The following is a 103913-nucleotide window of genomic DNA, read 5'->3' as shown; positions in this document are numbered from 1 at the left end:
ATTCCTTTAACGATCATAAATTATCCAAGACTTGATAATGTAAATTGAAAATCCTGTCATCACTCTACCAAGCTGAAGATGGCACCTACCATTCTGCTGATGCAGGTCTATTATCGTTGTAATCCAGTCAATATGAATGGTTGTGTTTTTAAGGGAATGTCTCTCTACTCTGAGAGCTAATTGTGGAGCTCTGTGGAGCGTTGTGACCCAGTGGATAAGTCTTCTGACTTTGAATCAGAGGGCCGTGGGTTCAAATCCCAGCCATGGCGTAGTTTCCTTCAGCAAGAAATTTATCCACATTGTGCTGCACTCGATCCAGGTGAGATGAATGGGTACCCGGCAGGATGAATTCCTTGAATGCATGAGCGCTGAAAGGCAGCTCGAGCTAAAGCCGCGGTAGTAATAATAACAGCGCGCCTCAGAATAGAATATTTCTAGATAGATGGCACTATATTAATGCCTATTATTGTTATTATTATTATTAATTGGCTACCCAGTTATCAAATTGGCAACCCAGAGAGCAAATTGGCAACCCAGACCCTGTTGCATAAAAATACTTTAATAGTAGCTTTACTATCTGAGCGTAACTTCCATGAAATCCTTGATTTTGATTACCTGGAGAGCATTGTTCCAGAGGTATTTGGGTCACAAAGTTACCATATTATGATCTTTTATGCAACAGGGCTCCAAACACTATGATAATTTCCCAACTTTGATCACTTTTACAAGGATTTTCAGGTTATAAGTTTGAATGGTACTTTCACTTGTTTCCAGTGAGACTAGGTTTATCTGTACTTAGTTAAAGTAAGATTTTTTTTTTAAAGTTGTGGTGCAATATGTCATAGGTCAATTAAGAAAGGAGTTGAACAACTTGAATATGGAAAATATGGATTTGTGATTCACTTTTGATGACAGTGATAATTGTAGCTATAGGAGCTTGTAAAATTATCAATTTCCTCACCTCTTTAAGATTTGTAATCAATTCTGATGTCTCCACAGGCATTCCATCATATCACTTTTCTGAGAAATTTCATCTCATTTGATAAAATACTTTCTGACATGTATCCTTTTGAAATGCATTTCAAAGTAAACTTCTTGTGTCGGTTAGCTCCCTGATCCTCCTTCATATGCCCTATTTGTATTGTGCATTTTTATGTTGAATCTGATGAGATACCTCATTTTTTCCCATGCTGGTTTCTTATAATAATTCTTTTTTACCCAGGATAGCCACTTCAGCTCTTATGAATTGTTCTCCCATCAGGCCCTGCATAACATAATGTAATTATTAGCCTTGTTTATTCTAAAACATTGAGCACCCGACGAGAAGGCAGAAGGTCCCCTGCTTTTTTCTGGTATGATCCGCCTGGGGATTGAACCCATGGCTTCCTGTTCATGAGGTGGGCTCTTTACCACTGAGCCACTATGACTAGTTGAAAGTTACTGTTTCATTTCTCTGCTATCTTCCCTTCCTTCGCTCTATCCCCCCATATCTCTCTCTCCTTTTTCTTCTTCTTCTTCTTCTTCTCCTCCTTCTTCTTGTTCTTCTTTTTTTTCTTCTTCTTCTTTGTCTTCTTCTTCTCTTTCTTCTTCTTGTTCTTCTTCTTCTTTGTCTTCTTGTTCTTCTTGTTCTTCTCCTTGTTCTTCTTGTCTTCGTCCTTCTTCTTCTCATTCTTCTTTTAAAACTCTATCTATTTCTGCTCTCCCATTCGACTCCCCCTTCTCCACCAAAGAGCCTCAGCAATAAATTTAGCATTCATCATAATCATAAGTGGGCCTATACTGGGGAAGCCAGTATTTCATACAGACTCCAAACATCTGTCCCCCGTTGCCATGAGCACCCATACACTTGTCCAATCAGATTGTGGCACACAGCTGCCTTATTTGCATTTGAAAGGGAAAAAGCAAGAAAATGACCTGCTTTTTTTGCGAGCTCACCCTCCGTTTCCCTCTCCCTATTCCTACCTCGATTTTCCAATTCCTCTGCCTCCTAACTTTTTGTTTTTCCTTTCCCTTCTTCTTCCCCCTCCTCTTCTTTCTCCTAGCGTTTAACTCAAGTATTTTTGCATTTATAGTTCTATCATGGAGCATATACAGTACCATACATCTAATTGAATGCATGGGACCAGTAAAAGTAACAATGTGTATGTGTGAGAGAGAGAGAGAGAGATAGAGGGGGAGAGAGCACTTTGTGTGTTTAGGAGCCGTTGCCGAAGCGAACTGCATTTTTTTTAACATTCTGCTGTGGCGCTTTCTCTTTCTTCTCAACCGTTTGTCCCTTGGGGTATACTCAATACAATCTCGTAGAAGCATGCTTTGTTTGGAAGGCAGTCATGCTGTCGTTGGGCCGGCCAAAGCGTACTGCGCAAGCCACCTATTCCTTCTCTAGCAGCAGGTACGGAAAAGGCTTATTTTCTAACGAATATTGTTACTTTTCAAAGTGATGGCCAATTATTTATCTGTGTTTGAGTGATTTGATGGTGGAGGTAGTATTGATGGTGATGAAAATGCATGGTTAGAAAAATGAAATAGAAACTATCAGCTTTGAATATCTCATTAAATAGGTTTCCATGGATACGAATGATGCTGTCTTGAAAATGTTAAATATTATTAAGATTGTTGGTATTACAGGGTAGGAAATTGCCAGAGAAGAATGCAGTTAGTGTTTGAAGGTTGAGTTTGGGAAATAAATATTTTTTGGGTGAGAAAAGGTATTTAGAAATTTAGATTAGACTTGAATTTTTCTTAAAAAGTCTTATGTCTGTTGATGAATGCAATGTCTTGCCGAATTAGGATGTGATCTTGCCATATGAAGATTGTATAGTTATTGAAAAAAAGAACAAAATGAAATGAAATAGGGCATGATGAATTATGATATAGGCAAATGGTAAGGGGGGATAAGAAAAGACTGCGAGAGAATAAGAGTTAAGAAGGGAGAGGGAATGAGGGAGAGGGCTAGAAGTAAAAAAATAACAGAAGAAATAGAGAGATAGGGGGGGGGCAAGATTTATCCTATCAATTAAGTAGAAAGTACAAGAAACAACAGAATATTATAAAAAATGGTAAAACGGAAGAGGAAATATCCATTAAAAATAGATTGAAAGAGACAATGCAAGCTACAAATAATTCTGAAATTATATGTCTTTATTCTTTAATATTTTTTTCATGGTCCTGTTTTTTGTATTGATGTACCGAGTAATCATGGGAATATGTTCCAGAATTCACACATGTTCTGCATGCCACGCCTTGCATCCACAATAGATTGCTATTGATTATTTAGAATTATATCGTGAGATTTATCACAGACTATCATTTTAACAATAGGTCACTTGCGATACACCCAGTATGTGGTTTCTCACTTATAAAGTGGCGGGCCAGTTGTTGTAAGGGGTTTGTTTGATGTTTATCTCACCTAGCAACATATAATGTAGGACCCTAAGGCATTCAAAGTAGTCTCAAAGTGCTATCAGATATTAAAATGATAATGAATCTTGTATTATATTGACATCAAAATTTAAAGTAGTCATCATAATTATCATAGTTATCATCATCTTACTTTTTTAGTCTGTCATCTGTGTCATCATTTTATCATTATAATCTTTGCAGTCGTCGTTCAGGTGTGACAACTAGTACAGCTCGAGCTTACTCACGATTTGAAGTGAAAATACTTCAAGGAAACATTATTTCATTTGCTCGTAAATGAAAATGTTGATTGAGCTATGATTAAAATTTGGATGTAGGCTCATGGAGGATTTTATTTAAATACAAACCATTAGCATCTGTGATTAATCATGTATGTTATGAACTATTCAATGCACATTCATCTTATGTGGGCTGGCGTCCTCAAGTTTGATAAAATGTTTAAAGCCTGCAAAGGGCTTAGGCTGGTTAGTGAGCATATGAAGGTGCACATCTTGGGGAGGTGGAACTAGCGGTATGGGGTTGCAACTCAAGGGGAGGTGGAACTCAAGCGGTATGGGGGTGCACATCTAGGGGAGGTGGAACTACATTTTGAAAAATCAGCTATTGAAAGCAGAAGAAAGGGTACAAATATTGTTTCGCTTGCCAGTGTAGGAACTCCTCTGCCTCAGCGGGAGGGTGCACATGCACCCAGTGCACCCCCCCCTTGCCTACGCCCTTGCATGCTAAGTTAATAATTTCTGCAGACTCAAATTTTTTTATAAGATCAAAAATGCTTTCCCCAATATGCATAGCATTTCATTGTTGTGATAGCATACGGTAACATGAGTAAGCTTGTCGTACCAGCTCATTTCCATAAATCTTATTCACCATGTAGTTCAATGCGGTTCAGATATGTGGGCAGGAATTCCCACATTTGACTTCTTGACTCCATGTCTGTCCTTGGTTCAAACGCGATATAAACCGAATGTTGCTGGTACTTTGTACGAGCATAAATCATACTCGAAAAGTCGATCAGTTCAGCGGAGTATGTTTCATACATTTTTAAAGATTATTTGGGTGATAAAGAAAAGAATCATCTCTGCACATTTTCAAAAGTTCCCATGTGCTCAGAAGCTTATCAGCCCCAATTGCGGAAAGCCGTGCAGTGCAATCATATGTAGCTCCTAAAATCAATCGCAATTAGATTTTGGGCCAATCAGAAGCATGCGTTTAGGACTTGCATATCATAGTTGCGTTCAAAAGCAACTCTTCCTGCAACGGGGACTGAAACTGATTTATTGATAGTACTTTCACCCTTTCCTTACAAGTGAAAATCTTGCAGTGCATGCCTGATGCTATAGTACCCTTTTTACACAGGCTAAAATTTCCTTAACCCCGTATTATAGGTGGGGCTAAATTGCCATTTAGCCCCACCTATAGTACGGGGTTAAGCTTAGCCCACTTTCTTTTTACACAGCATTTTTGCAAAGTGGGCTAACCCCACCTTTAGTACTGGATTATTTGGCCCTGCAAAAAAGCAGGGTTATCCCAGCAATTGCGGTGCTAAGAGCGATAGTACGGGGTTAAGATCGCTAGTGTAAAACGAAAGTGGGCTAAGCTTAACCCCGTACTATAGGTGGGGCTAAATAGCAATTTAGCCCCACCTATAGTACAGGGTTAAGGAAATTTTAGCGTGTGTAAAAAGTGTACGAGTGAAGTACTTGTACTACGAATGATCGACAAAAACCACTAGTCCGGGGTTAGCGAGTTTTGTGTGTAAAAAGCAAGCATTCCTTATCCGGGGTTAGCAATAACAATTTGGCATGTGTGAAAAGGAAAAAAAATAGTACGGGGTTAAGGATAGTACGGGGTTAGCGATAGTCCGGGGTTAAGAAAATCCTGTGTAAAAAGGGCATAGGAGTCTTATAGTAGGGTAGGCCTCCATGCCTTTTGACGTACCGGTTATCCAAATGTGGTAGTATAGTCCACATGTGAAAGCACTTGAAATCAACATAAGAACAAGATTTGCATCAAGTCAAGGGATATTTTACTTATCAGTTTGGGTAAAAATTTACATATTTTATTGTACTACAGGCTTTTTTTCAAATTCGTGGGAGACCAATTATCATGTTTTAAAAAAGAATATGCAAAATGTCACTAGATAAATATATTTTATATCTCTGTCCCCATTGAAATGCCTGGTTTATGCTGCCTTCCGAAACCTCCGCTTAGTTATTAAAAAACAATACTGGTAAATTTCTTGATCTTTAGCTTAATATAATCCTATGTATTGCCCAAGAGCTATTACAACAATTACTCTCCTGAAGTGTCATCTCGCCACCCCTTGATCCTACTTCTACTACTTCTGCTTTCGTCTTTACTTAATCAATAACTCGAGCGTGAAACTCAACTGCTACTTGAGGGAGTCTACAGTACGAACACGTGTACTAACATGGCATTTTACTGATCAAACGAAGTCAACCCACTGAATAAATGTGAGCTAGAGTCTACTGTGAATTGAAAAGGTGAGCGGATAAACATGAAATATAGGTGGAGCACTTGAAATTGGCTTGTATGACCTTATGTAGTGGAAAGAAACAGAGGGAGAGAGAGCTTTATAGATAGATGAATATAAAGCCAGGCAGACATAGACATACACACAGACATATAGATGAATGAATAGATAATAGGTTAAGAGATAGATGTGATTAATAGGCGGCAAACAGACTATTAAAATAACCTGTGTAGTCATTCCAAAATTATTCATGATGAGGAAAAGAGTTTAATAATGACTCATATTATCATTCATTTTCATTATTCTTTATAGCATTTAATGTTTTAATAGTGTGTATATTATACTCAAAGAAAAAAAAATCAGTTATTCATGTTCTCGTTTGTGCTCTATATTAGTATTTTAAAGATTTTTTTTCATTTTCTATATCGTAATCCTGTCAGGCTAAGCACATTTTCTTTCATTTTTCTTTGCACCGACACTTCTTGTTTCATATTATTTGTTATTTTGCAATATCTCTCTCTCTCCTCTCTCTCTTTCCCCTTTTCCCCATCCCTTACAATGTACAGCTGTCACTACCTCATTATCTCTCTTGTGTAACAACGATCTGATTAGAATCAAGTTCATTACCCTATCTCATTAAGACATTTCTAATCTCACCAATATGACTTCTTTTCAGAAATAATCTCCTCATTATCCCCTGTACACTCAAAATTCCAAGGATTTGAAATAATAATAATACACAGTCCTTGTATAGCGCATAACACAATTATGAATAATGTCTATGCACTTCCAAAGGACTTGGATATTAATAAATCCAAATCGACTTTGAATAGTGACTAGCCAAATTTTGGAATAAGATTTAAACCTTGTGGATCTAAATGTAGATCTGATATATTTGATTAAAAAAAAAACCTTCTTAGATTTAAAAAAAGTTAATCCTGACAATTAATAAATAAATCCAATGGTCTGCTGGCCACTATTCACAGCCGATTTGGATTTATTTTAAATCCTTGAAAGTTAGAGTGAACCCCATGAAGTATGGACAATATTTAGTCGAGATTGTACTAAAATCTCTGATTCAGTATAGATTTAGCCCATTGCCTACTAAAACCTGGTGATCCCTATACAAAGCCTATGTGAAATAAAGAAGTCAGCATTCAACAGGTTAATACACCATGACCAATGTGTTTATATAAAAATGATAAGAGATACTTTTTATTTCCAGCTGATAGAATATTGTTCCGGAAATGATTTACTGATCACTTTTGAATTCTTACAAAGTGCTTAGTGGAATTGCCATGGGGTACCATTAATGGGAGGCACGATAGCTCAGTCGGTAGAGGGATTCGTATTCCGGTGACCCGGGTTCAATTCCCACTTGTGGTGCGCTAGTGCCCTTTGGTAAGGCATTAATCCTCATTAATGCTTGCTTACAAGCATTCATGCTTTCTTATACCTTGGTCACATTTGTTCTACGGCAGCCGTATGGTGAGTCGAAACAGCCGTTTTAACATTTTTGTCCAACTTCATACAGGTGGTTTGAATTAAAATTAATACGACTGTTTTCGACTCGCCGTACGGCTGCCGTATAGAGCAAATGTGACCAAGGTGTTAGCAATAAGGTAAAAAAATCCCCACTAATTGATTGCAAATTAGCCTGCAATTCTTGTGATTGATTTAGAGACCTAAAATCAACTTGCAATCAATTGCCTGATTTTTTCAACACTATCAATTCTGATTATTGTTATGTTTTCAAATAGTTAATAAATCCCTGTAATCTTTATAATTTGAACAAAAAATCTTATCAATGCCAGACAGTTGAATACATTTTTGTTCTTGTCTTGCAAAACTACCAATGCCCCTACATCTACTCAACATGATTTTGTTTTTTTAAATACCTCTGTAGTATTGTTAATGTTTGTGAAATACCAACATTTGCTTTCGCTTTTGTTTTTGGTGTTCCTCTTTCGGATCTTTTCAATGCCCTTGACTGTGAGTAGTCCCCTGGATCTGGTATCACAAACCCAAACAATCGATCATAGAACTAATATTTACAATTGATAACATAGTCAACAATATGCAATCAATCATTAAGATTCACTGTGCGATCGATTTGCTAATCTTTGTGTTACAGGCCCCCGGTAGTGGACTTTGGTTTTCAACCGTTAGCAAATAGAATCGGACTTATTTACCCGCCATGCAGTCCTCTTGAGATTGGTTTTAAGCCTGTTAACGAGGGCATCATGAATGGGATAGTTGATGGGCAAACAATGTCTCAATTTCCTCATTAGGGCTCTGAAGCTCCTTAATTCTTTTCCTTTGGAATTTAGGGGTTTTTTTTGTGGCTGCATGCTACAACCAATCCCATGTTGAAATTTCTCCAAGTCATTATGCGTTTGGTAGAGAGATACTAATGCGATTCTTTCTCTCAGAAAATAATATCTTTTAAGTCACCTTTTCCTTCATTTTTAAAAGAATTCTTGGTGGCCCTCTTGTCCCACTTTGTTTAAATGAAGACAGTTATATATATAATTTCTCTGAAAAAAGTTATTTATGTTTGTGTCAGTAAAAATATTATATGTGGATACAACCTTAAATGTAAATGACCCTTTGAATATGCATGATTCTGTTTTGAGAAGAGAACCTGATCTATGAATATTCATGATTCTGTTTCAAACATACCAGGAAGGAAGCTCTGTAAATGGGAATATTTTTCTTCCTTGCAAAGTACTAGCAAACACTATTTTCATTCACTTTAAATTGTCGCCGTGTAAAATTAGAAATGAAGATTTCATTGCTTAAATTCAGTATCAAACACGAGGTAAAATTTCATTGCACTCAAGTGGAGGATATCAGACTGTAGTTGAGAATGCAATGATATAAATGTTTATTAATTTCTTTCTGGAGACAGCCAGTTGCCCATTTTAAAACTAGTGCCACTCAGAGGAATACATTACTTTCACAAACAATAGATAGTGTTGAGACAAGAAGCCCTCGAGCTATCACGATTTGATGTTGAATGGGGGCTTCACAATATAAATTTAATATTGATGTTTGTAATATGAACATGCATTGAGATATATAACCAAATGCAGGATTAAAGAGGGTGAACAGAAATCCATGATGCTGAATGATACAGTGGAAATGAATTATTGTTATTATTGAAAGTGAAAAATGAGAGAAGTGAGAGAGAGAGAGAGAGAGAGAGGGAGAAAAAAAGAAGGGGTAGACTGGCAAAATGAAAAGAGAGGGGTCAATGGGGAGAGAGGGGAAGAGAGGGAGTCAACAATGAGAAGGAATTGTTGATAACTGAATGCAGAGAGGGAGAGAGAAAGAGAGAGCAAGAGTGAGAATGAATAAAGCAGACAAATAAACCACTTGATTGAGGAGAATTACAGAGGGGGAGTCAGAGAATGGGAGAAAGCATCGGCTACTCAGGCAAGCCTCAGCTAAATTCAATCCATAATCAAAGAAATGAGCATACAGAGCAATTAAAGTTTCGACAAATACCCACGAGACTCGCATTTCCATATTACCAATAGCATATTGTAAACTGTTATTTTATGGCTTGGAACAGTGACAAGAAACTGTATATATCACAAGCATGCAGAGTTAAGACTCGTTATTAACCAAAAAGCTTCAAAAACCCTCCAAATTTGGCTCGGGCAGGAGCAAAAGAAATCCGAACTCATTACGTTTGCTGCCTGTCACACCGGCCAACCGCCAATCCCAGTACCACCTCCTTCTATTACGATCCGTTTCCATTCAAACGACATCATCATCCCCGAAGCTCGCATTGATAATCAACTTATACCCCGACCCATCTTGCCCGTCAAATCTAATTTTTTCCGATGCTTCATTCAATTTATCAACTCCCAAGCCACCATGATCTCTTGCTGATGAAGGAAGAGGATTGGTGAAGTGTCAAGCTTCGTATGCTCTGAAGAAAACAATGTTTCGCGTTTGGCTGTTGATACCTTCATGCTCACTTCATCTGTAAAATGATTAGTAGTGGTGACATTGACCATGTCGAGGTCGGCAAGGTTCGGTTGGGTGAAATACGTTCTCCATTGATGGATGCTGAAGGATGCTTGACATATCTTAAATTTGATGAAAAAAAAATGACTTTGAGAGTGGGGACCCTGAATGTATTCATAATTATGAAATCTTGAAATCTTCAGCTGAAATCTTGTCAAAATGATTGTAATATGATTGTTATATAAAATGATAATATTTATAATATAGTAATGATTAGGTCTTAGGTGTGGCTAACACTGAGCTTTTGAAAACAAATGCAGAGAAGACCTATATACAAATAGGTTCTATCGCATTGATGTCCAGGTGCTGTTGCATAAAACTTTTTACCTGAGAAAACTCTGGTAAACACTGAAAACGAGGGTTAGTCTGATTTCTGCCATTGACTTCAACACAGGGCAAAATCTCTGGTAAAAACAACCTGCTCAGGTAAAAAAGTTTTATGCAATAGGGCCTTAGTGTTTTGGGACTTCTTTCTTCTACAGTATATTAAAAGAGAAACAAATTATTAGAATTCTTTGAAAGGAGGCAGCTTGATTTTAATCAGAACCCAAGACTTGGTTATTCTGTCTTAAAATCCAAAAGTATTATGTTTTTTATCAACACCCCCCCCCAACACACACACCTAACGCAAATGTTCTCTGAATATCCCTTGGTGAATAGCAAGACCACTATTTTTCCATTATGAAATATGACTGTTTACAAATTCATTATATATTGCTTCAAAAATTTCTTCAATTTATGGTACAAATATTGTGTCCTTTGCGAATCCATACCATTATGATATCGGTTGATATGATTTTTCTGATGCATGAGTATTCTTTTAGCATTGGGGATGCAGTGGAATCAATGCAGACAGTTTGAGGGAGAAAAAAAATCAGACACTGTACTTCTTTTTGTAAGAGTATTATAGATTTATTCGAGGGCTAGTGAGTGCTAGAGTATTTTTCACAACCATTAATCCAAAATTGGTTCAAGGCTTCTCTGTATCGATTTTCATATTCCCAAACCACCTTGCATTACATCCTGCTCTGGTATTGAGCTGAGAGAGAGGGGGAGAGAAAGAAAGGAAAATCATAATGATAAAGAATGAAGAATGGGGGAAATGAAGGAGAAGAAGTGAGAGGATGAGAAGAAGAAGAGGAAGAAGAAGAAGAAGAGGAGGAGGAGGAAGAAGAGGAAGAAGAAGAGGAAGAAAAAAAAGAAGAAGAAGGAGAAGGAGGGTGGCCCACTCAGTTATACAGGTGTACACACGTACAACACCCCCCCCCCCCTAAAAAAAATAATAATAATAAAGAAATAAATAAATAAACAAAAATAAAATGAAATGAATAAATAGATAAACAAAAATAGAATAAATAAAATGAAAATAAACAATAAAACTCATATGTGGAGTTTTTTTTTGGGAGATTTGAAATGGGAAGAATTCCTATTAACAAAGTATGTTTTCAACGAAAAGAGGCAAAAAAAGAGAGAAAATGTTTTATACATCATGGACAGAGAATGTAGGCAATTAATAATGAATAATAAGCATTCAGCAGTTTTAGCAGTGCAACGATATGTTTTGCATTGATTGTTTTTGTGACGAATAAAAACTGCAAAGATAAAAAAAAAATAGCAGTTTTAGAAGTGCTTTAAAGAACCTATAGTCATGCATGCGTACAGCTATACAGTTGAGCTCATGATGCTGATGATATTGACGATGGCAGTAATTTTTTTTTTCATTATAGTCTGTATATTCTAAGCAGACATATGTACAGTACAGGGACTCTACCGCAGGCAAATAGAATGAGGCAAAATATCAATACAAGCGAAAAGAAGTATACATGTATATATATATATATATATATATATAAAGTGATAAGAAATACGATAAAAAGGCATTTTTTTTCCGATTAGGAAAAGTGCAGTATTGTCGTCTGCATAATATATGCACGATGTGAGCCATAGACTGGAATCCCTGGATACATACATGGCGGGGACGGGGAAGGATGCGGTGTGAAGCGCAGTCAGGCAAGAATGATTCGGATGAGAATGTGCTAAAGAGAGTGATGGAGAGAGAGTGACTGTGAGACAAGTAACGCAGACTTCATTCACACTAGCTACATTTATTTCCAATAAAGGTCTCAGCAGGGCTCCACACTAATCCTTTTTTCCTACTGGCGCAACCTGGGGGGCGTTTCATGAATGGACTTGTTGGACGTTTTATCCGACAAGTCCCATTTTATCCGACAGTTACCATAGGAACAGTGCCTCTCAGCCAATCAGAATCAAGGAAAGATGTCAGATCTGACAACTTGTCGGATGAAAATATTGATGAAACGCTCCCCTGTTCATGTCGGACCAGTAGATCCCCAATTTTCAAATTTTTACTGGTCCGAACCTAAAATTTACTGGTCCCCCGAAATAAAGAAAAATGTAAAAAGATGCTTGAGTTTCTTTTGCTGACTTTAATTGCTTTCATTGCCCACCACAACATAATTTGTGAGAGCCATTTCTCAATTTTGGATCGAGAGCCATTTATGAAGACGCCAGAGCCACTTTTATGATTTACTAAAGAGGAGAAAATACCATTTGCATCAGTTTGATATATTTCTTACTCGTCATGTCGGACCAGTAAATCTGGCTAGTTCTGAAAAATGACTGGACCAACAGCAAGTTTTACTGGTCTGGGACCGTCGGACCGGTGCCAGTGTCGCGCTGGTCTAAGACCTGGAAGTCGCAGGCCTCCCTTTCTCCTATTATTTTCCCCTTTCCCACATGGTTCTTTATTAAAAAATGGCAAGATAAAATATATTCATCTGCATTACACACATTGTAGATGACCAGTGTCAATGTGTAGATGACCAATGTGGGCGCATCGTGGTCTAGTGGTTCTGACTCTCACCTTTCGGCTTTCAAACATTGGGTTGTGGGTTCGAATCCTAGCCATTGCGTGTTTTCCTTCAGCAAGAAATTTATCCACACTCTGCTGCACTAGACCCAGGTGAGGTAAATGGGTACCGGCAGGAAGTAATTCCTCAAAAAGCTGTGTGCACCAGAATCGGTAGACTAGCGTAGCTGGGGTAATATAGGAGCGTCTTGAGCACCTAGCAAGGTTGATACATGCGCTATACAAATCCCATATTATTATAAATAATAATGTAAATGTTAAAAGTCATCATGGCTATGGCATCATACACATAATTTCTGGCCAGGATTTCATGACAAAGATCTTTTTGTTAATTTTTCTCAGTATCGTCACTATTCTTTTACTGTCATTGCTCCCATGCTTAAAACACAACAGCTACAGAAGAAAGACATATGTTACATATACTGATCAAAAAGATAAAGAGGCATCATTCACAAATCAATATGGGGATTGAGAAGAAAAAAATATGAGATAGAGAAGAAAAAAAGATAGGAAGATGAGAAAGGATGAAGAGGGAAAGAATGAGAGAGAGATGGACAGACAGAGAGAGAGAGAGAGATATAGAGGGTAAGAGAGGGTGAGAGAAAGAGAGATGCTTTTTCATTTAGCGTACAATTCTATCAAATAAGAAAAGATGCAGCCATGAATGAAATATCGTTCCTTCCTTTATTGCATCCAGCAGTATATATAAAATATGTAACTTTATTTTTTCAATACGATACTTGTGAATCATACACCAATATGAGAGCTATATAATGGCTGCACCTGTTTCATTAGAATAATTATGAAGGGCCCTTCCTGTTTCCTTGCCATTCATAATTCCCCTTCTATTTTTCTTTTTTTTTTGCACTTTGCTCATTGCAGTACAGGGATGCCTAATTACTAATTACTGCATTAACGAACGTGGTCACTCAGATTCAGTCCCGATTGGGAAGCTTACTGTATTTCAACTTGTGCAGCTTTTTCGAAGCTTGACTGCATTAAAGGGGAAATAAAGGCATCTCAAAGCAGATGATTACAATGCTTCTTTGGTTTTGCAAATATTTTGATATATCTGGGATTTGAAATTATTTAGTGTTTCATATTCATCATTATAATAATGAATATTAGAATAATTCATATATTAATGATTATGATTGCAATAATGGTTTGATGTAACATTAATGATTGAATGTGAAGATATTAAACAATCACAAAAAACTATATAGTGGTTGTGTATTGAAATGAATTAGCAGTAAAGTGATGCCTAATTAGTGCATTAATGAATACCACCAACATCTTTGCATGCTTCATTAATCATTAAAGGGATCCCTCCCTGAGTAGTTTCCTGTGATGCTCTAGTTAATATAAATCAGTGTCCATCACTGACTATCCAGGAAATGAATGGGGTTTTTGAAGCCTAAAAAAGTTCTTGTAATTTAACGGGGATTCTTATGATCATGGCGGTTTGAAACCACCTTCTGTGCAAGATTGCAACAGCACGCAAAAGGTTAATAACAACCTATCAAGAAGAACACACTCAGGTAACAAAAATCCATGTGACTTTGGATCCTGTTCCTTTAATTTGTCAAAAAGTTACTATGAGTTTACATGCATTTTCTTGTAGTTGTAAGAAAGTAAGCTTGTACCAAGTTCTATGCTTTCACATTGGGAAGTTAAAATACGAGGGGTCTGTTTCATAAAGCTGTTCGTAAGTTAAGAGCAACTTTAAGTACAACTGGTGATCTTTACGTGGGGTAAATGATATATTCATTGGCGATGGTTAAGCACGTAAGAAAGGATCACCAGTCGTACTTAAAAGTCGCTCTTAACTTCCGAACAGCTTTATGAAACAGCCCTCTGGTATTGTTCTTGTGATACTTAGCTGCCAAGTAGTACGGATATTCAGTATTTAGTACTGAAAAATAAGAAGAATACTGATGGTTTCATGCAAAATACTGATTTCTTAAGTTTCTGTTTTATGTGTTGTCTTATGGTATTTCATTGAAAATACTGATGTCATCATCAAAATACTGACTTTCAGCTTTAGAAATACAGAAATTTTTTCAGGTTGGCAGCTCTGGTGATAGGTGTAAATAAACCAGATAAGAAGTAGGCAAGCATGGTTCCATGGGAGCAGGCCTTGCCCCCCCCCCCCCTTTCCTGGCTCCTGGGCTAAATTCTGTCTGAAAAGGATGACAATGGAATTAGACAATTTTTTTTCTTGAGGTGCACCATGCTTGGTAGCCCTCTAATACCCCTTTAAGTACGACTGGTGATCCTTTCGTGGGGTAAGTAATGTATTCATTGGCGATGGTTAAGCACGTGAGAAAGGATCACCAGTCGTTCTTAAAGTGGCTCTTAACTTACGAACAGCTTTATGAAACGGCCCTCTGGTATTGTTCTTGTGATATGTGTAAATAAACCACATAAGAAGTAGGCAAGCATGGATCCATGGGAGCAGGCCTTGCCCCTCCCCCCCCCTGGCTCCTTGGCTAAATCCGACGACAATGGAATAAGACAATTTGATACCCGGCAAAAGGCTATAATATGTATTATATTATTATTGATATTTTCCATCATGTTACAGAGCTCAATTACAACAAAAGAAATAACTGTGTGATATCATAACATAATTCATATTGTATGGAAAGAGCACCTTTTCAAGAAACAACAAATGACCCAGGGGACATTTCATTTTCATTTCATTAATTTATTCAACCCATTTATTTAACCCAGTTTTAAAGACACCTCACTCTCTTGAGTGGCCTCATTTTTATTGAACTTTTTTCCCCTTTCCCCCTTTTTTCTGTGGATATCTAACAAAAAAATGGCAGAAGCTTGATTATATTCTCGCTCCCTCGGTCTTTATGACATCATCCTTCGATGTGAAATCAAAAGACTATCACAATGTATACACAGGTTATTAAAAAGAACCGCCTTTATTACATCAATATCTTTTGTCTGTTTAACACAGCCCGCCCTGCGATATATCTTACTCTCCAAATCTGAAAAACCTGTTGCGAAATCTCTTCTTTCTCCCCCCATGTAATAGAAATATTATTTCTATTGTTTGAACACACCTCGCCAGCTACAGATGTTGACGCTCTCATATCGGTTTCTGTTTATCTATCCTCGTCTTTGAGTTTCTTTCATTTTTCAGTCGATCCGTATTGCTTCCCTTTGTTCTACCCATACAATACCCGTTTTTATCCCGGGCCTTTGTTTGTGTAAACGGCATGCTTGAGAATTCTCAGGCCTGTTAGCAATGTCGTTCAATACAAGATTATGTACATGTATGTATAGATATTCCCATCATAGGTTCATATTTCACACATAAAGCCTATTCATACACACAGAATATGTGAATTCATATTCATTTCCTTGTATAAGAAAGGCTTGAATTTAGATAGTTACATTTCCCATGATTTTTATTTTCATTTCGAGATCATTATACTTTTGATACATTTCCTTATATTGTCCATTTTTAATTAATCCTGTTTCATTACTAATTTCATTGAATCTCATCTTACCTTTATCTATTTCTATAAATTTAATCCATTGATTTAATCCATAGATTGCTGAATAGAAAATTAAAAGATAGGAGCTATGGGTAACTTCCCTTCCCCGGCCACCACCACAGTATTTATATATTAAAAAAAAAATCCAGATTCAAAAAAGTTTTCATTGATATTTAAGTATTTGAATGAGCAGAGTAATAGAAATATCAACAAAACAGGTCAAAGCAATTTTCTTCTTTCTCCCTATTTCTGTAGCAGAACATCACTTGTAAACTAACATTTGACCTAAATAATATGACCTCAAGGATATCAATTTTAAATTCCATAACTTGGAATAATTCTGGATGGATGTTACCGGCAACTGAAATTTGTTTTAAGTAAATGAAAAAAAAGAAAGGGAAACATTCTCTCATGGGTATCGTCAAACCCTTTGAAAGCTCAATCTTTGGTATTATCTTCTCACTGTAGTCCCATTCACCACTTTTTGTGTGACTATAAAATTGAGATTCATATCTGGTGCATACTATCAATGATGCTTGCATTGAGAGATGTGATTGTATCCCTCACATTATAATACTGCGCTTGACCGAACCCTCATCTGTTTTTGCTGGTAGAATGGCCATTATGGGTCGTATTTCTCACTTAGCAGTCTGCAGAGATTTCTTTGTTGCTGTTTCCTTTTTTATAAAATAAAAATGAAATATCAATGTTCCTCTTAATATTGAAAATATGAACATTTGCTGGTTGTTTCAAGGGAAAGGAGGAAATTGACTCGCAGTGTACGTATTGAAGTTTATACTGTTAAAGATGACTGAAATTATGTGGTGAATCAATAGGTAAACTCTTTTCCAAGGAAATCTAGAATAATTTTTTCTACTTATTAAGTCCCAATCTTGGTAAAAACATTAACTTCTTTCTCAGTATACTTTCCTTCTTGTGCAGTTGGTTTCTCTGTTGTTTAACAGCTAGTATTTCATTTTCCATCCTCAAATTAACATGAACTGGGGATGACTGTAATCGTACTCGCTTCATTGTGTTGTAGATGCGATTAATATTGCATGTGTTTTTTTTTTACCCCATTTGATCCTGTAAATGTTTCATTAGACCTCGCTCTCTTTCGCTATCTCTCTGTATTTTCTCTCTCTGTTTCTCTCCTCATCTCTCACTTTATACATGTACAGTACATCTCTCTCTGTCTTTCTCTTACCATCTCCCCTTCCTTTGATTCCTTCCCATCTTTTTATATCTCCCCCTCCCTCTATCTTTCTGTATTTTTGTCTCTGTTTCTCTCTCTCCTATATCTTCTTTTATTTTCCAGTTCTTTTTTTTATTAACTGTCAAACATTCAAACTTTGTTTTTCATCTTATATCTCTTCTTATTCCAGTTGCTGTTTTCCAACATGCTCTTTCCCTTCCCCCTCTCTCTCTTCTCTTTCTTCCTCCTCTCCTCTCTCTTTCTATCTCTCCCTCCCTTCATCACTCCATCTTGGGCCGGCACTGCTTCATCTACACATCATCTTTACGATATGATCTCATTTACATCTCAAGGCCTTCGCCTGCTCCCCGTTTGACCCTCTTTCTTTTGATGTTTTCCTTTTATCTCCTCCAATCTCTCTCCCTCTCCCAGTCTCTCTCCCCATCTCCCACCGTCGTCGAGCCACTAACAGTTTTTGCCTCCTTTGTCATGTGTATCAACGCATTAGTCACGATTCAATGGCTTCTGATGTATAACGAGCACGATAAAATGCCTCAATCATAATCAGGAGAACCTCTTTCATTTTTCCCTCCTCCGTGCCGAATGTCCGCCACGTACGGTCATGTTTTGTATACAGTTTCTGTGTGTAGGCCTAGAGTATGTGTATGATTTGTAAATTTCAGTGTAATATAACGAAGAAACACTGATAGAATTACTAGAATTCAACTTCATTTCCACAATCAAAAATATAAACAAATCATTGACATTAAAAGATATTTCTCATGTGGAGGGGTCGAAGGAAGCACAGCTGCTTTATAAATTGGCCCCATATTGATAAAAAAAATCATATTAATACTTGTAAAATTAGCACATGAACGATAAGAATGTAATCATTAGATATATTTGAGAAATTTTTAGTCTGATATAAACTTTGAAGATAATTGTAATTTTGTTTTGTATATAAATATTTCTATTTCATTGTGGATTCTCTTTACAAGCAGTAAATTGGTTTAAAATGTTCTTTTTAGAATGATATCGTAGTATATCCCTGATAGATGTAAGCATATGATTATGATATGCATGCATATAATAGAACAATCCGTACTATGAAGAAATAAAATATTTTTTTCTGATTTAACATCACAGGAAATATGATATCTCAATATTTCTAGATCTGCCTTTAATTTCCTCCTGGTTCTATAAAATCCCAGTTTCAGGTTTCAAAGAAAACTTTACAAAAAATCAGCTGAGCATTAAATAACTAAAAAATCCTAAATCATCAATTTAAGTGTACTGTATAAAATCATTAAACCATATTGAGCAAACCAATCAGGTTTAAAAAAAAATCCCTGGCAATTATTAAGGTGAAGAAGATTGAGATATGCTACCTGTGAAATCCCAGTTACAAAATGTATTCGATTATGAATATTGATTGCCATTGTAATTTAGTGTACTAGAAATTAATCATTTCCGATGATAAACAAACTGTGCAAATAATTCATTTCTGAAATTAGAAAAAAAGATGGCATTCCATATGTTCCTGTTGTACTGGAGCCAAGCATGTGGAATATGATCGGAAAGGGGGCTGAGAGTTGAGGGTAGGGAAGCGATTGCGACATTGCCAAGTCGGCCCGTGGTCGGTCGTCTGTTTAGTGTGATTATAATGCTAATGATATACAAGAAAGACTCAACCACTCAACTGATGCCGGTGCGATGCTCACTGATCGGTCCGATAGCTAGTGGAGGGTTAGCTGTGTTCGGCATACCGTGCCCTGCTCGACTTTACGAGCTTTTTATGTTGTGTGCTGGACAGCCTGCCTGCCTGGCTGTGTGTCATTTTAATATGTGGGACAGGAGAGTGTGTGTGTGTGTGAGGGAGAGTGTGTGTGAGCATTTTGAAGTGCTGTAATGGCGCGAACGTAGGCATGGGTGATCGGAATACGAGGACGAGTCCTGTCATGCCTGTCTATACAAAAGCTGTGGTTCGAAGGTAATCCCATGTTTCTGAGAAGGTTATATTCCTCCATAATTACCTATTACTGGGACTACACCTTTTTCTCAGCTGGGGCTTGTTGATTCTCTTGCACTGTCCGGGAGCTTTGGTTGTTTTGTGTATGGGAAACCACCCGGAGCACCAAACATATGGGACAATAAACGGAAGTGGTCGCACTAGCAGTCGCCAAGAATAGATTCCACCTTGCATCCAATTGGCAGTATGTCCTGTTTTCATGTGTGCGTCAAGTTTTGATTCTCTGGCGAATATCAGGTAATTTCAATCTTGAACAACCTTTAATACCATATTGAATTTTATAACGATATTAATTAGATGCTGCTATTTCGCGTTGTGATGGACGTCAAGGTTTATTACTTCCCGCGGCCACTCGTGGCGGTTGGAAGGCAATACTGGATGTCGGATATGATCACATGACTGCCGTACAGTGAAAGGCATACTGATTTATGAGATTGATGTGATGTCTGGTGTGTATTTTAGGGGCATGTCGGCTGTATACAATAGTGATAAATTAAGCCTGCCCTATGTTTGTGTCTGTAGCGATACGTGCAGGATGCCTTCATGAATGCTATTTCCACTTCTTTCCATACTGTAGAGTACATGTATGTGCACTGAGATTAAGGATCATAAATCATTCATTGACGGCCGTATGGCTTGCTGATTTTGAATAATACTCAGCTGATTAACTATTACTAAGCCAGCATACTGTTGTATCATATGCCCTAGCGAGCATATCCCATGACATACTTGCTACATCTTGGCTATCCAACAATAAGTCTGTCATGCAATACTTCATGAGGTCCTGTGTGTTCAGTATTATTTACTATTGTATGTAAATTAAATGAATAATTTTTTACTTCAAGGTTCAACACACCAATTTCTGCACCATAAAGGAGGTGATCGAGACATAAGTCCCCTTGTTGCTTCCTAACAATCAGTAACCTATTTGACACCCAATTTATAGAGATTTATTGCACTCATCTATAATTTGGGGGGTAATTAATTATCTTCTATGTTCTGTATTTACATACGTCCAAATATAATACTTCACATGATTCCATGCCAGCATGTTTGTAAACTTTATAATTCTATGCCTGCGTAATTGGTAATTATGTGCATAAAAATCAAATTGATTATCATATTCATCCACCATAAATGACCATATGGTACATTCAGTAAATCTAATGTATTTTTCAATTTATAGTAAAATTTGTATATTTAATGCAAATAGAAGCAATAAATCTTTTAATGAAATAACATATTGAGAAAACCCATGGAGTTTTTGTAAAGGCAAAGGTTATGTAGCTAGAATTGATTAGAAATATGACTTGTGCCAACAAAAAATTGTCAATTATCATATAGGCCTAATAAAATGAAATGAAATAATGACTTGAATGCCAGTTCCAATATAGTTTCATTCTCCAGATTTTTTTGGGGGTCCCCCGCCTCCACCTCTTCATATTTACATTTTCCCTCATGAAGGGGAAGGACCCCCCCCTAAATGGAAAATAAAACCCCGGGAATGAAACTATTTGGAATTTGGCATTCAGTGCATTGAAGTTATCATTTATTTCTTCTAATTATCAAAAGCCAATGTATGGAACATTGTGAATTTGTCATAAAATGAAAATATAAGTGAATATCGTGGCAGGATCATCACATGAATTGTTGATATCTACAATTGTATCGTCTGAGAGAAGGAAATATATCATCTATAATACAATACAATACTTCCTCCCAGTGTTGGTGAACTTAAATGTGCTCGTTTAGATGTCATGTTTTCGCAAATGCTTGATATCAAGGTTGCACCTAATTTCACAAATAACTTCATGAACCAGAATATAATGCTCTCTTTGCCAATTCTTAATAGGAGTGAAAGAAATCAGTTGTACATGATTGACTATCTGTGAAATAGATCCTCTTTTACCCTTTAACATGTCGGTGCTTGTAATCAGAGTAAGTTTAAGAGGTGTAATTTCAGATATACGATACTCGCCAATATCTGTATTTCCTGGTGAATGTTTTTGTAATTATATATCAATTTTTTTCATTTGTCTAATTATGATAGATGTGTTTTCTGTTTACTCTATATAAGACCATGTGGGAATAATCTTGTGTCATTTTCAGTACTTAAGTATCTATGTATATCCGGCAGTTCAAATTAATCAAAAACGGTAAGAGAAAATCCATCTTTGAATCTAGCAGTTGTTCAGACAGTTTTACTGGTACATAAATAATTAGATAAATCTTCCTTTACATCTCTGCTAATGTTGCTATGTTAGGCATGTCAGTGGGATGTCACAATTTTGCTAGATAAGCATTAAAAATATGTACTTTTACCCCTACGGATGAACATTCATATATCTCAAAAAGATTCAAATCCACAAGGTTAAAATCTAAATGATCTGGATTCATTTTTAAATCCTTTGAAATTCATAGAGTGTACACTTGAAATTATCTCAGAGTCGAACATTCATTTGATTTATCAAAAGGTTATATCAATAAAATCCCACTTAGGGCCACAGTACAGGGTATACACAGCAACCTTGCCATTTATAGCACACAAATCTGTAGGATGACATTGCCTTGTGCACTGTCGCAATTGGGTATTAACTTGGACACATCTAACAAAGGCATGACTCCGGTGTGTTCCGAATTAGCCAGGTGCTCGGGGTTCTCTGGGGTAGTTGGGTCGAGTTCCTGGTGTGATATGTACGCCACATAGACCTGTGAATACTCCATCTCATCCCAGTTTCATTAACCGTGCCCTTATTTTTCAAGGATGAACATTAATGTCTTCATTTTTTGTGATCGAAGAGTACAGATTCTCATTTGGCAAGAAAAAGCAAATATTGCCAATCAATATTATCTAAAACTATATATATTTATATATATATATATATATATTTGTTTTATTGATTTTTCGGATAGAGTATTTGTATCATTTCTTCTTTTTGCAATTGATAGTGTCATATTATTGCCCTTTTATATGCCGAACGATGAAATTATGGATTCATTATGCATTTGTTTAAAAAGACGGTTATCCTGTTCAATTTTACCATCTTTAAATACAAGGAAGCCTCACTGAATATAAACATATAAACTTAAAATATTTAAAGGTAAAAAAGTGAGCAATGATGATTAGTGACGATGGTTTTCATAGCACAAAAATCACTAATGAATGTGAATGAAACAAGGATTATACAATGATAAAAAAATGTACTTGATACTAAAGAAAAAACATTACAAGTAAAAAAGAAACAAAATATGTAACATTTAAGAACAAGGGAATGATTGGGATGGTTATTTGAGATATTGGTTTGAGGAGTCTGGAATTGTCTAAAAGCATTTTTATTAACTAAGGGGGGTGTCTGAATACGGAGTGGAATAGGAGTTGGACATGTATGTCATTGAATATAGATCTACAAGAAGTTTAGAGCATTGCCTTGTTTGGATTTATAACGAAAATGTTTGCGTCTTACCCTGATGATTAGATTTTTAATACCCCAAATTTCTTTGATGATAATTTTAAGGACTATGAGTAGTAGTAGTAGTAGTAGTAGTAGTAGTAGTAGTAGTAGTAGTAGTAGTAGTAGTAGAAGTAGTAGTAGCAGTAGTAGAAGTAGTAGTAGTAGTAGTAGTAGTAGTAGTAGAAGTAGTAGTAGCAGTAGTAGTAGTAGTAGTAGTAGTAGTAGTAGTAGTAGTAGTAGTAGTAGTAGTAGTAGTAGTAGTAGTAGTAGTAGTAGTAGTAGTAGTAGTAGCAGTAGTAGTAGCAGTAGCAGTAGTAGAAGTAGTAGTAGTAGTAGTAGTAGTAGTAGTAGCAGTAGTAGTAGTAGTAGTAGTAGTAGTAGTAGTAGCAGTAGTAGTAGCAGTAGTAGTAGTAGCAGTAGTAGAAGTAGTAGTAGTAGTAGTAGTAGTAGCAGTAGTAGTAGCAGTAGTAGTAGTAGTAGTAGTAGTAGTAGTAGCAGTAGTAGTAGCAGTAGTAGTAGCAGTAGTAGTAGTAGTAGTAGTAGCAGCAGCAGCAGTAATAGTAGTAGTTTTTATGTTACATTGTATAATGTGGCATTTGAAATGTCTCAAGATGCTCAAATAAGCCTCTTTTCGTTTTCCATTTCAGCCCTCTTCCTTCCTTCTCTCTCCCTCTCTTTCTCTCTCTCACACCCTCTTTCTTGCACTCCTATTTTTCTTCTCTCCTCTCTCCTTTAGTTTCTACGTTGTTGATGCTTCATTCTCTGACCCCTCTTCCCCTTCCTTATGAACTACCATCCCTCTGCCTTGAGTTGGAGATGTTATGTATCTATATTTTGCGCCAGCTGGTTCCCCGCTTAGCCAGTGGTACTGCCACTGAATCGCTCTGTGGCAACTCGGCACGTGGGGACTGAAAGAGAAGCCCCGCGGGGGAGGTATTGAAGAACCAAAGAAGCTTGTTGTGTTTGGGAAATCGAGAGATGAATGGGTGACAATGAGCAGTTGAGAGATGGAAGAGAGAGAGGAAGAGATGACAGAGGGAGAGAGAAAGAAAAAGAAAGACACACAGAAAGTGAGACAATCTATAACAGGAAGGGGGAGACACACACACACACACATAGAGAGAGTGAAAGAGTGAGAGAGGGGAGAGAGAGAGAGAAAGATACACAGAAAGTAAGAGAGTCTAACAGTGAGGAAGAATACACACACACACACATACACACAGAGAAAGAGAGGAATAGAAAGAAAAGAAACATTGAAAGAGTTGTATGAGAAAAGATCATTTATATACATGCACTGATGATGCAGAAAAGATATGAATTCGAAGAACAAGAATGTTCAAGAGAGAATGACAGACAGAAAGAGAGTCAGAAAGGAGAGGAGGATAAAGAGAAAGAAAAATTATAGAAAGTTGTATGATTCTAAATAATATGCAAGCATTAAATTGGGATAGAATATGAATAGAATAGAACAGGGGTGAATATTGGACTTATGTTGTAGAATGAGGCAAGAGATTAGGTATTGATATTCAAAAGTGAAATATGATTAAAAATTAATAAGTGCTGAGTTGGTAAATGCGATTTATCATTATAAAAGTGCAGTGAAACCAAACAAGTTTCATTAAATTGTGAAACCAAACAGTTTAGTAACCAATATAGTGCAATATTACTTCACTGTAATACACATTTCCTACAGACTCTAACCCATGTTATCCTTGGACATTTAACATGAAATTGAATGAATTTGTGAATTACTAAGGATAATATATTTATGTTTGCTTGATACATAGAATAAATGAGAAAATGACTTACAGGAGAAAAGATGCTTCTTTTGCAATGGGAGACTCCAAATCGTAGAAAATGATCAAGCGAAAAAGGGGGATTTTTATAAAGAGAAAATGTAATGGTCATTTACTGGTCTATTTCAAGAGGGAACACTATAAAAAGAAAACTATAACACTTCAAGTGATTGAAGATGGATGCATTTAGCATTGTGTGAGGTGTAACAGCTAATAAAACAAATGTATAGCAATACACAGAACAAGCATACCATCTATCAGCAAAGAAAATACTACATGAGAAAACCAGAGAGTATAAACTGAGTAAATATGTGCAAGGATTATCATCCAATTAAAGGGTGGGGACATGTTGGTAGTGGTGGCTAAGCTCCGCCCCCTTGCCACGTGGATGGCGTTATGCCCAAGTGCCAATCACCATATAACAGGCTTGGCTGGCAGCACACTCTTTGATTTGCGCTTTGGATTTTATGAGGATTCAAGCAGGCTATCCTTTCTTCCCAAGCTTCCAGTCATTCATTCATTCATTCATTCTACGTTGGTTGAGTGGATTCATGGTGGCGCACTAGGCTTCCCCCAGACGTTGGTAGTATAGCGGGCAGCTGTTATTCACAAAGGCTCTCCTACGGATCTGTATCCTTCTTTGTGCAGGGAATACCATGGATCTCAAGCCAGTCAGGTACTGTATCCCAACGACTTTCTTCTGGAGGAAGCATTTTATTTCTTTCCAAAGACTGCATCTCCTCTTTTAACTGTGGATATATCCAGGTCTTCTGGCTTTGTTCTAGGAAGTAATATCTGATACATATCTTCTGTGCTTGCTCACGGTAGTTCTCTTTAATCAAAATTAGTAATTTCATTAAGGGGTAATTGGAATTTTCGCTGATCCGATTTTTCTTTCCTGTGCGGTGATTGGTTTTCAATCCCACTGATTTGGTGCTTCTCAGGATGTGTTATGGAGGAAAATGGTTCAGGATATTTTTTGTACTAATTCCAAGTATACTGCTATGTCAATGAGGATTCCTGCTTCATCTCTCTCACTCTTTCTCTCTCGATCTCAAATTGTATGTGATCATTTTTTTTTTACATTTTGAATTGTTTCTCTCTACTTGCTCTCTCCCTGTTCCTTTCTCTCCATCTCTTTTGATCTCTCTCTCTTCTTTCTCTCCTATTCTCTCTGTGTATCTCTGTCTTTCTCATCATCTTTCACCGTCTATTTTCTTTTTTGTCCCAGCCTCTCATGTTATTGCATTATGTATTTTCTGAGACACCAGTTCTATAAATCATTTGAAAAGTATGCTTAAATTATTGGAAGTTGACCATGCAAAATCTCCAAAAGAAAAAAACACACAATGCATCCACATATTAGATGCTGAATATTACCTTAGTAAGTACCTTTATATCCTAAATATTTAGTAAATTGTCCATTTGTATAATACACCAACCTTATTTGTATTCTGCACTGTGTTTTACAATGTATCATAGATTATCATGGCAAACGTCAAACTGCCATATGAATGTTAAGCGTTATTAAGGGAATACATGTAGATCCTCTGGGGGAAACCCATTCACTAAAACTGGGTTGAGAGCAGTATATTTTAGACAAATTTCTCGCTGAAAGAAGTCAGCTGCACTGTTGAAGTGAATTACAAAACAAGGTACTTTTTACTCAGTTGATTTCATGTGATGATCTATCTTTATAGACCTATATTAGAACTCTTTTATTCTTTGTGGAAGTATCAGGGAAATACAGGTAAGGCCAGGTCCCTTTGTACACAAAACTTAGCAATCAATTGTACAATGTATTCTTACAGTTGATTGCACATAATTGCCAATGCAATTAGTCGTACAAATCATCCATATATCCATTCATTCTGTTTCATGTAACAAGGCTGTAGTGCCTATGACATAATGAAACCAGTCTCCAATTGAGAAGTTTCTCTTCTATTAGGTAGCCATACCCCTTTCACACACCAAGTACTGGAGCCAGCTAATGGTGGATTTGGAGCCTGTTTCATAAGACTTTTCAATAACAGTTCCAAAGTATTGAAATCCTTTAATCTGATTGGCTGATTGTGAATTTGTTATGAAAAAATGTTCTTTGGTTCTGAATTGGGGATCGGTATTATCCAACCCCTGTTCATACTTATTCTTAAGCTGCACCTTGGGAAAGTTAAATACCCATGACTCATTGAACAGGTTAATTTTTGTAATAAGCAGTTCCAGCTGTATATTGTGATGTGGTTTTTTTTATACCAATATACTACAGGTTTCTGATCAGCCTCCAAAATGATAGAACATTTTGGAATTCTTTAAAAATCATTACATTATATCATTTCTCTAAACAATATGTAGCAGAAATGTAGCTTGATAATTGTTTATACCTCTGTCACATTTATTCTATGGCAGCTGTATGGCGAGTAAAAAACAGCCGTTTTATCATTTTTATGTGTACCAGCTATACATGGGTGGTTTGGATAAAAAAAAATGAATAAAACGGCTGTTTTTTACTCGCCGTACGGCCGCCGTAGAGCAAATGTGACCGATGTATTAGCAATAATGCCTTGTAAAATCAATAGATATGATACGATCATACAATCATATAAACTTTTCAGTACATTTTTCACTGTATACTTAACATGTATATCTCAGACCAACTTTGCTTTTGAGTTACTGGGCACTGTTCATATTGCATGCTGCTGCTAAGACTGGGGTTTATTCTGCAAATGTGAAAGTAGTGTGAGGCAAGGAAGTAAATGGTGAAAATATCAAATAATTCATAAATTATGCTTTGCCATGTATTTGGGTTTGGTTTTGTCCATATATCAAACAATTATCAGGAAGTATGTTGTTTTCACAGATTGAGATATTGTTGATATAGTCCTAAGTTAATAAAAGGAAATTCATGAAATTTTATGAAAGGATTGCTCTTTTATGCCTCTGTAAACTATTGGATTCTGGCAACAGTTCCAATATTTGTTTTTATTTGAATATTCAGTTGTGCTGGATTTTGGGGAAGTTCATTTACATTTGCGTGTTTGAACGTAATAGAGCTAATGTTTTAGTGTGTCTGAATGGGCACTGAAAAATAATTTCTTCCTATCTCTTTAATTGTTAGGCAATATATAACTGGAGCATTTAGAAGTCTGTTGCTGTTTTATGGCAAACCTGTCTGGCTTATGTTAAATTCAATTTATCCATTCAGTCATTTACATTAAAGGAGAAATATATTGATTATGAATGTGGTCTTATTATATATCAATGGAAAGGTAATGATGTGGGGAACATCAGTGGGTCATTCAAAAATACCGAAAATAATACAAAAAGGTGAAAATCGCCGATTAAAAAACGCTAAAATGCCCCTCCGAAATATGCCTCGCATCGGTCTGTGAATTGACCGGAATTTGATGACGTCACTGTCTGTACGAGAGGCGTGATTGGCTCTCCAAAGTGAAGCTCCACTTGCATGCAAAACCTGTTGCGTGGGTACGTTTCCTCCACACTGTCAGTGAATACTTCTATCACGAATTGAAAGAAAACCCAGAATTTTATCTAGATTTAGATTTTCAAATTGATGATTTTAAAGATGAAGAGAATGATGATGAAGTGAACAACACAGTGACGTAGTTGGAGGTAAATTGGGGGAACTATGCCGATGATGATGACGAAAAAATAACGATCACAAGTCATGTACATGCCGATTCGCTACCAACTCATGCAGCTGCTGCTACAAGTGGTAGCTACACCGCACGGGCCAAATTAAATCCATGAAAATGAATAACCACATCCAGACAGAGTCTATCATAAGAAGGAAAATAATGATATAACTGTACTTACAAACAAGTGAATAATCCGAACCTGAAGGCAAATCAACTCAACGAATAGCAGCAGACGATATGCACCGACGATAAACTTCATGTGGCTGGAATAGATTGTCACTCGTTCTGTTAGATGTAATTTGTAACTCATTAATTTGACAAAATTACGAAACTCGGGGAATTATTTATATATATAAAAATATAGTAACATCTCTTATTATTTTTGTATTACGATAAAACTAGCTGTTTTGAAGGAAAACGTTGAGGTAAACTAAAATTACATCCCCAACATGCGTAGCTTGTATGTCATTGCAAACAAACCATCTCAAACATGCACGTATTTCTTCCTTGCCCGCCTTGCTGATTGAGAGCTGTGCAACACGTGCATAGATCTATTCTCTCAGTCTCAGCCAAGGCGAGCAAACAATACGGCATGTGTTGTTTTGATGGTTTGTTTACGATCACATAATGCTACGCATGATGGGATGATCTTTTACATCTAATTTTAATTTACCTCAACGTTTTCCTTCAAAACAGGTTTTATTGTAATTCAACAAATGATAAGAGATGTTACTATATTTTTATATAGAGAAATAATTCCCCGAGTTTCGTAATTTTGTCAAATTAATGAGATAAAAGTTACATCTAACAGAACGAGTGACAATCTATCCCAGCCCCATGAAGTTTATCGTCAGTGCATATGCCATATCGTCTGCTACTATTCGTTGACTTGATTTGCCTTCAGGTTCGGATTATTCACTTGTTTGTAAGTACAGTTATATCATTTTCCTTCTTATGATAGACTCTGTCTGGATGTGGTTATTCATGTTCAGCATGAATTCAATTTGGCCCGCGCGGTGTAGCTAGCACTTCCAGCAGCATGAATTGGTAGCGAATCGGCATGTACATGACATCACTTGTGATCGTGTTGCAAGTTAAATTTTCATCATCATCATCATGATCATCGGCGTAATTCCCCCAATTTACCTCCAACTACGTCACTGTGTTGTTCACTTCATCATCATTCTCTTCATCTCAAAATCATCAATTTGAAAATCCAAATCTAGATAAAATTCTGGGTTTTCTTTCATTTCGGGATCGAAGTATTCAGTGACAATGTGGAGAAAATGTACCCTTGCAACAGGTTTTGCATGCAAGTGGAGCTTCACGTGGGAGAGCCAATCACGCCTCTCGTACAGACAGTGACGTCATAAAAAATCCCCAATTTCGCGGACGTAATTCTGCGTGTTTGAAGCATTCAGAGAGAGAACTTTAAACTATCAATTAACTGACTTTTATCGGTCTCCATAATAAATGATGTACACCATCATGTTCTCCTTATTTTCTCCTTTATTGTGATATATGATTCTCCATTTTTACGATTTTCAATATATTTCTACTTTAATTGAGTTGACTTAACTCTGTTGAGAGTCATTGTACTGCACACAGAAATTAATGTTTATGGGACAATACACAGCTGGGGTACTTAAGACATACATTGTACAGATCTAAGCCCTTATAGAATTATTTTTACACTGGTCTTCGGATTCAACCAATCATTCCTACACACAAAAATGCACATCCTCCACTCCCTGGGGAGTATTTTAGCCACTCGCCATTGGGGGTGCACACAACACTGGACAAGCTATAGCGACTTTCACATCATACCAGATACCCATTTAACACATGGGTAGAGAGTGGCAAGTGTAGATTGATGTCTTGCCAAAGGATGCTAGGCCACAGTGGAATTCGAACACACAACCCTCTGATTGCAAGATGAGAGTCATAACAACGACACCAGATAGTATTTATTTCCTGAATAAAAGAGAGAAAACTGTGCAGATAAACATTTTGGGTCGATATTCTCCTTCATGAACTGAGAAGAAGAAAAGACATAATAGGGCCTGATTGTATATTTTATCAGCCGCAAATCTTTTTTATCTCTTTATCAAAAGGTGAATAGCAAATCCAAAGTCACTCAGATATTGTCTAACTTTACATTGCCATTTAAATTTTTTGTAGACTGTGTATTCAGCAGAAATATCAGCAACTTTTTTCCTCACATTAAATTTTGCTGATACAGTTTTCTTTTCCATCAGTGGTATGGAAGATAATTAGATTGCGTTGTCAATGATCTTGATTATGTTGGAATCATTCATCTTGTTACCATGATCATTGCATCGATTTAACTAATTACTCCCGGCACCAAGCGTAACTCTTCTCCAGTGGAGATGTGAACGGTATCTTGGATCTTGTCTGTCTATACCGGAAAATGAACAGCTGCGTTTGGTTTCTTTACTGTTTACCCGCTCATTGTTAGGCACTTGTGAATGTTAGCATTTGGCGATAAGGCGGGACAAAGTGCAACATACATTGCTATCGAAACTACTGAAGATATTCATAGATATGACTCACACATTAAACCTGGGATATGATCATAAACGAATCGTCAAATTTAGGAGAATTAAGTTACATGTAGAGGAGGAAAGATCATAGGGTGCGCGGGAAGACCGAAGTTGTCCACGTGGTGTATAACAGAAGCGGGAGTGGAAGACTGCCTTTTGAAGAGTTTATATGAGTAAATATGGAGAAAATGTGTTACTTCTGAGTGATGTCAAAGATAAGTGGTAGGTTTATTTTTGAGAATTTGATTGAATTGTACATTGAGTTGTGTGAATTTACTATTGAGAGGCTCGTCCTTAGCTACTGATACATTTGCTGTGTTCTGCAAGTGCATTGATTTGTAGTGTAATGATAATGGCCCTTCTCTCTTTATGATTTTCATAAAAAGCAAAATCTATGTTTCGCCTCCCACTTGTGCAGATTTCTACTTTCAAAACTACACTTACTTTCCACTATAGTGACAATTACCAATTAATGATTCTGATTACATTTCAATGTCTACGTCTTTCAAGTTATATCAAGGTTGGGGAATAATAGATTTGTGATTATAGTGGCTTATTCACAGTTGAACATAGAATAGTGAGTGTAATTAGTCTAAAATACATGGGTACCAATTTTGGGGAAGAGGTGGAATTTGCATGCTCCCCCCCCCAAAAAAAAGAAGAATTTGAATAGCAGCCTATAGAAGGCCATCCCTTTCTTATTTCATCATAAATGTGCCGCGAACCAGTGATGATCCAGTGGTAGGATCACTGACCTGCAGAGCTACCAAGTCTCACGCATTATGCGTGAGACTCAAGCATTTTGGACTCTTGTTCATCTCCTCAAATCTCTGTCTCACGCAACTATCACAGCCTATCCCCATATACATTGTACACAATGTCTGTGATCTCACTCAGATTCACAGAAAATCTCACGCATAGCTGGTCTTTGAACTTGGCATCTCTGGACCTGCAATCAGTAGATAACAGGTTCAAATCCCACTGGTGCCGGCCAACGTTTGTTTCTGACTTGTTTTTCAGATTAAGTACAATACTGAGTACATGCCAGTATTTTGTCGTGTCGGTGCAGGAACGCCCTACCACCACACTTGCGGGCACCTCACCCATGCAGAAACGCCCGTACGCAATGCCCTTATGCGTGCTACCAAGGGCGTGAGTGTGGTGCTACGGGCGTTCCTACAACTACACAACAATCTGTATCCACATGATTTCTTGTCCATTTGAAGTGTGCTATTTAAAGAAGCAGCAATATTTTGAACCACAAATTGGTTTCATGTATCATATTGAAGTATTTTAAGTACTTTTCAAGTACTGTTAACCAAAGAGCACAAATTATTGCCATACTTATAAGCTTGCTTTTATAAAATTATTTTCTTAGCTGCATTGGCTATTCCAATGCTATATATCAGGAAGTACTCTGTGTATCATATATAAGATGGACATATAGATAGTCTCTTTCTATTCTATTCACTTACAATGAAAACCTTTCAAAGTGAAATTAAAGTAGTTTTAATTTCAACAGAAATGTATCAGGACTGATTCCGTGAATTGTGCTATACATTTTTTTTCATTATTTCTTACAAGTTAATTGTAAAATTGTTTAGAAACTCTAAAATCTGTTAGAAATTCTGAATTTTGTTTCTGTGGTGTTTCACCTTATCATATATAGTTAAACAATATCTTTGTCAGATTTAATTTCAGTGCTTTGATGTGGGTTTTTTTTTTTTAAAGAAACACTATTTTTGTTTTTGAAGATTGTGGAACATGTTGCATAGAGGTTTGCTCTTCACTGTGTAGAGAGTCCTTGGTATGGATGGTGGAGAGAAAGATCAATGGAAGAGAAAAAATAAAAATGAAAGATTGAAAGAATTCAGCTATATATATTGTATCAAAAGAATATTTTCTTTTTATACCTTTCATTTTATCATCCATTTCTCTTCACTATCCAAACAGGGCTTTTGGGGACTAATGAAACGGTGAACAGTAAACCTCTGTCACATTAAATACTTGATACTATTCATTGTAAAGTTGTACTCGATAATCTACTTTGTGTTAGTGATTCTCTCAAAAAAATATGCACATTGTCAGTAGCAAGAAGTTGTAATCAATGTGAGGAGAGTCTTTATAATGTCTGCTGCCCTCAACAGTCAGAATGGTGCTTAAAGTTGTCAATACAGTTAAAGCTTGAATTTTTCAAGGGATAGCGGGCATACATCATGAAATATGAAAGTATAATCCCATTAATTTTATGTATGGTTAAGCAATTGTTAAATTGCTCTCATTTAAATTGTGCAAATTACATGCCAATAGTAAAATTGATCAACCAATTAATTAGTGATTTCTTGAGATTTTTCTTCGCCAATTTGGAGGAGGGTAATGGTCGCCGATTGGTTATACTGTATGAAATTCAGAAAAAAAATAGGGGAAATGCATTCACCCCTCCTCCCCCCCATTGGCACCCATGTTCTAGTCTGCGGGCACAGACCCTGATTGAAACTTTGATCAACAAGTGGGTCTCCACGCAAAGACTAGCGCATACAATACTTGCTGTTCCCTGAGTGAGATGGCCTTCATGCAGTACAGAAAGCATTTAGTAGGCTGCATATTCAGACCCATAATGAAGTGAAGGATTTGCACAGTGGACTACCCATGTACCATATCATCAACAGGAATATATTTCCACTTTACAAAATGTAATGTAATTAAAAAAGAAAACATGCTCAACTTTTCAAACTGACTCTGGGATTGAGTGTGGCACATTGTGGATGAACAAAAGCTCGGAAACCAGCTACAATTAGAAATAACGTATTTGTATTTTCACTGTCTGTCTCCCTCTACAGGTCAAGGTGCTGTCGGCGGGGAGCTCCGACAACACAGCGCTGGTCATCCTCACCGTGGTGCTCGTGGCCTGCGTGGTGGGAATCCTCATCGCCACGGTAACGGTGTACTGCCTCAAGAAGCGGTCCAATGAGAAGGCCAAGGTGACAGAGCTGAAGCAGACCGAAGGTGAAAACGGCAACGAGGCTTCTGCTGATTACCAGGTAATTAACCCTCTGCAGGCCGATGTTGCAATCTTGCACATTCCTACAATTCAATTCAGCAATTGTAATAATTAGTTTTCTCCCCTACCTTCAAATTAGATAAAGGCTAATAAAAGGCAATAGTTCTTGGATAACATCTATATAATAATAATAAGTTTCAATGGTGCATTATGGAAATCTGGAATTAAAGAAAATAACATGGAAACAATTGTCATTGTTATCCCAAAAAAAATTAATTCAGCGTTTAAAGAGTTAAAGCAGTATTATTCTTTAATAGTAACAGGTGCTGTGCATCTCACATCTCATGAGTTTTATAACAAACCTTATGTAATGTCCTATACAATGCATCCAAGAAAAAAGGCAACCGGGATTCCCACATCTTTCTTCTTCAAAAGCAAATTAATCTTGATATTTCATTTACATCATCATACAATTTGATGATTCCTCTACATTTTGATACCTATTATGTGACAAATGCTTCACGCATTAATGCGCAAGACGAGTTTGAAATTTCAGTAGCAAAATCCGGAAGTGCAAAGAAATTGGACAAGTTTGGCCTGTAATACGACAACTGTGGTTATTCGACGATTGGCTCATTAGCATTTCTTGTGTATTCCTTTTTAAGTTTCTCTCCCAGACCCTGACCGGTGTAAAAACAATCATATATTAAAAGAAAGGCAATGATTCATACAATACAAATATACCAAAAATATTCTATACATCTCCTTCCATTTTTTAGAAATATTAGATAAAAATCAAAGAAACTGCTCCTCCAAAGTACGCTTCGATTGAGCACCCCACGTCGCCTGGAAAGGATGACGTCATGTTGTGTCTGGAGGGTTGCGATTCCATAGGTTTGTGTACAAAAGCATTGGGTATTTTCTTCCATTTCTATATTATGAATCCAATTTTCTTTTTCATTTTCAGACGAAAATGGCACTCATAATTATTCACTGTTGAAATTGATGGAAACCTACAACTATTCACTGCCTTTTTTGTGACTTCTTTGTTTGGCTCTTATTGGGCCTAAATTGCTATGTCAGGAAAAGTTGTGATACATAATCTGAATGCAGATAGATTTGAAATCTACGCCAAATAAGCAGGAAATAAAATATGGCAAAAACTAGTTAAAAACTGTAGATTTCATAATTTAAGCATGTAGGAAAAAATATATGTGATATCACTCTGATGGAAGTGAAGAAAATGAAATGCGTAATCTGGAAAGCAAAAAAATAACCCAGTTTTTCGTTGTACAAACCTATGGAATCGCGATGCTTCTTACACAACGTGACGTCACGGTCTCGAGGCATTTGAAAAGCACAATAAAGCCTATTTTCTAAGCCGGGTTCGAAGCCCGATAATTGGAATATTCTTAAGCAAATACTCAGCTGGGAAGGGTGAAAATGAATAAAGCTCACAATGCTGTATATAGTATCTTATAAGCTTTCGATTGGTATATAATTTGTCAATTTCATTTTTGGGTCCGGTATGGGTCTTTAAGTTTCTCTCCCTGATCCCTGAACAGTTAAACACATATTTTTCTGCACAAATCTTTTCTGATAAGGCCTCAATATTAATTGTTTCTAATCTGCCACATACATGGATAATTTCCTAAGCTGTTGGTCTCAAATTAATGACAAGATTCCACTCTTACCATGTGTATCAAATTCATAGTAAAGACATGTTTAATAAGTCTGAAATCTATCTCTGAAAACTGGTAAATTTCCTTTTTTTTTGTGGGACACATTGCATCATGTGGTTTATACATGTACCTTGGTCACATTTGTTCTACGACGGCCGTACGGCGAGTTGAAAACAGCCGTTTTATTCATTTTTACTAAAACCACCTATATATGTAGCTGGTACAAATAAATATTAAAATGGCTGGTTTCAACTCACCATGTGACCAAGTGTATTAGGCGGATTTTTTCAGAAGTCTGAGCCGCATCTATCCCAGCAGGAATCTAACCATGACATTCATCATAAAGAAGTAATGAGGAAAAGTGGTGAAGCTACACTGAAAAGATGCATAGCATCATTTTAGATTCTTGCTAAAAAGACAAGGCACAGAAGTTATTATTTCACTCTTTATGGTCAGCAACCCTTTTTAAACATGTTTCCACAGAAGCATCTCTCGAAATGCCCCCTTTTCCATGCTTCACATTTGTGATTTGGACACATTTACTTTTTTTACTAAACCCAAGTAGATTTAAATCTCTTTGCAAAACTAGACTGTTTCAATCATGAGTCTAGGGGGAAAAACGTGGCAGACAAACGCACCTCTAGTTACAAACTCCCGAACTGCGTTATTATGGTTAGACCTCCTTTTGTCCCTTCTATGTTTTGCCGGACTTCTTACAATTACAAGAGAAAGATCTACATAAGAATTGCATGAAGTTATTTTTATTGGCATTTTGATTATCCTCAGACAGTTTCTTTCAGACCTTAAACTCTGAACCAAACTTCATCTGTTATCTTCTACACTTTGAAAATCAACGTTGTTCCCTCGTTTTTACAATACTGGCCTCACTCCCTACCCATTTGCAGGACCTATGCCGTCAACGCATGGCGACCAAGTCGGACAAGCCTGAACCGCTCACCCGTGTGAGCAGCGTGGCAGCCAGCGATGGCGCTCAACCCAGTCCATCCAGCCGCAGCAGCACGTCGTCGTGGAGCGAGGAACCCGTCCAGTCCAACATGGACATCTCTACGGGTCATGTGGTCCTGGTAAATACTGCCCTCTTTTGTTCAGTCTGGAAAAACCGAAAAGCATAACTTTCTATACATGGGTTGGATGTGCATTTTGAGTTTATTAAGTAAAAGTTAAATAGACATAAAAAAGAAAGGTTATTTCCTAATATTAATGCTGTATATCTTACTTACTTACATACTTTGGTAAAAATTAGGGGGATTTTTACATCCTAGAACCATCATGAACATTGTGCTTTTTCTAATAATTCATTGCTGATATACTGTATAATTAACTAAGGAGAATGATTTTTTTACGAGGACAAATTTAAAAACAAGGAGGAGTCTGAATATATATTGTTTGAGTTTTTGTTTTTATGAAATACAGGATGACTACATCCTTGATTAGTTAAAAACTATTACTTTTTGTAAGATAATGCTAGCTAGATGAAAGTTGTAAAAGAAATTATTTTTCCTCTAGAATAGGTAATAAAATATTTCATGTTTTTGGTAAGCTTTAAGTTGCAAATTTCATCAGACCTTCAAAAACCTCACCAAAACATGTAAAATTTTTATGATATTGACAAATCAATGTTTTAGTGTCATCAAACAAATAGGAGGAACGTTTGTAATGATGATATATCTATTTTCTAGGCTGAGATTGCTAATTTACAATTATTTTTGGACCAATTTAGAGTTACATGGAGGACCATTTGAATAACAAAGATCGAATGAGCAAGGAGTGGGAGGCCCTCTGTAGTTACGAGGCTGATCCCTGCAACCAGGATGCTGGCAAGGCACCTGAGAATGAGAACAAGAACAGGGTCAAGACTGCCATTCCTTGTAAGTTACCATCCTCCCCTCCCTCTTAACCCCCCCCCAAAAAAAAAAAAACTTTGTTTTTTTCTTTTTCTTAGACCACCTATTGATCTCCTCCCATCCCCCCTGCCTTCTGCTCCTGTCCCCTGCTTTCCCAACTTCACCCAACATGTACTTCCTAATCAATTCCATGAGTTTTTTGCCTTTTCCTTGCGGTAACAAAGTGCTTTATAAATTTGCCCCACCACATGTTGACCACTCAAAAGTGATCAAATAGTGCCAGCTGTATACTGATGTTATTTTAGGGGTACAGGGTGTTTGTGGGAAGGTTGCTACTCCGTCGTCAATTCATTTTAATTCTGAGAAGGGAAGAGCGCCATCTTGTGGTGTAATTACTGTCGGGTACTGGATAAATCTTTATAAATGACAGAGAGCTTTGCACTACTCCCCACCCTACCCCATTTAGATCTTCAGTGTACTAATGAACCTTAAATAATTGTAAAAATACCTAAACTAAAAGTTGTTAGAACAATGGTGTTTATTCTTCTAAAACATACTGTACTTAAATTTTAAGATCACACTACTCACTATTAGTATGGATTGTATCATTCATTATTTGAAGGTTTCTAAACAAACAGTACAAAAAGCTGTTGTTTCTAATAAAAAACGTTTCTCATAAAAGTTTTCAGCAAAGTGTCTTTCATTTCATTTCATTTATTGATTTAACCATTTTAAAAACAACAAAATTACAATGTTCAAAAGATACAAATGCAGCAAGAGAATTAAATACAAAGTAGATATTCAAAGATACAAATATGATTACAATAAAACATAGTACAAAAGTAAAATGGTTAGGGAACCCAGAAGGGTTTGTTTTTGTCTTGTTTTAAAATAATAGTACATGTAAATATTTTTTTTTGCCATTTCACAATTTACCATAACCTGCTAGTCTTCCTCCCAAACTTCCCCAACTATATCCAGGTCAGAATAAAATTAAAAAATCAAAATGATAATGAAAAATGTTTAGATCTATAGTGAGACTGTAATTATGGTCCCATTTGAGACTTGAACATGTCCAGCAGAGTTGTCAAGCATTCTTTTCTCTTGTTTTCAGATGACCATACGAGGGTGAAGTTGACGGAGGCCATCAGCGCCAATAAGTCGGATTACATCAATGCCAGTGCTATTGTAAGTCTACACTATATGGCCCAAATTGAACTCTGGTTTAAATTAAACCCTGGTTTAAAGTTGTGGTTTTAACTATGGAGAGCCAATTGGGGCACAAATCCTTAACTGTACACATTCAGTTTATCCACTCATATCACACCCTGATTGTTCATAATTGCCGGGAGTGATAACTGAAGTATTTTTCTTCATTATGAAAGCAAAAGGAAACAAAATAGTAAGCATTAGAAATAAACAATATTAACAGAAATGTTGAAATAGTGGCTCCCCATAATTAGCACAGAGTTAGACCATGGTCTAAGTTCAACCTGACTTCAGAATACAAGCCTATATATTCAATGGCCCGTATTCTGAAGTTGGGTTTAACTTAAACTCAGGTTTAAATTTGTGGTTTAAGTATGGGAAGCCAAAAGTATCAACATTTTTATTAAGTTGTATGTTTCTATATATTTACTCTGCACTTTCCTGATTCATCGATGGTGAAGACAATCATCTATTTATACTTCCTACAAAATTATAAATGATTTGAGAGCCGTATGAGCTCAAGTATGATATCTCTGCTGTTGGTGATTATGCTAACAATTGGCTGTCCATACTTAAACCACAACTTTAAACCTGAGTTTAAGTTTAAGACTTCAGAATACAGGCCTATATATTCAATGATAGGGAGCATAAGGTTTCACAAATTAGCGACTGATATGAATTCTTCTCTCTCTTAATGCTGCATTGAAGGCTGATTTTACAAAATCAGATGAATCTCTACAGACATGAATGAGAAATGAGTGAAGCTGGTAAAATGCTGAAGCTTTTTTTGGTAAAGTCTACCCAATATTATCAACATCAATGGTGCAATATGGAAATCTAGGATCAATATAATATCACAGTAGCAGTTGTCAGTGTTGTTTTCCCCAGAATTAGTTTACAGTGTGAAGGGTTTTAAATTGAATGCATTTCATCAAACAATCCAATTCAAACATCCTTCATGATACGGCTTTATTTAGTTCATTGAATAGTACTAACAAACGTATGAGCAGTATTAACAATTTTGCATTTTTTATTCACAAGATTTCCCCTTAGCCTAGCATTGTGATGTACTTGCAATTAAAGCTACACTGTTAATACCAATTGGAAATATGATGTATAATATCCTTTATAATGTAAATCAATGTTTACCTTTAACCTTTTACCCAGATGGACATTGACCCCAGAGCTCCGGCTTACATCGCCACCCAGGCTCCACTAGCCAACACCCTGGCTGACTTCTGGCAGGTACGTACTAGTCTTGGCATGTCATTGCTGGCCCAATTAAACCCTGCAGATTTTAAGAAAATATGTGAAATGTTCATGAAAATGAAAAAATGATAATCCATATTTTATTGTTCGAAATAGACATGAAATTAAATACTCTGAAAATTTGCTTTGCCCAATTGATCATGGACCCGGCAGCCGCTCTGCAGCGCCAGATCGACGAGGCTCTATCCCTTTAATTGTTGAACGCCAAACAGGGTAGCAGCAGCTCCCATCTTTTAACGTCTTTTGGTCTGACGTGGCCGGGTTTTGAACCCCCGACCTCCCGGTTGTGAGATGGATGCTCTACCAACCAAGCCAACACACAGGTTTATGATATTATAAGCAAATATTTACTGTTTGCAAAAATGATGGGGACAAATTGTCATTTCCAAGGTGGATATTGGATGTTGTAATGCATTGTTATGCATCAGAAAGATAAGAGGAGTTTACGCACTGCGATGCAGAATACTTTTAAGACCATGGAAAATTTATGTCCAAGTGTCATTCATGACAATGATCAACCAAGAAAGGCTTAATTGAAAATTTGGTGGATCAAAACAGCAGTTTCGTCCTGGCTTCCGGAAAATGGCATGCAGTTTTTCCTTCATTTCCGAAATTTAGACGTTCTGCTGTTAGAGTTCGCCAAGTTTTGACCTCTCAGCTGTTCACTGTGATTTGACATGCATTTTCAATAATAATATGCAACATTTATATAGCGCTTAATACAAATGTTTCTAAGCGCTGCATACTATTACCCGGCTTTAGCACGGCTACCCTGATCGGGCGCATCAAGCATTCAAGGAATTTCTTCCAACCGGGTACCCATTTACTACACCTGGGTAGAGAGTGGCAAATGTAGATAAATGCCTTGCCAAAGGACGCTAGTGCTGTGGCAATATATTTACTGTGTTCTTAAATTTTGTTTGCGTGGCGGTGCAAAAACTTGGTAGTGTCTGCATTCATTTCACTGAAGAAGTGATTATTTGCTTTATATTTCACATCATATACATTCTTATCAGAGAGAAGAAATTGAGCACATTTCTCTATCAGAAATAATTTTAAAATCATATGGGGCAATTCAGGCAATGTTCAGACAGACCTCCACCCCTCTATATTGTTATAAACGCAAACAGATTCGATTTACTGTTTGAATATGCAATTTACATGAGGATGAATATAAATCAATCATTTCACCTGTTTAGTTACCATTGCACTGTTGTTTAAAAGAGAACATATGTTTCTATGATAAAGCGCAATTTGATTACCAACTCTACTGGTATTTGTAAATGAGATGCAGCACAGATGGTCCATCATCATATAATACAACAGATTATTGCATTGTGTTACAAAGGATGAAACATTAGGTGATTAATTACAGTGCAAATATAAAGAAATATCGCATGGTGAAATATGAAAACTATATACCGGCATATTTATATGCACTGTACAATTATTCAAGGTTCATTTTTTAAATGAATATTCTCTCTGGTGTATTTTTCATCATTTAAATTGTGATTTATTTAACTTCCTATTGCCTCATGGTTAGGCATATTTTATTACAATATCACAACAAAACATTTCACTTTATATTTGGTTTGTATGTTATAATAGCTTGAAATTCATCCAGTTATGATTATAAATCAAAATAAGTTGGTTCTTGTTGATTGATATATGAAATGGGTTTGAAATGCATAATGCCTCCTTTAAAAGAGGTTGTATAGTTTTGAGGTTTTCCATTTCATCATTATGTGATAATAAATATGTTTTGCAGAAACATTTGTCTTATGTTTGTTCTATGACCAGTATAGATTGTGCAGAGATGGTTATAACCCTGCAATGAACCTGTTTGGCATGGGGTTACAAGCAAAAGAAAAATGTAACATTTTCTTTAGATTTAGAAGTAAAGAAAATTTTCTGGACAACACTGAAAGTGCATAAATGAAGAAATCTATTACAGACTTCCTCCTTAATTATTATATGTACAGAAATAATATTCAACTTATTTTAGCAGGATAGTTTTAGATATTACTTCTTATACTTTGAGCCAGCTTCATAATGCTATGTCTGATATTTTGCATTAAAGATAAATTCCAGTTTTGGTAACGATCTCAAAATGACTTTTGACAGAATCTAATATAATGACCACCCAAGTGTCTGTTTGTATTAATAAAAAATATGTGCCAAGGGATTCTGCAAGAAATTGTGTAATTGCTGAGAAATAAGCAAAATAAGCGCGGATTTGGTCACTTCCGTCGGGTCTTTATTCCAGCAATATTAATACATTTTCCCACGTGTGCCTATCTGTTTTGATGATCTTCAGTGTGAACATTTTTCAGCGTAGATTTCAAGATTTCACAAAGTTCAGTTTATGTAACGGTATCAGATCTAGATCCTCGATGATATTCTGACAATTAAGCCTGGTTTTACCAACTTTCTCATGAAATCAGTGTTTACTGCAACTACTGGCATTTCTCTTTAAACTAGGCATTAGAGCTTCCACTCTTAGATCAACAAGGATAATGATTGTTGACGTCAGTCTTTGCCAATGGATTATGGCAGCTTTTCTTTTGCCTAATTTAGTTACTACGTATGAGACATGGATGTGATTTGATCAAGATTATATGGTAATTCTTGATGATGTTTCTCAAATTTCAAATATAAATTTTGTTTTGAAAATCCGTAGATTGTGGGTGTACTTGAGAGATATTTGTGAAATGATTACAAATATGTTTAAAATGTTTAAAAATATAAATTTTGCAAGAATCTTGATACTGATCTCATTGCTATCATTGTAGGTAATATTCAAACACTTTTGAAAGATATAATAGATATTAACTTTAAGATTTGGGGAAATGAAAATTCTTTATTTGTGGGAAACAGCCGATCTTTATTTTAAAAAATGTTTTGTTAATGCAATGGCATATTCTATGTTTCTAGAATGTGATCTCTCAATCTCAATAAGAAAAATTTCAGAACTTATTTGTAAATAATGGTTTGAGAAGGGCTAAACTGAATTGCACAATGTCTATAGCCTCTAATCTGTTCTAATCTTTTAGATTGCAAATAGGAAAAGTAATTATGAAACTGCATGTATATGCCACCACACTAGAACTAATGTGTAATGCCCTCAATTTTTTCTACACTAGAAATGTCTTACACTCTTGCATCTTACACTGGAAATGTAATACTGACAAGTGTTATTTGGGCACTGTAAAATTTGATTAATTTAGGCAGTGGCCTGAGGCATATTCTATATTAGGAGCCTCTACTTCAACATCTGCAATCAGATAAATATGAAATGCTAGTGTGTGGCTTTCATGAAAAGAACCCTTTTTTATTTTAGGAGAGAAAAATATGAACAAAATTACTACTTTTTAAATGTAGTTTGTTGAATTTTCTCCTTCAGATACTGTCATGTTTGTCTAAAGCACAAGATTGCTTATAGTGCTATGTGTAGATGTGTAGAATTGCTCTTCATGTCTGTGCATTTACGATGGAAACAAAAATATTGAATTTCTTTGTGAAAACAAAGCTGTACTTTTGTCTAGTGCAATCCAATACTTACATTCTACTGAAAGCAAAATAGTTGATTAGTACTAGTACTAGTTAGTACCCATTAGAGCTTATGGTCAATTATTTAATGCCAATAGCTTGGGGGTAATTATATCAAAATTCAAAAAGATTATTGAATAACCGTAAATGAAATTGTATTGGTGTTAAGTCCGGAAGGTTTATGGATTTTTCAACTTGTAAATATTCCATATTCAGTGATGGATGATGTATTACATTCAAGCATTTTTAATGGGTTTCTGTCAAGTTCCTGTTTACTCACCCAGGCTCTATTGTACAAAAGTTTGTGATCAAACTATAAACAGCCATATTCAATCAAATGTGACCTGCCCCCCCCCCCCCAAAAAAAAAAAAAAAACTAACAGTAAGTTGACCAAAATGAATATTGAGATTTTTATTGAGCTTGAAAATTCACTTTTTCAGCTTTAAAGTGATATATAATATGTTAACAATTGATCAACAATAACCTTTACAAGTACTAGATTGATTGCAGAGGAAATTCAGGAAGAGCTTAAAAAGTAAGGAGAAAACAAGGTTTCAAGTTTGGGGTTCACTCAAGCATGAGATGTGAAACTTCCAAGCATTCTGAAAAAGTAGTGTCCAAAAAACTTGTGTATCTTTTCATTCATTCAACTTCACGACTTTCAAATTTTCACAGCATAAAGAAGAAGATTTGCTTTTTCAGATAAGCTATTTTCTAAATTTTTAGTTTTTGGAGACTAAATTAGTATTTTGTTTATTTACAGAGAGCCTTACCTGGCGACTTAGTGGTTTTGGGGTGGTAGGTCACAAATGTTCTTTCATGTTTGTTATCCTTCACAAAGCATTGATTTATGAGACCCTGAATTAAGAATAGCAAATGCAGAAGCTTGTGTTTAATGACAATTTGAAAGTTAGAAAACAAAATGAAAAAAAAAAAAAGAAAAATTAACGTAATTTTCTTTTTTGATACTTTTTATCAGATGATTTGGGAGCAGGGATCGGTGGTGATCGTCAACCTTACGCACATGTCTGAGACGGACATCAACCGATGCCGTTACTGGCCCGACGAGGGGAGCGCCCTCTATCATTTCTACGAGGTGCATCTGGTTTCCGAGCACGTCTGGTGCGAAGACTACCTGGTCCGAAGCTTCTATCTGAAGAACTTGGAGGTAAAACATCGAAAAAATTACATACACGTACATTTGATAAAGCAGAATTGTTTGGGACCGTAGAAATTCTACTTCAAAAGAACATTTTTTGCACAATCTGTTTTAAAAAAATGCTTCAACTCGGGTAAATGCATCTTATGAAGGGTCAACTAATCTACATGTATGCAGTTATAAGATATCATAATTAAAGAAAATAATGTAAGTTATCCAAACATAGAAAGGTGGATTGATACAAGGAAGAGTAATCAAATGGAATTTGAACCACTGCAAACAATAAGTCTAGAACAGAATTGAATTTGTGGAGGCTCTGCCCCAAATTAGAGTTAAATTGTTGTACACTTAAACATTTTGTAGATCCAGTAATCAACTCTAGTTTGGCCTTGAGGACTAGACTGCACAGCCGAGTCTGCTAACATAGACTACATCCACAGTCCTTGACATTGAAAAAAAATGCACCATGAACCTCCCACCTGCTTGTAAATTTCATCCTTTACGGATCATGAAAGGGACAAGACTTTGTAAATTTCTTGAGAGCTCAATATTTAATATCTGGGTTTAGAGAAGGGATTTCTTTGTAAATCCTACCATGCACCAATGCCATTGACATTGTATGTGTCATAGAGACTCCTGGGGTAGATTTGGTTTTAATCAGACTTCTAGTGTGTTCGGTTGAACTTTAAAACTAGTATGCTAAGCCGACATATTCTTGCCATTTTAAGACCGCAACTACTGTGCTGCAAGAATCTTCAGAAATAAATGAGGCTTACAGTGTGGGACATAGAATAAGAAAGAGGCTTGCAGTGAATGGAAAGGGTGTCAATTATTTTTCTTCTTTATTTTAGTTTGCAAAAAAAAATGATAAATAATTACACAAACAGTAAAGCTAATTTTTTCATTATGAAGTTACAAGTTAATTTACAGGCAAGTGTAAAAATGCTGATATGGAAAATTCCATATTTGTTACTCTACAGGATTCAGTAGAATACTAACACAGTCTCATATGATTATTATTTTGAGATATCTTTTAATGAAAATTGCTTCATGTGGTTTCATTTTACAGAACAAATAAGTCCATAATTTATGGCGGCACATTCTGGTTAAGTTGTAAATAAAGAAGTTTCTTTCATGACTATGAGGAATACTCATTAACAAATAACGGGCCTAATTTGTGCACAAAAAAAGGCGATATTAAAAGAAGGAGGGGGTATAGAAAAGGAATATCTAGGAGAGATCACTCATTCTTCATAAATTCATGCAACACCTGTGCAACTCCTCCCCTATCATCACGGTATGATATAAAGTGACAATAAAAACTAACAGGTGAATAAGTACATGGGACTACAAAATTATCCACCACATGCCCTGTTGTACATTGTATAGTAAGATAAGGCATGCACTGTGACCGCATAATGAGTCAATACTAAAAGATGAATAATTCAATTCGGTAGTCATCCAAGGAAGCGTGTCTGACCGATCGCAACCCCCGCGCCAATGTTGGTGCTTAAGTCCGTAAATCTTTGCTACCTAATGACAGAGACCTGTCGTTAATCTCATTTAGGCTAAGGATGATGATTAATTGCAAGAGAGCTTTATCTCGTAGTTCCCCTTCTCTCACTTTTTTTTCAAGTCAGCGAGTTTGCAGAGTTTGCCAGGAAAGGTCATTTGGGGACAAATCCCCCGGCCGGTCGATTGAAAGGAAATAGGGGGTATTCAGATGACGGAACGGTCAGCGGGGATGAAATGATCTTTTGTTGAAGAATTGCCAAAATACTCAACAAAAACAAAACGAAAAAACGAAAAAATCATTGTCTTTAAAAGAAAGTTTACAGAATCAGGAGTTATTGGTTTCATAGTCAAAGAAATTGGTGCCAAAACTTGTTTTTGGTGAAAGTGAGAGAGAGAAAGTGAATTATGTATTCAATGAAAAGATGATAGTTTCTTTTATTTTCTGATCCTTTGGCTAGCTGACTAGAGATTCATATCTTTGATTTAAAAAGGATCTTTCACGCTCCTGCTTTTTCCTTTATATATTCATATTTATAGAGTTTTGACAGTAAAAAATGTTGAAAAGAGCCTTGGATGACTCATTGTTGAACTTCCTTGCATGGGGAAAAAACCTGACATGAGAATACTTGGTCAGGACTAAAGCACCAACCCTCACTTATCAATTTATGACACCCCAATACAGCAATAAGAGAAGAAATTTGCTTCCACAAACCCCGTACGTGAGAGATGGTATCACGGTTTTAAGACTAATTCACGATGAGAGACCTTTTCTCCTCTTGTTAGAGCATACAACCACGGTCAGGTGTTCAATGCTTGTTCGGTTAGGATGTGAATGTTATCGATGGCATTTTTATCTAATTCAATTTTCACTGGGTTTTACCCCCATCGTATCACATAGAATAACATTTGCATACTAGGTCTTAGGATGGGAAATGTCTCAAATGATAAGTAAGAATTATGTAGGTATCAAGTTTCATGTGGGTGCTTCTTTAATTATAGTTGGAAATTAGGAATGCTTTTTGTAAACTACTTAGAGAGTTGGGGTGAACGAGAGGGCAGAGAGTTGAGTTTTATTGGTAAATTACACAAATTGAGGTTGAGATTTTCTTGTTGAAATTGCAATGTACTGCATTCATTTGGCATGTCAAATCGACTTGTTAATTATCTGTCCCCATCTTGTTTTTTCTCACCTCCCTTTTGCTTATTCTTCTTCATTATCTCCTCTCTCTCTCTCTCTATTCCTCCCGTTTTTATCTCTTTCTCATTTCTCTTGTCTTTTCATGTTTATTCTTGTTTTTCCCTGTTGTGGTCATTGTTATTTCTCATCCTCTCCTTATTCATTTACTTAAAAATCTCTCTATTATTATTTCTGAATTGATCTCTCTATTTCCTTCTCTCTCTCTCTCTCTCTTTCTGTTTGATTTCTAAATAATCCTGTTCCCCATAATCTTTCTGTTTCTTTTTGTCTCGCTCTTTCCCTCTTTCTTCTTCCTATCTATCTGTACCGATCTCTCTACTTCTTCAATCTGTCTGTCTTTCTTGCTTTCTGTCACTGTCCATCTGCCTTTCTGTCCCTATCTCTGTGCCCCCCCCCTCTATCTGAATCTATCTATTCATCCATCTATCCATATATCTGCCTATCTCTATTACTTTATCTTTTTCTCTTTCTCTTTCCCCTTTCCCCCCCTCTTTCTATCTCTCACCTTCTCATCTCACCTGTAGACTCAGGAGACGCGTACGGTAACCCAGTTCCACTTCCTGACATGGCCCGAGACTGGAGTCCCTCCATCACCGAAGTCATTACTGGAATTCAGAAGGTCAGTATATAATCATCATCAAATCATCATCTTTACCGGCTTTTACACCTCCCTAGGGAGCCCAAGTTCAAAAATACAATAATTTTAACTTTACCATTGTGGTAACTTATACAGTCCTTGGGTGTCCCATTTCATAAATACTGACAATAATGGCAACTTTGCCATTTGTGGAAGCTACTCTGGTATTAACAGGGCTCAGCAGCCTATCAAAATCAAGGTTCTATCACAAAGCTATGCAAAATGGAGAAAAATTGTGTAGCCATTACATGTAATACTCCCTTATGGAGAAATCTAATTGGACAAAATTTGCCATTTTCTAGCGATTTTTGAAAAGGGCTGCAAAATGGTTAATATAAAACAGATGCAAAAATGGAAATAGAGCAGCTACAAATGGTAAGCTACTCATTGTGTATAGTATTCACAATTATGGCAAAAGTTATCATAGTGGTAAGTGTTCATGATATGGGGTCCTGTTTAGGAAAAATTCCTGGGAATTTCATGCATTATTTCACCCCTCAAATATCAAAAACTCCTGATGATTGTATTATAACACATTCACAAACTGCCTGAACCCGTAAAGTTCTAATAGATTTTGATTGGGCAACGAGAATTCCTTTCTCCTTCAAAGAAATTTATATTTTGTTCACATCCTACTTCCTGTGTTAGTGGAATATTTCTTTCACTCTACAAAGGAGAAATTCCCACAATTGTTCTTGCAATTTTGAAAAAAAATTGTATTTTTCATGATGGGCAGGTGTGAAAGCCCCAACGTTCTATCCCACATCACTCCTTACCCATCGCATGTAGAATCAACAAGTAATAACTACTCATGATAATAATTAGCATGGTATTATGCATGGTGTATAAAACTAGTGATGAAAGAGTCAAGATCGAATGACAAATCGGAGTTACATAGAGCTGCAGAAGAATAAAAATCTTATAATTACATAGACTCTTTACACACTCTGAGACCTAGTCCGAGACCTAGACTATGGTCTGGATACTGGTCTTGGCACCATCTCTGATGGATAGACAGTTGGAATCTGTTCTTTGACTGAGAAACTTGAAATCCACTCTAGGACCTGGAGTATATAGCTGCTTATGGTTTCAATACTGGTGTGTACCAGTGTTGGATGTCTTGAGACGTGTTTCAGAACAGCGATTGTGTGTCTAGTTGAGAAAAAGACTTTTGAAATAGAGTATTGACAAACAGAGGGATGCTCATGTTATAGGGAGAGGAAGGAAGGGGTGGATGGGAAAAAATGAGAGCATGATAAATGAATAAATAAATGATAAATCCATAATTTATTGTTCGAAATAGACATGAAATGAAATACTCTGAAAATTTGCTTTGCCTAATTGATCGTGAGCCCGGCATCCACTGTGCAGCGCCAGATCGACGAGGCTCTACCCCTTTAATTGTTGAATGCCAAACAGGGTAGCAGCAATTCCCATCTTTTAACGTCTTTTGGCCTGACGCGGCCGGGGTTTGAACCCCCGACCTCCCGGTTGTGAGACGGACGCTCTAACAACTGAGCCAACACACCGTTGTTAAGGTGAGAGGGAGAGAAAGAAAGATAGGTAGAGGCAGATTGATGGAGAGTAAAATGAGTGATCTGGGGAACTATTCTATTCTTATATTGAACAATTATAATAAAATTCTGGAATGGTTTGTCAAGAAGATTAGAAAGCAAAGATGACAAGGGAGCCTACTCCTTCTGTTTCTCCGTTATTTTAGGATCCATTTTCTTCCTGTCTTAAAGTTTTACTTTCAATTGTGCAAACAGAGGTTGTAGTTCATATATTCATGGATAATAATGACCCACAATTCCACACAAAAAGCTCAAATTCAGACTCGGCTAATGGACATTTAGTGTTGAACCATTCAAGCGAGGTGACTGAATCGCTACGAGCGGAAAATGAACTTGACAGATACAGCTAAAAATATGGTTGCCTCTAAAATATGGTCATGTTTTCTTATTTTCCCTCTGAATAGAAGTTGGATAGCAATCATAGAAAAATCCTATAAATAAACTTGGAATAGTATAAATGGAAATAAATAATCACATTACATTGGAAATAATCACTCATGTGGGTGAGTGGGCTGTGCTCATAGTGCGTACATACTTTAGATGAGGAGCTCAGCATTAATATACTTAATTACTTTGAAATGTAAAAATAGAAGTAATTTTGTGTGTAGACTGTAGATTGGGGATTTTTTTCTCATAGTGCGAACTTGCTTTAATTAGTGAGGAATTCTGCTCCAATGTAGTGAATTACTTTGAAATGTAAAAATAAAGATAATTATATAGCTGGTGGTCTTTGCACTAAGAATGGCTTTGATTTGTAGATAAATACTACTTCTAACTTTGCATTTTCAGGCCAAGGTTTTACTTGGTGGAGGAGGGGACGGGGGGGTGTAATTTGACCCCCTCTGCAGATCTCAGCTTAAAAGGGTGCAACCAATGTAACAACTAAAAAATCACTGATAATTGGTGTGGCTATTGAGGTATATATTTGTGTCTATTGTCATTATATTTATGAAAAATAGATGCATGTACATCTATCTGTTCATTTCCCCCCTTCAAATTAGGTCATCAATGCCAAAGATTTTGCAAATAAAATTAGTGGAAAGCATTTCAACCAATGCAAAATGCAGAGCAAAAATAAGGATAGAAAAATTAAAGATGGAAATTATTGGATCAATAATTTTGTTTTGAATGGGAGCAATAGGCAGATACAAAGTTTCTCAGAGACAAAATATTCTTTACAGAACAGATGAAACCTAGAGAGAAAACACTTCTTATGGTAAAATATGCATTAATACGAAGTGAAGAATTCCAAATTCAATTACTTTGATATTTTATATATCATTTTGTCTCATTCATTGCAGTCAATGTTTCCTGAGAAAAAGTAATCTGCTGTAAGCCTACCGTAGACCACATAAAAGTCTCGAGGTCAGCTCGAATTCCTGCGCACCATCCTTACATTAATCCTCCCAGCTTTTTGGGGAGTCGATGGTTCGGCCTTTTGGGAATGGTCCCATGATAGGGGGCGCTGTAATGTCCCTCTCGTCGTCATGATCTGTCTCCATTGTCACCTCTCTTCCTTTGCCCCGAGGGCTGACATTGAAAGGATGGTGTGGGACTAGGGAGAGGAAGGGTAAATCAATGTCCTCCTCATGATTTAATTAACGTATGATGGTACCTCTTTCATTGAAAGATCTTATGTTACAAGCTACTGAAAAGCATCAATTTGATTGACCGAGAGCAAATGAGTTACATCTGAGCCTGGTTTCATTAAAGCTTTTACATTTATCAGTTTCAAGTTCAAAGCTACGGATAAATATTCCACTGGCTTAGAGCAACTGATTTATAATTTGACCCTGTTTTTGGTTTCATATAAGCGGTTATCAGCATCGCATAACAAGCTACTGAAAAATATAATAATATAGTAATATATTTTGGTTGAGAGCAACGGCATGGGTAACATATGGGTCTTTTGTTGTGCAATGTGTGATCAATTTGAAGTGAGAAGCAAGTGTTTTAATTAAGCCAGTATACTTTAAAACCCTCACTTCTGTCTCATTTCATTTTAATTTTCTCTTATATGTCCATCATTTGTTACCATCCATTAATATCCAATGAAGCGGAACCCATCCGATGCCTCCCACTGCCACTCCCAGTCCCCCAAGCCACCGACCCACGGGGGCTTCCCTCGCCCCCTATCTGATCTTAAATGGGAGACATGCCCAGAATGTTCCCTTCCTGAGCGCAGAAAAGAGCCTACTCACCAGGCTTAGGGTAACATAGATCAAAAGATAGGATTTCTGACCTTATCGCGATCATCGTACACCCTTTTATCATGTCCAGCCCGTGGGGACAGCCCCCTCTCCCTGCCCAAAGTCACATTCAATTTCAATGTGTTAAGTGTGCCACCAGGTGACACTAGTACTTGAAAAGGGGTTGTGCACAGCATGTTCCCACTGCAGCTCCTGATGTGTACAGCAGTGTGAATGTGTTGGGATAATTTAAGGGCGAGAAGTGCCGTTTTGAAATGTCTGAGGGTTATGTGGAGGGCAACATTATGCTTGGGAGAGTCGTGTTGTTGTAATGATGAAACATTTTGAGAATTTCTGATTCTAAATTGCTGACTTACCAATTTCTTAGAGCTGCAACTGTGTGCATGTGAGGGAACTCGTCACACTTTCAGTGCAATAAATAGAATAAAGTAAACATGCTGATTTCAAAATTAATCATGCAGTTGAAAAAATTCTCCAATCCCATTGTGAATATTTCAATCCATATTGGTCTCGTAAAACCAAACAAAACAATATCACAATTAAATTGTTGAATAATATAAAGTCTGTAAATAGTAAGGGGTATGGTCACCAAAAGCCATACAGGAACTCTTTTGATCGCTATCAGATGTAGAAAAAATAGCAATATGGCTTCATGTAGGATCACAGAAGTTACAACGACAGGGTATTGTGGTGGCGTAGGATTAGGGATAATTTATTTTGCCTGCTCACTGCTTCGAAAATAAGCGTGTAATGATTAGCATGTGTGGGTGGCTAAGGGGAAATGTTCAAATTATAGATTAAACAATTGCTTTTCTCTGATTTCAAATTGCCTAAAGCAGCAAAAATTAAGGGTTGGCACTTTTTTAACGTCTTTGTTTATGATTTTTTTTTCTCGACTCATTGGATGGGTAATATATAGCATGGGCTTAAAATTTTATGCAGAGTCATCCAAGTCAAATAGAGAGGCAAAAATCTATTTTTTATAAATACCTTTTGATTGTTAGATGCAGGTGCATACATTATTACATAAATTCCTGATTTGAAGACTTTATTTAGGTCTTGATTTTGTTTTTATCTTAAACGTCAGGAATTTATTCTTTGCTGAAAGCAGTAAACACGTGGATACTATTTTCGTAGTTAGAAAATGAGAGGCAAATGACACATGACAAAATAAATAAGAATAATAAATAGATATATAATAAATAGATTGATTAAATAATACAATGCTACATGCGAATGAGTGAATAGATTTTAATAAATTGTACAGCTTGAAAATTCTAATATAGAAATGTAAAAACTCAAATATCATGCATACTTTTTTAAAATATTCCATTGCTAAATTGTTTAATTCCATTCATTCAGTATATGATTTGCTTTCAGATACAGTACTATTTCTTGAGATTGATCAATAGAAATTACAATTGGAAAACAGAGGCATATATTCAGGATTTTTTAATATAGGGGGAGGAGAAACAGAGAGCAAATTTGAAAAAAATATGGGGTGTAGATGACCATTTTCCTAGATTTAGCGATTAATCAATATGTATTTTCATTGGCGGGGGGGGGGGATTTTCAAAATGTAGAACATAGCCCTTGAGCCCCTGACGAGATTCACCATTGGGAAGGAACAAAACTATTTGAAAAGTTGGTAAGCAGTTAATTCAGAGGAAAACATATCTGTGAAATTGGATGATATTTATAGAACTCGCAGAGTTTGGCTATCCCCGGGTATATATTTTCATGTGCTTCCTGTTATTCACTCCTGGAACATCTGTCTAAAAATATGTTTTGACCGAAATGGGATAGAACTGATTTCATTTGGAAAGTAAGCCATGATCTTGATAGCATGCTGAAGAGAAGGAGGTTGCATGGAGGATGGAGGTGTTTTGGGGAGAAAACGTGAATGCATATTATACTCTATATATCATACCATGGACCTAACACAATAAAACACTGGCAAATATGTTTTATTTTATCCATTTAAATGGTCGGTTATCAAAAATATGCTTAGGCCTGTCAGAAATTATTATTATTATTATTTGTTTTGTGTCACCTGTGCCCAGGAGGTGAAAAGCGAACTGAATCACTGTGAATCACAAATAGGGGAATATTTGATAGTACACAACCGGTCTTGCCCCAAAAATGCGTAAAAAGAATTCTTTGATAGTTTTGTCAAAGTTGCGGAATAGCATGTCGTTAATTTGCATCTCCCTCTTCATGCATAGTAAGAGTATTCCCATTCCCATGTACAATCTCATGTGGTGCAAATTTCTTGACAACTTATTTTTCCTTTATAAAAACAATATTTTTTTCATCAAAGGGAATATGCATTCATGTGTGCCAACTGCAAACACTCCCACTCTTTTTCTTATCATAACTAATGTACTTTGCCAAATGTCCTTATAGGCTTTGGTCAATTTAGATTTTTAATTGCAGAAACTTCTAAGTTTAGAAGAGTTAGGAGAAGAGAGAGGATAAGAGATGTGGAATGATAAGAAAGAACGAGAGAGAAAATGGGGGGCAGGGGGAGGAGAAACTTGGCGAACGATGATAGACCAGCAAAATGTCTGATTTTGTTATTTAGCCCCTCTATAGCCTTAAAGTCTACGTTCGAGGTTTGCCATTGCATTCAGCAGTCTATTCTTCACTCCATCACCATTCCTAGATATCTTTTACACCAAACCTTTCCTTCTCCGTCATCCAAGACGCTCTACTCGCTCCCCGAAAAGGTTCCGGCAAATTTTGCGGTCCATCCATCGGTTTCACGATGCTTTCATTTACTTATCACCTTATTTTTTTTATCGCTGTTGCAAGTTAGAAATGAAATTTTGTTTCCATGGCAACCTGTGCCCTAAATGCATGTATCTATCAGGTTTTCTTTTCTCGGTTATCACTTTGGGGAATAGACGTACCCCTGGGATCATCTGCATCTTTCCAAGGGAGCGCCACTCCCTGTGCAAACAGATTGAATATCAGAGGATTGAATATTCCCCTTCTTTGCCATTTAAAGGTGTTGGATTTAAAGGTCTATGTATAACATGTGCTGTTTGGTCGAAGCTTTATTTGAGAGGCTTGCAACTAACCCAAGGGTTTTGTGTGTATTTTTATTTTCTTGCTCTGTTTCGTACGACAAAAAGTTGTTTAATAATCAATAAGAGGTGGAAAATATAAATCACTGTTAACTAACTCTTGTATTAACATAGGGGAACATAACATACATGCTCCCCTAGTCAGGGTTTAAAAATCAAGTCAATGTCCTAATCTTTCTCACCTATAATTATTGCCCACTTTTTCTATCTCATTTGTTTTTGTCAATACCATACATATAGCGAACATGTAGTATAAACCTACAAACTGATAATCATTTGATTTTGAAATCTGTATTTGGGCCTTTAAGAGCAAGGCAAGGAGCAACTAGGACAAATATTTCATCTGTGTCTAATATAACACCTCGGTTGGCTAATTTCTGTGTGTCAACCATCTAAATTGAGCGAGAAAAGCCAAGGCCAGGGCCCTGACGAATCTAGGCTCTCCCAACCTCCTTTTGATAGCCTTTCGAATTGTCAGCGATGTTCACAGAAGAATCCAATCGACAAATATTTAACGTTGCTGTTTTGATTTTTGTGTTCTTTTTCTTTTCTTTTTTTTGCGTTTGAAGCCACTGTTCCATCTTGAGATGTGTTATTACACATAGAAATAGATGAGTGAAATATATTCAACTATGTTCAAATTCAATTTTATTTTCACCATTAAAAACATGCCATCATTCATACAGGATCACTGTTTTGGAAATATATGCATACATATATATTTATTCTTACTAATACTTATTAATTTAAAATTGAACTTCCATTGTTATCCTTATTGTCTAACTTTGAATCTTTTCTTCATATTGCCCTGAAGTGAGACTTTATGATAGTATATCATTTATAACTTCCAAATTTCCCCAATTAACCAAAATGTTACAATTAAATGATTAACATTAAATCCTTGTTTGGTATCTTAATGATTGCTACCATATCAGCATCGCAGGTCCATAGAACTCGCTACACCCACCCCCACCCCCACCCCACCCGCTACATCCAGACGACCATAAACATAAAAATTTTCACAACTCTAAGCAATTATTTTCATCATCAAGCAAGATTGAAATAAACATCCTCAAGCATCTTTTATTCGATCCTCAATAGCTGAATACCTTATTTTGTTGCAAACTTGAAAAATTGACTATACTATCATGTAAACGTAGCTAATATTTTTCCCTCTTTAACTCTTTTTATGTCAGATATCTTGAGCAGTAGTCCTATCGCTTTGTTCAAAGTAAAAACATCAATAGCTGACTTAAAATATGTTTAATGATTCTTTCCACTTCACAGTCAGTGCAATAGAGGATATTATTGTACAATGTTATGTTAGAATATGTTAATTTGAGTTGTTGATACGTACGTGTTCACAAGATTTATGAATATCATATATATATATATAAAACAACTAACAAATAGTATTCCATTTAACTTGTTCATGACTTTAGATTTTGCATGTATTAAATCAGGTTTCATCAGAAATCACTTCATTCAAAGGTGTATGTATATAGTAACAACATTAACCCTATTACAATGTGTGTTGTATTAATACGGTATTGTATTGTAACCAAATTACGTAACAAATGCCTGCCTTGTTTGGATTCCCTCCGTGGACTAACTCCTTCTACCCATAATCCACCATTCCCACCAGCCCGCTCATTTTTGTGTTTATGCAACTTTTGTCTTTTGCCGATCAGTGTAGTTGCATAGTCACAAAAGTGATTGGGAGGGTTCGGGCACTAACATCTATGCAACATCGTTTGTGTGTGTAACCGGATCAACTAACCAAACAGCCAACCAGCCCAACCCATCGGCTAGGCATCACCGTTGCCATGGTAACGGGATGCGGTCACCTTGCCCCGGATGCATTACTAATCGTCTCATCATACAGCCGCTCATGGAGAGGAGACTAGCTCATTGTATCCACCGTACATGCCTGACATAGCGCCATCTACTAAACAACTTCAAGAATGACCTCCTTCATCTTTCCTAATCATCCTATTGCTTGGAATGAGCACTAACATTTATTAATCTCAGAATGAAGGGTTGTAATCTACGTCTCCATTCTGTAATCTACATCTATGCCAGGAAACACCCGAGAGATTCATTTTCCTGGTATCAAAATGCATTTTTCTTTGTAAATCTTTGTGGCTATTATTCAAAATATTTTTGGAATATAAGTTTTTACATTGGACTATACAGAACTTTGATGAAATATTCTAACAACCGAAATTGCTCAAAGTATCAATTTTCCCTGCACATATACACCCATGTGTCACCAATTTTTGTCAATTTCAAGGTTTTGCTTAAGAGTTTTGGCTGTAGATCTGATAACCATGATGATTAAGTAGCATTCAATCTGAAGTCAATTTTGGATTTCAGTTTAGTATAGAGTAATTGTCACTGGAATCGTTTTGTAGTATTAAATAGATTTAGATAAATAGGTAAGAGACACTTTAGAAGGGTTTGTGATATGTTTTAGATATGGACTTGGATTAATATTTGGCTTAATGCTAGATATTTTCATAAATTTTGTAGTTGAATGTTGCTGTTCAGGTGATACAACAGAAATCATTAAAAAGTAAAAAAATCCAAGAGTTGAATCAAAGTCATCGTCAAGAGCAGAGGAGGGGAATAACCTTGAGAGCGGAAAGCATTTATCAGCGGAAGAACATATCATTGTCAGCGATGCTTGATGAAACCGATCAAATCCGACAAGGTTCTGCGAAGGACTTCCCAAGGACCCCAATAAACCATTGCTCCCAGCGATAAGAAAAACATCTTGGTCATCGACTCGTCGTCATCTTTAGAACATCATCTCCCAACGTGGTCATGGAGACGAAACATCACTTCGCACGAACCAAAACTGCATGAATCATGCAGCATGGATACACCACATTTGAAATTTTCCATTATCGCGCTTCTCCCGTTACATCCATCTCCAAACATCAACCTTTGACAAAGATCTGTAAAACTTCGGGAGTGTTTCATGAAACAGGTTGTCGGTGATTTTCAGTGATCACATTTGCCCTCAGCCAATCAGCTGCAAGGATTTGGGTAGCTTATAACAGTTGTCAGTGATAACCACTGGCTATTGGTTTCATGAAAGGCTCACCAGAACCCCTAACTCAGACAATCCTATATAAAACCAGGGGATTGTTTCACAAAACTTCTTGTCAGTGCTATTTACTGACAAACTTGCCCTTAACCAATCAGATGCAAGGATTCTGACAGCTGTCAGTTGAAATCACTGACAAGAACTCTTCATGAAATGCTCCCCATATTGGTCTCCATCTCGCGTTTGGCTCTTTTCCAGAGAGTCGTGATGCACCGTTGTCATGGAAACCCATCAACAATTGCATAAGGGATAGCGTTAGTCTCTTTCTCTGTCTATCGTCACTCATCCCTCATTCATTGGGAGAAATGAGCGAGTTATTCTGGAATTTAAGTCTACCTGATGAACGATGACTTAATCACAATGTGGGATGTATCGAGGGTCATGATGTTTTTTTTTTCTTTGTAACGACAAAAGATTGTAGGAGTCAGGTGCACATGAATTTCATAGAAATAACTGCATTCTACAGGATATGTTTTCATTCTTTATGCATGTTTATAATAGATATGAAGCTGTGTTTCTCTCCGTTTGTTAATATTTGTTTGGCTTTGATAACAGGTGTTACAAGGGGTCCAGTTACATAGATATATGCAATCAATATATAGAGATGATTGTGTTACCCTTTTGTACATGTGTTGTCAAAGACATACAGTTTCATTGATTTATGAAATATGTACATTGAATAATATTTATGTTACAAGAGTCAATTGTTGATTATGTTTCCAAAATTTGAAGGCTATGAATCACGAGGCAATGGGAAATGGAAAACAACCTTTATTAAAGTAAATTAAAGTAAAAGGTTTAGAATCATTTTGAAAATCTATCACAAATTTAAGTGACCCTTTACATTGCTCCATAGGGAGTCGGAATTTATCTTTAAGAAATCAATTCAATTCAGGTTTATTGCAAAAAACATGATTGGCAGTCACAGAATGAATTGTACATGTTTACACAATGCCAATATATAAAAATAATCAAAATCGTTAAAGATTAGCAATGAATACACAAATAGAAATAGCATATGTGCAGTTAAAAATTGAGTTAAAATGGATAAAAATAAAATTATAGAAAATACAATATTGCACATTCTTTTCACAAATTGCAAACTTATTTACCATGGTACTTATGTAATAACTTATTTACCATGGTACTTATGTAATAACTTATTTTTCATGGTACTTAAGTGACTTATGTGATAACTTATTTACCATGGTACTTGTGTAATAACTTATTTGTCATGGTACTTAAGTAACTTATGTGATAACTTATTTACCATGGTACTTATGTAATAACTTATTTTTCATGGTACTTAAGTGACTTATGTGATAACTTATTTACCATGGTACTTATGTAATAACTTATTTACCTTGGTACTTATAAAATAACTTTATTTACCTTGGTATTTACGTAATAATCTTGTCAGACTTGGAAGAGCACTGTTCTGAAAGAGTGGAAATCCATGTTTGTCAGAGAGGGGTTTTTTTTGCAGAGAACACTAAAAAGTAATCATCTTTCACTCCAAACCTTTGACATCATACCAACTTGGAATGGACAAGGTTAAAAGTTAACTCCTTTTCTAGTTTGTAGCCATCTTTAGAGGATGTTTTTCATTTATTTTCATGCCATTATGTGTGTAATATGTTTGCACCCCTTCATTGTTTATTCCTGTGTATGTGTTTTATTTAAATTTATTGACATCTGAAGAAAGTAGAAACTTCCTTGAAACTGTTCAAAGGAAGTAATGTTGTTTATTAATCACTCCTCTATACAGGACAACTATACTGTAGATAGCTCGTAATTCTATAACATGGTGTCCTTAATAATCCAAAATGAAAATAATCAAACTATTATTCTGTCACTCACCCAGAGGGGGATTAGGTTGAACCTTGGTGGTCTAGACTTCAATTGGGAAGATTCATAGTCTTCTTTTTTTTTCAAACCACTAGTTAGTCATCCGCTGAAATAGTATTTGTGGTCTTTAGAAAGGTTTTGAGTTGATAGAAAAATGGTAAAAAAACAATAAGGCCATCTAGAAATTTGTATTATGGTAAATAATAATGTAATATCTGCACCAAAACTTGAGAGTCCTTATCTGTGCTTATGGTTTTTTTTAACGAGGTTCACCACTTCAGAAGTTATTTTTTGTCAAGAAAATCATGTATACCTTCAGACTATAAATATGTCATGCCTTTTTTTTTTCTCATTTGGCATTCTGAAGTGTCATGGAATTTCCTCTATCTCACAGGTTTGATTAATAGTCTCATAAAAAAGTTACAATCACAAAATTAAAGGATAAGCACTCTGACTAAACATGGTTGTTTTTCATAACCAGCCCCTATGCTAGTCACATTAGATAAGTATTTAAACACCTAATTTAACTACTGGCAACCCCGTACTTTCAAGCAACTTTGCAGAAGTTCCGTCTGACCCCGGTCATTGATCCATTAGTCTCACCTCGATCTGATCATTGATCCCTTCTCCTTGCAAACTTAATTTGTTTATAATTGAGGAATCTCTGCAGGAAGTATTAAGACCAGATAAGTGACAACAAGCTTTGCCCGTTGGGACCTGGTCTAGCATTGGGACTAGATTAGGACCGATCATTGGTCTAGTGCTAAAAAGGCTGTTGACTAGTCTGCTGGTACAGACCCTGATTGAAGCGGGTCTTCAAGCGGGTCTTGACACAAGACTAGCACAAATACAACATGCTGTTTCAATGTAAATTTCTTGAAGGAGAGGAGGCCTTCTGTGCTCGAGTCCCAAGTATGGGACTATATATCCAGACTGCTTTCTTTGAGTGAAAGGGTTGCTCTGCAAACAAACCATGCCTGTGAGTTAACGTCCTTTTGACTTTGAACGGATTACTCTGAGGAGGGGAATTGATAGTGCTCTGAGGAAGGGATAGAACATTTATTGAGATGCTTATAATTAGGAAAGGACCATGCATTGAAATCTATCCTTTCCTGAGGGATGTTGACATCTCAAAGGCGATAAATCACCATGAACCACTTATTATCTACTTATGCAGACTTTTTACTCAGTTATATACTCGTAGCATCAAACTTGCAGTTTAAATCAGTTCAATCTCATTTCATTGTCATTATTGTCATATTAATTTTGCACATTTAAATACATCTTGCATCATGACAAAGATAGTAACAAAGAATAAATGATCCAGAATAATGAAAAAAGGTGTTAAAGATAAAACAGGAAGGTGAAAAGAACTTCATAATTCATCCCAAGAATGTGTTTCTTACAGTGCCACTTCTCTTATAAAAGAAATTACAAGTTGATATTCTGAAATAAATAATACTGTAACATCCTTCATCTGCCTATGAGATATGAGTTACTTTATTGCTCTGGGTTATTTCATTATCCCCCATTTGTCCTGTTATTGTCACTTGATGACTTCATTTATTGCTGTAGCATAGATACAATTGAATGACAATGTTCTACATGCATCAGCCTTAATGTTATATCAATTCTTTCCTTTTTTTTTAAACAAGTGCACACCTAGTTACCAAGTATGCGTATATCATTTTCATTTATTTCAATGCAGGATGAAAGAGCATTGTCGATTAAATGCCTTGCTCTCGGGCATAGGTACCGCGGCCGGGAATCGAACCCCGGACTTTCGAGTTGGGGCAGTACAATATGCAAATTGAACACCGGCCCGGTAGGTGCCACTCTAATGCAGATTCTCTTTTGCGCATTCCTGATATAAAATCAGTGTGTGAAGGGTACGAGCATGGTGTGCGACTACAGGATTTGCCGTGTGGTGGGTGTTCATATTGTACCAAGAGACACAAAGAATGGGCGCACTTTGTCGACTGTGTCGATGATGTTGTGCCATTAAGTCAAAGCCAAAGGGTCTCGAATGTGGCTGTTGAAGAAACTAGGTGGTTTCAAACCGCCTCGATCACAAGAATCCCCGTTAAATTACGAGAACTTTTTAAGGCTAAAAAATACCCGTTAATTATTCCTGCATTCACACCGCCCCGAAACACATCCTTCGGGATAAGTTCCCGAAGTTACGAGCATGCGCAGTATGGTCTGATAAGCAGGCAAGGCGGGAGATTCAAAATCACTAGCCCAACAGCCACCCACGCCGCCGCGCCCAACGACACGCTGGGATAAAAGTTCCCGTAATTTGCTTTCAGATCGCCAAAATACCTGCGACCTTGGAAAAATCCCCACGAAAGTTCTCGTAATTTCGCCAAGTACCTACTATTTAGCGGGTATTTTGTTTCGGGGATATTACGCGTAGTTTGCTTTCACATTACCAAAATACCTGGTATTTTCTGATCGGGGTAAATTTCCCGATCAGAGAATACCTGGAACTGGCGAACTTCAAGGCGGTCTGAAACCACCTACTGTCTCTGTCACGCACATGTTCAACAAGGCCAACTCATTTGAGATCCGAAGTATCTCAGTTGACCCAGCTGAGGTGGCAGAGGAACCGCCTTCTGACAATCTAGTCAAGCAAGAGCAAGAAAAAGACCAGGTCCTCGTGCCCTTCTCTGAGTGGTCAGGTGCCTTAGACCACTTGGCCACGGCACCTTCATGCCTCCCCAGTCCCCACATCACCTTTGTCACCCCCCCCCGATCCCACCATCGTTACCTTTTATTTTAAGCACATGACAAAGAGGGACATTATCCACCCCATTGAGATTTTCATATGAAACCTTGCATGTGCCCCCTTGACAAATTAAGTTTTCATTAACAAGCTAGCAGTGATCAGTTAACAGGTAGGAAATTCAAGATGAGATAAAAGAGCGATCTGTGTGATTATTTCATTATATATCTTAATTGCTATGACACTTCTGATATTGATGGGGGTTAGGATATTGGACAATGCTGATAATTTGTCATTGTTGTGATCGTAGAGCGGTCGATCGTGAGGGGGAGGAGGATATGAGTCTGTTTCATGTTGTGAGGCTCACCACCTGGACTATATATGTATATATATATGTATATATATATATATATATATATATGTATATATATGCCTTTGTCCTTGGAGATTTAGATATACACCACATTTCATTTCAATGTATTTTAGTAAACCTCTTGTTTTGTTCGTACCTCAAGTTGGGAAATTAGCCCCTTATGAATGGAGTAATTCGATTAATTACATGTAGTGATAAAAAATTCTAGATCATAATCAATTTTATTTTGAGTGACTTATTATTCTCTCTCACATCATTTTATCATTTCCGTGAACTTCAAACCTTCCTAGATTTGATAATCTTTCTTTTGCTTCCAATCTAACACCCTTTGGAAGTGGTTATTTCTTGTTATTTTATTTCTTCTAAGATTGACATTGTTGGATTATTACATAGGTACATGGATAATTTTGTTTCAACAGAAGTTATACAGTACAGAATAACAAATATGAGATTTAAGCTGTAACTTTATTTTTTCTCTTTTTCTGTTTAATTTCACTGTCGCTCTCTCTCTTTTTCTCTTTCTATCTTTTTTCTATTTCTTGTATTTTTCCAAATTACAGAAAAGTGAACAAGTCATTCCGTGGTCGAGCTTGCCCCATCGTTGTCCATTGCAGGTGAGTTTTAAAGTTTAATGGATTTGAATTCAAAGCTAAAAGATTTCAATTCAAGTCCTTTGAGATTTAAAAATAAATCCTAGGATTAATGATAATCCAGTGTTCTGCTGGTCATTGTTCACCACTACTCTGGATTTATATCAAATTCTTGTAACTTAGACCTAGCATTCAAGAAAGGTTTCTGAGTGTCTCAAACCTTGTTAGCTTCAAAGATGAAATAGATCATCATTTTTATTGATAAAATTCATGAGCTTATGTATTTCAGAGTGAGGCGGCAAAGTAGTCTATTAAAGATCATATTTGATTATCAAAAGAATGGTAAAAGTGAACTCATTCAGACTTTTTATTGATATTATACATTTTTATTTCTGGAAAGTATATTGACGAACCAGGTTTTATAAGATCACATTTAATAATCCAACGAATGATACAAGTGAACTAATTCATTAGTTTAATTGATTTTTATGGAGGAGTTTATTTCTTGAAAGAATGTTGATAAATCAGGCTATGAGTAAGTTTTGAAATTAAGAGAAAGACAATGAATGCACCAATTCTTTACAAAAGTGATTTTATGTTGGAGCTTATTATTTTCTTGAGAGTAAATTAACGTAGCAGAAAATTAGGACATTCAGAAGAAGGCATGCAACTTAACTCTTTGCCCGCCACGTACACTATCCCCCCTGCGCCACATTAAGTTTGGGGTGCCTTATGCATTGTGTGCGAACTGTGACTTGAGTCGTCGTTGGCAGTCCGCTGTATGTGCCGCGAGTCGTCTGTGGCAGGCAAAGAGTTAAGATAGAAAGAGAGTTCAAAATATGTCCGAGGACCTGTAACCCAATTATTCCTTGTTCTGGAACAATTTGTCAAGTATTCTTAATAACTAATAATCATATTATGAATGTCTGGGTCAGAGGCTTTTGGAATATTAACCTAATTATTTTGAACGAAGCGTTTGAAAAGAATTGCAATCTTTGGCTGATGAAGGGCTACTAATTGTGCGACAGACGTTGAGTTATGTCTGGGGAAATGTAGACGAGACAATCAAATTCATCAAGGGGGTTTATTTTTATCTTCATTTGTTTTTAATCAATAAGCTAATTTCTAAAGATGATACCAGTTTGACCCCGGCAGAACGATTTGTGCATTTCCTAGCGCCATCCATTTGATGCGTTGAACATGATTTCATTCTAGGAGCGGATTCTGTAGTTCACAAAAGATGAGATACGGAAGTGTTTGAATTACTATTTTTCTTTAAATTTCTTTCTTCATATGCCAGGCATATTGTCTTTTTTTAAAAGTGGGTTGATTGATTTCTCCAACTTTTCCTGACCAGGGCATCGTAAAACAAAGGTTAGCGATTAATCGCTAATATGAAAGAACGATACTGATTTGTTCCTAGTCAGTCTTCCAAGAGAAATGCACATGCAACGATGATCTTGATAGGCCAATTAATTTATCAATTAATCGCTGACCTTTGTGTTCTTGGGCCCAGGACAGTTATCTCTCTAAACCCATTGGTCACTGAAGTTTGTACCCTTTCATACATCCACCCATGCTAAATCAATCTGAAAATGTGCCTCGATATTTGATCTGGCTGTGAAAAATACTCCTTTAATCAAAACAAACTTTAGTCACACTCTCTTTAGGTTGGTACCATACAGTTGTAATGATTTTACGTAATCTCCCAGTATTTTTCGATCAGTCTATGCACAATTGAGTTATCCAAATAGTGCAATTAGGAATGACCTTGAGTTAGAGGGCATACAACTTCGTAGATGGGTGGTACAGGCTTTAAGGTCATGTTATAGGCCTACACACCTCTTTACGTCACTTTCATCGTCTACCTCCCTGGCGGCGAAACTATGAGCCACTTCTGAACTAGGTCAAGTAGTTTCTCTTATGGGCAAACAATTTTTCTTCGTGCCTGGCGCAGAATAAAGGACTTGTGCAACCGAATGACAGATAAGATGGGGGGTCCTGTCGAAGAAAAGAAAAGGAGGGAACCCTCGGCGGGCTCGGTGACCTGCACCGCCCTTACCAGTGGCGTAGAGTTAATTGACAAGATCCTGGGTAAAACATGGAATTCACACCACCACCTAGTATTCCATTTCATTTCCCTCAGCTTGCGTCCCAGTTATTATTTGAGAACAAGAGCGGGTATCGATTCCTCCCTTTATGGAAGATTTTCAAACTTGGCATATTTTTACTATCTTTAGCACAAACGTTACTTCTAACCACACGATCTATTTGGAAAGGGTTTTTTTATTGGAAGACACAAATTTCAAGGTGAAAAATTTAGGCAGGAATGATAGACAGCCTTCAAAATGCTCTTTTAACTTCTTTTAAGTTTTCTAGATCTTTTTGTTTCACCACTGTGACTGTTTAAAGTGCTATGTTTGCAGAGCATCCCATTAACCAGTACTTCGCTTTTTAACTTTTGAAGTGATAATTTTGAAAACGCTTATTTTTTTCATTAATTATTAATACATGAAAATAAAATTATTGCAAGTTTAGTTTTGAGTTTTCATACCATTGAACTAGCATCAATCTATATTATGGTAGATGCTAGGCAAGAAAGCAACATTCAAAGATGGAAGAAAAATTACTTCTAAAGGAAACCAGAACCAGTGATTCACACTTAGGTGAACATAGCGGAAGTTTTTCAATGTCCCCTTCTCCCTATGGTAGGAAAGAAGAGGAGTGCAAAACTATTGTGAAATGTGCCATATCCTGTCCGTTTGGACGAGAAACTGTCCTGTGCTTCTCTTCATTCTGGCCAGGGAATACACATCTTGCTCACATTTCATCCAAAATGTAGATATGGTTTCATTCTGGGGTTTTCTGGCATACTTTCTTTGAACTTCTCATGATGAATTCTGTCAAGTCATTTTTTAAATGAATCGCAAAGTGAACATTGGTTACTGAAGACCAAGGTACATTATTCACGAAGCTTTGTGATCAATTACAATTTGCAAATCCTGATTCTGATTGGTCGTTAGTGGGTATATTGGTCACTCCCATTATCCAAGAATGCTTTTGATTGGCCATTGCTATGTTGCTTTGATTGCAAATCCTAGTTCCATGGGGTCCAGGAGACAGTTATACCATGGTTATAACAACTACCTTACATGTAAAAGTGAAAATAATCCTGAAATCTGATTTCTTATTATTAAAAAAAAAGGATTCCAAAATTACAAACAAAATGGAGGTCCCAAATCTGTTGTGTAAAATGCATTTTGCAGACCATGTTTGAATCCTGTGTTTTATCTCAGATTTTTATAAACTTTTTAATTAATTTTAAACGTTTAAATTAATTTTAAACGTTTTAATTTTAAACGTTTTTTAACGTTTCTCCAGCTTATGCTGAAAACTTCTTTTCAATATAAAAATTGATAATAAAGATATCCTTAGCTGTGTGTTTTTCATTAAATAGTGCCCTCTATCGTTTCTAGTTGAGAACAATGGATTGCCATAAGACGGCAGAACGTGACTAAGATACATGTAAGCTTTACAGGTATCTGTCTCAATGGCAAGGAAGGTCATCTTCATGAGTAGATCTTAGCTTCTGTAAACCTTAGACGTCCTGACCTGATGCCCCTGTAATTTCTTGAAAGGACAATTTTGCTGTAAGCTGCGTTTTCTCAGAAATGCAGATTTATGATTCCTATGGGGTTTGTATGTGTATAGGTGTAAGGTTAGGGTTAAGGTTAATTGCTGTACACCTAAATTACACATATAATAAGAAATAAATATGTCTTTTTTCTTCATAATAGAGAACAGAACACTGTATCTTTTGGGAATAAATAGCACAAATGCAATATTTCTGTGACAGTAGTAAACATATAAGTGGTGTTTTTAGCAGTATTGGCCTTTTGAAGACAAGGGCACACTTGTTAGGTAAATGAAAACGAATATTATTCTTTTTATTATTCTAATATAGATTTTTTTACTGTCACATGACAATGGTTTTAGCATAGTCATCATTTTTCTGTTTTCTTTCTCAACCATTTTTTCTTCATTTTCCCTTGTTTTAATTTTTTGACAAACTTCAAATTTCACATTTTTACAGGTATGCAACGCTTCAAATTTATTTATCTTCATGTTCACAGTAAATCAAATTACTGTAATCCCTGCCACTGAAAAATTTCCCTGAAAAAAATAAGCGAAGATACCTCCAAAAGTGAAAATGATAGCCCCCGGTTAATGTTCGATATTCTTTGTTCCATCAGCAAATTCATTATCAGAAATAATTGCACTAATTATTCGTTAATCACATCCCCTGCTCGACACATACCCCGAGAGAAAGGAATTGAATTATCGCATAAACAATGGAACACTCTCATTAACAGTAGCGTGCATTGAATTAAGATCCATCGGGGATCCGTCGTTGGTGCTATGTTGCATGCACAGGTGGAACATGTTCTTATATGTGTTACTGTTTGTGGTGTAAAGTGGTCGACAAAACAGATTTACCAGATCGGCAGTGATATCAATTTAATTGGATGCTAAATCCTCTCTTGTTTGATATATCTATCAAGTGAGGTAGCAATGTGTTCATTGCATCATCTGTTTGGCAGCTAAACGACACTGATTGATGTGCCATTTTGATCATTTGTCACATCAAATATAATATTCCATTGTTCAGTTTATTTTATGCTGTTATGTGATATTTGTGAAATTATTAATCTAACAGCAGGCCTGATACTAATAGTATTATTCCGACATGGTGATTTTGCTACATATTTTAATTCATTCTAGTCATCAGGGCCTAACAAAGTATGCAAGTTTGTACAGAAAATAATATCCTTGGTCATTCAATTCAGTCATGCATGCCTGCTCTGATATAAGATTAATTAGATTCTGTTTATATTATACCTAAAAACTTCAAATCAAGTTTGCCATTCAGATAAAAAAGTCTTAAAATAGCTCCAAAGTTTTCTCTATATCGCAGATAGATTGGCAAGAAGTGTATCACTATTTTGTGTACATATCTGATCTAAAACTATTTTTCAACATTAATGCTGAATGATAAATATCTATGGTACAAAACTTGCAAATTCCAGTTCCAGCCTGTTAACCCCAAAGTCAAAATATCAGGATATTGATCCAGTTGTATGATGTGCACTTGCTTTCGATCCCTGCTATAGGAATTAGATGGATAACAAAATCATTTTAAATCTGGAACGGGAAAGGGGGGCTGGGGCTAATATTATTGACATCCATCAAGGACGAAACAAAGGAAGAGGAGAAGGATGTTGAGGTGGAGATCGTGGTCATGTACTTTCCTGTTATTATGTTGGTCACATTGACGTTGTTCCAAAAGGGGACGCCGCGCATGCACCCATCGGCATCATGGGAGGGAGAAAACTCCCAGGTGACTTTGCAAAATCTCCACGCCACTAATCCAATTGCCATACCACCGAATGGAAGAATTAATTAATTTCTTTAATTGAGCGCTCGGAGGTTGGCCACATCGGGACGTAAGGCGGCAGGAAATCATTGGATATTGCATAATGTGCTGTAAATATCCTGTTTGCGGAATGTAATGGAATCCATTGTTTTTCCCCCCTTGAGCTAATTGAGAAGTCATGTTCGCGCTGCTCTTGATTAAAGAGTTCCCCCTTTTAGGGTTATCTGAGGTGCATCAACCCCCCCCCCTCTCCACTCCCGTTAATGTACTCTCGCAATGCATGCTGTCATGTTGAGGAGAATGACAGGCTGGATCAGGAATGTTTTGCAAAGCCTTTTGTGAATAATGACAAAGAAAATAATAATTGTTAATTACAAACAGAAGATCTCAATTTTGGATGAATTTAATTAATGATTGGTGACAATGACAACACTCTTTAAAAATCTGGTGACTAGATAAACAAAAGTATTATGGTCAGCTTGGGCCTAAAGATGTCAATACTTGATGGAAGGAATGATGTAGAAAATGTGTCAGTGTTTTCTAATTGTATCAGGGTTAAAATATACAGCCAATTATTATATAGGGCTTGTGTAATTCTGTTGTCGAGAGTTCGATGGTCGGAAAATGCCAAGAACAATGTGACTGTGTTGAATAGTTATGCAAATAGCAACATACACAACAAAAGAAAGCCACCTCTTTCATGCTGTCCACACTGTGGAGAACCCTTCTTCCTATTCCAATTAACATATGGTGAACCAGAAATAGTTTGTGGTTATATGTATTTTTATTCATTTACCTCTAAATAAAACATGAATGCTTGTTAGGAAGCAACCAGGGACCTACAGCTTTCAATCGCCTAAAAGGAACCAAGTAATAAGGTTTCTAACATGCCATACATTGAAAGAATCCTAACATTTGACTGAGGCTTGAACCTTGATACTGAAGTCCCAGACAACCTTTCCACAAGCTATTCTACCTCGTCTCTCTTATTGTAGAAGAAACATCAACATACACTCTCCTTTTGCGAAGACTCTTGATGATAAGCCATTATTAGGGCGTGTCGTTGTTTTTACCTTTGTAAGGGTAATGTGAGGTAAACAGTGTACTTTGACAAGGGTTAGGTAGCATGTCAATACATTCTAAGGGTTCAGGTATTTAACCCATGGACTGGTATTGTTGATGATCAGTTTGTGTTAAAACATTTGTTGCCCCGCCGCTGTTCTCGGGTAGCAAGTTTCGAGACTCCTCTTCTGCAGCCGCCTCCTCCGAGCAAGTTTCGCAGAGTTCAACGTTCTCTTGGCGGGGGAACGTGAGGAACTCTTCCCCTTCACAGGGGAGCGAACGTTCACCCCAAGGGGGATGGACCTTCGCTCTTCAGAGTTCATGGCATCGGTGTGTTGTCTTTGGGAATCTTCAGAATAAGTTTTAATTGACTCCGCCAAGAGGAGCATGAAATGAATGGAAGGGATGAGGAAAGATGATGGTGAAGATCTAGTCTTGGATTATCAACCTGGTGTCACTGGGTGCAGTTCATAGTCTATGAGGCTGGAGGCTTGAGTGCCAGTTCATCCATCGTAGTATCTCCTCTGGTGGTAGTACAGTATCCATGATATCGAACAAATAAATAGACGAGAAAGGACTGTCAGATGTGTGTACATGTATGATATGTTAAACTGAAGAAAAACAAAGACAATACTGCCTACACTTGCTCATAGAGCAAGTCGTAGTTCTTAGACCAGTGTCTATATCCAGGCGATTTTTTAAGTTGACCAAAGGAGCTGAAACAACATTATCAGGAAGACTATTCCACATATCTACAACTCTATAACTAGAAAAAAGTACTTGCTAATATCAATCAAAATCAATGATTATTGTTAGAACTGATGGCTTGTCAGAGGACAAATTGATGAAAGGCTCTTCTGATATTATGATTGAAAAAACTGCAACAAACTGAATTTGGTATTCAGTAATGATATAATAATGATAATATAGGGTATTTATATTGCGCACATATCCACCTTGTTAGGTGCTCAAGGCGTTCAAGGGTTCCTATATTATCCGGCTAGCTAAGCTAGGCGTTCAGAGCACACACAACTTCTTAAGGAATTACTTCCTACTGGTACCCATTTACCTCACCTGGGTTGAGTGCAGCACATTGTGGATCAGTTTCTTGCTGAAGGAAATTACGCTATGGCTGGGATTTGAACCCACGACCCTCTGTTTGAAAGTCCGGAGACTAATCCACTGGGTCACAACGCTCCACATTAATTCTCAGGGTGCCTGATGCTTGTGTGAGAACAGTATAATAACTCAGCCAAAGAGAGCTCTCCCTTCAGCATCAACCCTCATATATTGTTAAGTAAAATTTTGCAAGGAACTGTAGCACAGACTGCGATGGTGCTCCCTCTTGCTAATTCTATGGTATGCATCTAGACATGTTCCATGAAGAGTTTTTTTAAATGATTTTTCACCCTCTAATTTCCTCCTGGCCAATCAGAGGTGAGCATTTTTAGTAGCTTTTAACATTTGTCAGAGCAGAGCCAGTATTTTTTTTGGGTTATCTCAATCATTTTTAAAATCAGAAAAATGATCACATTGTCCCTGATGGTACTGGTAGCGATGATACATTTTTGATGTCTGATAGGATTGAATGGGTCTTCATCAGAGCAAAGATGTTGCCCAGAGCATAAAATAAGCCAGTTTATTTCTGATTATGCTAATTGGATCAGAAACAGCAGTCTTGAGCACCAACATTGTTCTGATGAAGTCGCCCCTATTGTCCATGATTCGATTCGCTGAAACAGTCTGGACCCCTAGACTACTCCTTCTGAGGCACACATGCCGCTGCTCTGTAGAGCCATCTATTAGAGGCGTAATTGAGCGGTGCGGCCCCAGGGGTGGTGGGAAAGGAGTATATCTATGTCTGTCGCTATGTTCGGCAGCCCGTGTCGAGCTCAGGTGTGTCACCAATTTGAGGCAGTGTCGGTCCCAAGTCTCGGAGGTTACAGACCCTAGGACTGTTCTTTTTTGTCATCGCTGTGTTCACACTATGGTGGAGTATAGTGTTTGGAAGAGTGTTTAGACTTTTCAATTCTGCTGAGTTGATCGCTGGATTGGTTGCACTTTTTTGGTAGAAGCTGAATAATGATACATGTATGTTGAATCCTTTTCCTCTTCTTCTGCTTGACATCTTTTGCTTCCCCCCCCCCCCTCCTTTCTCCCCCATCTTCCCCATCATTGCCACCTTTCTTTCTGTCTGTCTCTCTTCCTCCTACTCTCCCTCTTCCTTTCTCTCTTGTTCCCTCCCTCCCACTCTCTCTCAATCCCTCTATCTATCCATCCCTCCCACTCTACCTCCGTCCATCCCTCCCTCCCACTCTCCTTCCGTCTATCCATCCCACCCTCCACATATCTATTTGTCTCTTTTTCCCACCCTCTCTCTCTGCCTTTCAACCTCTCCATTTACTCCCTTGTAAAAGTAGTATAATGGGCTGTACTCTCTTAACAAGATATTTTATAGGACTACTGGACTTGATTAGCAAGTAGATTAGCAAGTAGATTAGCAAGTAGTAGTCCATCGATGAATGCATTGCTTCATTCTCGTTCCCTGTCTTCAGGGAAGGTCATGTGATGGAACCACCTGGGTCTTCCAGGACGGGCGTAGTCATCGGATGTGGGATTGCCATGGCAACCAGACCACATCTTGACATGGATGCCGTGCTGTTTAGGAAGTTCTTTGTTCTGTTTATGGAGACATGCCTGAAGTAAAATGTCATGGAGGTCTTTGAGTCGGGTTTTTGTTTCTGTAAAAATGTGCTTGTTCATTTTGCCTGATCGGCTTAGAGATTAAAAAGCCAGAGTGACCAGTATAAGGTATTTTATCCAGGGTTGTTCTACTGTCAGTGTTGAGTTCCAATCAAGCAATTTAGATTTGTTTTAGGTGTAAAGAGTACAGATATGTCTTCTAAATGCAATGCCATGTAAACCACACATTAAAGTCACTCATTAGATCTCATTTATCCAGGACAATTCCAATGACTCAGCAATATTGCTTATCAAGTGTTGAAATAAATCGTCAGTACAACATCTTACAAACCTGCCTTAAATGTTTTTTCAATCGAGGATTTCTTTTCATATTGAATTTTTTCGGTATCATGGTACAATGTAGATAGCTTCTGTGATCTGGTGATATTTTAGGCTGAAAGCAGATACATCATAGAAATAGGTTTTAATCATAATTTCTTTTTTTGGGGGGGAGGGGAGGGAAACAGGATCCATTTCATACAATTCTAAAGCAAGGTGACAATATTCATATAAATTCTGGAAAACAAATAAGAGAGGATGTGATCATTTGCTTCCATATATGTCATCATGTATTTAATGAAAAAAGCATCTTTTGATTATGACTCATTGGTCTTTTTTAATGGAAGTAGGAATGGGTTCAAGGATAGAGCAAGGTCATCGGCAGGAGGATATTCCCCTAGAACTGTCCAACACTGTCAACTGACATCAGACGACCCCTCTATCCCTAGACCCATGTTTCCTCCCATCTAGGATGCTTGTACTCTTTTGGAAATATTCCATTGAATACAATAATTTTGTTCCAGTTATGAATATACTCTTTGCCTATTATATTAATAGAAATCAAACTAGAAAATATCAAATAGACTTCAGTGATCTCCCCCCCCAAAAAAAAAAAAGTTATAGAAACATGATCTGCATTAACTTTGCTTGATGGAAATCAAGAGTTAAAGGACATATCAGGAGGAAAAAATTGCCTTTATTTTCCCTCAAGCTCTGTCCATCGTGCAAATCATTTTACCTCACCATGTATGTGCACCTATTGGATCATCACTATTTTTGTATAGGTTTGCAGAATTTGTAAAAAAAAGTTATCTTTCATTCAAGCATATTTCATAATTTGACATAACTTTGACCAACATGCAAAACATGTTACCTCCCCATTTTTGTGTGTGCCTATTGGATCATCACTAATTCTCTATAGGTTCGCAGAGTTTATATTACAAAAGTGTTTTCCTTCAGTCAAGCATATTTCATATTTGCCAAACTTGACATTGTCTTTTAATTAAATCCTTGTTTTCTTGAAAATAAGTTGCTTAGTTTATCAATCATTTGCATTTCTCTAAACCCTTTTTGTTTTCCTGTCCACAGTGACGGCGTTGGACGCACCGGGACGTACTGTCTGCTGGACCTGGTGCTGACCAGGATGCTGAAAGGGGTCAAGGAACTGGACATTGCTGCCACCCTAGAACACATCAGAGATCAACGTCCAGGCATGGTCCAGACCCAGGTAAGAACCACACCAGTCCTTTGGATATGATGTAAAGCCAGAATTCCCTATAACAGAAGTGTCAATATTGTCCATAAATGAGATCAATCTTGTTTACATGCATGTCATGCAAAACATGATAAGAACAACAAACGTATGAAATTATAAACACGTAACAGCAATGGTACAATCCACTTTGCACAATGATAATAAACATATTACTTGCATACACAATCATTATCTGTGTAGGAGTATTTTTTTTAAATTAAAAAAAGCATTAGGTGATTTTATTTCAGTGATTAGAGATTTGTAAAATATTAAAGAAAGACATTTCTTAGATTTAATGAAAACAGTAAACTCGTTCCAACACTTACAATTCACAGCCAATCTGGAGTTATTTTCAATCATTGAAGAAATTTAAATGTAAAAATCAATCCCAACACTAACACTAAAAGGGATTTAAAGTTTTGCTCTAGTGTTACTAAGAAAGACAACTCAGATTGCCTGCCTTAGCTTCAATGCAACTAATGATTGTTTAAAAAATAACTCCACACTGCCAAGATTTTTGTCAGGAACTGCCTTATTTTAGTTTGGTGCCGTGCACATGTAAAATTTGATCCAATGCTAACACCAAAAGGTCAACGCCGGATTTTAATACACTCACTTTGATGTCAGTGTGATAGATGTTTTCCAATGACCGTCGCTTTAGTTACTGCAGGCTCAAGGCGGGATGGGTTAAGCATTTTTAAATTTAGCACTTAGCAGTATTGACCTAGATTTTGAAAATACATTAGTTAAGAGAACGCGATGTGCGGTGATGTATGGGTTTAGAATAACATTTATAGAAACTCCCATTTAATGATCGATTGTAAAGATAACTTTAGTTTCATACCTCATTGATGTTATCTTGGATAGAAGCAGACATAGTGTCTACTATGTTTTTTTGAAAATAAAAAAAACAAACAGAAATGGAATTAGAACTGCCCTATTTTCTCAGACGCCCATGCATCAGCAAGAAATGTAACATTTCTGTTCAAATGATGTTTACAATTTATTAAAAATTCAGTTTTGAATCAGAAAATATCTGATCTGAGACTTTGGGTTTGGATTGGTGAAGTATTCACAGTTTGGAGTCAGGACGCAGAGAAAAGGAAATGAAAATTGCTCTTACGTTAAAGTTTTTATGAATTTAAAAGTTAATCTATTGTTGATTTGAACCTGAGAAGTGAAATAAAAATACAGTTTTGCCATCCTATCGGAAAATCATTCTAATCTGTCTCATTTTTACAATTGACAAAAGGATTTTCAAACCTTATTGATCAAGTAAAAAGTGACTCATGACATTCAGAGGTTTTTACAAATCTGAGTACCACAAAATGGTGATAACAAACATCTGATATTTGTCTCGAATTAGACTGCCAGTGTAGAGATTTAAACTAATATCTTTTAGGTAAAGCAATTCAGATTATAATACAAGTTTATCCTTATGACTATAAGAGGTAAAAACAATAGGATGTTGAAATTGACAGTATTCCTTGACCTTCTGTTCAAAGTACGGACTCACCAAGAAACTTTTGAGGAAATGCAAAATGAAAGACAATCATAATGATTTGATAATAAAAAATGATCAGTGGTCATCTTTTTTACCTCAATTTTGAGTTTCAGAGGTTGGGCAGTCGCCTACAATCATATTCCATCAAGTTCTCCCCCAAATCAGTCCATCTGCCCTGAATCACTCCTATTTGAGAGTTGCGAAAAGGGAAATTATGAGCTGCGTATTACTTTAACGCCCTCTTCCCCCATCCTCACCCCCCCGATTGGATTCCGATAGCAGACGAAGATACGATGCATCAAATTTAGGACATCACTTCGAAAATCTTTGATCCCCGGCCCTGATAATATTCGAGTTGGAATCCGCTGGAAATATATATCAAATTAAAATGAAATAGTACCTGATGGGCATTAAGGATGCATTATTAGAAGTGGAAATTCAACTTGATATATGGTACGTGCAGATTTGAAAGGAGATGTGTCTCTCATGACTGAAAAAACGTTTTGCTAGAATTCAAATTTGTTTCATTGAATTTGACAACTCTTCTAATGATGCAATTAGAAAAAGAGGTATTCAAAAGAAAAGAATAACAAGAATAATTGTAAATTTAATACACAAAGGAAAGAACTCAGTCAACATATGGAAACATACAACTTAATAAAAACTTTGACACTTTTGGCTTCCCATAATTTCAGCACAGAGTTAGACCATGGTCTAAACCTGACTTCAGAATATGGGCCAGTGGGTTTAGACCAAGCAGGTGTAGACCAAATGGCAATTTACCACGGTAGAGAGCTGTCACCTTTCATTTAATGTTTCCTGTGGAATTTGTTGACAGCGACTTGACACATTTCCCTCCGACTGATTGCGATGCTCCCACAAGACAAGATTAAAATCATGATGAATTAGACGTGCAATAAAGTTCATCTCCCCACTGTATTATTGTCTTAATTCATTCCCCTCTTTGCTGCTACTCATGTTTAAACATGAAAATGATTGCTAGGTTTTATTTGGCCTCTGTTGTTCTGTAATTGCTTTTATTATTTGTCTGAATTTTGCTTTAATTAAAGCAAAGCATTGTCTTGGAAGTTATTCCAATTTCTAGGGGGTATTGCAAGAAAATATCTGCGATCAATTGCAAATATTCTGTTGCAGTTTTACAACTGATAGATCAACGTTAGCTGTAGCATATCAGATTAAACTTCTTGTTTTAAGGAGCAAATTAGCAATCAATCACCAATTTGAAATTAACTGTAAGAGATATGATTGATTTAGGGACAAAAAAATTGACTTGCAATTGATCGCAAGCTTCTTGCAACACCCCATAATTCTTTGCAAATGCTTGCACAATTATTCCTGCAAAAAAAGAACATGTTTAGAATTTATAAAGATTTATTTGATATGTTTGTATTACATGGAGGACTGGGGTGGGGGTTGACTAGTACCTAGCCTTTTTTTAATCAGTCAAGCAATGTAAATAGATGGTAAGAAATTAATTTTTTTACTCTCTTACCTTATATTTTATCCAGGCCCAGTTTGAGTTTGCACTCACCGCCGTAGTGGAAGAGGTCAACGCAATCCTGAAGGCTTTACCTCAATGACCTTCGACCTCCGCACCAGAGGTCAACCGTCCCTCCACCGGAAACACAGGCTAAGTCTTCACCGGGTATTTGAACCTACAACTCACTGACCAGTGCGCAAGGTGCAGTTACTGCCAAACCACACAGCATAAAGGCATCTAGCACGCTTCGTCACAAAAATATATAAAAAAATCAGATTATTGTATTCATCCAATGTGTTTTATTCTCATCTTCTTAAATAATGTCTCAGACGGTAGTTCAAATTTTTATAAATTCAAGGAGAATTTGAAGTGATAATAACGTTCCAATGCTCCTATCTTACAATAGGCAGGTAAAATGAGGGCCAAACCAAGCCCCCATACTACCTTTTTTGTGCAATTTGTGTTGTTTTGTGAATAGATGTAAGATGATGAATATTGTACAAAAAAAATACAAATTATATGAAAATAAATACAGAGGCACTTATTTAAAATTTGAGAGCAAGAATTATAATTGTACAAGTTTGTGATTCAACAGTGATGCTGAGTGAGTGCACTGTGTTAAAAAAAGCAGAGTTTAGTTTTAAAAGCTTGATTTCAATGTGTTGACTGTAGGCCTAAAACTATGTCTTGTTTAGGGATTGGTGGAAATTTGTCGTCAAACGCCCTTTGAAAGTACACATTCTAAGCACCTTAATCTATCTCGTTGTTCCCAGGTTTCCCACACGCTAGTTCTTGTCGTGTGCTTTGAATGTAGATTTTGATTAGTCTTATGCAAGGATGCGGTAGCTCCAAAATAAATTTGAATTTAGACCAAACCACTGCACTGCATAATGCGCACACCAGATCATACAAGATGAATTTTATTTTGTGATATTAATGTTCTCTTTACTCGAGGTAAACAGATTTATCCTATCAGTGTGCTATTTATGTACCACAATGATCTTTGGGAGATTTTTGTTTCAGTTTGTGTAAGTCTCTAGGAAAACTGGGCTTAAGGAGAATTGGGGGGGGGCAATAATGAATGTGAAATGTGCATATTTATCTAAATTTCTTTATTCAATAATTGTGATTAAATTATCATCAATCATGTGAGGATATAATAAGTCCAGCTACAGGACTCAAATCATGTTATGCAATATCGCAGTTGAGGTCATTGGAATTGGACTTACGGTGTGTTTTTCGTCAAAGATTGAATAATTAGATTATGCAATTTCATTCAAAATCATCAAGGACATTTGTTTTTGTTTTTATCACAGCTTATTAATCATTCCTCTGTATATTTTGTGGCAACCAGCTGCGATTATAATCCAATCATTTAATTCTTAATATCCATTTTCTTGACATTTGCATTCCTTTGACTTTCTTTTTTCTTCTCTTTCTTTGTGTCTTTCTTTTGTGTTGATGTGCAATGTATCTTGTTAATGTATTCTCTCTCTCTCTCTCTGTATAGTAACCTACCTTCTATTTCATCTTCTTTGATATTCAGACAATAAGAACTTGCCAGGGTATAAAAATGAGATATTAATATTATGTCATGTGATATCCTGATATAATCAATAAGAATGAATTAAATTCATCTGAATATGAATTCATCTTACTCTCACCAAGTATCTTTTGACTCTCGATGTGTTGCCAACTTGGTATCATACCTTCCCATCATCCTCTCTGATTCACCGAGGTCCGCGCTTTATTTACGAGAGGAACCTCGCCAGATTACATCTCACTATCAATCCGGGTTGTGTCCATTTTAAGACGGGCGAGTCATGGAGGGATTTATGACCATGAAATAATAAAAGCAATCTATTAATATTACACATCATGTTTATTGTCGGTTGAAAACAATATTATAGTCCAACTGCCAGGTATCGGATTACAGTCTAATTTTGGTTGATGATGGTCTAGTTTGATCCCTCGGGACCGGTCTAACATCACATTAATTCAACGGTCTCTTCATTGCTCTGTAACTCTCCTGTGCAATATGATCTGTGTTTGGTAATATGTTGTTATGCTATGAGGCAGTAACTGCTAATTCTGATACACAACTTTAGCAACTTTATCAGTGATGAATGCTATTAAGCTTGTGTTATAATTTTTCGGTATTGTAATCAAATATGTTTAATTTCATTATGTGAAAAGGGTAGTGTAAGCTGAGTGACCTCTGAACCCACAACTCCTCTGTTCTTTTGCATTTTAAAGCTTGTTAATAAAATCTGGTTACTTTTATCATCCGAACAGGGGCATTCTTTTCTTAACTATTTTTAATATTATGTGGTCCGTTCATATGTAAAGGATAAGCTTCACTAAGGATTATAATTTTTGCAATCACATAATGGTAGACTTAATTGGTAATCCTGGTCTAATATTTAAACAATATTAGACAGAAAAAAAATTATAAACTTAAGGAGGACCACATATTTTTATTGTTTCAATCCCTTCATAAACTAGATGAAAATATTCATCAATATTTTAGGATATTATGGCTTAGTGCTCTGCTTAACCAGCAGAAGTTTAGAATTAAGACTGATTATCTCATTATCTTTGACAGGAGGATATTTTGATTTATTACAAAGAAGAGTCCCTAATTTCCCGCCTCCCCTCTCATGGCCCAATCTTAACTAATTATCCTCAATAAACCAATTTAGTTTACACGGCTCCGTACTTTTGAAAAAAATATAATGTTAATCAATTTTTCCTTCTCTAGTTGATTAATTATCGCAGAAAATGAATTTACATTAAGAGATGATATTGATCAATATACCAAGGTCACAACCATGTAACTATTGTTGAGTAACATCTAGTCATGACAGAAATTACAAGACTTTAAATGAAATGCAAATTCTTGCATACTTATTCGTTGAGATTCATGATGAATCTTGAATTTTTTTTTTGCAAAGTATTGTTAGTTATGAATATTCAATTCACTGCATCTAGTACTTATACAAAATATGTAGAAATATATTTATGAATAACATGGAAATGAATCTTCGAGATTTTTCCAAAATATCTACAAATTTTAAGATGAAATTAATATTTGTCAGAGCTTATATTTTTATCTAAAAGACTTCTTTCATTTGTGTTTTTATGTCGAAGGATAGGGCTTGATTGCCAAATGCCACCTCTGATTTGTGAAAAATCTGCCTCTTGGACATTTATTTGATCACACCATGTGAAAGAATTTTTGAAACATGAATGTTCAGATATTTAAGGAAATACTTTGGTAAAATGAAATTAATTTTTAAAAACTGGTGCAAGCTTGATTGATTATATTCATCTCAAAATAATCACGGAGTATTGCTATAATCTATTCTTGGTGTTTCACCTCTATCCATTCCATCATGTGTATAAATTTCATTATTTATTCTCTCTTTCAAACTTTCTAATATCTCATGAGTATTTCTAAGATTTTGGCTAATTTCACTCTTCGAACCTGCAGAATTTTAGAAAAAAGATGTTTGCATGAAATTCCTCTGCTGTTGCAACAACTGAAAAGAGAAAGAAAATGGACGGGTACAACTGTTCTATATCTTTCCAGTGTCCAACTTTTGAAAGTATTAATTTGATGCTTCGATTTTTGTGTTCTATGTGTATAGTTTTTTGAAGATGTGAATAAACGGCATGTAGGCATTGAATGTGAAGAAAATGTTTGTGTTTGGATTGCCTTTTTTTATTGAGTTAGATTAGCGTTTTAAAAGTCAGGGGTCTAGGCATTGTGTATTTTGATAGTAATGCTGTTGGAAAATGGTGGCGGTGGTGGTGGTGATGATGATGATGATAATTATGATGATGGAGATAATGATGATATAGGTTCATTTACCCAGAGAAGCCACTTTAGTTCTGTAAACTGTTCTCCCAGCGGGCCCTGCTATTATTATTACCCTGGCTTTGGCTTGGGCCTTTCTAGCCGCTCAAGCATTCAAGGAATTTCATCCTACTGGGTACCCATTCACCTCACCTGGGTTGAGTGCAGCACAATGTGGATAAATTCTTTGCTGAAGGAATTAAATTACACCATGGCTAGGATTCAAACCCACGACCCTCTGTTTCAAAGTCAGAAGACCAATCCACTTGGCCACAAGGCTCCACATGATGATGATGATGGTGATGATGATGATGATGATGATGATCGTAAAAATGATGATGATGATGATGATAATGAAGATGAAGATGATAATAATCATGATAATAATGATAAAGATGATCATAATGATGATATAGATGATAGTGTTGATGATGATGATGATGATGATGATGATAATTATGATGATGGTGATGATGATAATGAAGACGAAGATAATCATAATAATGAAGACGATCATAATGATGATCATGAATATTGTGATATGGATGATTATAGTGTTGATAGTGATGATGATGGTGATGATGATGATAATTATGATGATGATGATAATCATGATTGATTCATAATGATAAAGACGTTAATAATGATGATCATGAATATGGTGATATGGATGATACTGTTGATGATCATGATCATGATCATGATGATGATGATGATGATTATGACGATGATGATGATGGTCAACATCGTTGCATTGATGATCAGTAGCGTGGAAGCCATGTCGATTTCGTTGATGCGATCATATCCAAGCCATTCGAAACAGAAGGAATGCGTTAACCCCCCCCCCACAAACCAACTACTCCATCTATCATTTAAAAATGGAAGCCAAGTCATTTTTTCAAAAAGAATATGAAAATAAACCCAAAAAATGATCTATTTTCTAATATAGTACGACCCTTTCCTGTGTCCACGTGGTGTTCTAGATATGAAAATGAAATCCATGTTCTTATGACGCAAATACACAGCATCATCAGACTCCACCTGGAGTAGTTACGTGGGATACATCAGACATGTTGATACAATTAACAGCGGCAACCAAAGCAAATACCAGTGGAAACTGATTTTTCTCTCTGCTTAACTTATCATAAATTGAATGTTTCTAGGGATAGCAGATCTATGTTCCAGTATCTCGATGGAACATGGCGAGATCCCTTCACGGGTATGTCAAGTAATAAGCATAACTTTGTTGGCAACTTCCTTAGGAACGAACGATTTAATAGTAATGATGTACCTTATCATGTCTTCTCTATTCTTTGATTACTGTTTGAGTTCAAGGCAATGTTATTTTGATGAAGAGCTGCACGAAAGGGTTGAATGGCCCTGGGAAGAGGGGCGCTGGGGATGATTTAGCGCCCCCGAAGGGCCCCAAAGATCCTGCGTATGTCATACACCATACACAGCACTCCATAGGAATAATGTTTGTTTTTTAGTAGAATTGGCCAAAATCACCTTGATTTTTAAATGAAATTTTCTTTTTATTTTGCTTTTGTCAATATTTTTTTCAAAACAAGCACCCCCCACTTCAAAGATCGTGCACAGTGGCCCTGAAAATAAAAAAAGGCTAGCATATACAAACTTCTTTGATAGAGTCAAGGTTTGGAAATCTCAATTTGGAAAATGTTTAATGTTCCCATCTTTCTACTCCGCACATATTTGCGGTTTATGGAAACAGAAGATGAGTTAATTGGATAATTACCGTAATTACTTCCAGGAATTATCAGTCAATTTCCGCCCTGAAAAATGCCGACTTCCTACTGCGGATTAAGGCGGGATTTTTCTAAAATTGTTTTTAAAAATATCTTTTCCATTTTTCCCCTCTTTCATGTTTTTGGTACCTCTAAGACGTTTGTGATTTGAATATCATGCGAATATTTGACGTCGACAATCACGACAAGTTTAAAATAAATTAATTCATTTATAATTATTACATGTTTGTGTATGTCAAATAAAGGGGTTGTCACTCGCTAGTTTCGATAACTTTCAAGGCGATTTGCAAGCAATTTGTATTTCATAGTTTCGCAATTTTTTTTTTTTGGGGGTCAGTTTCGCATTTTCTTTTGGATTGGCTTGCCTAACAAAGCGATTCAAGCCTTGTTGTAACCCATTAAAAGCAAATTTGCCAAACTTTAAAATTGATTGCAAAACCGGCATCAGAGATCCGTCTCTTCATTAAACCTTCATTTAATTTCACCTATAGCTAACGCGGCTACAGACCAATATTTGTTAATGCGATCACACATAGCCGATTTAGATGGCTGTTCGTGGCGGTTTTCAGGGCCCATTCGGAGCTTGGCGAATTAGCTTTCAGTGGATTACAACGTTTGTAATTTTCGTTTGAATTGTGCTTGCCTAACATAGCATCACGGCACCTTATCGAAACCCATCACAAAAAATTGGCCAAAATCTGCAATAAAGGGCTCTCATTGCACCCCCACTTTGACGGGAAGACCACCATGAACCGCTATCCAAATCGGCGAGGTGTGATCGTTCCTTCAATGAATAATTTTCCTTCAAAGTCGTTGTCAGTCGTTGTCATGTTACGCATAAAATACCATCAAGACACGAAGTTGTTCATGACCACCTGGTATAGATGTTTCATAAAGCTGTTCGTAAGTTACGATCGTCTTTACGAATGACTTGTTATCCTTTCTTTGGCGCTAGATCAATAATATGTCAATAATCATAACATCAATAACAGGGGCGGATCCAGAATTTTCCAGAGGGGGGGGGCTCACATCTTCCCAATGAACATTTCACAAGCAAAAAAAAAGAAATTAATCTAGATTAAAACGCTATATTTGCATTACAAATTTTGATCATGGCTCTCAAAGGCACAGCCGGCTGTGCCCCCGGATCTGCCAGTGATCAATGATATATCTGTAAAGCGCTTAGAGATGTCGTTCATATATATTAAGCGCTATATAAAAGCGAACTATTATTATCAATGAAAATTTGGTGTACATCATTTACCAAGAAACGACCGCCAGACGTTCGTAAAGTCGCTCGTAACTTACGAACTGCTTTATGAAAACACCACACAGGACACCTTTCAGCGGTTTATCGGACAAAGCAACAGTCAATGTATGCAAATCGGATTCCATGTTTTGAATAGGCCTAATGTAGTCCATTCATTTTCAACGGGTTGAAAGAAATACCTTGTTAATCGGTTCTAGGGGAAACGAACCGCCCAGAAATTTGAATTAACACAGAATGAACTGATCGGGGAAGGTTTCGTTTAAAATGTCTTTGTCAGTTGCTGTTTCGGATCTATCTGAAAGACGATTTATTAGATCAAATATAACTTTATCCTAACATCTTCTGCTACAGAATATTTTGCAGCAAAAGAAAAATCAACAAGTTTCATCCAGCTCGGTAAGTAAAGAAAGAAGAATAAAAATTAAAGAATCAGATTGGAAAGTTGGTTCGTTTCGGGTAGGCCTTCCTTTTTAAAGTAAGTTCCATAAAACGGAGGACTTCAAGTGTGCCTAACAAAAGTAGCTCATACAATAACATAGCAACCTACTTTGCTCATTTTATAAAATTTTGAAAGTGTTTTGTTTGTCTTTGAAAGCCTCCCCTCCTTCATTATTTTTGAACAGCTGGAAAGGGGCGACCACATTTTAGACGGAGGAGGTCTGATGCTAGTTTGGCGATCAATTTCAAAAGTTGGGTCATATTTGATTCTGTTTCTTGTATCTTCCGTAGGAACTCATCAGGACAGCATTTTGATGGTAAACGCCAAGCTGGTACATATAACCAATAGACCGGTTTACTAACATATTCAAATTTTATGCATACCAGTTTAACAAAGATTGCCTCTAACAACCGGAAAACTTGCCTGAGGTTTGCCCGACATAGCAACAACTAATGTATGCAAAGTGGACTCCAAGTATTGAAGTATTGGTTACTATGCCCCGAGGGAAGAATCATCCATAAATTTGATTACATTAGTAAACTAGTCTATTACCTAAGAAACATTTTACGTCCAGGTTAATCAATCATATAGTGGCGTGGCCTTTCTTTTCAAAGTGAAGACAATGGCAGAGTGGGAATTCAAACTCACGACCTTGCAATTATGAGTCCAATGCTCCGACCACTGGACCACACGACCCGTCAAATGAAGCTTACTTTTTGTGTTAAGTCTTCCTCATGGCTGCTATTGTTTCAAGCAGTTACCTGCTTATTATAGCTGACCCCTGCATTTTACCCACTTTACTATTTTACGTGCTTCATTTATGTATTTTTCAGCCTTATTCATTATTTATATTATAATTATAATTTCGATTGTCACACAAAAATTACTCATTTATGTCATTGTTATTGTATCATTCTATTTTCATTTGTTGATTTATGAATAAAATGCAGAAACTCCTGCAAAAAAATGCCCTAAAAATACATTAGGTCCTGTTTCGAAATCCTCGGTCTATTCTTTGAGGAATGCTAGTTAAATAGACCCGTTTTTAAAACCAAATTCATTTGAATGAATTTGAAAATTTCGATATCAATTAACTGGTACAACCCACGCTACGCAAAAAGTTTGGATGAGCAGCAGTAAAACGTCTTCGCTGATGCAATGTATTTATTTTTCAGAGCAAGTTTGTAGGTCAAGTTACACCCAACCGTAGCGGGAGAATGTCTGTTGTCATGGTTACAACCATTCTTTTTCTTTCAAAATTATCTTAATTTTTCTTCTCTTGAATGCTTAGTTTTCCCGATTTCGAAGATAGTAACTATGAAAACATTTTTAGAAGGAGCGTTCCAATTTCCTTCAATGTTTAGGATGATTTGATAAGCTTCCTTGTATCAATTTTGGACTTCATTCGAACGTCCTTTGTTTTCCTGTTGAGCGTATTATCTTCTTTGTAAAAACATGTGACGAGTTTCCAGCGGTGCGTGACGAATATTATGGTCACGTGATGGCAAAGATATCGATACCTGTTATTAAAGTGCATCTGTTAATTGACATTGTCTGCACGTTGCTCTGTACTTGAATGTGCCGAAAATGATATGAACTTTCCTCCAACTTTCCATAAAACTAATCTATGAAGCCAATTCCATCGATATGGGTTATTAATAGTTATTAATTAAAAAAACAAGGGTTTACCTGAATGCACGCGAATTAAAGGGATACTCCAGGCTAAAGATATTTATATTTTAATAAATAGAGGAAAATTCACAAACCAAAATGCTGAAAATTTCATCAAAGTCGGATAAGAAATAACAAAGCTATTGAATTTTAAGAAGTTGTATTATTCCGGAGACACAGTTCTAGGCATGTCATTATGAATATATCATGTTTATCATGTCATGTCCCCACTTGTTCTTTTGTATTCTATTAAATGAACTTAGGTTTATTCAAAATTTGTCTACCAAGAACTAAAACAATTGGATTGGCAACTGATTAATTGCATTAGTTATTTATTGCTGCAACTTATTTCATCATAAGGGAGACACATTCTTTACACATGTATGAAAAAAAATGAAACAATTATGATTTCATGTACATGTAATAACATAAGAAAAGGGAATGCTGGGATGTGACATCATCAGCCGACCTAATGAATATTCATGACGACTTGCATAATTATGACTGTCCTCACAAATTATTGCTAAACTTAAAAATTCGATAACTTCGTTATTTGTAATCCCATTGTGATGAAAATTTTTAACATTTTGCTCGGTGAATTTTACTCTATTAATTCAGATATAAATATTTTGAGCTCGGAGTACCTCTTTAATAGTAGTGGTACCTTTTACATTATAATATCTTGACTTATTTTCCTCATTTCACAAATGAACTTTAATATTCAAATAAGTTTCATTTATTTATCCTCGAGAAATCAGATAGAGAAGCATTAAAAAGACAATGAATAAGAATGTATAAATAACAATATACATCAAATATTATATTAGATAAAATCAGGAGGGAAATGGCCAGTAAAGGGAGCTGACTTGTGATAGACCAACCCAGTAGGGGAGACCGGGGTTAGTCGGAACATGGGGTAAGTTGAAACATTGTAAGTTTCTTTAACACCTGTAAAATAAATTTATGCAGTACTGCCCTCAATTTATTGCAATAATAATTCAACACAGTTGTATTATTGATAGCAATAAATTGAGGGATTTATTGCATAAATTTATTTTACAGGCTTTAAAGAAAATTACAATGTTTAAATTTACCCCATGTTCCAACTAACCCGGTCTCCCCTACCTTTTGGATATGGTTAAATAAAATCTAACAAACAATACATAGATTTTGTTATCATGAAACGCAATCCAAATGATTGTAAAACACTATCATCGCTCACCGGACGCCAGAAACAAACTGTCGCTAAATATCAAATTCACGTTCATAACCATTTGTTATGAAAGGCAGAAACATGGCAGATGAGCTTGTTAGGCATGAAAATTAATCAAATATATTATGTTCTCTATCCCAGTAAGTACATACTTATTCAGAGTAATGAATTATGAAATCTACATATTTCATTATTCTCATTTTGACAATAACATATGTCTTTAGAACCCTTTGTTTCTGTACGGACTTATCTTAAGATTGTCTCTACACATGTACAAATATATGGCACAAAATGTACACTTCGCTCTCTCCATATTTGCATATTAAAGGATTGGCCAAAATGACCATTCTCTTGGTTAATATGTGTCTGGCCGAGAAAAATAGTCAAACTCAACCAAATTCCTGGTAGATTTTAACCAATAATTTGGTTGTTTCGACCATTTTCCTCGGTCGTTCTCATATTAACCAAGAGAATGGTCATTTTGACCAATCTTTTTTTAGAGTGAATTTTAAGTATATTCCTTCCCATCGCATCATATTATGAGCAGAGTGGTAAATAAGAATAGCGCTGAAAGGGCATTCATCTGATATCGTCTGCACTTCGATTCCTGCTTGGCGACGACATGTGAAGCTCCAAATATCTATGTGCCTCGAGCAATGTTTTGATCTGTAATCGTTGAATTTATGATGGGCTGGCTTGACAGGTTAATTAGACAAGGGCAAAAATTGAGAAATCCCGCCCCACAAAGATGAATATAGAAAATGAAAAAAAATCGTTTGACTTGATCTTTCAATAGGGATATTTGTTTCGCAATACAAATTTGAACTTTTAACATTCGGTCATCATTATGTATTAGTATTTTTTACTTTAATTTTAAATCATTTTTCTAAAAATGCATTCAGAACTATCAAATGTGTTTCAATTGAGCTTTTACAAAATGAAAAAAAAAATGCTGGAACTTGCAGGATAGTTTCTTATATGAGAGAATTCCGCCATTTTGTGGTCGTAACCATGTATAGATGTATATGTATAAGAAAACTCATGTGTGTATATTATTATGAATGTTATCATAAAGCACAAATAAGAAAGTTATCAAACATGTCTACCCAACGGAACATCCTGAAAGCTCCGCGGATCTCATTACATTTGGTTGCCAGTCTGTCATGTTATACACGTGTAAGAGAGTTTTCGCAATGCGACGCAGGACGGATCCTCAAACACAGCAAATGCATTACAAATTCAAGTAAAATCACAGTGAAAAGCTAAGAGGTCTTTGTCGAACACTGGTGAACGGGAAGGGCAATTTCGTTCTACGCTTCGGAGCTGACAAAGAAATTGCAAATAGGCCTATGTCGTTTTTCCAGAGTCCAGGACGAAACTGCTATTTCGATTCACCAATCCTCGACAAAGACTTCATTGTCATGAGGGGCTTTTGATAATACATTTTGCCAATACATATGGCAATACATTCTCTATGTTCCTGAAAGCGTTCTGCGTTGCGGTTGAAACAAATCCCTAGTATGAAAAGAAGACACACTAAGACACAGACAGAAACCGCTGCCGCACCTTTTTTATAATCATTAACTTAAAAATAAGCAATGTCAATACACGTTTTGTGGGCGCGCCGTGGTCTAGTGTTTCTGACTCTCGCGTTTGAAACAGAGAGTCGTTGGTTCGAATCCCAGCCATGGCATGTTTTCCTTCAGCAAGAAATTTATCCACACTGTGCTGCACTCGACCCAGGTGAGGTGAATGGGTACCCGGCAGGAGTAATTCCTTGCATGCATGCACTGAGCGCCGGTGATGGTAGCTCGAGCTAAAGCCGGGGTAATAATAGCAGCGCTTTGTATCCTCTGGCAAAAGGCGCTTTATCCAGCTATTATTGCTATTACTATTACATTCAAAGTATAGATAGGGATAGTTAGAAGCTTTTGTAGATACCGATATACGATTATCATTTAGCAAGACATTTCCGTTACGCGTAGTTAGTGAAGATTAGTTTAAACGTAATAAAAAGTGACGTACTGGGAGACTCACATGTGAATATCGAAATGATTATCATTCAACGTGATATTCCAACGTGATCAGTGCATAAAAATAAATATAATTAGAAGAGACTGGGAGATCATGTTTGTATATCCGTTAGTTGGGATCACCACATTGAAACCAAGTTGACCTACTTTGATGACTATCGCTATCGTGATAAAAGGGAAAGATAACTGGAATAGGCCTACATTAGAAAAATCATGATGGTTTGTGTTTTTAAAAAAAGATGCGTCACCTTGTGAAAGGAGCAAAGTCATAGCTTTTACACTGGAGCTGGGGAATGGTGAGTGTTGAATATTGAATAGTCTCTTAACTTTTTCATATTTCATGTATTTAAAAAAAATCAATGAAATGTCACTTTCTCAAAGAAAAGTGAAAATAGCTTTTACGGAACCTACAGAATATCAACTGGCAAATCATTCCAGAACTGCTACTGGTAGACAGAAATATAAAGTTGTTATGAATCATTAAAAATTTGCAATTTATGCATTTTATATAACATAGCGTATGAAAAGCCACTCATATATGACGTCACAAATAACAAATTTAGAATTCTACTAACTTTCTTAATAGATGGATTTTCTTTAAACCTTCACCAATCTTTTGTTATTTTTTTTACACCTAACTATTGACCAGGATGAAATTCCCCTTCGCCAATTTAACCCATATTCTATTTCGTTTATTTCCAGTAACTCATTCCTTCCAATACCCATTTGCTCTAAAAGTCTATATGGTTAGATAGCTGCTTATAAACCACATTTTGATTTGATTAAATAAAAAAATAAATTGAAGTTAAGAAATGAGACAAACTGAAAATTAGACTTAATTGGTATTAGTAATTACATTAAGTGGGCATAATACCAAGTGTAGTGCAGACCTAACGAATATTAGACCAAATTTATTTTAGACAAAGGGGTTTAGCCCATACGGTGTATTAGGCTAAAGGAGGATAAAGTCTTTTTTTTATCCAACAATCAAAATAAGGGAAAATCATGATATCTGTAAAAAATAAATCAATTTTAAAAAATGCTACATCAAACAATATACCCAACTTTTGTTGAAGGGAATCTTTAATTTCCAACGTAGCATTTGGAGGTGTGTTTCATGACACAGTTGCCATGGGAACGATGTTGAATGTTGTCATGATTTGTCCATCATCTTGTGAGGAATAATGGCAAGGGAAAATATATGAAGGTCTTTGACATGACAAGGGCGGGACCTCCTTCCGATGTCATGCTGCCTGACGTGTGACGGAACTGGGTACCTGGGAAAAAAATATGAAAGAAAAGAGATATGATAATTTAAATCAAAATTATATTTCATATTTTGCTGCTCTCAATAAAAGTGATTTAAATTGGTATCTGGCAGGAATGAATTTCTTGAAATGTTGGTGCGTTGTGAATCCGAGAATTAATCTTTTTTAATTTATGTAAGTATTGCTTAACCAATTTCTTCAGGTTTCAATTATAATTTGAAAAGTGGTCAAATAGGGTTAGAGGCTTCATCTAGATTGAAGAGTTGCGTGTTCCAGTTGGCAAAACGAGGATTACCGGTCTGTTAGGGAGCCTTTGGGTGGGGAAGGGGTACGGCGGGTGGGTGATAGGGGTTCATCTTTACCCCTACCATAGCAAAACAGTGGAACGGATTGGATCGGTATCGGTAAAAATAGACCTATTTTACAATATATATATCGTAGATGTTTAATTGTCGCTCCCGAAGACATTTGATAATCGTATTTATGATCTAAATCTTGGACTAGAAATAATGACTATAATGAATCATTTGATAATGGCTGTCATCTCGTAAGGGCTTTCAGCAGAGTATTTGTTAGGTAGGTAAACAATACACCGCTTTATAGATGATAAGTTCGTATTGATTGTGTGTGGTTTTTTAAGTTGTCTTGATAACAATTTTGTCAAATCTGAATAATTTTACGATACAAAGAGGATGGATAATCATATAACTGAATTTCCGTTACAAAATTTTTTTATTATCATTGGTCACTTCGATATTTTGATAGTTTCAATTTATTTCTTGTCAGGTGGAAGCAGTGGCCGCGCAGAATTGGAGACCTTCCCAAGAAAAAAAAGGAAAAGAAAGAAATTACTTTACCTGGACAAACATGTCCTAAATTAGTCACCGACGAGCACCACGGACCAAAACAAGTAGAAGACTCATCGACGACGGATCTCCTTATGGACACAACCGACCATGTAATCGTATTTCCGTGAGTAATTCTTGGTCCCTCTTTCTTCATCTATTCTTGGCTTGCAAGGTGAAAAGGTGAGAGAGAAACAGTATAAAGATATACCGCCAAAGATACAGTGAGTATAAGGTTTAAAGAAAAGACATGAGTAATGGAGATTGATGGGAGAGATTATAAGTGGGGAGAGACAGACAAACATATAAACTTGATGAAGATGATCGGGAAAAGGATGAATGATAAGATAGCGAGAGATAGATAGATAGATAGATAGATAGAAAGAAAGATAGAGAGGTATATAGATAGACAAAACTTATACTGATAGATGAATAGATAGATAGAAAGAAGGATAAATAAGATAGAATGCTAAGTTGACAAGTAGAAAGAGGAAGAAATGAAATCGGCAGAAACTTGGCTCGTTCTTAAAAATAGCAGCTCACTCCAATCTCGGACACTGCTTTTGACACCGTGTGCTGAAGATGCCACCTCATTTGCTTTCTTTTTATATCGGATAACGAAATTGATATTTGGGTCCTATCCGGTTCGTGTCTTTGTTGACACTAGAAGAACTTGCACAATCTGTAGAACCCAAATACGAAGCAGCCCTTAACATAGGCCTTTGGTCATCTCAACGTCGATATTTGTATAGTAAGTATTTTCATATTACTTGATTAAGGTTTACAAATGAGGTTGATTCATAATGGTATTCATGAGCTACGTTTAAACTTAACCAAGTTACCAAGAACTACTTGGTAACAAGCATTTGAATATGAATATCGAATTTTTCATAATTTACTTTTGGAGCAAAATTTATGGGCATCCCATTATAAGCATTTCATTTTTGTTTCAAATAGGCAGAAACGTCATATTTATGTTTCAATAAATGTCAATATATTTTTATTTTTACTTTCAATGCGCGTATAATTAATTTTATTTTTATGCTGAAAACAAAGCAACTTCTCATTTATTTCATTTCTCTTATTCATTTACCTTCAGCTGTTTTCGTTAACATATTTTCGACTTATGTTGACATCAAATATTCCCTCCAAATCGGGGATAAACTTCTTTGTCAAATAAATAGAATAAAAGAAACTTCTTGCCTGGTTGTCTCGGGAAATATATATCACAATTCCGTGAGTCACATAGTAATCAATGATAAAACTAGATATCAACACTTGTGATAAACTTCACATTAGTCTTGTTGATAAGTTGTCTTGAGGAATAGGCCAGATGCGCTTCCTTTGACGTGATAGGAGTCTAACAAAATTAACGACCGATCACCCAAATTTGAAAACTGATTAGGAGTATTCCACGCTACAGCGATCGGTCAGACGCCCTCTGTGAAGAACGTTTGATATAAATGTTATCTAATGTCCTTCAAAGTGTTGGTGCATCAGGTCACGTTTCCAATTATGGAAAATCGCTATGAGAAGGCACGTTAGCTCAGTCGGTAGAGTCGTGGCTTCTCAATCCGCTGACCCGGGTATGGCTCCCACTTGATGTGATATTGCCCTTCGGTAAGACACATATCCTCAAATGCAAGTCCCTCTGAGAGGACCTTAAGATTACGGCACTTTGGTTGCTTAGTGACAAGCATTAATGCTATCTAACAATCATTCATGTTTTCGTATCAATCAGGTAAAAACAAAATGCCAAAAATAACCATCACAATGTGATAACTTCATATTGGCCCTTGGGAATAATGTCTTAAGAAGTGTCTCTGATGCGCTTTCCTTGACGCAATCACGGTATAAATGAATTAGTGATTGATTAGCATCAATTTCTGCTGCAGGCATACCTATTGATTGGAGTTGACGGATGAGCGAAAGAGAAGTTGAAATGGTAAGTTTTCAAGGTAGAAGGACTTGACTGACAATTTATCCAAGAAAGTCTGTTTTATCCGAGAGTTACCAAACTAACAGTGCTTCGCTAAATCTGCTACCGCAAATATTATTTTGATTACATATTTATGAAAATGAAGTATGAATTAGCATTACTTTTGTAAGGGGTACAATTAGTATATCTTAAACATGTGCTAGATTCTCTTCCTACTTTTCTCCCAATTCACCAATGGCTACCCATTGGTCATTAACATGTACTTAAAGTTACGTACGAAAAATAGATACAATTTTGTTTCCATGTGCTTCTCTCCATTCGGACAAGGCCACACGCTTGTCCATTCTACAATGTTCTAGAAGAGCCGTATCTAGAGTCGATTTTTTTTCTATGGATTCTTCTCTGTTGAGGATAGGCACATCACATAAATGACTATTCTGCAAGTCTACTTAAAGAGTCATAGAAGTCGAGTCACCTTTTCCTCTTACATGCACATCTATCCATTAAGACATGGGTACATCATTATTCTTCTTTATACAGTGTCATATCAAGCATCGGGGAATCTGAACTTTTCTTGTGTTTCTCTTCGTTCAAATAGTAGCATAGGATTAAATATTCTTGTAACTTTGATTGAAGACTCATAACTAATGCTGAACCATCTCTCCGTCTTCCACATGCACCCGTCTCCCTATTTGGACAATGACGTGGGAAAGACATTCTACGACTGACTTGAAGAGTCATATTTAGAGTTTATTTTGTTCATCTTCCATTTTCCATGCGTTTCTTTCCATTTACGCAAAGGTATATCATTGACAATGCTACCACTTGCACTTAATTATTCATACCTAGAGTAGATTTTATCTTCCTCCATGCTGTTCTCTCCATTTAATCAAGGGCACATTTACACATAGTGTCGTACAACGAATAGGGACAATCTTCTTTTCTCTATTTGCTTTCCTCTATTCCGATAGGAGCACATGATTGGCAATTCTACAATTCTATAATTAATGAAGAGTCATGACCAGAGCCAAACCATCATTCCGTCTTCCCTGCCCTTCTCTCCATTCGGGCAGGGACATGTGAAAGGTCATTCTACGACTGACTTGAAGAGTCATATTTAGAGTTGATTAAGTTTCTCCCTCCATGGGTTCCTATCCGTTCAGACAGGAATACATGCATTCTACAACTCTGGATGAAGTGTCATACCTAGAGTCGATTTTATTTTTGTTGTTCGTGCGTTGTTCTTTCTTCATTTCGATAAGGACATATGATAAGACACTCTCAATCTTTACACAAAGTGATTTACCAAGAACGGAGTACTAGTAATCTTCTTCTTTTTTTCATGTGCATCTCTCCGTTCAGACAGGGGCACATATTTGGCAATTCTATACCTCCTCATGAAGATTCGTGCTTAGGGATGACTCTGTTTATGTTCCATACTCTTCTCTCGGACATGGACATTGTACAACTGTACTATTTTTTTCCCATGCGCTTCTCTTCATTTAGACAAGCGCAAATGAGCAGTCATTCATAATATTTACACAACGTGCCAGACCAACAATCGAATAATCTTCGAATGTTTCCATGTGCTTCTCTCCTTTTACACATGGGTACAGGGTTGGCAATTCACCACGCTTGCTTTAAGGGTAATACCATTAGTTAATATTGTAATGTTCCATGCTATTCTCTCCATTCGGACATGGGCACACGATTGGTAATTGAACATCTCTGATTAATGAATCGTACGGATAGTAAGGTTATCTTCCCCTTTTACACGCGGTTCTCGTTTTTTAGACAGGGGCACACATCATTTATTCTAGACCTCAACTTATAGAATCGTTCCTATAATCATCATATGTTTTCCATGTGCTCCTTTCCATTTAGAAAGGGGCTAACCTTTTTCCATTTTGGTTTATTCTGAAAGAGTACGTAATTGGTTATTATCTATCTTTGCTCATATAGTCACATATGGTGCCCACTTCAATAAAGAGTTGCAACTGTTGTAACTTTGTCATTATGGCAACTACCATGGTAACCTTGAATTTGATTGGCTTCTGAGCCCTGTTGCCATGGTGGTTGCCATAATGGCAAAGTTACAACAGTTGTAACACTTCATGAAACTGGCTCCAGGAGTCGATTCATCTTCAGTTTTCCATGCTCTTCTCTCCATTTCCACAGGGGCACACAAATTATCGGTGTTTTTAATGATTAATGCAAATTCACCTACTCAGTTGTATTCTATGATTGCTTTTTGTTCGCAATCAATATATTATGCCTTTGTAATTTACTTTTTATGCACATTTTAACCTGCCTTGAACCAGTATAGGTTAATGGACCTGGTTTCGCTTGTTACTCTTCATTGTTTCACTCTGTTTATTTGTATTCTGCTTTTCTTTGAAATAAAGAAATGATTACAATCAATGTATCTACTTAAATTTTATTTGGATTTCTTTATATTTATTTAAAACGCAAAATGATCTGTGTTTCATCATTGACAAAAAGAAGAAGTTCATTCGTTCATGGTGGTATGATAATTACAATAGCAACAATAAGAGACAGTTTCACAAAAAATAGAGAAAATGGTCAATGTTCGTAACCTAAGTAACCCGAACTGCGTGCGTTTCACATCCTTGAAACGAAATGCTCCAAAGCCTTAAGCAGGAACTTCCCGCAAAAGCTATTAAGGAAAGGGGTGAAAATATCGTCAAAGTAAAGAAAAAATGAAAACAGCAATTATTCGCGTGAATTGAGAGCCATCAGCAGTGGAAAGGCAACATTAATTTATCTAAACATGAGAAGAGGGTACATCATCAAGAGCATGGTAGCGTTGATGTACCCGGAGTCCATTTCTTTCATCTTCGTCTGGGGTACCAATGGACCCACTTCACATCCATAAGTTAGCCTAGTTGTATGCCCAATGTTTAGTCTACCCGTTTAACATGAAAATCTAGGCTCTACTTTACATGTAGTAAGCTGAGTAAAGTGACTTAATTTAGTCTTCAGTATCGTAAGTGTAGAACAGGCTGATTTGTATCATATCTATGCACGCATATTGCAAATTAAAATTACTAATAAAAATATGCATTTTCTGGAAAACATAAATGCACTTTATCTTTACAAAATTTCCTTTTTTTAAATGGATCTCACATAATTTTATAAAGTCTACAATATTTTAAAACAGCAAATTGTGCAGCGGAAACAGAAAAAATAGAACCGTGGCACACCTTTTACGGGAAAAATAAGTAGAGAAAGAAACAAAGGAAGAGGATAAGAATAAGTATTAGTAGGCGAAGAAGGGGAAAGGAAGAAGGAGAAGACGTAAAAGAAGAGGAAGAAGAAGACGAAGAAGAAAGAAAAGAAGAAGAAGAAAAAGAAGAAAGAGAAGAAAAATAATAAGAAGAATAAAGAAAGGAGAAGAAGCAGCAGAAGAAAGATGAGGAGGCGAATAATAATAACAGTCATAATTATTATGATAACAATAATATGGAAATTAACGATAAAATAAGGAAGTGGAAGAGAAGTAGAAGGGTCATTTCTAGAAGTTTATAGTTTCATCGCGGATAAGCAAGATTCGAATTTTGTCATGTAGAGTGTATGTCTTTATTTTTGCAAAGACAACGAAGTTTAATCATCATGATGAATGATCTTTATCTGTAGTCGCCCAATATTGTTTATGTTTCAGATGTAAACGGGGTGTATCAAGTTGTCCCATCCCAGTCAATGGAGCCAAACCGTCGAGATGAAAGCACCGGGGCCCTACTGGGGGTGGTAACAGACCGTCTCGGGTGAACGAGAAGGAGGCGGCGGCAGCCTGAAAGGTATACTTCCTCACACCTTTGGTCTATCCTGTTCAGATCTGAAGAATATAGCTGAAGATGGACCGTCTTTTAAAGGTAAACCACAAAAATATCAATGCAACAATATCAACACCCAAATCTATGATAATTATTGAAAATGCTGTAATGTCGTTGTTAGATTTTAATCATCATTTACAGCCTTCATCTAAGATTAATACCTCTATCTAGAAAAACATAAAACATACTCCCGAAGCTACCAGTAAAGATGACACTATCTTTTCTTAAGAACATTTTGTTCTAGACAAGGCATCACTTATTACATAAGACCACTTAACCATGCAAATAATGCTAAGAAATATCAACAGCCTACAATTTCAATTTGTCATAAAAGCTAATTCAGGTTTTTATGACCAATTTATACTTTGTGGAACCTTATATAATCCCTTGTAGTTTTTTTTCAATCTTATGAATCTAGTAACCTATGTATGCCTCATGTGAGGGAAACCAATGCCATTTTATCAAGGGGGAATGCTGTCGCATGCGTTGCACATCAATTAAAGATAGATTCTAGTTGTGGGAACGATCTCAAAATGACTTTTTACAGAAGTTAATATAATGATCACCAAAGTGTCTGTTTGTATGAATAAAAAATATGTGCCAAAGGATTCTGGAAGAAATTGTGTAATTGATGAGAAATAAGCAAATTAGCGCGGATTCGGTCACTTCCGTCGGGTCTTTATTCCAGCAATAATAATACACTGTCCCACGTGTGCCTATCTGTGTTGGCGACCTTCAGTGTGATCGTTTTTTAGCTAGATATTATGATTTCACAAAGTTCAGTTTATGTAACTGTACCAGATCTAGATCTATGATGATATATTAAAACTTAACATTGGTTTTAAAGACTTTCTCACGAAATCAGTGTTTTACTGCAACTACCTTCATTTAGCTTTAATTATTAGAATGAATATTTTGTAAACCTCGATGATTCCTTTAAACAACTTGTGGATCATAAGAACCAACCGACAAGCGTGGAATGCTGGTTTCGATAATGGTCTAATGACGATCATTTTAATTAGTGCATGAATATTTGATGCATTTACAATCGCTCTAAAGACAATGACTAAAATCCTCGCAAATAATTCAAAGGTGGACTGAGGTAAATACAAATTTATGATGATAGAAAACATAGATGATATAAATTTTATTTCCCGTTGTGTGTAGTATACATGTACATGAATATTATAATTTCAAATTGGAAGTGTTTTGTTGCCCGTCTCTTTTTTTTCAAACAGTATTTTAAGAATATTTTAAAATACAAGTGTGTTGACTCGCATTTAGTAGACGATTCGCCCCTTCTTGTTGGGTTCTCTAATGATTGAAAAGTCAAGCTATCTTATTTTTCATATATCCAGGTCAACCCAGGTATATCTGATGTTGTTGTTTTTACAAATTAACCTGATATAACAATATTGCAGATTTGCAGCAATGTCGTTTTGATTTCCTAAGAGCCTTGCTAAGTTGTTGCTTTACTTAATTCATACTACATACAGCAATGTTAGAGGAAAAATAAATATCAAATCCTCAGAACCGGAAAGCTGAATACTGGGGTTAAATAAAAGGGTGTTTACGACAACTATTGGTAAGCATTGGCAATCATATAACAAACAAATGACCAACAAATAGACGCAGTTCTGTATTAACCCCTTGGTTACCGTATTCTCAGCTTCTAAAGGTTTATTACATAGATCAGCTAGTCATAATTTCATCAAGATGATGGTGAGCATTCTTGCTGCCATATTTAGTAAGTAGGGCACGGTGTCTGCTTGTAATTTTGGGTTTCACATTAATGTTGTTCAAGCCGCGTCCTTTCATCAAAACATCAACCTTTTCGAAAGGTTACAAAAAAAGCTTCTGTCATGATGATCCGAAATAAAGTGTTGAGTGATGACATTAAAGAAAACATAAAAAGAACTACTGGGTGTCAGATGAGGGTAGGTGTTGAATATAAAAAGGGAATTGAAGAAATCTGGGAAAAGTAAATGGATTATGCGTCTATTAAGACTTCAAAATGAATCGCCATTTTTTTTTCTAATGCCCCATTTGGCAATCCACTAACAATTATTGCAATAATGGCTTAGTTTAATTACCAATGAAATTAAAACAGATTTACGATATAGGTTACTTTTTATTACCACTTAGTTCATGTATCATTCCCACTAATTTCAGTAATGATGCGCCTTATTCCATTTTATTTATCTTCCACAAAATGTCGGGTATGGCTTTATCTTACCTAATTTTTTTTCGCATGGATCTGAAATTTCACTCATTACCTATTTATTTCATTTTTTTTTTATCTTAGTCGACGAAAGGCTACACCAAATCATACAAAAATGGGTGTATCCCATCATGCCCACTCACTTTAGTTACAAATGGTATATCCGTCTTCTCTAAAAACCACCTCCCCAAAATACAACATTCGCTTGCAGGAGCTGCCATATATCGCAGCGCAGGTGCCCCCGCCCCTTCCATCTGCTAGCTGGGTGCCTTGTATACCCCCTCATGCAATATGTCATGGCTCCGTTTTACAATGAGTTACAATTGATCCGATCAACCATAACCATGGAAAGCCAGCAACGTCAACATCTAAAATTCATGTTTCTTCAAAATGTTTTCTAGATATGATGTATACTCATACATATATATATATTTTTTATTTATTTTTTGGGGGGGAGGTGTGCCCCTCTTTGTTTACAGAGGACATTGTGCAAATTTCCTCTTGGAAAAATTATGACAATGATGGATTTCCATATAGTTAAGGTTGATCAGATCAATCGCAACTGTTTGTAAGACGGGGTCCAGATCTTGAAGGGTAAAAGGGAGGAGTGATGAGGGAAAAGGATTTCAGGATGAAGGTAGCATCCGTCAATTTCTCCTTGGAATATTAAACACATCCCCATCATACTCATCCGTTCAGACTTCGTTTGATGATCAGAGCAGAATACCGGAAGTCAAATGGTAAGTGTTGGACACCTTTATTCCTTGATGCAGGTTTGTATCCCAATTATGCGATATTATTAAGAAAGTCGCACCATAGATAGCGACTCCATATCGAGTAATTGGAAATGACATATTGCTGTTTGTCGGTCTGGTCTGGAATCGTTCTGGCGTAACCCTGACCTGTACTCGCAAAATGTAATCCAAGAGAAAGCATGACTTATAATTTTGGTTTTGGGTATGGGTAGCTTTATGTAACCCTGGTGATAGATGTCGCAAATATCTAAAAGACAAAACGATTGGTGTCTAAATTGCAGAACTAAAAGTTGAATTATCTCGATGTTGATGACTACCCATGACTAACACTGTGTGTGTGGGGGGTTGGTGTGTGTGTTTGTGTTTTATAGACGTGTATCAATCAGATGACTATGTACGTCTGGGACCGACATTTAACGTCACCATCCAAAAGACGTGACCAGGGCTCGAACACCGAACCTCTGAATCAATGTGTAACTTCCCAACGCAGCTTGGATTATAGGCGTTTGCCACAACGCACATTTTCTAACATTTCTACTGTTGACGAATATTTGTAGTAATATTGCCATGATTAAAATTTTGACTTAATCATTTGTAAAATAATTCTAATACGTTAGTAGATAGTTTGAATGGACAATTTGGCACATCAGAAGGAGCGGGTCGTAAGATTGGTCCCGACTCTTAAACTATACACTTGGCCTTCCGAAGATGTACTAATTGTTTTATAATTGTATTTATGCAATAATGCACTAGGATGTGCATAATAATTTACTTACTTTCTCGGATTAACTTCCTCGAAGGACAAAATGCCACAGTACAGATCCGGTAAGGGATATGAAAATATCAAAATCCCCAGATAATTAAAATTCCTAGATCCATTTAAATGACCTTTCATATCATCTTGTATTAATTCTACGCTCACTTTTTTTCATAATTTAATATTAGTCAGCCGATCCAGCGACCACTCCTCGTTACTTCTCCTTGAAAACTTGGAAAGAAATCAAAATTGTGAGTTACCGTGACCGTGCATACACAAATGCAGTTCGTTGCCAGTGTATTTGTAAGTGCGTGGTGATATAGTTACTGGGTACACCCCTACATCATTTTGGCATAAGCCCTCGATTTGCTAACTCACACCAGAGTTGTCTGAATATATAAACCTACCAGAGATTGTGTTTACTTTGTTGCTTGTCGAGTATTTTTTATCAGAATTTTTGCGAGACATTTTTTTTTAAAGATACACTTGCCAGGTGGAAGTCAAGGTCTTTTCATTATAGAACAGCCAGGAGTGTGAATGCGTGTTTACATACCTGTTTCGACCAGATATGATTATTTGAGTCTAGCATCGACCTTTCATATCACCATCCTTTAAATCTATCCGAAATACACGACCACGCCTCGAACCTTGAACCTCTGCAACAATTAACTAACTTCCCCATATACCTTATAGTACAGGCGCACGCAACAACGCGCAGACGGATATGTGATGTTCTTATGGTTGTTGCAAAATTATGATTATTTACAATCAATTGCGATATAGAAATTGATCGAAAGTTTTATTATTGATTTCAGAACCTATAATTGACTTGCAATCAATTGCTGGTTTCATGCAACATCCAATATTTGTCTTTATCATTATTCCTAACGGAACAATATATTGGTTGCTTCCAAACAGAAACACTGAAAAGTAATGAAAAGTAATGACCTCCTTCAATATGCTTATATACAAATTAATCACTGTAAGCTGTCTTGTGATACCCCCTTGTTATTCAACTATTGCTTTGAATTTTGAATATGGATAAAAGGGTAAACACTAGTCTGCTCTGCAAACCCTTCACCCTTCGAGTTAAGGGTCTGAATGTGCAGCCTACTCATGCCTTGTGTACTGAAGACCCCTGAATTGAAGTTTTGTATGTGCTAGTCTTTGCGTGGAGACACACTTGTTGATCAAAGTTTCAATCAGGGTCTGTGCCTGCAGACTAGGTAAACACCATCTTAATATAATATTTCTCAGGCAAGGCGTTTAGTTTAATATTATTTTCTTTTGTTAGATTAACACAATAGATCTTATTATAAGTTTCCTTTGTCCTGGAGATAAATTAGATCACACTTTATACCCATTCTTGTGACAACCGCCATTATTTCATCCAGTCTTCAAACTATATCCAGCAATAAAATCGGGGAATCATCTTGCCTTCTGACGTCTTACTATGACTGCTGATGACAAGTCCTGGTCATGGCCAAATAAAAAGTGCAGTTTTGTCTTACTCGGACTAGATTCCAAAACGTCCCAACGACTCGGCGTGAGCAAGCGGCAAAGTGAGGGCTGTAATGTGCCTGTTATACGAGAAGAAAGCCGGGAAGAAAGGCCATGGATCAAGAAGAAAGCTGCAATCAACTGCAGTTACAAATAATCAAACGCAATTTTATTTGGAGCCAATAGGACGCACGTATCTACAGGAGTTGAGCTTGATCTTTTAGAGTTGTATCTAAACGAGTCTCTTTGAAACGGGACCCCTGTCACAGCTGCCAAGATTCGGACAAGAGGGGCGATATCATTGCTTGTCGAGTGACTTCAAATGTCATGTTACAGTCACACCTCACAAGCCTACTCCAGACCGATCAAACCTATTACGTTATTTTTCAGTGGCATACGATCGATCGATTTATTTCGGTTTCATTGGTGTGACATGACCTGAAGAACGACTTGACTTGTTGAGTCATCCAAGATGCATCATTCAATTAAAAGTCCTTGGCCAATTTGCCAAGACTCTGACCTTTCCTAACCGTTCGGATAATCTTCAGAAAAGAACCAATATTCAGCATAATATAGCGATGAATTGCTTGATTTCGTATTCCATCTGACTCCCCTCTGCCAGAATTGAGTCAGATTAAATCATTTAACTTTTTTAAATGAAAAATAACATATACGCTATGTTCGGGATATATTTAAATTTTCAGCTTAAAATGTAAGTCTCCATGATAATCTTGTGGCACCTTGAACGCCTCACCGATGTTTGATCTTGCGGAAAGCTAAAATCAACAAGAATAGAAGGACAAAAGGAATGATATTATATTTGAAAATATGACAATCATTAGACACTTTAACAGCGTCCAGAACGGGTATGTGCTCTATACCCCCGTGCTTTCCCTTGGTTATTGGTAAGCAAACACATGTATATATCTGACCTATTGCAATTTGCTGACGGTCAATCAGAAAATTTCCTCTCAAATTCTTGATATCATTAAAATTCAGCTTATGATTTGTAATCATTCTGTACATGTTTGCCTTGCTACCCGAAGGGTAGTTCTCCAAGTTTCTTTTTTTCTTTTTTTCATGGATAA

At 36.4% G+C, this 103913-nt stretch overlaps 1 protein-coding gene and 1 long non-coding RNA gene across 2 annotated transcripts in view; both read left to right on the top strand.

The window, feature by feature from the left end:
- The first annotated feature begins 21501 nt into the window (after positions 1–21501).
- On the top strand, positions 21502–81124 carry LOC121426619 (receptor-type tyrosine-protein phosphatase N2-like). Its single transcript, XM_041622977.1, has 12 exons — positions 21502–21522; positions 25425–25508; positions 33893–34093; positions 36641–36820; positions 37477–37624; positions 38715–38788; positions 39977–40054; positions 44608–44796; positions 48025–48119; positions 63629–63682; positions 74265–74403; positions 77464–81124. The coding sequence occupies exons 1-12, from the start codon at positions 21502–21504 to the stop codon at positions 77533–77535; spliced, it is 1335 nt and encodes a 444-aa protein (XP_041478911.1). The 3' UTR covers positions 77536–81124.
- A 10626-nt stretch (positions 81125–91750) lies between these two features.
- The window catches only part of LOC121426849, a 21467-nt gene continuing 9304 nt past the window's right edge, over positions 91751–103913 (top strand). Inside the window, exons 1-2 of the long non-coding RNA XR_005971640.1 lie at positions 91751–91926; positions 97421–97631. This is a non-coding gene — a long non-coding RNA (uncharacterized LOC121426849). The remainder of the gene's footprint in view (positions 91927–97420; positions 97632–103913) is intronic.

Source organism: Lytechinus variegatus, chromosome 13 (genome assembly GCF_018143015.1).
Source record: "Lytechinus variegatus isolate NC3 chromosome 13, Lvar_3.0, whole genome shotgun sequence".
In the NCBI taxonomy this organism is placed as follows: domain Eukaryota; kingdom Metazoa; phylum Echinodermata; class Echinoidea; order Temnopleuroida; family Toxopneustidae; genus Lytechinus; species Lytechinus variegatus.
The sequence above is the reverse complement of the archived record's forward strand: the minus strand, read 5'-3'. Positions and strand labels throughout refer to the sequence as shown.

What these genes read in the sequence shown, in the direction of transcription:
- LOC121426619 (XM_041622977.1), top strand. Translation starts at nt 21,502, where the DNA reads ATGTCGGTGCTTGTAATCAGA. An exon ending in CTACGGGTCATGTGGTCCTG is followed by an intron (nt 36,821 to 37,476) that starts GTAAATACTGCC and finishes GGACCAATTTAG; the next exon opens with AGTTACATGGAGGACCATTT. An exon ending in TCATTACTGGAATTCAGAAG is followed by an intron (nt 48,120 to 63,628) that starts GTCAGTATATAA and finishes TCCAAATTACAG; the next exon opens with AAAAGTGAACAAGTCATTCC.